Source organism: Melozone crissalis, unplaced genomic scaffold, assembly GCF_028551555.1.
Source record: "Melozone crissalis strain CALT ecotype California unplaced genomic scaffold, PUWL_Pcris_2 ptg000006l_1, whole genome shotgun sequence".
Lineage (NCBI taxonomy): Eukaryota > Metazoa > Chordata > Aves > Passeriformes > Passerellidae > Melozone > Melozone crissalis.
In genome coordinates this window covers 41,077,834-41,220,969 of record NW_026535784.1, presented here as the reverse complement: position 1 = coordinate 41,220,969, position 143,136 = coordinate 41,077,834, and the positions used below count along the sequence as shown (strand labels likewise).

Below are 143,136 nucleotides of genomic sequence, written 5' to 3'. Positions count from 1 at the left end.
TTGAGATAAAGTCTCTTCTAGATACCACCAGCCATTTTAAATTTCCCTTTGCACTTCTTGATCTCAACAACCTGCAGAACTTCACTGAACATTTATCCTTTGATACAGAAAACTCAGCTGGAATGGATGAACCATGATCCCCCAGCCCAACTGCCTGACCGAAAGTTAACACACGTTGAGAGCATTGTGCAAACACCCCTTATCACTGACAGGCTTGGGACACAAATCACTCTCTGGAAAGCTGATTATAGCATCTGGCCACCCTCTGAGCTTCCTAATGTTAAGCCTGAAGCCTCTCAACACAGCTTTATCAGATTATAAAGCACTGTTTGCACCCAGCACTGGATCAAAAATTAGGAATTCTTAATAAACGCCAGTTTCTTCCCATTTACTGTTAATTGTGCATGCCTTTCACTAAACAGGTGTCAGTTTAAAGGCTGGCTTTTCTACCTCATCCACCACATTGTCAAACTTTTTATTGAACCTAATTTTTTCTTCCATTCAGTAGCACAATTATGTATTAAATACAAAGAATTGTTAAATCATATTTATTGAGGTTTTACCACTCTTGGAGACACATATTTTGCAACATTAAAAGCCTCAAAATATGTTTTAAATTAATTATAAGTATTTGTTTTGTCATATTGTTTGGTTTTGCTTTTTTTTTTGCAAGTATAAATATGTTTTGAATAACTGATCTTTACTTTAGATGCATGGAAATCAATTATTTAAAACATATTTTGAGGTTTAAACAACTATACCATATCTACCTCTTCCATAATCTCAGCCTGCATGTATTAAGATCAAGATGAATCTGGCACTTAAAGACAACTTGCTACAGCTAAATGAAGTATCTGATCAGCTCTTAGATCCCACTGCCTGCATCCCAGTTAAGTGATAAGCCCAGGAGGCTGATAGCAGTCTTTGTGCAAAAGGTCATCCAGGAGGATTTGGCCATCCCAAACCTGTCAGACTCAGGATCTGTATTTCAGGACAGCCACGGCAGCTCCCTGCAAAAAGGCAGGCTCTGAGCAAGAAACAAGAGACCTCAGCACACCACACGAGCTCCTCACGTCCCAGAGTCCAAGCCAGATTTGTCTGGAGGCAATTTACCACGTGTAATTTAGAGCAGACCCTCACTGGAATGATTTGCACCCTTGCAGTGCTTCAGATGTGCATCCAACAGCGAGCTGCCACTCCATGGGGGTGTCAGTGCACAGCTCCAAGCACAAAATCCAGCGCCCAGAGACACCATGGGGCTCCTCAGCCCTCGTCCAGAGGAGCTGAGCCACCAGCTCACGCACCCATGGATGTGCCAGCATGTATCTCCCCTACTCCTGACAGGTATGATACAGGCTATTTTCTTCTTTTTAAGATTTGACAGTGTTCTTCAATAAATAATGAGGTCAAATAGTTATAATGAGGTTTTTAGCCTAAGAAATTTGGAGTTTTAACTTTTAACCTGGTCCTTAGAGATGCTGAGCACTGGATCCACATAATGGAAGAAATGCTTGAGGAATATGCAACTTAGGAATCTGTGAGACACCAGTGGCCTTTCACAGAGCTTATGAGCATGGAATTCAGAAGGGACTACCTAATACTCTTTTACATGTCTCATGCCCAATCTATAAGCTGCACACCTGAACCTGAGCCTGTGAAGCAATAGCATCCACCCAGGAATATCTGCCCTATGTGAGGGAGAGGTGCTTTGGAAATCACACACTGAAGGCACGTGCCCAGTGCACCCTGCACTGCAGGGCAGATACCCAGCCTTCAGCAAATCACCTCCCAGGGAGCAGCCCAGACTAGGCAGCATCAAGCTCAGCAGATGACCTCTCTATCAACACTGGAAGAGACCCAAAATAAGCAGAACTTAGATAATTTTATTCAAATTACAACATCAGAAGTCCTTAACCAAAAACAAAACAACCTAAAGTAACATTCATGTTACTTTTTCTCCAGAATGGTAGCAGCAGCTTCTGTTCAGCCCAGTGCCAAGCTTTCTATATATTAATATACACAAGGTAGATTATATTCCTCTGCAAGTAGATGTGAGACATGTAACACCACTGTACTATCAAAAAGCAACCTTTAGCAATCTGACACCACCCCTGTATCCTCACTATTTTCAACAGGGAAGCAAAGCCTAGCACTGCATAGGCAGGGAGCAGAGTGGTGAACATAAAGCTGCCATGCCCTAGATCACCACCCTAAAGTCTAGAACATCATTTTGGCTTGACCAGAGGGAAGGAGCTCCCTCACACTGCATGGGCAATAGCTCCTGAGCTGCCGAGGAAGACACCACACTTGCAGGGCAACACAAGCCTCACCAAAACTGAAACAAGTAGATAGATATTCATTAGCCAAATATGCAAATGCATTATGCCAACAACACGTCACATTCTCAGTTATTCATTTGAATGTGCCCACTCCCCTCTGGGAAAGGGCTAGAGACCTTTCCTGGATATTTTTTGCTGAAGTAGCAGAAATTGTTACAGCATCAGTATTTAGCAGTCTCATATTGCAAACCCTCTGCCACACACAGCAGTCTCACCAGCTTTGATATTTATCAGTGATAAGAAAGTTCTTTTAAATCCTCACAGCAGTCAAAACACCCCACCAGAGAAAGCCTGGAGAATACCAAGGAGAAAGGACAAGGCTGGATTCATTATTACTTTAACAACAGCCCACTCTTTCAAAGCAGTTGATACTTCTGAAGGCTGTTTGAGTGGTGGAACTGTTCCTAGGCTATTAATTTGGTGTAAGTATTTACTCTGAATAATATTTTTGTGATTCAGCTGCCAGATCTCTTTTATCTGTAGCAATTTCCAGTTAGTAGGTGTCATTTGCACATTGCTTTACATATATTTAAGGTTTTATGGATTAGCCGTGTGTTTCCCAGCTTTGTAACAGATTTCCAAGCTTCTTGCAAGAGCTGATTCAGCAATAGGACATCACAGGCTACAATATCATCAAACATATCTTGGGCAACAGATACATATTTTGACTTTATCCCTCACACTGCATCAGAGGTACAAAGTATTAGGAATACCAGCTTTAGGAAAACAGCAGATGTTTTTACTCCCACAAGACCACATATTAAAATATGAGTTAGTAATGGAGAACATGCCCACAGCTTTCCATGGACTGTCACCATTTTAAGTAGCTAAAATAAAGGAATGACTTTTCACTCTTTAGCCCATGCATCCATGGATTTTATGGCACTTTTTACAGTCAGCCTTTTACACCATCTCTGCTTGGCACCAAACAGTCACACAAGACAAGAACCAAGCCTCAGAAGGTTTACAGTTAAAAACAGAAGAAAAATTTACCTCAGGGAAAAAAACCTTGTAAGACCAATAAATATTATTCTCCCATTTTATAGATGGATAGAGAGACGTCTCTGTGCTATATTTAATATACACAGCCTGCAAAGTAATACAACACAGGCTTCGTCCAGGCTGGGGATCAACACAATTTAAAAAACACAGAACTGACTCAGTTCCTCAAGCAAGCATTTTTTAAAAGCCCCAAACTTCCAGTTATGACAGACTTATACCAGTTTAGATATCGCTTACCCTCACCTCCTTTTTCAAAGGCTCAGCTTTCTCCCTTGTGCGTCGAGGAGGGCAGCATCACCCACAGCAATCCCTGCCCACAGCACAGCAAGAAAGAAGGGAACCCACTCCCCCAGCCCCTCAGCCCTTTATGGTTTGTTTTGCCACCTGGTGTGGGACCCAGCTGAGATGAATTCTCCACAACTGCTCCACCCAGAACACCAGGCAGTGGAATTCATGCAGCCTCATGGCTGTCAGAGCAGAAAAGGAGCCAATCCATCTCCCACTGCAGCAGCAATTCTGTCTGCTAACCAGGGCAGCAATTTCTGCAGCAACTTCTGCAGCAGGCCCAGAAGAAAAGTGTTGTAGAGCTCCTTGCAAGAGCTCCTTGCAAAGTTCCTGCAGAAATCTTTCCAACATTCTTCAGTAAAAAAGAAAAAAAGCTACTCCCTCTCCTCCATGAATTACACCTTCCCAAAGAAGTCCTGCTTGCAGTCAAAAGGGCCCTGGCACTTTGTTGGCACAGACCTTTCACAAAGACCACGAAAAGAGTTGAAAGTTGTCAAATTGTAGGGAAGCACCAACATTTCCCCATAGAAAAGAAAAGGCTATCAGCAGCAGCCTAAAAACAAAAGGGTTGGCTTTTGTTTATGATACTCGACTGTGACAGCAAACTGGGCCACCCATTTAGAGCTGGATCCTGCTCCCTGACTGTGTAGCTATTTTTAACTTCTGTCTTTTCATAACAAGTCTGGCTATGAACTTTGCTACAGCTCCTCATACAAAGAGAATTCACAGACTTTCAGCAAGACTGCCATGTTTTAGATTAGATGGCAAAAAATTTCAGCTGAAAAAATGACAAGGAAAAAAGTGGCCTCTCTTACTCAGCAGATCTGTGCCTGTGTATGTTAGGTTATAACGTTTTCGTGCTGGTGACAAGACACAGTGCCCTTGTTCTCAATCATTCAGCCTGCAGAGCTCAGAGAGAGACCATCCATATCCAATGGCTTTCCAGAACACATCTGTATGAAACTTGAAGGGTTTGTTGTCTGGTTTGCATTTTTTTTCCTAGGGGAGTTGTTTTTGGGGGGTGGGGAGGGAGTGTTTGGGAGGGGTGGTGGTGTTGCTTTGTTTGTTTGGGTTATTTTTTTTTTTATATTTCTGTATATAACAAGCATGGGTGGATCTGCCCTACAGCTACCCAACTGCACTCTGTGTGTCCAGAATCTTGTCCCAGCCAGGACTTTAAAGATCTGTTCAGCTATCAATAGGCAAAACATCATGGGACTCACATTTAAGTTAAATTTATGACGTTCTCACATAAATCCTCTGCCTCCAACAACTAGGACTTTGAACAAAATTTGTGACATCTATGATAAAAATCACCAGGCATACGAAAACACCACTGAGGTTAAGCAAAAGCTTCTCAAGAGGCAGGTCTGCAAGGCAAGGGTGTCTTTTGGCCACAGCACAGCCTCTGTCCTCTGGGCCTGTTCCACAAGAGCCAGCTTTGCCTGCCCCTGGCAGGGAGGCCCAGTGCAAGCAAAGCTGTCCCAAAAGCCGTGGTGTTGGCTGCCACGTGTATTGCACAGCGCACTGCCTCAAAGAAAACCTGTAAGAGGGGGTGCAATGTCCAGGTCCCTGCAGAAAAAGCAGGAGAGGACAGAGGAGGAGCAGCCCTCCCTGTCCAGGGATGTGTGGGACAGCCTGGTCTGGAAGACTCCTTGAAGCAGCACTCCTACAGCCTTTGTTCCATGTGGAATTCCTCAAAGCTGGCCACAACACAGGTGACATAGTGCAGCTGAAAACTCTGCTCCTTCCCAGGGGCTCCCTCCAGAGTCCAGCTTTCAGCTCCCTGAACTTTAGGGGAAAGCTTTATTTGGGGGATGGCAAAGGTGTTGATGGCTTGGGTTTTTTTAAATATCTACGTGATTTCATTAGACTCCCTAAGATAGAAAACTTTAGAAATAAAGCAGCCAAATACATAAATAAAAGTAGAGGAAAAAAAGAAAAAAAATGATGTCACCCTCAAGCAGTTCCATCAAGGGATGACATTTTAAATCACATCATGTCTCACACCCATTTCTTAGTGCAAAATAAATCACTTGAACAGAGTGCAAGCCAATTTTTACTTTAAAAAATGTTGTGTCCTAAGGCTCTCTTCTTGAACTTCAAAAGCATACTTCATAATTACTCTACCTATCAAAGGAAACTCAATATTTCACCTCCAACCTCGCTCAGCTTGTGTTATAATTTTTAATTGTTAATAAATTATATTAATTTTAAACTGGTTATTCTCTCTTGAAATTACATCTTTCAAATGGGTATGCAAACTTATTTTAAATTAACATATTTACCTTAAAATTATATATCAGTAATTTGTTTATGACTTTTCTTGCCTCTTAATTCTTATATTAGGGTTTCAGTCTTTGGTTACCTCATTTAATTTTATTTGAAAACTGTTGTCTCAATTTGAGAGCCCAAACCTATTTCATGGAGCTTGACATCTCTGGCAAGTAAAAACTTTTATTTACCTGTCATATTTACATGGTTTTGTTTGGACTCATGGTTATGCACTGCAAGGTCTTTTGTCACAGCTGGAAAATGTGGAGGTCTTGTTAGCAATCTAAAACCTGCTCTTACAGGTGCATGCATTCACTCTTAAAAATACAACACATTGGTGTTTTTAGAGGGGCTACATTGTTTAATTTAGGTCACAGGTGTTTTACTTAATGCACAGTCCTTGCAAATACTTTCAAGAAAGTCAGGCCTGGCAGGTAGGGGGTACTCTGTGGAGGAGAGGGTGCCTCTGGTCAGGGAAGCAAGGTTCAGTGCATATTCAAGTGTGATAATGAAGGCATCACTCTTCACAGATTCCCACAGTCAGCATTTAAGAGTCCTCACTGATTTATCAAGGCTGGTCACATGCTTAAATGGATGAATAACAGTTGCAAAATGGCAGAAAAATTTCAGCACGTTGCTGCCAAAATGACATAAATCAACACTCCTAAAAACTCCAGCATACAGAAAATACCTTCATGGCAGGACCAACCAAAATAACCTGCAGAGTCTTGTGCCTGAGGAACCTGTGCAGGGAAACAGGCAGGGAAGTTCACACCCAAGCAGTGCTCAGCTGGATTCTGAGGCTCTCATCGTGGACCAAGGCATCCTGGAGCACACTGCAAAGGGAAAAACACATCCAGTTGGTGAACTCGACTACGTGGTTGAACAAAACACTTCCCCATTGAAAGAAAAATCTCCCTAGAGATGCCTTTGGGATTTCTGGGCCGAGCACAGGAAAGAAAAGCAAAGCAGAGATTGTCTCTTATTGGAGAATAAGTTGTCATTATTATGTAAAGATCAGTGCCTACAGGACATTATTCAGTGCCAGGTGGGTACTCTTTAGTCTGCAGTGTGATTTTTTTTATCAAAAAGATAAGATGAGGACTGTCTCACCATTCCAGTAAATAACATATCTATATTCAATTTTTTTTCCAAGGATTAGTAGACAACTGCTTTTCTCTTTTTTTGCTAATTCTAGATGAACTCTGGCTACCAAATCTATGAGACAGCCTGTGTCTCAGACTGCTACTCCCCAAACATGACACATTTTACCATCTTGCCCTCCTTATTCTTTTTGCACAACAGTCTTCCTCTAGGAAAGAAACCTGGTCTTGCTCTTCCTTCAGCCAAGCTCTCTGCTCACAATGAAACCCAGAGTCAATCACCTTTTCTGAGTTCTGGTGAGACCCATCACAGGAAGATGGACTAAATCACAGGGAGATGGAAGAAGTACCAACGAAGAACAGTTTCAAACCAGATTCATGGTCTTGAATAAATCTCAAGGCAGGCTCCCAAATCCCAGCTCATGAAGATGAAAATGTAGCTCCTAATTCTCCCCATGTGTTTCAAACAAAATTTTATGAATGAAAGATGGATCTTCTTCCCAGTTGCTCCCTTCTAGCACAACCCACCCAATTCCAGATTAACCCACCTCCTTCTAGCTCCATCTCCTCTGTGTGGTCGAAAATAAAGCAGGGACCTGCACCAACAGAGACACTGGATTTCTCCCTGCCAAAGGAGCAGGCACATGAGGCAGGAGGCAACATTTGCTGGAAGCCCAGATGTTGAAACACGTGTTTTTCTCCAGAAAAATGAAAGAGGAAAGACTCATGTGGAATGAGGCAGTGCAGTTCCTCTCTTTTATGTTGCGAGAACTTCCAAAAGAGAAGTTTCTTTCAAACAAAAGTGAGGCATGGGTAGTTTTCCAAATGTTCTAGTTTATTTATGATAGTTGTCTTCATTTAATGAGCAACATGTCTTCTCTCAAGTCTGGCATAGCCACTGGCTGAAGCAACAGATGTGCCACACTGATGATCCTGAAGAACAAAAACACATCTGTCTGCAGTAGTTCCTTTGGACTCTGAGGACCAAGTGTACAAGCCTGTGGGAACTTCACAGAGACTTGAAGTCCTAATTTATTCATTGTTGTATTTATTTACATACATTTACATGCAAGAGCTTTAGTGCCACACAATAATGTATATAGAAAATTTTAGGATACGAATTACATTTCTTCCGTATTTTAATATATGAAGCAAAAAAAATAATAGAAGAAGCTTTTGTCATCTATGAAATGGCATGTTGTTAGATCTTTGTGTATTGAGACAGGCATTGGGCATTTTATAATGTACACAATTGGCACACCTGGGAAAAAATACACTCCCTGCTAGCTGAAATGCCTAATCTCTTCTTTAGCACATTTACGGTTTAATTACAAAACCTACTGAACAATTAAAATTCAGGTCAGCACACTGCAGCAAGATCAGGCTTTGATGTGGGGTCAGTATTGGTCACAGTCCTGTACTCATTACATAGGTTAATCAATTTGGTGGAGTAAATATGACAGGACTGGCCAAAAATCAATGTAATTACCATTGCTCTGAGAGCACAGGCAAGCACGGCTGGTTTATGTGTTTGTAAGGGGTGTTTTTGTCTAAAAAGCAGAGACCCAGAGCTGTTGGTGTAAAGCAGATTTGTTTCTTCTGTGAGCAGAAGAAACTGCATGTGTGACACACAGCAGGGTGTGCAGCCCCCTGCCAGCACCCTCACACACACACACACACAGAGTTAAATTGTACAAATGGACTGGTACAGCTGGAATGGGCTGGGAATGCGTGTTTATGACTGCTCCAGTGTCACTGTCATTTTCTGAAAAATCCCCTTGCCCAGGATTCTTCTGCTGGGAAGCTGAGAAGCCTCAGAGAAAAAGGAAAACAATATTATCTCATTTGCTTCTCCTGTGTTCTCCTGCTTTGGAATGTGGTTGGAGATTGTTTATCCAACATGTGAATTGTTCTTACTTAATGACCAATCACCATCCAGCTGTGTTGGGACTCTGGAGAGAGTCATGAGTTTTTAATTAGTGTCTTGTTAAGCCTTCTGTATGTATCCTTTCTCTATTCTTTAGTATAGTTTTAGTATAGCATTCTTTAATATGTGTCATATATCATATCATATCATACCATACCATACCATATCATAAAATAATAAATTAGCCTTCTAAGAACATGGACTCAGATTCATAATTTCCTTCCTGCCATGGGGGACCCTGAAAGCACCACACCCCCAGCCCAGCTCATGAGACCTCCTGGTTTTGGACACCTTTCAAACAGTAACTACTTAATAGAAATGGGTCCCTACATCCAGATCAAGGATTGCTTTCTCTTGCCCAGACATGGATTCTTCTCAGTGCCCAAATAACAGAAACCCATCACAACCTGATCACCATCAGGCTCAAGAATCAACTCATTGATTGTCCAGCATGAGGGATGTAAAAGGCAAAAGTGTCAAATCCCTCTGAACTGGAGAAGAGAGATTGCTGCTGGTTTTGGGTGGGATGCACAGAGTTTGCTCCCTGCCCTGAAAGCCAGGAGCTATCGGGTTGTTCAGCCTGGGATTTTTGCAATAGTCACTGAATTTCCTCTGAAAAGAGAGTGACAGTGAGGAGGTTTGAGCTGGGATTTTTGCAACACTCACCAACCTCCCAGGGAAATGCAGTGAGAGCTGAAGAGTTTTGATCCCTCGCATGGAAGTTGATAGCAAATTAATATGCGTTTCCATGGGGGCAGGAGTGGGTCTGGGTGCCACAATCCCATAAGCTCTTTTGAAAAGCACAGCCTTAAATGGTAATATTCTGATATTCCAAATATGTGGGGTTAGGTAATTTTTTTCTAATTCTTAAAAATATATTAGTCATAACTTTCTTCTGCCTTTCAGTTCCTATGAGATAAAAGGAGTCTGGCTTTACAAGCAGCAAGATTTACCAAAGTAGTTCCAGAGAAGTTTTAAACCACTTTCTACAGCATTTCTGAATTTTTTTCCCCAATTTTTCTTCCTGTAAAATGTGTGCCCTGCAGGATGCAGGACGGAGGGCACTGTCCCGGCTGAGCCCTTGCCTGGGCTGACTCTGGGACGTTTGCAGTGGCTGTCACCCGATCCCTGCTGCTCACCCTGGTGGCACCGTCCCCAGGAGCCCCAAGGGACAAGTGACCGAGGGAGGGCTGCAGGGACAGCCGGAGGGCGCAGACAGACAGACAGACAGACAGACAGACAGTGCCTGACACCAGGGCACGGCACTGCAGTGGCCTGCTGGGCTTTCTCCAGGGTGTGTCACAATATTAACACAGGGCAGTAAAGAAGAAAATGCTTTTTTAATAAACCATGGGTCGTCCCTTTGTAGACCAGAAGTCTAACTGCTGTAGAGGCAAGGTCTGTGTCTCCTTGTGCTTCTTCACTGGTGCTTCAGCAGCCCCTTTCTAGACCATAGGAATAACAACAACAGGAGCCTTTAAGCGCTCCTTACTACAGTGCTAGTGCTTAGAACGAGGAGAAGGCGTTGCTGAACAGATCTTTGCTGCTCATTTTGTGTTTGAGTCCTGCTCCCTACAATACTCTGCTCTCTCATGCTCCCCACCCACTGCATTTAAACGAACAAACCATGTTTTCTTCATGTCACCTCCAGCCATCCCAAGAGCTTTGATCACCAAAGGAAACATGTCAGAGCTGGCACTGCTCTCATTCTGGGGAAAATGTTGATATTTTGGACTTATTTCTCTTGTGCATCAGAATGACAGCAAGTATTTTCAACTGGTTTAGTTTTCCAAGGAAGAAAAGCACTCTGGTCAGGATAGCTTATTTCACTTAGCTTTAAGGTTTCATTTGTAGGCTGACTTTATTTATTTTTTTAAAACTATTTTGTAACTGCCTCCTAAAAAAAAAACCCAAACAACAACAAAACAAAGAAACAAACAAAAAAAACCCCCAAAAAACACAAAAAAACCCCCCAAAAAACTTTAAAGGAAGAAATTGTTTGGAAAAAAAGCCACTGAAATCAAAAAGGACATATTAATATCTTGCTTTTATATTTTCAAAAAAAATTCACTAAGATGACCACAAAGCCACTATACATTCTTCTTTAAAGAAAAAAAAAGAAAGGCATTTTGTGTGGAAAAGCATTCTGAGCTATTTTTCATGGAGAAACTGAAGATATCAGGGACAAACACAATGTCTGTTTGCTCTCTGTCACCTACTATTACCAAATTTTACTCCCAGCTGTTCTGTGGACTCACAGCTGCCTGGCTCACTGCAGGCACATGGGAGCAGACAGTGTGTTACCCCCAAACTGAGTTAGTGGAGTACCAACACCTTGCTAGGGACTGTAGAAATACGAATCTGTAGCAGACTGGGAAGTGTCGGTCTCTGGAACCTTCCCTCTCACCCTTCACAGCAGCAGAACTGGCCCCACCATGACCTGGCCATTCTCCTCTATCTCCAGAGCCCTCCCGTGGCTCCATTTTTTATTCCCAAGTCTGGGAAACACGGGCAGTGCAAGGGCAGCACAGTGCAGAGCCAGCAGGAGGTGCTCCTATAGCAAGGAAATCTGTCCAACACTATAAATCCACATCTGTGGCACCAAATTTCCCTTCTGCTGTAATACAAAACACGTTTGGCGTACTCCAAAAAGGGCTTTTGGCATAGCAGGGGAGCCAGTTTGGGCTCTCCTACTGCAGAAATCTAGATGGAAGCAATATTTCTCCTGTTTTTCAGTTACTGTAATCAAGCATATTGCAAAGGAGAAAAAAATAAATGAAAATATGTTTTTAGGTTTTAGTAGACTTGCAATTTCTGAATTTCCTTTACAAATGCCCATAGAGTATTCCGTCTTTATCCTCCCAAGTCACTGAGAATAACACATCAAAGAGCATGTTTGCATTTCTATAATAGATAACAGCATTGACATAAGCTTCAGGGTTCATACAAACTATAAACTGAATTACCAATCGCCTGTCTCACATATTTATAAACTGTAAGTTGAGCCTGGAGAAAAAAAAATTCCAACTACAGGTGAAATAATTATTCCAAAGCTTTTAAAGAGTCACTTCTGAGGTGCAATCTGAATTCTGGGCGACGTGAATTATCAGTTTGATTTGTGCTAGCCTCGGCTTGCATAGCAGGAGTCAAATGGTAACCTGGGCTCTGCTGATCACTGCCACGGCAAGGTTGACATCGCTGTTTGAACAAGAGATTTTGTAAATGTGCAGGTCTCTGTCTCCCCTGGCTGAGGAAGGAAGGGATTTTTTCCTGCCACGCTCTTGCATTGCCTCCAAAGCTCAGGAGAACTGGTGCTCCTGCAATCCTCCGAGACACCAGAGCCTGAACAGAGCAAGCCCTGATGGCCCAGAGCTTCTGCTTACAAACCTAGAACTATTACAGACTAGGACACTTCTCCTCATGCCTTAAGGTGGAAGAAGAGAATTCCCCTTATTTCGGTAAAGGTCACACAGGGAGTGCCCATTCTGGGAGAAACCCTGGTTCTCAGGTGAGGATGTGTCAGTGGAACACAGTGCCTGCAGACAGCTCGAGTCATTAATGCAGCAGCTCTCTGTACAACCACATCGAGGGGTTTGTGCTGATTGTCAGAAAGGAAGACAAAGTGAAGAGGAAAACATTGCTGAAAAGGGTTCTAGTGCTGCCTCATGCAAATGTGTTGGAAGAGAAATTGAAACCCACAGGTGAATGCCTCTTTTGGAACTCCAATACTGGTCTGAGCTATCAGCTCCTCACCAGAGCTACCCAAAGCAAATCTTCTGCTGCAGCTGCTGCTCACCATGTCCACGAGGAGAAGTAACAACAGGAGCCAGAGGAAATAATGGCAGAGGATTTGAGGTGGGATGTTCTTTTCCTGGATAGTTTGACAAAGACAAGCTGGATTCCAAGTTGGACAAGTTTGCCTCTAGACCTCACACAAAAAAAGAGTAGACCTAATATTTTATATTAACTTCTCAGTAGTATGGGGTTCTAGAATATACAACAGCATGTAGGCATTTAAGACATGCAAAATGAGGAGATTTCAATTATTACAGTTCTGCCTTGAAAATTCAGACCTCTCCTGTTCAGGACTTGAGAAACTATCTTGTCTGAAATTACTCTAATTTTTCATCTTAGAAACTTTATATTGCATCAGCCCTAAGTTCTTCCCCACAATACAGATAGGAAGAATCCATTTCCTTGTGGATCCCCTATTGCATTATGCAAACACTGGAAATCCATTAAATTCAATATTATTAATGACCCTGTAACTGAAATGATTACCTGGGGGCTTTTAGCCATATGACAAGAACTTTTCCTGAATGCGTTGAGCATTTACTTTTTAAAAAACCTTTTCTGACAGGAGTGACTCCAAACAAGACCAGATGTAACATATCCAAAGTTTTGCCACGTGGTGACAAAACCAGCCTACAAAATTACCTTTTGGAGAGTCTCTTAGTCCCGTCAGCATGATCAATTCTTGTTCACTTTGACTGCACCACAGCTGGCATTAGGATTTGGGGTCAGACCAGCAAAAGGGATTCTGGTGACAATAGCAGCATTCACGAGCTCTTTCAATGCAGCATGGTTTATTTAATTCAGCAAACACTTAGCTCTGGCAGCAGAGAGAGGCACAGAAATGTAGACAGAAATATTGAGGTAAAAGTGCAGAGAAAAAAAAATCTCCTGGTTAAACCATGTCTAGATTCAAAGGAAAATTGAGGGGGGAGCAAGGGAGTGTTGGGAGTTTTTTAAATTTATTTTGTTCCTCGGTTGTTATTTTTCTGAAATAGAATCCTGCTCTTGTGCTGCAAGAAACACGAGGTGAGGATCATTCAGTGATGAAGGCTCTGCAGCTGACAGATTACAGGAGAGATTCAGCCCCCTCTCCTCAGTTGTGCTTCTCTGCAAACTGAAACACTCCTTTTTCTCTTTGGATACATTATCTAGGAGGATCGATACACAGGAGTGAAGACAGCTCAGCTTTCTCAGAAACAGACGCAGGACTGAAAAGACACTCGAAAGGGCCCTAAAAAGTACTCGACTCTTGAATAAGTTAGTATTTAAAACATTGGACTGTGTAAGTGAAAAATGAAAAACTGTTCCAGTAGAATATGCACCAACACTTTAAAATGGAAGTTTACAAACAAGACACCCTTTGTTCAGTGGCACCATTTCCTTTGGTGTTTGGAGGCTTTTTTGTTCCTTTCTGGCTCCAAACTGCCTCAAAGAAACTGAAAATAAATCCTGCTGCAAAATTTTGCTGAAAAAAAAAAAAAACTTCTAAGTTGAAACACAGAAAAACCCACACATACTTGATGGGATGGTGTACTTGACCAAATCCTGTCAAACAACTTAAGAATTTGGTAGCAATGGAGAAGTGGGGCAGATCCTCATGCACATTAAGAAAAAGGCCAACACAACCCCAAAACGTGGCTAATAAATAACATGCAGGTGCAATTACTATTGAATGCCCCTGATATTTCCATGTGACATCATACTCTCAGGTGTCTTACTTTTTCTTTGCTCCACATGGCTCACAGCTTTTCTGCATGCACTACTCCATAGCCATCACATCTGAGAGCTGCTTGTGCCAGATGCTATGAAATTTGCAGGAGCAAGGGCTCTGGGGTACTGTAGCTGTTGTGAGGCTCCTTCAGCTTTATGGAGAGTTCTTCTCACCTTCCCCAGGGCATCAGCATCAGCAAAGGCTCATCATGGACTGTAAATCACATGTTTCTAGGCTGCATCCAGCAGAGGTGGGTTCTGAGAGAGGAACTGGGCTGACAGAGTTGAATGAGCAGGTTTGTGCTCTTCTAACCATTTCACTTGGTTTAAGCTTTTAAAGCCTTACAAACTTAGAGAGCTGTCCTTATACTTTCTATGTCAATTAAATAAATCAGTATTCCTGAAAAATGCCTACTGATAACACCTTCTGGTTATACTGGTTGGCCAGAGCTACTCACCTTTACAAAAGAGATGGTGGACTGTTTACAGAGATGGTGAACTCTTTATCCCTCCTGGGATAAGCACTTTGGTTACTGGCACAGCCCAGCACAGTAAGTTGCACCGTAGAAAACCTTTCATTGCTGATGGAAAGTGCGGCCACCACACCAGCCCAGCTAGGTGTGCTCACATGTCCCACAGCTACGTGGTCTGAACTCAGGCAGGGTAAGCAGGCAACAACAAATAAAAGGTCCTGGTTTGGCTGCCTCTTGCCTTTCCAGGGAGAGATTGTGGAAACCTGTGCCCAATCCTGTTGGCAAGGACTCTTTCTTCCTTGGCCTGATGGCAGCCCGTGTCTCTCTCTTGGATCCTCCTACCACACAGCAGTCCTGAAGGAAGCTCAGCCCTTGGGTCAATCTCAAGCCATGCATTGTCCACATCACCCAGATGATGGCTGGCATTTAGGCTCCTGACAGACGAAAAGGGGCAGAGAAGTAAAATGTTAACTATTACACACTTCCTAAGTTACACTACACAAATGTCTATCATCAGGGAATTTGGATACTGGAATAGGCTATGTGTGGAGGTGGAGGAGTCACTTGAACACTGGAGGTGTTTAAGGAAAGATTGGACGTGGCACTTGGTGGCATGGCTTAGTTGACATGGTGGTGTTCAGTCATAGGTTGGACTCCATCATTTCAGAGGTCTTTTCCAATGTCATTGATTCTGTGGCTCTGTGGTAGGGATGGATCTCAGAATCAGTGTCAAGAGTGTTGCTGCTGCGGCCATTTCCTCCTCTACCATTTAGAGGAGTGCTTTTGATGGGAGTAGGGCACAAAGGATCATTTCCTTGCATGACAGATGACAGCCACCACAGGCAGAGACCCTCAGCCTGGAGGGAGGATGCCTGGTGGGAGCTCTTGCATTTGTGCAGAGCCCCACAGAGCTGACAGGCAGGCGCTGGCCCAAGCACGATGGTTACAGGCACCGCTGCACACCGAGTTATATTTAACACAGGAGCCCAGATTACACAGCAGATCAGGAGAGCTCCCTTTGAAAAGGCTAATAAGGTGCCACCTGTTTCCCAGGTCAGAGCCAGGACTTTTGAAGGCACATATGTTTGCCAAGCCCCAGATCAACTGAACAAAGTCACATTAAGAGGGCCCCCTCCCCTGCTCGGGCACTGGGCAGCTGCCCTGGAGCAGCCCCAGGGGATCTTGCAGGCTTCCCCAGCTGTGGGAGGAGTCCACAGGGAGGATGCGCAGCAGTAACGATGGAGACTAAAGTGTGACTGAGGGGACAAGGAGCTTCTGAGGGATGAGAATGAGCTGAAGGAATTCATTTCCCCAGATGAGGATAATTCAGATAAGTTCAAAGATATGAACTTCCTCCAGAGCATAAGCTTCTCTGGGGCAGAAACCTGTTAATTTGGAGAGCATACCATGTGTAACAGGGGCTGTGTGGGCAGCTCCATAAACCATGGAGGGGAGCAAGAGGTTTGTCTTGCTCTGCCCAAGCCAGACATTCAGTCACACAACATCAAATCCGCAGCCCAGCTCAGGGTGTGGATGAAGGAAACCCATCTTATCGCAGCCCTGTGCAAGATCTTGCATAAAGCAATGTACCTGGGCATCTCCAAGTGCTGTCCTGTGCCCTCTGGATCCACCTCTGCAGTCTGCTTCAGCTGTTTTTTCCAAAACGTCCGTAGTAGCTTCACCATTTTAAAATCTACCTGCAAAACCTCCCAATGCTTTGGGTTTTAGTGAACCACAAACTACCTTAAAAATGGAACGTTAAATTAAAGAATTCACTGTTCATAGCTCCAAGTAGGGAACCAAGTAATTAATATACATATTAATCTACAGCTTCTGCTATCCTTATACAGCTCCAGTGCTTTGGCCTGCAGCCCCTTTGCCTTAATTGCTCTCACTAAAGATAGCACTCTTCTAATGCAAAATAATCTGGTGAATCCTATGCCCATATCAGGGCTAAATGCACAGTGTTTAAGAGGAAGAGAACTCAAAATAACAAGTTGTTTGCTTGCATTCAAGGAAAAACTTTACTGAAATTCAAAATAATATATTTTACATGAAATTAAATCCCTTTAAAAGCTGCTTTTTCTAATTATCTAATGTTATTCTGGTTATGGCAAATATCTCATGGATGATCCTTTGCTAACTCATAATGGTTAAGTTAGCCACAGCCTGTTTGCATGCCAAAGATACCCTCTTTAAAGAAAAATTAATACCATGGAACGCTTCTGATCTTTCTCGTATAAAGATTTTTTTTAATGAAACACTATTTAGATGCTTCACAGCCAGCAAACACAAATAGATGTAATAAAAAGTAGTCTTGGCTGTGAGAGAGGTCTGAAAAACTGAATTCCTCAAGGGACAGACAAATAAAGCAGGGAAAGTTTTATTTCATTATCAACATAAGTAGCAGCATGCATACATCAGCTGGTATCAATCTTGGTTATAGCTTCAGGCCAGTGACTGACGGCATGCAAATTCAGATTCTGACTTTTCCATCACAGCATGCATTTGAGTAATTTTCTGCAGTTTTTGATTTTCCAATCTGCACTCCTGTGCTGCATCACCTTCGTGTGCCCGGAATGACTGCCTGCAGCTGGAGGTTCAGGGAGTTTTTAGGCTGGAAGTTGTATCCAACCCGTTGTTTCATAGACAAAATGAATTTGCTTAATCCTTTTCTGAATCCATTCATCCTGTCAGACTCCATAACATCTTGCAGCAAGAAACTTCATAATTTAATTACACATTGTTTTAAAACGTGCTGAAGTTAGTAAAAGTTACTAAAGTCTTTTAGGCAGGAAGAGTATTTTCATCCGGAATCTCTTGTTTTGTTGAAAAGCCTTGCTGCGTGGGCAAGGGCTGGCGGCTCAGCTGACGACTGAGGGTAACCCAGACGTGCAAGTTCTGCAGCTGCTCCTTCCTTCTGACCAGCACAAAGCAGCAGAGGAGGCAAGGTAGAAACAGGAGAGAAAGCACAGCTTTCTGTGGAGATGTTCAGACCCGAAGCTGGCTGATCAATCATGGTGTAACCTGGCAGATGAGCAACAAGGGCCACAATCCAAACCCTTGCTTCCACCCTCTGCAATAGCCCTGCCAGCCTAAAGGGTCCCCCTCTCCCATTACCCTTCCCAGCAGGGCAGAAATCATTCTCCTCCTCAGGCAGGGCTTACTTGGAGACAGCCTGAGCATCCATGCTCTGGCTGAGCTCAGCAGTAACCACAAGCGGTCTGGGAGACTCAGAACAGCACCACACAAGGAATTTCAGAATTTTATGTGACACCATTCACTTACAGTTTTCTCCTCTACCCCACACTGTCCTCAGTGTCACCCCCATCAGCTCTTTCTCAGCACGGGGTCTCATCTGTAGGTCCTTGCTCCAGCACAATTATGAGTCAGGTTCTGCAGGATTTGACTGAAATCTCCTTGCATGCGATGTTCTCCTTTGACAACTTGCAGAACTTTTGCTCACATTTATTTACTTCCCTCAGTGTTAGAGAGTCTTTCTGAAATTCTTAATTCCAAGCCAAAACTGCCTGTTTCCCCTGGACATGGACACAAGGGGTCCATGAGACCCACTCAAAGGAAAATGGAGCTGAAGGTGAAATGGCCAGCTGCAACTCAGACTGATCTTGCTCTTCATCAAAAGGTGAGCCCTAACTGCTGTCCCTATAGGTTGTGCCTCTCTGCCTTCCAGTCACCATGAAGACTTGTATTTTCAGATCATTACCGGACCTGCAACTGTGAAGCTGTGATGAAGCTGAGATCACAAGGCTCTGAACAATACCCCAGACTCCTGCAAACTCCTCTTTCTCTGGCACTTCCCTATCAAACAGCGCTGCCTTTGACTGGTATTCAGCTGTTACAGTTTAATACCTCTGCCAGGCAAATTGATGGCACTTACTTCCATGGAAAGTAAAATAAGTAAAATAAGACCCAACTCCAAATAACTTTCTCAGCAAGAAGGAAAACTCGCCACCTCATCACTGTCCTTAAACATTTCCCTGGGGGAGTGCCGCGTGTTCCACCGAGCACAGCAGGGTCCTTGGTACAGCCTGGCTGCTGCTCCCCCTCCCCACCCAGCTGCGTTTTGGCCATGGATTTGGTCAGACAAAGGTCAGGGAATTCAAAAAAAGTAAATAGGAGTCATGTACTGCGAGGACACATTCACTGCATTGCTGAACTGTCTTCCCAACCCGGGAGTAGCCTCCCACACTCCCATGCCGTTAGTGCACAGCTGCTGCTGGAAAGTTGCCTGCAGAGCCTCTCTCCCCTCCCACCTCTTTCAAAGGACCTTGTCTGGAGCTACCAGGCTTCTGCTGGCAATATTTGTCAGGGAACAGAGGACTACTGTCACTTAAAAACAAGCAAAGGATTACAAGATGCTTTGATTTCATTGGGAGCACAGAAAGGGAGCGATCGCCATTTCAAAAGCCACAAGGAAACACTGGTGCACAGTCAGCTCTGCATGGTCATTATGTATTGGGCAGAATATATCAATTGGTGTATGCTGAATTCCAAAACAGGTCTAGCCAGAGCCAAGCCAAGGGCTATTGTAAAAGGGTGACTGCTTTACAAAACACCTCATGTACTCATGAAGCTCCAGATACTAATTTTGCGCAGTGAAACCAAGTACAAATAGAAATAAACATTTTCAGCATAAGTCTTCCAACGACATGAGCACAAAACCCCAGCAAAAGGCCCTCGGGGGCTTTCCCTGGTGCATCCAAGAAGTTGCAGTGTGAGACACTTGCCAGCACTTCTGAGTCCAAGCCAGAGGTGCAGGAGCAGGACTCAGCTGGAGGGGCCTTTGAAAGCCTGCCCCTGGGTGTGGCATCCTGGCTCCAGGGATGGAGAAAATCTCATCTGTTCTGGGACACGTATAACATTTATTTATTCAGGAGCTGAACTTCCCCCTCCAAAAAAGTAGGAAATGTTGACGCAAATGGGCAAAACTGCTACTCTGAAATTAAAACACATTTCTTCAGCTAGAATCTCACATTAATGTGGCGTCCCACAAAACTACTAAAGTTTGGATTTTCAAAGGCCCCTTCAGGGATATTTTACTCCACTCCTTTTGAACATCTCTTTGCTCCTTTCAAAAATGCCAGGCTAAAAATCCCTGCTGGGGGGCAGCACGTTGCCATGCTCTTTTCAGGTCTTACCTTTAATACAACATTAACCTCAGATTTTGCATTTTTCCAAGCGTGGCTTTCTGGGTTTAGTTCTGAATCCTGTGTCCCCTTTCATCCACATGCTGTGGATTATCTGATCTGATGAGTCATCAGAAATAATCCTGCAAGGGCACTGCTCAATGTAAGGGTTACTTTGCAAGCTACTTTGTGTCATCACTTATTTCAATAAACCATGCCACTTGCCCTGTATTTTATCTTGAATTAAAAAAAAAAAAAAAAAAAAGAAGAGCGTTCACTAACTACTAACTATTTTAATCTTAAAATAAGATAATGCATTCATGAGATCTGAGCCACCAATGCCTTCCTCTAAACAAAAGTTATTAGAGTAAAAATGCATTGGTAAGATTTTCCCACTCAAATCTCATAAAGCCCATGTTGTTGCAAGAGCTAAGAAAACCTAGCTCTTTAAATAGAGCTAGGTTTAGGTTTTAGGGTCTTTAAATAGAGTAATTCTGGGCTAAGAACATTAATGGCATCCCAAAACTGGAAAGCTGGATGTGTAAATTAAAAAGCAAAAAGCACATATACACTCTTAATATCCTAATACCTATTACACGTGATCTCTTTCAAAGTAGCTTTAAATGAGAAGTGCAGTTACTCTTTGATATAGCTGCTAGAAACATAGCCAGGATGCCCTTTGTTATAAATTTGAAAAATGAGTTCGTATTTCATAAAGGCTCATAATAAATGAGTCTTCAAAACCAGAACATATTATTCCCTTTTTGGTTTTTTTCTCCATTTAAAATGTAAATCTGCACCAAATACAGAATTGTTTCCTTCACTCTGCAGAATCCTCTTGACTTGGCTGTTGGAAAGAATCCCTTTCAGCCACCATGACAGGAATGATCCTAAGTGCAATGAGAAATCCCCTCCACACCACACCCAAGTTCCCTCAAGGCTACCAGGAACTGGCATCAGCATCATCTGGAGGCCACGGCAGGTGACCCACCCCAAAAAACAGCTGGGCATAGCCTTGGAGTGTGAGCCACAGTGCCTGCAATCCAAACATGGACCCACATCCAAAGGTATGCCAGATATCTGGACACTGTGCTTGTAAAAGGGACTGCACCACCAAAGGCACTGTGCCTGGTACAACACAAGAGTGTGAGAGGACACTGGGTTTTCCCCCCCAAAAAATCCCAATCTGTTATTTACAGCTTTCCCGATGGCCTTCATCAGAAGAGTCTCTTTAAACACAACAATGCACTTATTCTCACAGGGTAGAAAATGCCTTTGAGGTATTATCCTTGTTTCAGAGGCACAGGACAGGTCCATATTTGCAAACACATCCATACAAGCTGAGGCAGCCCGGGGCTGGCTCCCCAGTGATGCTGTGCAGCAGCGGGATGTGCAGGACACCAGCGATAACTCTGCAGAGCCAGGGCTAATCATCACATCGCTGCTCTGGCCCTGCTCACCCCACGTCCTGAAGGAGGGGGGTTTATTTGCTTCAGAAGGAATTTGGGAATTCAGCCTATATATTCAACTTGCACATAAATCACGGCGCTATCTAAACGGGGTGGCGAACGCAGACCCGGGGAACACGCATAATTCAGTCACATTGCCTTGAAAAGGCACCGAGAAGGCTCGATTGGAGAAATTTTAAAACCTAACACTCTTTGTTGTGCTTTGCAGTCCTGAGGGAGCAGCGAGAGCCGGGTGACCATGCCGCAGGCCCGGGATTCCCGTGGCGCAGCCCGGCTGTGCCAGCCCAGCTCGGAGAGCAGCGCCGCTGTCCCTGGGCAGCGCCGCGCCCGCCGGGAGCCGCGGGGAGCAGCGTGGGCTGCCGCCAAGGGCGCCCGGCCCCGGGGCACGCTCCCCTCGGGGACCACCCTCGGCATCGCTTCCGAGGGGGAGGAAAAACCGCGGGGGTTTGCCCACAAGGACTCCCTCGGAGCCTCGGAACCGGCCTCGCGGGCGGGAGAAGGGGATGTTTGCCGCTGGTTGCCCGGCGTTTCTCGGGCTCTACGAGGGAGTTTTGCCCCGCGGCCGCGCAGCCCTGGCCCGGCCGCGCTCCTGGACGGCTCCTCCCGGCGGAGCCCGCTTGGCTCCAGAGCCCGGCGGCTTTAAACAAAAGGCTTGGTCTGCTGGTTCCTTGGTTGTTTTTTATTCTTTTTTTTTTTTTTTGTCTTTTCAGAAAACAACTGCAACCCCCTTTTCCGAGAATATTTTTTCCCCTCCTCCCTCCCGCCGGTCCCCCCGACCACTATGTGCTCCCCCTGCTTCCCCTTGCCTCTGACTGGCACGCGTCCAGAACGGAGAAATTATTTTTTCCTCTTTTCCATTATTTATTTATTTATTTATTTTATTTCACTTTATTTCCACTGCACATTTCGGCTCCAGCTCCCCAAACTCTTTGATCTCCCCCGCTGTCTCCTTACCCGGAAGAAAACCCCGGCTCTCTCAGCTGGGAGCTCGGCGCACACGTGGGCGCCCTGGCGCGCCTCCATGCTCCTGCCAAATTTAGTCACACAAAGAGCTCGGGGGGGGAACCGGGGGGGATGAAAGGGGCCGCCGGCAGGACATCAAAGGCGCCGCCGCCCCGCCCCACTCCCGCCCTTCCCCTATATAGGGGGCGCCGCCGGCGGACGTCGCTTCGCACGCCAGAGTGTCCTGTGTCCCCCCGCCCGCTCCTTGCCCCCGGAGGAGTCGGCATCGGCACCGCGGGTCCCCCCTCGCAGCCCCCCTGAAGCTCTACGGGCTCGTCCCGCTGCCCGAGCGCTGCCCGCCCCGGACCGGGTTTGCCCTCCCCGATCGCGCCCCCCGCCCTGCCCTGAGCCCGGGCAAGCCGAGCTGGCCGTCGGGGAGTGCTCCAAGTGCGGGTTCCTTCAACGCTGAAAATGCAAAAAAACCCAACAAACAAAAACTCGTCAACTCACTCTGAAATGTTAAAACCCGCTCAAACGACCAAAACAAACGACCCAGCAAAACCTGCCCAAATTTAAACAACAAACAGACAAAAAACAAAACCACAGGAAAATACAAACTCACGCTTAAACCAAAAGAGAAAAGAATAAGAAACACCTAAAGCGCAAAAATCAGCGCTGCGAAAGCGCCGAGCGGCGCGGTAGCCGCGGCGGAGCCGGGCACGGCGGCGGGCGCGCTCCCGGTGGCCCGGGGAGGGCGGCGGGTCCCGGCGGGGGCGAGAGCGGGGCCAGCGCGGGGCGTCCCCGTACCCGGGCCTTGCCCCCCGCCTCCGGCCGTGCCCCAAGGACTGCGAGTAAAGCGACAGCTTTGTGCTGTCTCCAGTCAGATCTGACGTTGGAGTTGACGTTTCCTGAGTTTATCTTTTTGTCGTAAATCATTACGGTTTCCACACACACATTCCCCCGCCCCGGTCCCGCCGCCCCCACCCTGGCCCTTTTTTGCCTTCCAAATCCTTCCACCAAAAAACCGATCCGGGAAAGACTCCAGCCCACGGAAAGGCACGGCGGAGGGGCGGGGGAGGCTGCTTTTCCAGGGGGACACGGTAATGAAACGGAGGAGTGGCCGCGCTGCCGGCTGCTCCGGCGGGGTCCCTGCCTGCTCCCGGGCCGCCCCGTCCCGTCCCGTCGGGCGAGCGGGTTCCAAACCTCAGCCTCTCAGCGAAGGTCTTTTTTTCAGAACGGGAGCGTCCCGGGGCAGCTTTGCCCGGCCCGGGTGTCCGGTGCCCGCCGAGCGCCAGGAAAGGGAAGAGGGGCGGGAGGGATGCGGAGATGCGCATCTCCGTTCAGGAGCCATCCCCGAGCTGTCTGTCGTTTTCCAAACAACCGCTTCCCCATCGCCTCTCTGCAGCCGTCTCCGGGAGAGAGGGGCATCTGGAGAGCACTGCACAATTAAGCCCTTTCCCAGAAGTTACATTTCTAATTTCTTCCTTTCTCGATCATTTATTTCACGCGCTTGTTCGACTTGGCAAGTCCACCCCCCCGTTTCCCGCTACCTTGCTCCCTTTCTCGGGCTTTGGAGGGTCTAATTTCTCAGCTGGATTTTAATTACCCGTTCGAGGACGATTACAGAGAGCCGCGGGCGGCGGCGTGGGCAGCGGGCTCAGCCCGCCCGTGTCCCGGCCGGCAGTGCCGCCGTGCCGAGCCCAGCATCTGCCGAAAACGGATTGAGCATCCACATGTTCCCGTTCCTCCGGCTCCCGGCGCTTGAAGGTTTAGCAACCTGACGGGGCATGTGCAAAGCACAAAGCGCACTTTTCCGATGCCAAAATACTGGGAAGTTGTTTCCTGCAAAATGTGCGCCCATCGTGTTCGCAAAATAAAAGTTGTGGATCCTGACGTTCCCCAAGCGCAGCGCCTGCTTTTGCGTGGATGATTTTTTTTACTGCACCCGTGCCCTGTCGCCGGGTGATGCCGGATCAGCCGGGAGCTAACGGGGCAGCGCGGTGCTGGAGGAACGGGACAGGATGGAGAGGTGAATCTCCCTTACTGCTCTGGCTCCATTTACCGCTCCGAAAATGGGACGAGCTCGCCCCGGCGGGTTTCTCCCCGTCTCTCGGGGGCTACCACTCGTTTCTGCCGGGCACTTGCGGGATTCAATGGGGATGTCTTAATTCTGCCCTTCGTCCGATGCGGCGCGGGCAAGCCTGGTCAACCCCTCGCACACTTCCCACACCGGAGCAGCGCCATGTGGCGATGGGGAAGGCTCAACAAAGCAGCCCTAAAAAAGCAGGTCTGTCCGCCCTTCCCGGGGATGCAGCCAGTGCTCGTGCCCTCCTCGGCGGGCTCCTGGCTGGGAAGGGAGAGGAGCGGCAGTGCCCGGCGCACCCCCGCGACGCGGACACGCACACACAAACGCACACGTGTGCGCGTAGGTACCCACACGGACACAGGGGCCACTCCGCGCAGCCAGAGCAAAGTTTGCCCGGGGGCAGCCCCGCACCCGCTCCCTCCCGCCCCCTCCTCCCTCCCCGCTGGCGCTGCCCCAGCCCCCTCCTCTCCCCGTCCCCGCCGCTCGGCCCTCCCGGCCCGGACACGGTGTCAGTCACGGCGGCGGTCCCTTTCATCTCCGCCGCCCCCGCCCCGCCCCGCCCCGACGGCGCAGGGCGGGAGGGCGGGAGCGATGCTGAAGTTGCGCTGCCGCCGCCGCCCCGCGCCCCACCGCTGCCCCTCGCGGGGCGCCGCGCCCGCCGGCTGCGGCAGGAGGAGGCCCCGCGCCGGGCGCTGAGCGCGGAGGCGGCCGGGGGCGCCGTGCCGGCAACTTTTTCCCCTGCCCGCGGGCGCGGAGGGAAGCGGGGGGGGTCACCTCCCCGCCCGCTCCATCCCTCCCCTCCTGCCCTCCCTCTCTCCCTCCCGGGGCTGTTTCTTCCCCGGCCCCCCGCCCCTCGCGGTGCCGCCGAGCCGAGCCCAGCCGTGCCCGGAGCCGCGGACGAGGCGGCGGACAAAGGCCCGGTGGGTGCGCGGCACGGGCAGCGCCGGCCCCTTCCCCCGGGACGCCCCCTCCCCCTGCCCGCCTCCCCCCTGCCATTTTAACTCGGTCCCGCCGGGCTGGTGGCAACTTCGCTCGGAGGCGAAACGCGGGCGGGCTCCGCTCCCCTCCGCGTCTCCTCGCCCCCGGGGTGAGCCCGGGTCCCGGGGGGATGGAGGGGGGTCGGGTCTCCGGGGGGGCGGTCCCTGGCGCGGTCGGGACACGGGCGAGCGTATTTCGACCTATTCCGGCCGTGCGGCGCGTCGGGGCGAGGGTCCCCGGGACGTCGGTGTCGTGCGGAAGACGGGGTACCTCGGCCCCGAGGGGGCGGGCGGACGGGCGGGCGGGGGTCTCCGGCTGCTGAGAGCAACCCCGAGGAGTTCACGGGATTTTTCCTTCTTCTCTCCTCCTTCTCCTCCTCTCTCCTCCTCCTCCGCCCTCCTCCTCCTCCTCCTCCCCCCGCTGCTCCGCCCGCTCCCCTTCCCGCGGCGGGCCGGCGGCCGCAGCAGACGCCGCGCTGCCGTGAGGATGCCGCAGCTGCCGGGGGCCGGGGGCGGCGGGGGGGACCCGGAGCTCTGCGCCACCGACGAGATGATCCCCTTCAAGGACGAGGGGGACCCCCAGAAAGAGAAGATCTTCGCCGAGATCAGCCACCCCGAGGAGGAGGGCGACCTGGCCGACATCAAGTCCTCCCTCGTCAACGAGTCCGAGATCGCCCCCGGCGCCAACGGGCACGAGGTGCGCGGCCGCGGGGGCTCCGCGGGGCGCGGGGTGCCGGCGGGAGGGAGCTGCGCAGGGGCGCCGGGGAAACGTTTCCCATGGGAACAGAGATCGTTCTACCCTGAATCCTGTCTCCAGAGGTGCGCCGGGCAGAGCTCCTTCCGCGCTTCGGCCCGGGATGAGAAAGTTGCCGCGAGTTCCCCGACGGTATTAGACCTCAAGCAGCCATGAAATTTCCTCAGTAAAATCAGCGGGGTCGGAGCGTTAGCTGTAAACTCTTTAAGGGATTTGCATAAAACTGTTAGGGAAGAAATTCCCGACTCTAAAATAACTTCGGGGCGAGCGGGGAGCCTGCCTTTTAAAAAATTTTGTCTATTTTTTTTCTTTTTCTTTTTCTTTTTAATTTTCTTTCTTTTTTCCCCCTAAACATCTGCTAAGGAGGGCAACCTGATTTTCATTATTATTTTTGGTATCTTTTTACCAAGAGCGTTTTGACCGCCAGAGCGCCAAATATTTTCCAGAAATTATCCACTTCCATTAAATGCAGGGTGCTTCTGCTAGAAATGCTTTGCAAAGCCCTGTAGTTATTCACGTTGTCATAAAACAATAGTTTACACCAATGATTCTGGAACAGTTGCCTTCCAAGCCACTTAGGAGGAAAAAGAAAGATGTTAATCTTGTGCTCTGAAATCCTCTCTTCCTTCAAGAAACTGTAGCAGCGTGTTTGATAAACGAGCATCCATACAATGACTTTTCTTCTTTTTCTTCTTTTCTGATGGTGGATTCCTTGTGGTCAGGTTTCCAGGCAGACTCAAGCACAGGATTCCTACCATGATAAAGGCAGAGAACACCCCGAGGAAGGTGAGACTCGCACAGTCCTGTCTTGCAATTTTGTCCCTCTGTGACCCACCACACAGTCCTCAAACTGGAACTTGGTTTATTTGGAAAACATAAACTTTATATCTTTTGGGGGGGGAGGGATGCCAAAGTGTTTTCGAAGTGCATTTAAAAAGGAGACGAACGTGCAGTGCATTTATCTTGAGTGACCAAATGGTATTCCAGTTGTTTAGAAACTGATAAGTAGGCCAAATGGATATTCACTGAAGAAGTAACTATTTTTAGGATATCACCTTAAATACATTATTTCTTCACTCATACAGCGTACAGTTGTGTTCAGAAACCCTCTGCTTTTCCCCATAGCCAAAGTCTGTCACTTAAATCTCCTTTTTCAAATCTAAGTATGGGCAGATCTCGTGCATTTTTAAAAATGTCTCAAATGGTTAATTTCGATTGAGGAACACAGAGGAAGTAGCAGAGTTCATCAAATATCATTTAGGAAGCTGGACACGCATGCAAAGAATGTGTGCTGTGAAGGGTGGGAGATTATGTTTAAAATCAAAAGCTTATCATCACAAACTAAACCAGATTATAAATTCCATATAAAGACAGACAGAGTCCAGTCCTGGTGCTTTCCAGCACTCTGTGGCCATCTTCCTCCAAATTTGTAATTAAATAGCCTAAAAGCAATGATGTCCATGCTCATTGCATTTGGGCAGTGAGGGGGAGGTGTTCAGCTCCGGATAGTTTTCAGCTCTGCATCTTCTTGAAACCTCACTTTCAAGTAGTATCCTTGTCAGTGGGCATGTAGGTGGGAGACCTGTTCACCCTATTTGCAGGATCTGGACCCAAACACCTTTTTTCCCTACCAGATAGCCTCCCTCCCTCACGGGGCTTCCCTCTTGGCTGTAGTACCATGAGTGCTTAACAGCCTCCCTCCCAAATTGTTAGGATCTCCTTCCAAGCACCCTCTGCCCTTAAATTGTTCCCAGTGAGCATAGTCAGAATGAATTGTTTGCTGCACACACTGTCTCAGCAAGAGAAGGAAATTATTATATCTAGTTATCACAGCCTTTCCTAACAATGATGTTGGAAACCCAAACTGGCAATAATTCTGAACTGACAAATCCTTGTATAAAATTGGGGAAAACTGCTACTTGAGAAATGTGATGTCATTGCTGATGCATCTACTTTGATTTCAATGAGTACTAGCAAAATTGTTTATTTTGAGGCTATTCTGTGTTTTAAACATAAACTCCTCACTGAGAATACTCGCTATTTTAACAGTTTATGCTTCCTAAAAAAAATGTTTTTACAAATTACTTTGTATCATTTTTCTGTCAGCAATAATTTCCATGAGTAAGGAAACATTTGCATGTAGAGCATTTTTATATACGCACAGTACCTGTTTGAGTGCTCTAAATCGCGGCAAATGCATACATGGGGAATAATGTAATCATTGTTTCATCTTCCATAGGAAAGCATCCAGACAATGGCTTATACAGCAAGGGACCATCGTACTCTGGTTATTCTGGGTATATCATGATGCCAAATATGAATAACGACCCATACATGCCTAATGGATCTCTGTCGCCACCCATCCCCAGAACAGTGAGTTATCTCTTCCAAAGGCTGGTTTTGGCAAGCTGGGTTTCCTCCTGTTTGGTCTGCAGAGCCTGTTTACAATGGGGTCTTTTGGCTAGCTTCAGTGACAGTGAAGGTTGAGCTTCTGCAGTTCAGAGCCTCTGTTCAGTGGAGTTTGAGATCTCTTAGAGGTGTTGGTCGTGATCACAGTGGAAAAGCTGAGATTAATGTCTGTGAACAGGGCTGGGGGCTTTGTGGGGGGAGCTCTGGTTTACTACTGTAGGATAATGTATGGCAGTATGATGTAAATGCTGTCTTTGTAGTGACTGGGACAGATGTGAATTTTCTGGCTTTAACTCTTCATTTGTTGAGGAAAAGCAAGGGCTGGAAGCAGAACTGCTAAAGTTACATGACAGTAAGATGAGAAGATTGGATTTTTTTTTTTTTTTTTTTTTGCTTCAGATGTGGCATTGCTCTTTGCTGATTGGTATTTTATTTCCACCATCAGTTGGTCTGCGTGAAGGCTTTATCTATCTGGCAGCATTGCTTTGAAACATACTCTGTATCTTCAGCCAGAAATTGTGAAATGGTCGTTTAGAAATTAATATCAACCATGATGCAGTAGTTACAGCTTTCCCTTACACTGTGGCAAGCACTGATTCTTCCAGGTTGGTCCCTCTGTTTCCATTGGTGTAGATTCATGTTTAATGGGTTTAAATGTACTTTTAATTCTGGGTAGTCAATCCCCATTTATTTTTGTAAGAGGCATACAGAGCAATGGAGAGGCAGTGTTAAAATGAGCTGTGGAAATTATATTAGTAGAACCTGAGAGGAGCGGGAAATGATTTGCTTGTAGGCATCGTGCTGGAAAAATGCCGCCGCCGTTGTGCGTGCTGTGAGAGGAGGAGTTGGATGCTGTTACTTCCCTGTGATAAAGCAGTTTTCCCTCTTACTGGCTCCTAGATTTTTTTCTTGCAGGTCTCTGTCATGCCGCTCTGTCATGGCATTGTTTTGCGCTCTGACATTCTTGATTTTTATTCAGGACTGTGGCATTCAACTTCAAAAACAAAAAGAAGGGGGCCTGATCCGTGCTGGTAATTTGACGGCAGCAAAGCATGTTAAATTAGTGTATATTTGGAGTCAGAGTGACAGGGTGCTTTGGCACTGCAAAACACACGGATGTGCATTTGAAAGATGCAAAAACTCATGCAATATATTGCTTTCTATAGCTGTGGGGTTTTTTTTGTGTATAAATTCCAGTTCAGGGGCCTACAGCCATTTAGGGTGAAGCATGATGATCACAGTCTGTTGATATTTGTTGTTGTAAACGTTGTTCTACATAAAACTTCCTTTTGGATGTATCATAGGGAAAAGCATTCTGCTTTTCAAGAGGGCATCGAGACTCAAACCTACCCTTTGGGGGACTAGGAAACTTCAGACTTTTTTTTTACCCCCTCTTTGCCTTCTACCTTCCTAAGAAAGTCCCGAGTGCTGGTGCATGACTTAGAACAACAAAATCTAATTTAATTATTCACCGAGGATTTTCTCCATATATGCATACCGTGGGGCTGCCACTCTGTACGGATCTGGCATCAGTGCCCTCAGAATATCATCTTGCAGAGGCTCTTGAGGAACTGCCCTTTGTGGGTGTGGTGGAGGGGAGGAAGGGGGGAAAACGCGTCTTGTTTTTAATTGCAGAGCTGCCTGCTGAACGTCTGAGGGGCTAATTTAGTTCGGTGCTGCTCTTGCATGTTACAGCAGCACCACTGTTTCAATAAAACAGTGCTGTTGCAGGGCCGCAATGTTGACATAAGCCCGGAGTTCTTTCAGTTTAACCACAAGGCTACACGCTTGAGTTATGAAATAATTTTTTTGTTTAATTGAACTGTAATCTTTGCTAGGCTCGGTGCTGACAGTTGGGTTTTAAAGCGCGCAGGAGCAGAACGCGGCATCGCGGAGGTGACACGCTCGCTGTCCCCGTGCCTGTCCGCGGCTGCGGCGCCGCGCTCACCTCCGCGGCGTCCCGGCCGCTGCCTTGCTCTGCTCCCCTTCCCAGGGCAAGCGGCAGCTGAGAGCAGCAAGCACCGGAGGCAGAGCTCTCCCCTGGGGTGTCACTCGTCCCCAGCCATTTGTGCCTGGTGTGTACCTGCGCCCTGCTATTTGCATGACAAAGACGCTTCTTGTTGATGCATCTGTTGCCTGGAGGTGTTAGCCGGGATTAAAAAGGCGCCCTGGGGCGCTGAATCTTTTTTTCCACCTTGGAAGGACCTGCTGGCTGCAAACTGCCCCGGGGATGCACCCCTGGGGAACGGCGTCCAGACGCAGGGCAAGGACCATCTATGAGAAGGGAGCGCAAAGCTTTCCTGGAAAGGGAAAAAAGTTGCTTTCATCACCATATGTAGAGAGGGGGGGGGGAAAAAGCCTTTCCTTTTTTTTTTAAAAAAAGGTACATGCTTTAAAAGCTTGCTTTGTAAAATTAAAAGTAGAAATCTGTAGTCAGACACAACTTGCCTAATAAACCATAATAAAAAAAAATAGAAGTCTAATTTCAGTGCAGCTTTTGGAAGGAAGAGAATGTTTGACAAGGATTCAAAATCTTCCAAATTCTGCTGTTGTTAGAGAGGTCTCGTCTTCCCCATTCTCTTCCTCAATTTTTTTCTTAATTTTCTTATTTTACTGGCAGCTGATTTGCTATTTATTTCCAAGTTGTATTAGTGGGAGCAGGAGAGTGTGAATTGCAAGTTCAGGTCGGAGCCTGGTGCCGCAGTTTGTGTTCTTATCAGATGGGTGGGTGAGTGGAGAAGCAGCAGTGGGTTGGTGGCTGCAGGAGCAGTGGCAGGTGAGGGTGCCAGACCGCAGGAGCACCTGGTGAATGTGCATCCTGTGTGCTGAGATAGCTCTCGGTGGTTTCTGAGCCTCGCAGGGCGCTGAAGATGGGAGATGGAGGCAGCTGTTTGTTTTCTAACGTGTGGGGGTTTTTCCCTTTGGTTAACAAGACTAGTTTTGGGGTGGCAAAGCTTTCTTGACTGTTTGATGGGAACGTGGGAACAGAGGAAGTGACTGAAGAAAGATCATTTCTCCATGTTTTAAATTCATCCAGAAGATAATTTTGGATTTATTTCTCATTCCCCATGAGTTAAACTTCCTAGGGAAAGATAGGGGATTTCTGCAACCTACTTTTTGTCTGTGTTCTTGGGGTCTGGGTTTCTTTCTTCCTGCCTCTCTGTAGCAGCTGGATGTGTTAAATAGGTCGGAGGATACAATGTATAAACATTTTATGGCAACTTGCACAATGCAGCACATCTGAAAATTACGAGGAATTCTTTCAAGAGAGTTGGATTGCTAGGAACAACGCAGGACTAGCCCCAAATTTTGGATATTCCTTGTGTGTTTCTGCATGGCAGGGGGTATGGAGGTAGTTCCCATCTTGAAGAGCTGATGTCCCAGGAGATTTAGAGGATAATATGGGCAGAAGGAAGGATGAGGGTAGACATAGCAAAAATGAGAGGCTATGGAGCCTCAGTGAGGGTTTTGTTTCCCTAGCTTTATCTTCTGTTCCTCTGAAAGCAGCCCGATTCACTTCCTTGTGGGGAAATTTTGGAGCCCCAAGGGGGATGTATGGGAGCTGCAGAAGGACACAAACCTGATTTTTCATTGTATTGGTTTTTCCTGAGAATTTGCTTCTTCTCACTGTGCAGTTGTAGGGAATTGCTGGGAGCTGTGGCCAGCTGAAACCTCCCTGGCCCAAAATGAAATAAGCTTTCACAGTGCAGAAGTTGTGGCTCGGCTCCTGCTCCCATATCACTCAGCAGAAACCTTTGCTCTGCTTCCCAAGCTGACATTGGAGCAGGATGCTCTGGGGCTTCAGGCAGCTGTGGTCCTGTCACAGATGTCTCTCTTCCCTCCACAACCCCAGGCCCGTGCCTGAGGAAATGGGCAGCTTTGTGAGGGGCTCCACAAGCCAGAGCTGCTTATCCCACACCGACGCTCTGCAGCTTCACCCCGTGCAGCTGAATGATGCCGATTAACTCCTTAAATAACTTTGAAATCAAGCACACAGGAGCACAGAGCTTCCTGGCTGTATGGAAGCAGAACTTGATGGAGTGTATTAGCATTTGCCCAGGGAGGAATTTTAGCATTGTTTTCTGAGTAGCTCAGTGGGTCCTGCCAAATGGCAGCACAGGGAAAGAAGAGGAATCTGCTCAGCCCCAATAGTGGCACCTCATTGCTACAGACAAACGTGTCTCTCAGCTGCTCTGACTCAAGCAATCACAGCTGATCAGTCTAAGTCAGTCAGGCCACTGTGAAACATAAACCCGTGCCGTGAATGGTCATGGGATGAGTTTTGGTGGTGTTTTCTTTCTCCCACGTAATAAGATGAATCCTCCATTCGGAAAAGGGGCAGAAGAAGTTAACACACTAGCTCTAGGTTGTCCTTGTCTGAAGTTTGGTCTGGCTGCTCCTAGTCAGAGCTCCAGGCAGAGTCTTAGGTATATAGTTCATTGTTACTGTGATCTTTGGCACAAGCTAGTGAAGAGAACACCTTTTCAGCTTTTGTTGCTTCCTCCTTGTCACATTGATGCAATTAACAAATCTCAGTAATTGTGGATTGCTAAGGGGAAAACAAAATGTTCTCCTGATGTGTCAGTGCAGAGGCAGTAATTGTGTGTGTGTGTGTGGCTTGAGCAGAAGCATTATCAAAAACCCCACCCATTGCAAATCATCAAAGCTGGAGCTTTTGTATAGCAATACGTGTCTGTGTTTACATCCTAAATATCCCTTTTTTTTCCAAACATTTAGGAGCTGATTCAATATAAACTTTAAATGGTAGAGCTGCTGCTTACTTTTTAAAGTGGTTTAAGCAAAATGTCATTCCTGTCTCTTTTCCAACTTAATCCCAGCCCAGAAAAAATGTTAATAAGAATAGCTTGTTATGGGCTGCAAGTGCCAAGGAGGATATGGCTCAAGAAGAAAGCCTGAAGCTCCACAGGTTCAGGCATCAAAAGAGGAAAAGGCTTTTTCCAGATAGTTGCAGCGCTGCATGCCTGCAGGCATTGAAAAGCCTGGGTACCGCAGGCCTGGCTTCTCTGGAGTACTTAACTTCTGTTTATAGTTAGCGAAAATGCCTCCTGATATGGGAAGGAAATAACCCACACAAAAGCATTTTACTGCTGCTTAATATTTCTGAAGTCCTATCAGAGGCATGTGCTTTTTTTTCTTTTTTGCTAGTGGTAAAACACCATGTCTCTCAGGAAGACAAAGAGACAAACGTGCAAGAGTCCATTTTAATACAGACACCGAACACTCTGTGTGTGTGTCCTGCTGTGATCTCCTGTGCTGCTCTCACATGCATGGGCACTGACCCAGTGTCTGTCTGGTTCAAGGGAAGCACTGCTGGGAGCCAGGCAGTCTGTCCTTGCCCTGGTCCAGTCAGGTTGTCCTCTGTTTGTGTCTGTCCCACTGCTGCAGGGAAGCCGTGTGCTGTGATGCTCCACCTGTGCGGATGTGGCTCCCATTTACCCCAAACTGCCCTGTCCAGGATGGCAGACATTTCTCTCCAAGCTGGTTTTGGTTGTAAGACATGTTTGGGGTGAGGACACTTCTCATCTGGCTCTTGGGTTTGGTCCCTTTCTGCAGGACACTGGCATGCTGCTCCTGCCCCAGACTTGGGGATTAGTGTCTCTGTTGCTTCAGCCCTTCATAAGCATTAGATTCACTTAAGAAAATTGCACTCAGAATAACTTAATCTAGCAACCCAGTGGCTTCTATTTGAGACTTGGATCTTGTGGATATGTTTATTTAGTTTGGGATTCCCACTTCAAAGGAATCTGTCCTCTCAGCAAAAAAGTGATTGAGCACTTTAATAAAAATGTATTCATTGAATCTTCGGGATTGAGCTAAAAGTGCAATAGGAAGTTAACATGTACACCAACTGTGCTAATCAGTCAGGAATTGCTTGCTCTCCTAAAGGGGGAGAAAAGGGGCCTGAACTGCCCAAGGAAAAATGGCTGGCCTTCCATGGCTTCTGGTGATGGTGTTGCTTGCTGGGGCTTCAGATGGAGGATGAAGGAACTGGAATATCTTCGCCTGTGATCTTCAAAGTTACCAAATCCCTTGTGTAGAAGAGCATTTTAACAGAGCTGAAAGGTTGACTCAATGATTGTTTATTTTCTTTAAATGGCTGTGGATATAGGTAAGGTTGAGGCATAAAATCAATGGGATGAGTTTAGTCAGCAAAAATTACAAGTGTAAAGTTACGGGGCTTTGATTGAATATTTATAAAATGGGCAGCTCAACTTAAAAAGTGAGTGTAGTGCTGTCACCAGCTGTAACACATAAACCAGAGAATTGCTTTGGCTAGGAGTTATTAAGCAAGCCAGAGAGCAGTTAATTCCCAAAAGCACCTGTCTGTCCAAGCACTTTCAGTACTCCAGCCCTGTACTTCAAACAGTGCCGCACGAGTCAGCGGGCAGGTCTGCTTCACCCAGACCAGGGCAGGGGAGGGTGTCCCTTGGGAGCAGGGGACTTCATGCAAGTGTTTGCCAAGGAGCAGGGTGCATGGGCATGTGCTCGTGGTGTGAGGCAGTCCTGGTAATGCTGCTTTGGCAAAGAGCAGCAGAAAGCTGCTTGTGTGACCTCTTTTTTTTTTCTTTTCCCCTCCTTGCTTTCTGAGTGGTGAAGCTTTAAAGTAGTTTGAAACAGGCTGGTGCTGCACATCCAGCACAGTGCCAGGCTCTGCATATAGCCAGCAGCCCTGCTCTGAGAAACTTAGAAAGTGTGTGAGCTGCAACGATCCTCACAGTGTCAGCACACTGGAAAGGAGTGAGACTGCACAGAATTGCAAGGCATGATGCTGAAATCCTGTGGATACTGACGACAGCTCAGCTTCACCTGAGGGAGTTGAACAGGGGTGTGGATGGGGTTGCGGTCATTATCCAAAGAAAACCAGTCTGGAAATTGTTTGATTCATGATGTGTGTTCAAAAAATAGGGAAAGGGATCATTGGACTTTGGCTGGGCAGTTTTGTTGGCTCAGAAGTGGAGAGCGATGAGCTCTAAAATGCTGTCCCTGTAGCCTCTATATTTCTGAGTAGGCATCCTAGTGACACTGACTGCTCAGAGCTCTCTCTCTGTAACTGGTCATTTAGCTATGCTATAAGGCTCTATTTCTTCAATTTTCTGCCTTTTTCTGTGTTTCAAAACAGTTTCAGAGGTTTATCTTTGTGGCCGTCTGTTGTCTCTCCACAGTTCTGGCGTATCTTTTTGCCTTGATCTTTCTTCATCCCTATCAAGTCTTGCATTGGCAAGCTTTGTCTAGCATAAAAAAAGTACAATGTGGAGGTGATGATTACAGGTGTCAACACTTGTCAAACACAGACCACGGGCTGGGAGAAGGCCTTTTGCCTGCCGATGTGCTAAAACGCAGATAAATTGTGTCCGGCAACGCAAATGTGTTTACTTTGTTTAAATGCCACAATCCAGGGATTTGTTGAGGGTCTCTCCTTTCTGAAGTTTGAGTGCTGCTGTATTGGGTTCAGGAAGCTGCAGATAGGAGTGGTCATTGTGTTTTTCCTTGCTCTTTACTTTGCTCCCCGCCAGTCCTGTATTTCCTTCATTGCAGTTCTGTATCATTCCCTTGTGCCCTCACAGTGAGCAAGGTTCTTGCCACCGACCCGTGTTCTGTCCCACGCTGCAAAATTCCATTGTATATCTTCTTCAATTAGTTTTTACAGGCTGATTCCATTCTCACATCTGTGCTCTCTCCTCAATTTAGGCTTTGTGGCAGCTTGTTCCATCGTTGTGGTCTGATCAGCAGCGCTTCTGTATCTTAAACTGATGAAACACTTGTGTACAGAAAAGTTGAGGTGAAGCTGGAGAACGGCTGGGCTTGACCCAGTGCAGGGACTCCTCCAAAACGGGGGAGGCTGATATCTCCCCTGAACTTCTGCATGTGAATTAGACCCTGCCAATTGTAAAAACTGTCCATGTGCTCACGTCCAGGTCCTCCTTTCTCAAATACAAATGTATGTGCAGGTTCAGCCTCTTGGGGAGCTTTTGGGAGTGGGGCAGAAGCTCACAGGTGAGTGAGGGTCAGGGTGGGAGCCCAGGGTGATGGGGCAGGCCCAGGTCCCCTCCAGCCTGCTGGAGATCAATATGGGAAGGAGCAATAAGCTCACCCAGCTGGCACTGGGAGAGCCAGTGAGGATCTTGAGGAAATAAGCCATACATCGGACATATAGGAATACATTTTTGAAACCTCAAGCGATTAAAATAGTTTACTCCCTTAGGATTCCCCTTGTTTGGCTGCCCTCTGACAGTAGCATGCTGGGCTGTATTTTGTCTGGTTTTTACTGCCCAGTTACCTCCTGCACACAACTGAAATTCAACTTGAAAAAATAAGTTTCAGATGAACATATTTGATTTGAAAAAAATGTTACTCAAACCCTTCCCTCTTGCACTTTTTGTGTCTTAAATACTCTTGTTATAGGAAGAAAAGGAAGCTGTGGTGGATTTAAAGGCAAAAGAAAAGAAATAAAACTTTAAAAAGCTTAGCTCTTAAGTGTTTGGATTTTTCAGGTTTTGTTGAGACTTTTTTTTCCTATCTCAGTTATTTTGAGAATATTTCTAAGGTAATAGCGCAGTGATCCTGTTTTAGATGTAAATCTTCAGAAGGAAAGGTTGGAATAGGAGAACCACAAGAAATGCTAATTTATTAGGTGACTCCCCAGACAGTTTGACAGCAATATTGCAAACACTTTTTTTTTAATAACTGGCAAATATAATCTTCTTATCAGAGTGACCTGTAAGAGGATGACTTCATACTTTGTAATAAGGAAATATTAAGAGACTGTAGAAGAGCTGGTCAAACACTGTCTTGAAACATTTTTTAGTTCAAGGGTGCTTCCAAAACAAGTTGTGTAGGGAGCTTTCCTCTTTTTTCTGACACTTTAAATCCTCCCTTTTATTGCTTTTTCTTTCCAAGGATATGTGTGTAAGTGAGAATAATGCAGGCTAATGGGGGAGAACAATAAATGTTCAGTAGGGAGACGTGGTTGAATCAAAGCCAGCTCAGAAACCCTGTGTTTGGGGCACAGGCAGACTTCCTAGGAGAAGGAGATCTCAGCGGTGGGTTTGTGAAGCTTGTCTTCCAGGACTCCAAGAAAACACAGTCAGAAAATTACACAGTAGTGCTTACTGCACAAACATGCCCTCCTCCATCAAATGAATCTCTCTGGCCAGCATCTAGTGGACAAATGATTTTTCAGGTTCAGTCAGCAGAAGAGCCTACAGGTGGCTGTTTCATTTTTCTTCTGGAGGTGGCATGTCACAGCCCAGGAGCCTCTAGCTGATGGTGGCCTTTGTTGTGTTACCTGTGCTTCCTCTCTCTCCTCTGCTGGGTTCTCCCAGGAGGGGTTTTGGCTGGTTGAGCCAGTGGCTGAGATTTGATCCTAGGAGGTTAAGCCAGGAATGGCAGAGGTGCCTGTGGTAACATAAGTGCCGCTGGTAAGTTATAGCTATTTTGGGGCTGGAGGAAAAGTTTGTGCCTGTGCAATTAAGCATGAAATAGGTAAATTCTGTGTATAATTGCCCAGCCTAGAGTGTAGCATGAGGATGTGACCCGTGGAAATTGCAGTGTGTCAGTGACTGCTGGCAGATTCCTGGGAAGTATCCCTGGTGCCCATGCTGGCACTGGGGTTATGTGTGTGTTTGTGTGTGTGGATGTCCTCTGCTTCCCCCCACTCCACTCCCAAAAGCAAAGGCACAGTCTGGGAGGAGACTTCTGCAAATGAGGACCCAAAAAAGCAACATTTGTTCAGAGCCTTAGAGGAAGGTGATGGCAGAGGTGGGAATAAAATACGTATTTCCTGAGTTCACTTTGGGAATTCACCTGAAAGACAGCTCACTTCTAAACATATGTTTCTAAGGTTGGTTTTGGTCTTGGGTTTTTTAATGAAAGCAAATAAGAAGTCTGAGAAAGTAAAAACCGAGATATGTGCGGTGGAGGGAGGGAAAATAAGAGGATTGAAGCCAGTGCAGATAGGAAGAAAGTTTGTGTCAGTGCTGGCTGCGGCTGTGTTTCATACCCAGCCTTTGAATGGAGGAGCAAACAATCTACTGAAGTTTCTAAATAAAAGCAAGAAGTGGCCTAAGAAAATTAGCTCAAAAAAGGTTTTGTCAAAAAACAGATTTTGTTTTTTCTCATTTTACCTCCCTGCCACACAATAGCACCCATATCTTCTCGCTTGGTTTTCTGTTTGCTCTCTCCCCTGCAGGGGAGCAGGCTGTTTGCCCTCAGCATCATTATTTTCATCCCCCACTTTTGTCTCCTTCCCTCTCAGAAGTTCAGTGCAAACACAATTAGATAACGAGCACGGTGCGCTCCCTCTCCCGGGAACCTGCCATTGATTCACAACCCTTGCACACAATGTGCTGGGAATGACCAGCCAGGGTTTTTCTGTCAGCTGCCCTGGCACTGGCCTGGTGGGACTTTTGTTGTTTACTGTAGGGATGGGAAGACCTCAGAGCAGCTTTTTGGGATGGCAACTCGGCAGCAGTGGCATCTGTCGTCCTCTTCCAGCTGTGGTGGGCACCTGCCAAGGCCTCAGTGATGTCCGAGCCCTGTGCCTCGGCAGCCTCTGGTGGGAAGAATGGTTTGTGAGGAGGTGCCGGCTCATTTGCAGCTGGAAGCTTTAAACTTTTTCCTGGGCATCCTGAAATATCTTCTATTTTAATACACTACAGTGCAGCCAGGCTGTGTTCACTGGAGCACAGCTCTCAGTTTCCTAGGTGTGCTCCCTGAGCAGTGTGCCCCGGTGCCATTGCCCTGCCAGGGTTAGCCAGGTCATCTGTGGCGTTTTCTTTTGTTTCTTCACACCTCTGTAGCCACAGCTGATATACGCTGTGGCCACAGCGGGTGGCTGCACGGTCCCCAGCACCACAGCCACGCTTAAAACTCAGTTTGTTGTGGTCCTGCAGGTAGTCACCTTGAAGGGATTTCAGTTCCTGATTTCAGGAGCGGGTGAGGTTGGTTGTCAGGGTCACTGGCTCTCTCTAATGCGGTTAGCAAAGGATCCTGCATGAGGAGAAGCTGTGCCTCTGCCTGGGCACGGAATGCCAGGTTATGGAGTGGGCTGCACGGGGTGAAAACCGGGCAGACAGCCTTCAGGTGCCTCTTCTGGGCTAAATAGTGCCTCTTGAATTTCACTGAATAGCTACAAAATAGGAGCAAGCTTTCGAGAAAAAGTATCGAGTAGCAAGTGAACCTTCTGTAAACGAACACAAAAGTCCCCGGAAGGGAAAAATTAGCAGTAATTACAGTCAAACATACTTTTTCATCATAGTAATGGTTTGATGTTGAAAGGTAGGGTTGCGGCATCATGTAAAAGTTATTTTTCTGCTGTGTCTTCATAGTAGTGAGTGTTTTGGAGACCTTTGCAATGCTATGCATGTTACTTGCTCAGTTTTTGGAGGCTGTTATTCTTTTCCAGATACTTGACACTGCTTGTGGGATAGGCAGAAGTTGATTTAGCTGTCCTGCAGATAATGGCAGCAGATCCCTCTGTTTACAGTGACGGCTGCAGCTCCCTGTTCCACTCTTTCCTCTGTGCTCCTTTACGAGCATCCCCCTGCTTATCAGAATGAACACCAGAGCCGCAAAGAATTAGTCCTGATTTTAAAAAGCAGGCTGTGCAGAGGAAGCAGTAAATTTGTTAGGGATGGCAGGAGAGTAGAGGGAGGAAAAACTCCAAAACCTTGGATTACATCAGAAAAGACTTCTGTCTTGATACTAAAAGAATGATAAGCTTTTGCATCTTGGAAAAGAGCTTGCTAGGTTTGACTCCAATTTCAGCCTCAGTATGGTTAGTGTGTAAAGGAACAGTCAAAGTGAAAATGAGACAGTTTCCCAGCCTTAAAATGACAGGGACTTAAGCTCTGTGTCCATAGGGAGGGAGGCCAGATCCCTTTGCTGTTGTCTTTGAGTCGGGGTTTTAATGACTACAGGGAGGAAAGGGGTGTTAGTACAGCAGAACAAAAACGATACAGCTAAGAGGAAATTATTTTTATTGCTAATACATGAGTGCTCGTAATGTTTAATTCTTTACAGCTTATGCTTTATTTGCACATTCTTCCTTCCTCAGCACTCCTCACACTGTAGCGGCAGGACCGTAGTTCAGAATTACTGCTCTTGAAGGCTCCTGTTCAGTGGTTTTACCATGAATAAAAATATTTGTCAAAGTTGCCCTGGTGCTCAGACTGGGCAGCACACGCACACAGAACGGTTCAGCTCCTGTGCACTCCTGGGCTCTTGCTTTTCACATCCTCCTTATCCTCCCTCCTTTCTGCTGATAGCTTTTTAAAGTTTCCTGAAAATATTTTTTCAGGGTAATGTAGATGTATGTTTAATTAAAATTCAGGACAGTCTTTTCTTGATAGAAATTTACTTTTATTTTCACCAGCAAAGCCAGATGAGAGAAGAGAAGAAGCATGGGAGCATTTGATGCCCCTGAAAACCATATTGTGGCAAGAGTAGTTTTAAGGCAGCCCAAGAATTGTCTGCATAACTGGAGGAGAGAGAGGCTTAAATGAAGCTTTGCAGTATTTTATAGTTTTAGGTCGTTATGTAGGTTAGTTAATGGAGATTTAGTGTTTGCCATGTGCTGTGTGTCTGGTTTAAGGTAAGTGAACTACTGTCAGTTTGCTACAAGGAGCTGCAGAGGGGAGACAACAGCCTGGGCATCTGCATTATTTTCCCTGCATCAGGTGCTAAAAGTCACTAAATGTACTGTGAGTCACAATATTTTTTCCCGATTTGACTCGCTTGCCCAATCGTATTTTTACTTCAGCCTTTAGGCTTGAAAAAGCATGTGCATAATCAGTTCATTTTGTGTGGTCTAGGCTATAAAAATGCCCCCTCTGTTCTTTCCATATGAAAAACGTGTTTTTAATTTTGGGGAACTTATATAATTTTCTGTGCTTTCTTTTGTATCTCAGATTAAAAACAAATGCTCCCTTCCCCTAACTTTGCATGTTCCAATTATGGAGTTGTGAAAATAAGTCATCCTTCAGCTTTTGTTACTTTAAAACAGCTATCGGTGATGTCAGAGTCAATACTAAAAGCATTAAGAATGCTGGCAGAATGTAATGCAGCTGCAATCCAACATGATGTTGGAAATGGGGTTGAGAGCATAAAGGCTTTCCATATTCCCAGGGCGCACAACTGCTCGCGGCCTTGGCTTTGATCTCTTCAAAGGCTGCTGCCTCCTCCTAGATGGAGAGACTTGGCTGCCACTCGCTCGCATTGAAAAAAGGCAGAGGTCTCTATTCAGGCAGAAATCAATCACTGTGCAGAAACAATTATGTGTAATTCAACCATCATGAAAACAGGGTGAGATTATGGGTTTGTTACCTGAGTGACTGCGTGGAGATGGGGAGCAGCGGACGCGGGAGTCCTGCTGACATGCCACATCTTGATGACAATTATAGACACATGAATGATGTGGCGGGCGGGGGCGGCAAGATGACAAATGCTGGTCACGCTGTCCAGCAGAGCAGAAAATGAGGTTACAATTGGGAGATAATGTTTGCATATGTAACCATATTTCAGCAAGCTGGGCAACTTCAGGGAATAGCAGAGACTGGCGATCGTAAACAAAGTCCGTGTGTGCCATGACTATTGGCTTTCCACGATACAGAAATGTGCATGTGCAGTGAGAAACCCCTGTGCCACGTCCCGAGGAGCTGCTTGTTTAAAACAGCCCAGAGGCATTTTTGTCCGGGGGGGGGGGGGTGGGGGGAGGGAAGGATTGCCTGGGAAAAGGAGAAATCTCCAGAGTTTGGCCCTCAGAAGGCAGAGGAAGCAAGCAGAGCTCCATCTCCATTGCTCGGTGTCTCGGGATGGGGTGGCATTAACGTGGCAATAAGCGATGGCAGTTTACAGCAGCACCGAGGAGCGCGGCTCTGTCTCCTGCCCTCCCCTCCCAGCGGGGATTTTCACTGGCCTCATGGCAGCGCATCTCTGAGCGAGAGCATTTCTACATTTGCATGGTAACATTTTGGCTGCAATAGGCTGTTGGTAGTGTGACGTGATGCTCAAAATATCTTCTGATGTATAATGGCCTCCTTTAATTAAGAACTTTTTTTTTTCTTCCCCTGAGTGGTAAGCACTAGCTGTCTGTCTTTAAAAAGGGAACTGGCATGTGCAGTATCTGCCATGAGAATATTTATTTAAAGTATTATTGCTTATAAAGTCTCAAAATAGTTTTCCTCCCCAAAAGGCAAAATAAAACACAGATGACTGATTATAAAATGGTATCCCTGCTCACTTTGGTACACAGGATGAGCTTTACCTTTTATACTGCTCGGGCTTAGACATCAGAGGCGCAAGAAGCTGCTTTGAGTTACAGATCTTCAAACAATAAGTCAAAACAAAAAATCAATCCCTCCAGTCCCTGGGTGCAGTTAGCTAAAGATAAAAGAGAAAAATAAAGTTATGCTAAAGCAGATAGAGGAAAGGAACAGATATGCCAAGGAAACACAGAGGACAAGTGCAGAGTTGAAGTGGGCCTAGTGTGAGCCAACATCAATGAATTTTTATCTTATCAAAAAGTTTTAGGGTTGCCAATTCTTTTCAAACTGGATCCACTCTGCTCCAGGGCTGCCTGAAGCGTAGTCTTCAATAAAAATTGCTTCTCCCTACCCCCCGCATACCTCCCTCTCACTCCTAAATGTAATCACATGCAGGGATTAGGCTGCACCTCACTCAAGGTATGAAACTTTACTGCAGACTTCAACAGTAAATCGAGGACTCTAATAATCTCTTGTTATTACAAATATGAGCTGAGATTTCTTTTTCAGTATTTGGTGAAAGATGCATAATCTAGAAAGAAGTAAAACTGTTTCCTTCTGGGGTTATTCCCCCCCACCCCGCCTCCCAGTAAATTTAAATTACAAAGGAATTTTTAAAATAGATTTTTTAAAATTGATTGGAGTTCTTTAACACTTTTTCATAGCTCTTTCATGAAAATTTCTATGTCGGTTAACTGCCTTTATTGAATCAAGTGTGTGGCTTAAGCCTTAACCTATAAAGAGGAAAGCATTGCACCTCAGTGTTGTGATATGCGACCCAAGTCCCTCTGTTTGTCTCTTCAGGGCTGACATCTCAGGGGTCTAATCAAGCCAAAAAAAGCCTTTTTTTTTTTAAAAGAAGCCTGTTGGCTTTGACTTTTTTCTGCTTTGTTGTATATTTTGGCGTGTTTATAATAGGGGTGAGCACGTGTTTGTGTACTGTTGGGAGGAGCTCAAAGTGTCCCTTGGCATCAGGACAGCTGGTGCTGGTACCTGGCCATGGACACATAAGAGGCAGAGAGGAGATGGTAATGCTTCAAGCAATAGCTACAGAAAATGTACCTATCCAACCAAAAGTGAATAACAGACCTAGGTTGCACATTGCCTTCAAAAAATACCTGGAATAAACAGATAGTCAAAGGATTTTGGGAAGCCTTGTTGATGCACAACATCAGCTCAGTAGCTGGTGTCTCAGGGTCTGTTTCCCTGTCTACAGTATGGCATAATATCCATTTCAGAGGTGGGGCAACAGAGCAGAAGAGAAAGAATAAAGGGTTCAAGGTATGCAGATTAAAGAATGCTAAGGCAAGGCTATTGATGTTAGGTCTTGCTCTTCAGTGAGAATTTGAGGGGGCGATTTCAGACAGCTGCCTGGTAAACTGGAGCTGGATCTTCTCACTTCAGGCTGTTGAACTGCTGCCTTTGCTGCTTTGAGAAAAACAGAAGGCACCCTTTTCTACGTGAACAGTTGCATGAGCTGCTACAGAGGTGTTTATGGGATTGTGAACTGAATGGAAAAAGGGTTAGTGAGTATAGATGTTACTGTGAAATATGGTATGGAATACGTGGCCCACTCTGTGAAAAAAAATGGTATCTTTAGTCTCTTGTTTCAATAAGGTGGAAGTTAGTGTAGGTAACTACTTAGAATGAATGTTCAGCCAGTTATTGCCTTTAAAAAACCACATAAAAATCTGCAGCTAGATAATTATTCCCATTCATCTCTGGGTAGATTACATCCTAAAGATAATATTTTTTTAATTGCTTTAATAGTTCTCCTTATGGTTGTCCTCTTTGAAGTGAGGAGCAGCGTGGCATGATACAACAGCAGTGGCTGCACAAGGAGCTGAGCTGAAGCTGAAGGCTGTCCAGCTGCAGCTCGGTGTTGTGGACCTGCTTTTGTCCTTTATCAGTTCTGATCTCCTTCAGTTCAGCTGTAGGTGAAGCCTTGTCATCAGTAACTGTCAACCTCTCAAAAGAAAAATTAATGTTTTTGGAAGCAAAAATGGGCTTGGTACTCACAATGCTTGGTATTGGATATAATGCCTGCTGACTAGTGTAGTTTTGCAAAAGCCAGTGAGAAGACCAGTGGTCCTTAGGATGGCTGATACAGAGCAGAGACCTGCAAAATAATAATCCTGCCCACGTGCGAGGCCTGTGGTGCATTTTGATCTTTTGTGTCCCTCCTGAAGAATGCTATGCACAACTGAAAAGAGTGTTGGTTTGAGTCAGGATGAGCCTTACAGGGCTTGAGCAGCCCACTCTGAAGTGGAAAGTGCCTTAGCTGGAACTTACAGAATATATTTTGGGTTTTGTGTGTTTATTTGAAGAATTTGTTGAATGGAAGCAGAGGTTGGAGCAGAGGTGCATGGGAACTGCAATGCTCTGCCTGGCCCCTCTGCCCCTCCTGCCCTAGGAAAGCAAGCTTGTACCTAGTTGCTTTGGGAAGCATCTGCCATCTTCCTTTCCCATTTCAAATATTTTGATTGAAGTATCGAAGACAAATGTGTTGATTGGACCTGGTTCCTCTCAGTGTGAGGCTTTTCTTTCTTTGTCTTTTGATCTGGCCTAGCTGAGCATCGCAGCAATAGCAGCTAATTGACTTAGCCTGTGTCAACTGACTGCAGCACAGAGACTGGGTTGTTTCAGCTCTCCCAGTACAGCACGCAGGGGATAAACCCAGTGGCTGAATGCTGTGTCAGGCCAGGATGGAGCCCGGGCTAAAGGCAGAGCACGGGCATGTCATGGAGGTGTGTGCTGAGGAACCAGGAGCCCATGGGAAACCTGTGGGATGGCGGGGCAGGCATGCTTTCTCAAAGCTGGCCTACTTGGCCTCTGAAGTAAACACCAATTTGCGGTCTCTTCGTAGGGAGGGAGCAGTCTAATAACGCTGGGATAACTTTCTTGCCAGCAGTCCTTGTTGTTCAGGGCAGCATTTAACTCCATCAAATTGGGTCACTCAGCTTTCAGCAGTCGGCCTGCAAAAATGGCAGGCGGCCTGAAGGTGCCAGGTGATTTGTGAGGTACCCACGATGAGAGACATCGCTGGGCCCTCAGAGGGGTGACACCGGCTCACTGGCACGAGCAGACACTTCTGGTAGAGAGGGGGACGGGAGCTTCAGTGGGTGCGTGGGGAAAGGCTCAGAAAGGAGAAGCTGGGTGCGGCTGTGGGAGCGGGGAGTGACCAGCCGGGCACACTGCTGCCCCGGAATATCTCTGGCACCAAGGAGTCCTCCACAGACACCGGCTCAGAGGTCTGCCCTGTTGAGTTCTGTCCCAGTGGAGACGAGCCTTAAATAACAGGCAGATGTTTGCAGAGCGTGTATTATGGAAATCAGACCAGTCATAACTTGACTGCTCTAAAATAATGCACGTCTCTTCTAAAGAGTGTCGGCTTAGTTTTTTTTGGCTCGAGGCAGAGACAAATTTGTGTGCGCAAGGCAGTGGCCTGTGTGGGGCGGCCGGGGGCCAAGCCGGGCCATTCCCATCCCTCGGGGCACTCGGGCCGTCCCAGGGCGGCACCGACCTGGCAGCACAGCCCCTGCTGCCGTGGGAGGGTTTCGCTCCTTCCCGCTCCTCCTGGCTATTGCCGGTCCCTGCCCCGAGAGCGCTGGGGGTGCCGTGGCAATTAGGAGGTTGCCGAGGCAATTAGGAGGCTGTCGGTGTGGCCCCGCAGCTGCTGATTTGCATGTCTGCCTACATCGGGCAACTTCCACGTTCATCCACATTCCTCCCCGGCCCTGACAACACGTGGCTGTCTCTCAGGAGCTCCTTCCCATGCCCTGGCAGGTGCTACCAGCGTGTGACACAAGTCCTGTTGCCGGTGCCCCAAGCTGGTGGGTTCAGCTTGGTGGGGTGGCTCGGCAGCACACGGCAGGCTGGGGACCTGTGGCTGCCTTTTAGAGTTCCTCCTCCTGGAATGCAGGTGTGGGGAATGCTGCTCTGTCATCAGCACTTGCGCAGGGTCACCTGCAGGAGTAATTCAGTGTTGAAACTAAGCCTTGGTCTTGTTGGAAACATAGTTTATTTTTTACATTTCCTGTCTTTCCAAGCCGTGGGCTGATCACATTGCCCTCGAGCAGGTGTTGGTGCCAAGGGAGGAAGGCTGTCTCCTGCTCTCCCTCGGCAGCCTCCTCAGCTGGACCTGGACAAGTATTGAATTAGCTTTATTATGCCACTGATTTGAAGTCATTACTGGTGTAAGCCGATGCAGTTCCATTATTGTTGATGGGATTGGGACTCTTCATGTCACAGGTGAATTGGACTCAATTAACCAAAGCTGTGGTCTTAATTAGAAGCTTGGCTTTCAGTAGCTCCTCCTGGGCCCTGGAGGTGGGATGCCCCCTGCCACATCTTGCCACCCCACAGGTCTCAGCGAGTCAAAGGAAGAAGGTGCCACTTTTTCCCATGCAGCATCTGCGTGGACCATGGGGCATCCTCTTGTGTTGCACATCCCCACAGCTTTGCTCTGTGGGAGGGGAAACACAGCACAAACTGTGGAAAGTACAAACCTGCCCCTTTGGTCTTGCCAGCACAGACACTGGTACCTGTGTTGCATCAGCTCTGGATCTGTCCCCATAGCCTAAGTAGTCCAGCCAGGGAATGAGCATTTTGCCCTTTACTTGAAAGACAGTTAGTCAAAGGTTTTGCCAGATACTTGGCTTGACAGGCAAAGCGGGAGGTTTTGTGTTTTCACTAGCTGACGAGTTTTCAGTCGCCATGCCTGGCTCTCCTGGATGAAACAATGTATCTGTAAGTGCTTTATGAAAAACCTAATGCTCATTATTGCACTTAGAAAAACCCCAGCACAGGGCAGGAATCCAATTTTGGGACTGGCCAGCAGCACAGCTTGGCCTCTGTGGAACAGGAGCCTCTATCCAGTGACCTCGCAAATGGTTTTGTGCACCCCGTCTTCACCTTCCAAAGGAAAAGGCGGCTCTCCTGAGGCACACTCATGCTGGGGTGACAGCACGTGCTGCTGCAGCAGGGCTGGAATGCAGGACCATCCCAGGGGCATGCCTGGCTGCCTTCCCTCTGCTGCTGGAGGGGGCGACAGCCTTTTTTTGAAAGCATGCACCCTCCTGCTAAATATAGCATCAGTGCAGGCTCTATTTTTAGTGTGAGTTTGAAGTGCCTTTTTCAGCAGAAGCCCTGCAGGATTTCAGCAGCAGACCCCACATCTGGGTGTCCGGGGGGTTTCTGTCCTTTCCCAGTGAGGAAGGATGTGCTGGGGATGGAGAGCTCATGTGGTGCACATCAGTGGCCCCGTGTGCCGCATGCTCACCCAGCCGGCTGCTGCAGAACGGGCGGTGCAGCGGCAGATTGCTGCCTCCTGCTCAGGAAGAGCTGCTTCCTCTACCTGGCTGCTGGGTTGTTCTGTCCTTTCTCTTCTCTCCCAAAGCTGGTAGGAGCATAGTAGCCACTTGGAAACCTCTCCTCCAAGCTCAGGTGTGGCTGTGGTTGGCCAGCCTGCTCTAGAGGTAAAAAGGACTGAGCCATAAGTGTGGATGAATATTGGTTTAACCTACAGTCTCATGTAAACCCCTTTCAGATGAGTCTCCCCATTCAAAGTTAGGATTTTTAGTTAGTACCATTGCTGTTGCACCCTGTCCTATGTCTAGCTGTGGACTGGCACTCCCTCTAGATAGCAAGGAGGGGGTGAGAAGAGGAAAGCCTGGGCAGTGGGAGAAGGCGCAGCTCACTGTGGTGTTGGCTTCTTGTGTGTGAACTGTGCTGCTGTAAGTGCTCACTCATCTGGTTGTACTGCAGGTGCTGGCTTTCCTTGGGCCAAGCAGGGGTTTGAACCCGCAAGCAGCCTTGAGGGACTACCCCTCTCTGCTCCACAGCTGTTATGAACAGCTGCCTTTTCTGGTAGCCATCCAGAAGGACTCGGTGGTTCCCTAACAAGTGGCTGGAAGATACATGAGGGGAGACCCGTGCTTAGCACCTCTGAGTTTGTGCTCTGCAAAGTGTGCTTGTAGCTGCACATGCTGTCAGCACTGTCCTGCATGTGGCCTGTGCCCGGGGGAGGCAGGGGAGAGAAAGGTGCTGCTATTTTTGTTCCAGTGGTGGTTTATGATGGTTGTTTCATTGCCTAGATAGCTTACAGTGGGTGGTATTCACATCAGACATTACCCCACACCTGAAAAACAGAAAACAAACAAAAGCTGAGATAAGCGGTGCTTTAAGGAAGATCAAAAAGTTGCCTGCATGTTTCTTCTTCTTTGGGAAGCCTACAGTACTACAGACAGATCAAATGCAGCTTTAGGTGTGTATTCATGGGGCCTTGGTGGGCCCCATTTTCCCTCTCTAAAAATGGCAAATTAGTGACATTACTGAGAGGATATGACAAGTTTATGAATCACCCCATCAACACAGGAAAGAAGTATTCTCTGAAAAGATGATTTTTGACTCAAGTAGATGGTCAAACATGGCCTCAGAAGTTGCTGGGACAGTGCAGTGCATGGTAGGGGACAGTAAAATGGCTATATTTCAGGCTATAACCACATGAAACACACTTCTTGTTGCGTTATCTCCCTGACAAACTTGCAGTGGTGCACAGGGTACTTTGTGAGCCTGTTTTACTCTCGTTTCAGCTTTGCTGCGCTGGAGCAGCCCTTGCTGGTGCTCAGCAAACACCTCTGTGTATTTCCAGCCCCGTTACCTCAGGCGGGCTGAACCCTGCTGGCCGAATGAAAAGCACAGCATTGCTGAGCTGTGCTCTCCTGCTAAAGGTTTATGTGCATCTTCATTTCACTTGCATAACTTGCATATGTAGGGGCTACTCTCTGCTGCTATTGCTATGCCACAAGTCAGCCTCTAAACTTAGCTCTGAGCCAAGACATCTTCCCCAAAGATGCACAGCACTTCTTCTAGCCGTCACTGCTGACAGGAGGGGGTTATATAATGCAGAGTTCCTCTTTCAGTGCTCTGCAGAGCCTGTGCTTGAGTTTTACCCTTCTCACTCTGCGTGGTGACCCCTGTGCCACGGCAGGAGAGCGGTGCCGGGCTGTGCCGGGGTGGGCAGCGGGTGCCTGGCACGCACGGCTGCAGGAGCTGCCACTGGTGCTCCACAGGGCGCGGGGCTGACTCTTCTCCCATCTAAGCTAAATCCTGTGCCAGCTGGGCAATGGGGAGAGATTAATGACTGCCTTGGAAGCCAGTTTTCCAGCCTACTGGCCGGAGGGCAAGCATCATGATAGTTGTAGCAGCTGGTTTGGAGAGGAGGGAAATGAGGGGAAGATAAAATTGCACATGCAGAATGCCAGGGTAGCCTGTGTCCATGCTTTGATGTCTTCTCCCTCCACACCCTCCTGTGGGTTAAAAATGAAACTAGACTGCATTTATAATGGGTGTGTGAATATCTGTATTTAGCTGCTGCAAGCAGGCTCCTGGACTGAATCCTTGTATGTGGAGAAATACAGTTTGGCCAAATGCAGGAATGGGTGTTTTCTGTGCTCTCATTGTGGGGACACGCAGACACATGTCATCTCATCAGTTCAGACATCAGAGCCTAACAAATTCTGACATACATGTGTGTGCTGGGCTATGAAAAGGGATAAAGGGAGATTAAATACCCTTTAATTCCTCCTTAATGGTCCTGAAGTGTGTAAGTCATGGTTAGGGCTGTGGGAAGAAGGCCCATTTGGGTCTGCAGTGAGGACACAGGCACACAGGTTTATTTCCAGTGAAATAAACAAATGTAGCTGCCTCTAAACCTCTGAAATTGATTTGCACATCCAGCGAAGCAGGGCTGAACATCCTCCCTCCAGTGCCCATTGCAGAGGGCAGGAGCCATCCTTGCACCTTCAGGAAGACCAGGGCAAAAGATGGGGTTCCTCCCGAGTGGCAGATGGGGTTTGCACGTGGAGGCAGGTAGCTCAGAGGAATTGTTTTCCTCCTGTTACTGTGCAACACTTCTGCATCCACTTTTGCATGGCGTGCTTTAATCAGCAGCCCTCCCCTCTTGGCCCCCGGGCCTTGAAATTCCACAAAACCCAATTAAGAGAGATGAGAGAGCTCTAGCATGTATACATATGAAATTTCAGAAGGCTGAAAAAGAGACTCTTAATACCATAAAGCCTGCCCTAAAGTAAAATTTGCATCAGAAATCTACATAGTTAACCCCGTGAGGAAGACAGTGTAGCTGAGTACAACTTTTTTCCCCCCCAGAGGGGTAACTTATCCAGGTCTGCTCGGTTTGGCATCAGCCTGCTTGCAGCTGAGGAGTGCTGCAGAGCAAGCCCTGTGCCTCATATACAGCCTGCAGAGAGCATCAAGGAATTGTAGCTCCCACTTCAGAGACTGTGCTGCCGTGTCCCAAACAGAGCAAAACAAAAAACCACCCCAGCCTGAGAAAATCATTCTCATTCAGCTTCTCTAGGTTGGTAACCAAAAGCAGACCGGGTGGGTGAGGTGCTTGTGTAGACTCATTAAAGGAAGTATTCAAGACTGATCTAATTATCACTTACAGATTCAGCACATTCAGCCCAGGGTTCCAAGTATTTCATGCCTTACTAACCTGGTGCTACACTGGCTTGTTTAAATTGCCCACCATGAACTATCCTGAGAAAGACAGCCACCTTTAAAAGAATTACAACCGAACAAAAAGCCCTCAGCAAATCCACTCCTTTCTGTATGGCTTGAGTGTTGAGAGGGGAACTGGGGATAAAGCTTTATTCCCCTTCCATGCTTTTATCTATCTCTTTTGCTATCTTGTTTGTATAAGATACAAAATTTCTCCTCCTATTATCCTACTTACAGCTTAATCACATACTAATTGGGGACCTTACTTCCATTGCTCTGCTCTTTTTTGAGTCTCTGTATCCTCCCTAAGAACAGTGCACAAGTACCCTCTTCAATTAAGAGAAATTAAACAAGGCTAAAAACTCTCATCTGAGGGCTTTACATGATTCCCTTAGTTGACAGCAGTGGGGTTTGGCTGTAAAGTGGCTGAAATCTGGGGAGGACGGTGGTGGGGACTGGGCAGTGTGCTGGGAACACAGGTAAGTATTTCGCTGCAAAAACACGAGGCCTCAAAGCTGCTTTTTTTATTACCTCCGGATTCTGCAAAGGGCTGGTTATCTCACGCTGCGAGCCAGCATGATCAAAGCCCCGGGAAAGGTCAGGCATTCCTCCAGGAGTGACACTCAGCTGCCTGCCGGCAGCGCTGCTCCAGCCCACAGCTCCCACAGCCCGGCCGTGGCACCGAACTGAAATCCTTTATCTTGTTAACGAGTGAACCTACAGATTAGCCAGCCCAGCCTTAGCTTGATGTGGAGAGCATGTAACACCTGGCCTGGGCCTTCTGAAGAGGAAAGGTGGTTGTTTTTAAAAAAAATAATGTTGTGGGGGAGGCGGCATTTCCTTCCTCTGACTTAGCGCGAGAGAGTTAATGCCGATAAAAGCTGTGCTCTGTCTGTGCTGCTCCGAGGGGCTGCTCTCCTCATGTTCTCAGCTCCCAGTTCTGTGCAGTTGGTAGCAACGGTGAGTGCCAAAATCCTGGGCAGATGAGAAATCATCTACAGTGTCTTCCAGTGAGAGGATATTGTTTTCTCACTGATTTCATAGACTTTTGGTGGACTCTCTTTGATAGGTGGGCGTTCAGTTTCTCACTTTGAGCTGTTGTCCCCCACAAGCTGCTTGTGCGTGGACAGGGAGGTTTGGGAGGGCGAAGGGAAGGAGAGGTGTTTGAGATGGGCAAATTCTGTCTGTCTCTGCTTCTGCACATGAGGTGCTGTAGTGTTGCATCTGTGCTAGTTCAGTGGCATGGGAGAAGTACATCCCCTGAGTAGGGGTGACAGGGATTCACCCCATGGCTCATGGTCCTGTCCCTGGCTGTCTGGAGGCTGACTGTCCTTGTCCTTGTTGGTTGACAGAGGGTATTTGGCATCTTTGTCTTCAGGCACGGATGCTGAAACTCTGAGAAAGGCAAGGGGGACTCTGCCTGTTTCATAGTGTGACTAGTGAGATGGTGGAATTATGTTAACTGCCTGAAATTGGGGGTAATTTTCAGTTTCAGATGAGGCTAAGGTATCCTTATTCTAGTTGTAGGATAGAAGTAAGAGGGACCATAATTTTTCTCCATCAGAAAAGGTACTTTTGCCATAAATAGGAAAAAAAATTAATTTTTTAGAGCAGAGCACTTGATTCCTTAATTAAAAGGCTTAAATGAATGTCCCTTAATCTGTCTCCAAGCCTGTTTCTTGAAAAAGGGGGCAGTAAAAATTTGCCTCATCTGCAGATAAACGTGGTAAACTGTGTGGCCGGCTGTGGACATGCGGCCTCTGGAGCAAACTCAAAATGTCTGTGTGCAGCATCTATGGGGCCTGCAGCAGGAGTGCCTGTGTCTCCTGCCTGACTGCCAGATGATCCTCAGATCATCCAGCTAAAAACTCTGCTCCCTCTGCAGGGAAGAGGTGAGGGTCTGGTCCTTGACTCTGAAACGATGGCAATGGGGAAGGAGTCTGCCTGGTCTGGTAGGAGCAAGGGGGAAAAAAAACCCAAATAAAGAATTGTCTCCAGTATGTGTTTGCCAACCTTGCCCACGTTGCTGCTGGGTGGCAGCTGGAGGGGTTGCTGGCTGGGAGCGTTGCTGGCAGAGCTTGCCCAGCCCCAGTGCCAAGCCAGACTGGGCACTGCAGCGGCTGCAGGGTTTGCTGCCCCACTGTAGGATGGACAGGCCTCATGCAGATCCCTCGTGTGTCCACACCAAAAAAGAAAAGGATTGAAGTTGCATTGGGGCATCTGTGGCACTCTTGACCGTTTGCCCTGTCAGCAGTGGAGGGACGTGAGGGCCTGAGTGCTTCCCCAAGCTCTCCTGGCATGAGCTATTTTTTTGCCTGATAAATTGTTTAGTGGTGTTTTGCAGACTCTTAACACACTGTGTTTCTCCCAAGCACAGCCTTTATTGCAGTGAAAACTAGCAAGGAGGGATGTAGTTATGATAAGAAATTGTCCATCCCAGCCTCTGCCATGCTTTGAGGGGGCAGTTAATTGCACAGGGGAAGACTAATTGAACGAAAAATCAAACTGTTGGTAATGACAGGGTGATGGTAAACTTTGGAAGTGTCTCTTTAAGGCAGTCGAGCATAACTCTCATATAATGTTGTTTGAGTTTAGTAGGATGGAAATATAATTGCAGGGTGACCCATTATTACTAGTGGGGCTCTATGTGCAGCTCTAAGCCCATCTGGAAGGGTGATTTACTGGAGGCTTGGGCAATCTGGCAATTTAGGCTCTTTTTTACGATGTTTAGACTTCTACCCATGTTATAAAGCACAGCCCAGGGCTTTTATGAGGACATAGATGCCTGCTGCACAAAACTTCGGTTGTGGGCCGGGTGTATTATTTTTGTTTTTAAGAGTAATTTTTAAATTTTAAAGGCAGCTCTTGAATTTAAAAAAAAAATTCAAGTCTAGCAGCAGGCAGAAATATCCTGTGCAGGATTTAAAAGGCATCACGTGTCTTGTGCATACCAGCAACCCTTTTTAAGCCCTGTGGCCAAGTGGGTGAAGAAGCTTAGTTGTAACAGACCAGGTTGTATGGGCTGGGAAGAGGGAGTAGGTGAGCCCCAGGTTTCTTCCTGTCTCCCCCATCTCATGGGCTGCCACCCCAGCCACCAGAGTGTCTGCAGGTCAGTGCCCAGGACAGCCATGCACCTGCATGGGTAAGGCCTGAAAGCTGAAGGAAATGCCTGATTTTGGGGAGCCTGAGGGTGCTGTGCAGTTAAATGAGCCAAGCATGGCCAGGAGGCCCAGGAAGCTTCCCAGGGGTGAGTACAGGACAGTGGAGCAGAGGCAGGGATGGGTGGTGCACAGGGCTGGTGAAGAGTTGGAGCATAGCCAATGCCACCAACACAGGGAAAGATGCATTTTCTTAGAATGATGAAATATCCTCAGCTGGAAGGGACCCACAAGGATCATCGAAGCCCAAGTCCTGGCCCTGCACACGACACCCCAAGAGTCACACCACATGCCTGAGTTTGTGTCCAAACACTTCTTGAACTCTTGTCAGGCTGCTGCTGTGACCACTTCTCAGGGGAGCCTGTCCCAGTGCCCAATCACCCTCTGGGTGGAAAACCTTTTCCTGATATCCAACCTAAACCTCTCCTGACACAGCTTTGCTTAGGGTCCTGAGGACTCCCTGGGTCACAAGTGTGTGTTTCAGTGGGGATAGGCAGCTGTTAGGGGATGATTCCAAAGCTGATGTAGGAGCATCTCTCCTGGGCTCACTTGTTGGTTTCCCTCTGTGTCTGGAGGCAGGGCTTGCTGTGAGGTTGCCATCTGCTTTTTGGGGAGTGGAAGAAAAACATTTCCTAAGCTGCCCTGGGAGAGATGCACATGGGCACAAAAGTGGGGTGCTCTATCTTATCTGGATATCCTTTTTCCACTCCACCTGCAAACAGGCAGCTTGCACAGGTCTATTATAATTACAGTCCTCCCCTTACCTCAGTCATCTCCCACCATCAGCCCATAGCTGGGAGGCATCAGTCTGGATTTTTTTATGTCTTTTAAGATGCCATTTGGCAAACAAGACTAAAAATAATGAGCCTTTAGTATTTATGTCAGTGGCTCAGCATCCAGCTGTGTTATGTGGTAGGTTTATTGCTCCTCCTTATTTCAAGAGTCCAAATGAAACATTCAGCATCAATGGTTTGGGCCAAAAAAAGTGTTTCCAGCCCTGCTTCTTTGAGCCCATGCCTTGTTTGGGTCATTCATTGCTCGTCCTTAGCTGTCTGCTATGATTTTTGTATTTTTAGCGACATAAAAATGTAATTTTAGGGCATGTTTTTGTGTCTCATTGATGTGACAAACCCTCGTGGGAATGATCTATAAAATTAAGTTAGTAGCTTTTCAACACTTTTGTTTGTACTGAAATCATCTTGCACAATGTGGTAGAGAAATAATTCCTGTTGTGACCTTCTACTGATGGTTCAAATAACCTGTCTAAGAGACATCCTGTTTCTGGAGGGCCCTATTGCTTTAATTCCTGTTAAAATTGGTTTTGTCTTCTGTGGAACAGTACTGCCGAAATTAAGTACTTGCAAATGCGTTTTACCTCCAGATAAACGTTGCAGTTTGCATTTTCAATCCCAGTGAAGCTTTAGCAGACTGCTGCTTTTGGCCTAATCATTTGTACATTTTTAGGGATTTTTTTTTTTTTTAGTTTAAAAATGAATATTCTATTTTAAGCCTTTGGACCATCTTGCCCACATCCAGTGATGGATGTCTAATGAGATGACTTTTTGCCTCCACTAAATGGTTATATTGTTTGCACTGATGTATGCTAAGACTTGATGCATTAAATCTTTGGTCATTAGCCGATGCCATTAGCAGAAAAGTCCAAATCACTTAGAGCTGGGACTTAAGACTTTTCATTAAAACCTGAATTTGCATGTTATTGGATAAATCTGTTAATACGGTTTAGCCGGACTCAAGGAAGTTACTTGAAAACTTTTTACAGTGCGTACTCGGGGTCAGTGATGCCTGAGAGCCTCGAATTTGGAGAAAATGCCCCCTCTGAGGGCATGGATGCAGCAGCCCCTGCTTCCATCCCACCAGCATTGCCTGCCCCCACCACCCGTAGTGCTGTGCATGCAGCCTCAGCTGTCAGCACTGCGCTTCGTGTTGGGCTCAGGTCTGCTCCAGTGCTGCCAGAAAAGCCCCCTGAAGGAGCTAAAATCCCAGCAGCAGGATCTCCTCACCTCATGGCTAATTGGTGCAGCCACCTTGAAGCCAGAGGGGGTTTGGCCTCGGCACTGGTTTCCCTGCAGGAGTCTTCAAGCAGCATCAGTGTGGTGGGGAACAGGGCTTGCCAGGAGCAAAGTCCAGCTGAGAGGAGTCACTGATGTCATCAGGTTTGTCACTCCTCTACCATCACATCCATTCCTATATGTTTTTCTTTTTGTCCCCAGTTTTTTAGAGGGTGGATGATGCAAGGGCACTTCCAAAAACATCAGTCAGGTTGGGCAGCTTGACCAGCCCAGTGTGGTCTCTGCTTTGCTGGAAGTAAGAAGATGCTGCCTGGTCAACCTCTAAGTTGCAGACTTAGCCACGGTAGACAGAGGTTTTGAAAATGTAAAGGTGTTCTAGGTGCTCGGACAGGTGTCGAGCCCTTGTCCTTTCCTCCTATGTGACAGAGCTAAGATGTTTTCCCAATACATGTCATACTCTTGCATTTTCTCAATCGAGAAAATCTCTATTCAGTGCACCTTGAAAGCTGCAGCTCAGAGAGAAGTTGATCCATTTCTCAGTTTTCTGGGCCTCTGATAGTCTTTGTTATGACACATGGTGTTGGATCGGCTGTAACATAGACTTAATGTAAATACATTTAAGAGAGGTCCTATTTCAAGCGCTTTTGATCCACTGTGTATGCAGTGCCGAAAGGCATCTTCCTGTCACCAGGGTGCAGGATGGATTTTTTTCTTGGTTCCCCCCAGGAGCCTGGGTCTGTATCCTGTGGGACTTGAGGAGGCTGATGAGGAAAAGTCATCCCATCCTGTGACGCACATTGTCTGCCACAACAGAAATGCTGGGCTTCAGAGGTTGTTGTGGGACAACCTGCTTTCACACAGCACTCGTGTGCTTATGTGGCAGATGGAGTTTTACTGAGCCATTTCCAAGGTTTGAACACATTGAAGAAGGTTTGAAGCACATCCCTCTGCCTGTGAGAGAAGCACATGATCTTGTGGGTCTGAGTACGCCGGAGAAAATGCCAAAGTTGTTGTGAGCAGGGATCCTGATAACCTCGAGGCAAGCAAAACAAACTCATGTCTTTGTCTTAACTCAGCAGACAGCTCTGGTGACAGAAACCAGGGCAGCTTTGTCCCCAGGAAACAGCTGAAGATGGCACAAGAGATGACACCAGGATAGACTCCAGCCCCTTTCCCCTCACTCAGAACCCCTGGGGGTCCCTGGTCACATTCCACTGTTCCCCCCTGGCAAGCTGCTGGGCTCTGGGCACTGGCTCCTCTGATGTCCAGTGGGCTTTCTCTGGTGGCTTAGGACAATTGTCCTTATTGTCCAAGCAAGTAAGCCAGAACTCTGCAACCCAGGGGCTCAAGCTTGGGTTTGTTAAAACATTGCTGGGCCTCTGTTCTCTTTAGCCACTAATGAACTGAAAGTGTTCTGGACAGGTCAGGAAACAATGGGGAAAACATCCTTCCAGCTGATGGAATTGCTTGTATGTGACAAAGATGCACTAGGCTAAAGAAGGGATACTGTGTGGGGTAAAGGCCCATGGCTGTGTCACCATCCAGAGCATTTGTAGTGGCAGCAGTCCCATTTACCAGGTTTTTGGGGGTGCTAAGAGACTCCTGGGGTTGAGTGTGTGATTTGATGATACAGGTTCCTGCTTGTTGGGTGTGGGGTTCGTCTTTACATCCAGAAAAAGATGGGCTGTTCAGGATGGCCAAAGTTAAAGGACCTTTTTGCTTAAAAGTAATCAGAGCTTAAAACAAGCATTGGCTGTCAAATTGTGGAGTGTTTGCTGACAGCTGATCTCCATCTAAGAGAACTCATTGATGAGTTTAGAGAGTGAAGTAAGACATTGCCAAATATTGTAACAGGAAAAGTCTTTTCTGTGAGCATGTGGCTTTTCTGCTAATTAAATTCCCTATCAGTGATATTTCCCAAACCAATGGGCTGTGTAAAACTGGGTGTCATCTCTCTGTATGTAAACTCACAGTGCAGAAATTGACCTGGCTTGTCCTCCCCTGATCAGAGCCGTACAAGACCTGCCTGGCTCCCCACACGGTTCACCAGCACTCCAGGTCTCCTGACAGCCTTCCTGAGTAGGCAAGAACAAACAAATTAAGAAGTCATGGGAGAGAAGAAAATGGAGATAGCAGGGGATTTCTAATCAAGCTATTTTAATACTGGGTGTGCTTTAATCACTTTCTTAATGGCAGTGCTTAATGAACACTTGAAATAAAGCATGTTTCTGTCAGATATTCAACACCCATGTTTTTAAAGCTGTCTTGAGGGAACTCAAATGCTTATTACAACTTTTCAGGAAAAAAAAAAATAACAGTTGTGCTATATTAATTTCCAAGATTGAAGGGGAGGGAGGGATGAAAAAGTTGGAAAAAGACAAAAATGTAGACAAGCCAGTAGTGTTGCAATTAACCTGAATTTAGTGACTGATTATAATCCATCTATCCAGCTAGATCCTTATTCTAGGCTTTGTCAAATCACATTTACACTTTCTTTTGCAATGCTTCCCTGGCTATTGCACTGAATTTTTTCTTGCACATCAACCCTTTGGGCTTCAGGCAGAGCAGTTTTCTCCAGTTCCTCTTGCCCATCCTTGAGTGCTTCCTGCACTTTCAGCCGTGACGCCCCTTTGCTTCAGGTGCTGATCCTTGTGCCTGTGGACTGTGCCATGGTCCTGTTGGCCATGAAGCTGCCTTTCCTGTGCATTGCAGACACAGCTCCTGGACTTCCCAAAAAGGAAAGTGGTGTGAGCAACTGGAAGAAGGTCACAAACTTTTCCTGCTCCCAGATAACCATGGGAAGCTCTAGCAAGCATCCTGGGTACCTCCTTTACCTGCTGCTGATGTACTGGCAACTTCTCTCCAACTTCTGAGGGCTCCTGGCACGCTCTGGCTCTGGGTTCATGATGAAGTGTGTCCTTGGGAGATGGGGAAATTTTCAATAACTGATTTAGGTAACTTTCTTGTTCAGCCCTTTCCTGACTTCCAGCACTAAGTGCAACTTAGTTCCATGGTGAAGAGTTGAATAGAGTGCATGTGGAAAAGGAGGACTTCTTTTGTGACCTCGTCAAGCCATCAGTCTGCCCCCTGAAATGTGTGGTTTTGATTTTAGTTTTGTTCTGAGTAAGTATTAGCAGTTGTGAAGCTGAAAGTTTCACATCAGCATTGATGGCAGCTTTTCACTGCACCTCCTTAAAATGGCGAGTCCCTGGGGTGTCCCCCCTGCTGTTGGTAAGCATGAAAGGTCAGTGAGATAAATGGCCTCCTGCTGCCCAGTTGTGAAGCAGGGTTAAAAGACTGCACCTTTTTTATTTGTCTTTCATAAATCACAGTATTCCTAAGCCCCTGTTTCCTGTGAGCAGTGTGTTCCTGCAGGCATGCTTTCCTATCCCTGTTCCTTTTAGCTCCAGGTGAGACTAAAAGCAATGCTGCAAGCCACCCCCCACCATAGCCATTCTGGCATTTTCCCAGCTGCACTGTCCAAGGATTGGAGAAGGTTTTGAAAATTAAGCATAAAATTATCTCTGCTGTCAAGAGCCTAGAAAGAAGCTGGCTTTGGACATAAAACTCTTTTCTCTGAACAATGGTTTAAGGACAGGGGAGTAACCTGAGCTCTCTATATATTGACCTTGCTGCATCTTTGAGAAGTTGTCAATGAAAAGAGATTGTACAATTGCTCCCAGGGAGGTGGCAGATTGTGATTGCTATTACTGCTGGTGCTGATGAGCTTGTTTCCTCTACTGGTAACTAGTTTTGGGCAATAACTAGTTACCTCCTCCTTTTCCACCATTGGTAGTTTGCTGCAGCCTGTCCATGATGAACCCAGACATGGGCCTGGTTTTGACATTGCTCCAAAATAACATTCTTCTTGATCTTGCATTTTTATTGCAACAGCTGGTGGGCAAAGGCATAAATACAGAGTTAGTTTACCCATTAAAATGCTGTTGGTATTTTGACCAGGCAGCTGAAACTGCTGTCTTCTGGGTTTGCTGAAACCTTCAGCCAAAGGATTTTAGGGCTCCAGAAATGAGAATAGGGTAAAAAAGGGATGATTTTTTTCTTGTGTCTTTAGATCAAGGTAGCCTCAAATTCTCTCACAATAACAGGACCATTCAGTCCTTTTATTTTGATGTACTGCAGTAGCAGTAGTGGAAGGTTTTGGTGATGGGTTTCTTTTTTAAGGAGCTATCTGTTGTGTTTTCCCCCTAAACTTAATGCTTGCTGTCAAAAAGTTGAAGCTGTTTCTTCAAATGACCCCCTCTTTCAGGAGTGAAAGGGAATGCATGCATTTATTCATCCTTAAGTTGGTTTGTTGTTTGTGGGGTTTTTTGTTGACTTATTTTAGTCTTAATTGAGAAGACCATCTGCTAGTATCTGTAACTAATGCATAACTTACTGACAGAATAGGAAGAGTAGACAGACTGGGGCCTTTTTTTGGCTTTTTAGAAGCAACTTCATGTTTAAAGAAAAGAGGAAAAATAAAAACCAACCCAGCACCTCTTTGGATGTTGACAAGAGACGCTCGGGTCTTCTGTGCAGAGCCTTGCTTGCCTCATGGTTCTCTGCAAGCTCCCTGCCTGCCTGCGACCTCCTTTGTAGATGTGTGTCCTTTGAAGGGTCATTAATTTAATATCTTTCTCTGTGCAGCAGCTGGAACAAATGGTGGCCCCAGCTCCAGCAGGAGCTCCCAGCTGCCCGCCTCGCCCAGCGCTGACCTACAGGCATTTTTGCCGTGGCTGTCTCAGGCTTTTTATAGTTTTTGCACACTTGTTGCATATAAGATACCTTACAGGTGTGGGGCTTCAGTGAAACATTAGCTGGCTGTTTGGGCAGGGCTTGAGGTTTGTTTTTTTCTGGTCTCTTGCTTTTCTTCAGAAACATTTCAAAAATGAGGGAAAACTCACTGGGTTCAGACTGAATTTGTGCCGCAGCATTTCACCATGAACTCACCAGAGATTAATCTAAACTGTCTCACAGTGTGCTCCTCGGATGAGAGGGCAGGCACATGTCTGAAATGGTGAGTGGCTCTGTGAGTGCAGGTGCAGCACTGCCAGTGCAGGGCACTCGCAGGGGTCACCCAACCATGTGGCAGCAGCTGTGCCAGTGTCGCAGCCAGGGGATTTCTCACTCTGCTCCTTGCCCTGGCCAAAATTCCTGAGTTAAGTTCAAGCTTTACCACTTGCAGACTGTGATTGCTGTTCGCAAGGAAAGTGCTTGCTGTTGTGCTGACCTGTTCCTGAGTTACTTTAACTCAGCAATAGCTTTAAACAGGTGTCTGGTGCATAGCAAAGCTCCTGCTGGGATAGTGCTGACTGCTGGGTCAGGGCCCTCTTCCCTGCAAGCTCTTACCCTTTGCCCACCAACATTGTACTGGGGATTTTGGGGTTTTATTTCGGGTCAGTCATAAAACTGAATAGCAGTTTCATCTTAGCCCTAACTGGCCAAATAATTTGGCTCCTGCTGTTTCCAGTGCAGTTGTGTCCTTCAGGGGACTGTCCCCTGCCTGCACTGCCTCAGTTCAGCCTGAGAGCACATGCTTGGGAGAAATAAAAGATACCGACTGGGAAGGCCAAGCTGATGAGGAAAAGTGCCCCAGGGAGGGCTGCACAGAGGCCAGCTCCCAAAGGATGCTGGTGTGGTCTGTGCTGCAGGACTGTGCTCTGGGACTGGATCCCTGGTAGCCATGTGGTCTTTGAGAAGGAGACCACTGAGGCTGAGTCACTCAGGAGTGTTCCTTTGAGCTGAGTGCTGTGAGGCACAGCTGTGTGTCCCTAGGCTAACAGAAATAGGCTGTCCCTTTGCCATTAGCCGTTAGTGTTTGCAACAGGTAACGCATGCATGATAAGGTGTCCTAAAACAGAACAGGAGGTCTTCAGGTTGTAAAAAACAGGTGCTCATTTTTAGTAATTTACTTTTTCCAAATTGCATATCTTGTGCTGTGCTGTATGTCCCATTTCCCTTACTTTCCAGGTCATGTGAAGAGCCTTAGGCAAAGAGAATGGACCTTCACTGGTGTGGTAATGCACCATTTATGTGGCATTAGAGCTGTGCTAGGGGCAGCTTCAACAAACGTTCAGCTTCTCCAGATTGTCTTGGAAATGAGAATAGAAATGGAAATTTAATCCTCATTCACTTTATTGTGGTTTTAGAAGCTGCTTCAGTACCTACTTGCACCAAAATGCTATGTTTTGGTGGGTGGATGAAGTATAATTTCTGTACTGAAATACCGAAGAACCTCATGTAGGACAGTGCATAATTATGTAATTGTCTCGTTGAAGGCATGTGGACTGATTGGGTTTTGCAGATTTTCAGGTTGTGCTGAGGAGAAAAGATATTCTGTGGACAATGACCGAATTAGATATAAATGTCACCAGTGTGCCAGCGAGAGCTGGTTGTGGGCTTGGTCAGCAGGTGCTCAGCAGGCCATGGGGAATGTAGTTCCCCCTGCATGGAGGTCATGTTGCCCAAGACTGAATCTCTGTCAGTCTCTCAAGTGTTTCTGCAGTTGTGTGCATTGTCTTTGAAGGACTTGGGGAGACAAATGTAGTAGGGATGCCATGTTTGTGGGAAGAGGCAGCCTGGGTAAAGGCTGGGAAGCAGTAGAAGCAGCCTCATCAGCACCGTTTTGTACCTCAGTGTGAGGTAGGATTTGGCCACGGTTCACAGCCCTGGAAAGCAGTAGTGCCCGCTGGGAGCAGTAGATGGTGGAAGGGGCTTTGGCAACATCCCCAGTCCAGGTGTCCCCAGGGGAAAGGGTGCGGGGCGGTGTCTGTGGCCTGGATGGGGTGCCTGGGGTCAATCCCTTACTGCAGCAGGGGATGGGAGGGTGGCAAGAGGGGCATTCAGGTGTCTGCATATGAGGTCTTGGTCTCCTGCCCTGAACCCTCTCTGTGAGGAAGGCCCACGTAACCCGTCTGGGTTGCCTTGTAGGGCAGATGCCATGGCAGAACCATTTCAAGTCCATAGGGCTTTTGGAAAATATGTCATCAGGCCTTTCTCCTCCTGGTTTCATCGTGTATATGTCACCCTGTGTGTCCTCCTGCTGTCGATCACTGTGGCCATCTCAGAGAGGCTCAGCCTGTGCCCAGTGAGCCCCCGTCTATTGTCTTGCTGGGGCGACCAGCAGGATTTAGCTGCCAGAGATCCCCGGGTCTTCCCAAAGCAGTGTGGGGTAGGCAGGCTGGAAGCTTTGCATTATTGCTGGTTTTTATTGTTACTTTTTTTCCCTCCCAATTTCTGGCTCTGCAGACCCCCAAATGCTCTTAATGGAGATATGGCCCGTTTATATGTTAATTTTAAGCCCGCTGACAAGCGGTTTGCTTTTCTCCTGACTTCTCACGGTTCCTTTGCCCGTTGAAAGCCGCTGCCATGGGCTTAGGGGATAAGGTGCCGAGAATTAGAAAATAAAATAAAATCTGCAGGATGCTGGAGAGCGAGGGGGTACAGGGATTGGCATGCTCCAAGTATAAATGGGTGATTTCTGAAAGCAAGGAACCCTGATACCAGGGGCATGCATGACAATTACATCCAGTACAATACAAAATGTTAATTACTAAATTTTGAGAAATTAATGCTGATTAGCAGCTGTGTGTGTGTGTGACCTAAATACATCTATTGCTTATCTTTATTCATAATATACAGTTTATTGTTGATAAAGTAATGGCTGAATGGTAGGCTGGCCCACGAGTCTCATAGCTAAAGACTGAGGCCCGATTTGTAAATCATCTGAAATTTGTTGGCATCTGTTTTTTGTGGAATTTATACGGATGGGGAAGATGAATAGCAGTCTGAGCTATCCCCTTTACAACTCAACTCCTAGATATTATTGAGAATTCATATTGCTTTTATTATTTGGTCACAAAAATGGACCTAATGCTTGTTGGCTTTAAAACACCTACTAGCGCTGCTTTCTCTCTCCATCTTGCAAAATATAAGACAAGGCCGAAGCTTAAATTAAAATCCTCAGGTTCTTATCTCTTTCCCACAGGAAAGCAAATCTGTGTTGAAAACCGTAAAATTAAGAGGAGAGCAAGGATAGCATAATTTAGCAAAAATTCATGGCACCAGATTCTGAGCTATATGACTGGAGGGATAGGTCAGACATTAAGAAGATACTGCCTGCTAATGCAAGTTCCTTAAGGTGGTGCTCTGGAAACAAGGAAAGCAGAAAATGCTGCACTGGTTCCCGTTTGCTTCCTTTCCTCTACTCCTACCAGCCTTAACAATAAATTGAGTTGTCCATTTAATAACCCATCTGCTTCCAGAAGTCCAGAAAAATCATGGACTTGTGCATGGAGCTGTATCTTAATGTCTGCTTTGTGCCAGAATTTCAACAGTGAACTCAATGAAAATTAATTTCATTCGCCTTTTAAATTCTTTTTCTTTTTTAATTCCTTACGTTTGACAGGCTGTCTTTGCTGTCAGTGTGTCTGTCTGAAGGATAGCTATATTTTTTGGGGGGGATTTTATTAAAAGCCTGTTTGTTCTATAATTTTTTTGTGCTAAGGGGCAAGGTAGAGTGGCAGGGCACAAATGAGGAGTTCCTGTTACATGCTGGCATCATCGCTGTGGCTTGTCTCACCGTGGAAAAAGCAACTTGAGTTTTAAGCAGCATTAATAATGCAGGATTTCATTGGGATTGAGGAGTTCTGTTGTCTTGCAACCTTGATCTTAGGGAGTAATTTTGGACAGCATCCTTCTGTCATGCTGCCTGCCTCCTCCCATGTGCCTCAACTCTGGGAAGTGCTGGTGGGAAGTGTGCATCTTGCCCTGCAAGGACATCACCTTATGGCACCCTTTTCAGGACCCTTGTGGGCGTTTGTAGCGCTTTGAGTTCTCCTTGATAGAGTCAGCAGCCTCCCAGCTGTTCCTTGCGCTCCTGTGCCTCCCCTCTAACTGACCCTCTTGAGAGGCCACTGCCAACTGCTCCTATATGAAATCAGCCTTCTAAGGGTGACCCTTTAGTTAGCCACTAGACAGACAAGAGTTTTCAACCAGACTTTGTAAAACTGCAAGGGACAAACTTGCCATTCCTCTGGTGATGGCAGAGGTTTGTCCCAGCTGTGCCATGCCATGGCTATGCAGGAAGAGCAGTGGGAAGGAAGAGAGAAGCTGATGAAGCTTTTAAGGCTGGAGATATGGCAAACCTGCACTTTAAGCCTTCTTTTTAAATGCTGTTCCTGTAACCAAAGGGTTTCTCCATCCCTGCTGCTGACTCTGCTGTCCTTGGTGCACAGTGCCTGCCTGCCCAGCACATTGCTCCTCCTGCCCTGCGGCTCTCCATTTGCCATTTCCGCAGCCCTGTCTCAATGGCTCCCAAATGCCTTTCTTCCTGCTCCCGGCCCCCACCCATTTCCCTGCATTTCCTCAATATCTGCATCCCTCTTTGGGTGCCAGTGGTTTGAGGATGCCGATTCTGGCAGCAAACCTGCTTTCCATCCACTAGCCCCAATGTCACGTCTGTCCATCTGTTTCCCCCGCTTTAGTTATGCAAATATTTAAAAATAGCATTTTGGAAATGTTGGGTGGTTGGGTTTTTTTTCAAAGCAGAAGCCTCCTCTCACTAACACAATTTAATTTTTGTTCTTCTCTTGCAGTCCAACAAGGTGCCCGTGGTACAGCCTTCTCATGCGGTTCACCCCCTCACCCCTCTTATCACCTACAGCGATGAGCACTTTTCCCCGGGGTCACACCCGTCTCACGTCCCCTCTGATGTCAGCTCCAAACAAGGTGAGCCCATCCTTTCCAGCACAGTGGGGATGCAGGGTGGCCCTGGTGCCCTTTGTGCTGCTGACAGAACCAATATTACCAATTTGTAATATTTTAGAGGGAGGCTTCCAGGTGCATATGCCCACTTTCAGACATGGTAATTCTGTCGTGATGCTGATGCTTAACATGGCTGCTTAAATTTTTATGTTCCATCTGATGTGATAATTTGGGCTTGCTTTTTTCATCAAAGTCTTTCAAAATCTCACTAAATAGCAGCCAGTCTTCACCATCTCCTGTGGTGCCCAAGGCTTGCAGCATGCAAATACAGAAAGGGCAACCATCCCTCACCTTCTTGAAAACAGGGGACAAGTGCTTAAGTAGTGGTGCTACTTTTCTTTCACTTTATTTTATGTCCTTGTATTCTGGCTGTCCATATGTCAGTTAGCATAATCAAAGCTTGGCCCATAAAACTAGTTTTGAACCTGTGCAAGTAAAAGCTTTACAAATCCAACATTTTTTAACCTTCTTGGTGGGTGCCTTCAACAGAAAGCATCTTTTTAGATGTCTGAGTCATGGATGTCAGTTTTCTCTGCATCTCTAGGACCCCTTAAGGCAAACACAAAAGCCTCCTAGATGCACATCTGGGAATGTCAGACCAGCCCTGCTCAGGGTCAGTCTGCAGGCCCCCAGGGAAGAGGGGACAGTCTCCAAGGTGTCAGTCCCAGCCTGTGCCAAGAGTGGATGCCCTATACCCAGGAGAACACAAGGGATTCCTGGGAAGGCTGTGCTTGCTTGCAATGGGTTGCAGGAGCTGGAGAGGGATGTGATGGAACCTGGGGAGGTGGAAGGGGATGGCCATGGCCATCATGGGTCTGACCCAGGGTTTAGTAAGAACCTGAGCACAAAAAGCCTGCATGGGAGAGCTGGTGGTGAGGAGGGAAGGAGAGAGAGCAGACGCTTTACAAAGGCATTCACTGTAGTCTGGGCATCTCTGCATGGGCAGGAAGCCTGTCAGTGCCACAACTGGTCCAGGAGGGTGCCTCTCCCTGCTTCTCTCTGAGCTTGCATGTCCCACCATGTGTTATGGCACCCATTTGACAGAATCCTGAAGCTCTGCTTTACCTGAGTTCACATCCATATGCACAGTTGTCCCATTTATCTGAAGAGGCTTTTAGTCATTGCTCAGGGAGAGAGACTTCTTTTGCTCTGTCTTTCCCTGAATGCCTGGGTTTTATTTTGGCTGTGCTATGGAGATAATAACATGGGCTACATCCAGAAAATGCTATGGCCTGGTGGCTCTGTGTGGTTTTTGCTGTTTGTTAGTTAGGTTTTGTTTTTTTCTAGGGAGGGGGAATACAAAAAGCACTCTGCCTGGAAAGCCTGGCCTGTAAATATGTATACAATATCTGTTTCAGACTTGGAAGAAGCAAATGGAGACCTCCTGTCCTCATTTGTCTTCCTCCTTTGCATCAGTGCCTAGGAGAAGGATATTCACACTCATTCCTTGAAATCCCAGGGGTGCCACGCGATAAGAGAATGGGATTTCCACCTCTTGCAGAAGCTGGCTGTGACAGCTGGGGCACAACCCACTGCTGCAGTTTGTGAGCTTAAGATGTTTCTGCATACTGCATGCTGAGTTTGCCCTTCTGTGCCCCATCTTTTTGCCTTTACCCCAGTTTATTTTTGTATTCCTGACAGCAGACCCCATCTGAACAACATCTGGTTTGTTGGTTTTTTGGTTTTGTTGCACATCCTCTCTTCTGCTTCTTCTCTACCCTCTCCCCTGTCCAGCATCCCACCAGTCACAAGTGCAAGCCTGCTGAGGGCCTCTGCCAGGAGGCACAAAGCTCATTGCCCTCTGGAGTTCCTGAACGGGCTCTTGATCCCTTTGCTCAGTGTCTGGCAAAGATGGAGATGGATGATGTGGATAATGCAGGCTGGAGACTACTGGTTTTGTCTGGGATGGTCTCTGGATGGTCTTGATGTGTGTGGTCCTTCCGTCCATACTCCCGGTTTCGGCGCCACCGGCGTGTGGGAGCAGCCGCACTGAAGTAGCCCATGCAGTTGCTGCAAAGAGAGGATTTTTTTTTTCCTCAGGTCCTCTGCCAAATGCCTCCAACCATTGTTTCGGTCTTTGCCTCCCGCTGTGGGTCTGGAACAAGGCACTGCCCTGGCACCCTAGCCCTGGTGCCCTCCTCCCACCAAAATCCTCCAACAAGGGGGTCCACAGCAGCTTGCCCTCAGGACTGCCTCTTGTACCCAAGGCACTTTGGGATGGACACGCAGCACCACTTTCCTAAAGGCAGTCACTTCTTTATTTTTTAATTTTAATTTTTATTTAATTTTAATTTTTTTCTTAACCCTCTCAAGAGAACTTGCTTTGGAGGGCACTGGCCATGTGGTAGCTCTGTGTGCTTCTGAGGGTGCTAGGTGCTGGTAGCCCTCCATAACAGGCCAGAAGTTTTGGAACAGCCATAACAACTGTGCATTAGTTCAGAGGGAGCAGTGTTGTCTCCATGGGTCAGAACTGCAGATCCTGGAGAAGGAATGGCGCAGCTCCGTGTGCAGAACCTGGTCTGGCTGGGGCAAGGTCGTGTCATCACTTCCAGGAGCATCAGTCATCATCAGAGATGTGAGAGATGAGACGCTGGGCTTCTTTTACACCTTGTTTGGTTTTCTTTTCTTTCAACCACTCGGAAAGAGTGCTCCCTCTCATGTAAAAGCCCTGGGATATGTAAAGTGTTTCCTTTCCTGTCAGCTACCAGCTGTTTTACACCTTTGAAAAGACAGCTGGCCAGAAATTCGATCATCACGTAGGTTGTGGTTCCAAGTCTAAAAATCCAGTTTTTTTGAGACAATGACACCACTGGTATTATTTTCTATGCTTTTCTGTACATGGTCCTAACAGATATTCTTCAAATCTTGTAATTAAATTCAGAAGATTTAAGTACAAACTGAGCAGGGGAATAAATCAGTAATATCAGTCTATAAACTAAGTCTCAAGGTAGCACATGCTCAGTCTTGGACCTTTAGAGTGTCACCATATAAATATTTAATACCCTTTTAAAGCAGCTGATTTAACATGTGACGTAGACTTAACAATTCCTTCTGCTTCACCCCCTCTTCCCCAAACACATTTAAATAAACCAATGTCTTTGTGGCCTCTGCAACTGTAATTCCATGTCTCCTGGGGGCACAAGGTTTAGGTGAAGAATGGAGACCACAGACCCTTTTGGGATAAGGATTAGCTTTAATCTTGAGGTGATTCTTGCAGTTGTAGGACTCTGTGTTCTGGGGAATGTGAGCTGATGGATCATTCCTGATGGGACTCTTATTTTTCCATTAAATACTACCATTGCAAAACAGATTGACCTTGGAGCCCACAGGAGTCAACTTGATGAAGAGCTTAGTTGGAACTGGAGTGACAATTGGAAGCCAAATGAATCATATCAAGTGTGACCATTACAGGCCTGAAAATGATTCTTAATTAACCGCTGATCCTCTGTGGTAGCAAGTTTCCAAAATCTGTGAATCCATAAGGGAACCCGTGAAAATATAAAAGTAGCAATTTACCTAATCTAATAGCTCTGCTGTGCTGCCTCTTTGACAACGCTTTATTTTCCCCTTGTTTCATGATGTGTTAGAAGAGGTCCTCAGGATCCTGTTGGGTTTGGTGAGACCATTGAGAGGACAGTAGCACCTAATGCACTTCACAGGAGATCTAAACTTGCACAGGTCCTTCCCCATACATTTATTTCCTCCTTCCATGTTATTTTTTCCGATATCTCCCTTTGAATTGCAGTATTGTGTGCAAACTGTTTTAAAGGTGGCCCGTGGAGCCTTTTGCTTTTAACACTAACCAAGAAGGTGGTTATTCCTTATCCACAGCACTAGTTCCACTGTAGTATCAGCTAGGAACTGTAGGTCATATATGGAGTATTTTGAGGGGAAGCTCACTTGTTCTTCTGTACTTTTTAACAGGCATGTCCAGGCATCCTCCAGCTCCTGATCTCCCTACCTTCTATCCCTTGTCTCCAGGGGGGGTTGGACAGATAACACCACCTCTTGGCTGGTAAGATTTTTTAGCTTCTTTTCAGACAGGTGCGTGTTCACACCATTTGCTGTTGTTGAATCAATTGCAGCAATCACAATTGCAGCAAAATAATAATAATGTCATTCCAGTAAGAAATTGCTACTTTATTTTAGTTGAAAAGATGAAAAAAAGTCGATCTTTGAAATGAAATGAATCTGTTTGTTGAACACATACAGGAATTGAAGTGTGTAGACTTCACTTTGAAGTCTGTATGTTTCTTATGGCTCAGATTTGTGGCTCTTAGTTTTCAGAAAGATAGCAGCAAATGGTTCTCAAGTAATTAAATGTAATTTTTAATAAAGAAAATTTCAATTACTGAGGAGATGGGAGGTAAGAAAGAACTTTGAAGTGGAGGGGGGGGTTAAATCTTGAAACTGCCCCAGATGGAGAACAAACTTTTGTAACCTGCTGCTTTTTACAGTTTCTGTACAGAGAGAAGCCTCTGTCACTGGGAGATCTTGCTGCTCTTGCTAATGCTCTCATGATCTCTTGCTGCCACTCAGGGTGTCATTTTCCTTTTGGAGGAAATGTGGTATTTTCAGAGAAATAGATTTGGCAGGGTGCTTCATGTCTGCTTGGGGTAGATATGTACTTGCCTTCAGTTCTCTTGGAGCAGGGAATAAGGCAACTCAGCCACAATTTCAGTGCTTTAGAATCTATGTTGTGACTAGTCTGTGCCCATTCAGTGAGGGATACAGATTTTTTTATTTTTTGATGTCTCCATGGGAGGGAAACATGATCCAGATGACAACAGGCAGAGAAAGTAGAGAGCAGAAGATGGTGAAATGTTGTATTTGCTGGCATATCTTTCAGGAAAGGCCACATGCCTTTTTGGAACAAATAATTAGTAGATATCAAACTAAAATATGGAAGTATCTGACCATCTATTTTTTTAATCTTTCACCCCCCCTTTCCCCATTCTGCTGCTTAGCTGACTCCTCACTTCCACTGCCGCCAGGCAGTTGCTAGCATGCATTTTCCAGATGTGGTCAGTCATTTCTTCTGAATGGTTTCTCAGTGCAGAAACTAGGGGGAGGGAAGAGGGAAAAGAGAAAGAAGAGGAGAGACAAGATGCAACCTTACAAGGCTCAGGGATGTGTTCAGCAGCACTCATCAACAGCGGGACATATTCAGCTGTACCTTGTGCTGTGGCTCCCTGCTGTGTGGCAGCACTGTTGACACTTCCTTCAACTTTTTTTTTTTTTTCATTTCCTCTTTCCTTTAAGCACTGTTCATTTCCAGTAATATGCTCCAAGACTGAAATCTGTGTCCTTACAGATTTCACTCTTGGAACCTTACAGAGGCCAGGTTCCGTTTTTTCTCATCTGAGAGCTGATTGACCAGTCGATAAGCAACTGTTCAAAAAGGATTGATGTGTGTGGTGTCCCTCTGGCTGGTAGAGGTGTTGGGGCTGGTATTTGCTCACGCTGCCATCACGTGCTACTTCAGGGGGTTCATTGTTGTCATCAAGTAATCAAAACGTAGTGATGATGATAAAAATTAAAGACCTCAAGTGATGGACTGGTGGCAAAATATTCTGTATAAGTTAAAGTGCAAAGGAGACAAAAACTTCACACAAGCTTCTCTTACTGGACTGCAAAGTTTGATCTTTAAGTAGTAAGATAGGCTTGTGTCACTGTGGGCTTTTATGTGGTTGGGTTGGGGTTTTTTTATGGAATCAGTTTCTACTTAGAAAAGCTGTCCACTTGTACCTCACTCTAGCATATGCTAATGGAGAAAGTCATAAGTTTTCAAAGACTTAATAAAACTGTTCAAAAGGCTTTTTAGCTTAATAATTCACCATCTGGTGTTCTCACTCTGATCTACAGTAGAACTATTTGGAATAAGATGCTTTTTTCCTAAGAGCTTGTTTGACAAATCTGATTCCAGTGCTTCTAAAACTGGGTGAGAGAGGGATGGAGATAGAGAAGTGTGCATGAGTATGTGTGCCTTGAGGGGGAGGAAGGCTGGTTGTTTTGTTTTCCTTCCCAGTGGAAACTTAGATTGGGAATCTTTCAATAGCAAGGGAGAAAGTTCAAAGCATTTAAGCATTCATTAGTTTCATTAGCAGAACTCTTGAAAGTGTTAGCTCTTACTATTTATTTGTGACTAGTACTGAGTTCCCATCAAGAGCTTGTAACTCTAGAATAACGATTGAATACCATATCATATGATTGATGGGTTCCTTTCTTCTGTGACCTCAGGCAAGGTCAGCCTGTATATCCCATCTCGAGTGGATTCAGGCAGCCCTATCCATCCTCACTCTCAGTCGACCCTTCCATGTCCAGGTAGGTGTAGGAGGTGAATGACTGACTGGGGAGTAACTGCTGGCATTAGAGGGCAGGTTGCTCTTCTGCTTGCATCTTGGTCTGCCTTTGCTTGCTTTTCAGTCAGCTAAACCCTTATGCATACATTTTTATTTAACTTTTGTGTGTATATGCAGTTTGCCTGGATCCCACACTGGTCTCATTCAGCATTTTCTTGTCAGTCTCTGAAGTGTTGCAATGAGGAGCACCCAGTGAATTGTCAACAATTAATTGAGCTGTTTCATCTGAAATGAGTCATTAGTTCATTTCTAGATGCAACACATGGTGTTGTGCATAGCATCCTTGGGTTTTGCTCATGTCAGTATGCAGCCAGGTGGATTGTCACTCTAGTCTGCATTCTCTAGTCCCAATTTCAAAGTTGTTGGTAATTAGTCTTGAATCACATAGGTAATGCTGTGTGGAATCTTGCTCACAAGTAGGTATTTCATAGCCCAAAGCCACTAATGGCAGGGGATGCCAGCACAGTAACTGTACTGGTGTGTGACTCAGGCACTGTATCTTTATGTCTAAGTGCAAGCAAGCAATGCTAATTGAGACTTGGCCATGACACACTCCAGACCTCCTATGCTCTGCTTTTGCATTCTAAAGACAGCTTCTGCATCCTGTGCTTGGTGTACAAGAGGTTGCAAAATACAATTCTTGAGGTTTTTTTCTGTCATCTGTAGAGAGACATCCTCCTGCACAGGGATTTAAGGCAGGCCACTTGATAAGTGGTAGGTCCTCTTACCTCTTCGTGTGTGGGCTCCTTTGGATTACCACTGTCCCTTCACTTCTTTACAGGGGAATGATAAGCATGTGCCTGTCAGGGTGATTGGGAAGAAAACACATTCTTTCTCCATGATAAAATCACTTGATTTGGTTACAGGGCTTTGTGTTTCCTTTATTTTGATCACATGAAGGAAAAGGGCAGCAAGGAGACTAGGAAATGGTGAAAGGCTGGATGGCATTCCTTAGCCATCACTCCTTCAGCAAAACTTGAGAGCATGAGCTTTTCCACTAGTTTAAAATGCAGCATGCAGGTTTTCTGCTGCACCTGAGTTTGCAATGCTTAGCACCTTCAAGATCTGTCTCAGCTGTCCTTGAGAACTACCTGGGTTAGTAACGTGGGATTATTCAGTTAGTGGTATTTTGGTTTTATTTTTGATTTTCCTTTTTGTACAAATGAAAGGAAGCTTTAATTAGGACAAAAAAATCTCTCCCTGCTCCCATCCTTCATCCAGGATGCAGGATTTTCAAAGTTTTTTTTAAGCATTCAAGGTAAGAATAGTGGGTTCAGATGAGATGATGTTAAAATCTTTTACCTTAAGTACCTGGAAAAGTAAAGAGAGCCATCAGGGACTTCTTGAAAAGACTCTTCTTTCATTTTATTTTTTCTGCATGGCAGTTTCCTCCTTTGCATTGGCTGGTGGTGGATATTTCAAGGATGTTTATATCTTGGTGTGGAAATACATTTTTTTGGTTAAGAAATGTGTATTTTTATTGCTAGACAGTGCAACAGTACAAATATTAAATATTTCTTGTGTGCATTGCTAAAAGCATTTGTCCAAAAGGTAATAAAACAACTTCTTTGCAACCAAAATGTTGACTCACTTTTTTGTTTGTTTTTCTTGAATAATTGGGTTACAATGCACAAATCTTAGCCAAATATCTTTGGTGTGCTTTTTAAGAGTTGTCTTAATTGCAAGCTCCACAGCATTTACATTCTTGGAGTGTCCTGCTGCTGTCATACATGTTTGATGCTGTCTTCAATGGGGTTACAGACCTTGCCTTGTTTTCTCTTTTAGGTTTTCACATCACATGATTCCTGGTCCTCCAGGCCCTCACACAACTGGAATCCCTCACCCAGCTATTGTAACACCTCAAGTAAAACAAGAACATCTGCACAACGACAGTGAGCTAATGCATGTGTGAGTCTGCCTTTCTGCTCTAGCCCTTGATGAATAAATGTTTGAGAACTAACTCCATCTGAAGAAGAGTCAAGGATGCTTTTTAAAAGTGCCTTTCATGACCTCTTTGAATTTTAACTCTTCTCCTATAACTAAAACAGGGACTGTGGGCTGGTGTTTGATAAGGGTAATGAGAAGCCATTTTTCATTCCAGTCCAGTACTTTCAAGCTGTTGGCAACAGCCATCTCCATTCAACCATAATCATGAACCTGTCCAGTTGTGAGTGGTGCTTGAACTCAAGAACTTCTGCTGGAAAAGTTCTTACCTGCAAAATTCACTAGTAAAAAGCAGAGTCATTGTTTAGTACTCAAGGCAAAAGACCCAGGAAAGAAGGGGATGAGAAGCTATTCTCCTGCCTGTGGCAGTGGTCTTTTAGGGTATCATGGATAGTCTTTCAAAAACAGACTTGAGACAAGTTTGGAGCAGATTCACAGATTAAATGTTACTTGCTAGAGACTGTCAATCTGATGTCCTCCCTGAGTATTAAACTAAAACATAGGAAAGTGGATGGGACATGACCACTGCAATTCTCATTCCTAGTACTTAAGTGCTACTGTAACCATAAGTTAGTAATTTTCCATTGGATCTTTTTAGGTTGAGGGCTAATTAATGCTTTTTTCCTTTCCTTTCCCTTTCCCAAACACTTTTTAGGAAGCCTCAGCACGAACAGAGAAAAGAACAAGAGCCAAAAAGACCTCATATTAAGAAACCTCTGAATGCTTTCATGTTGTACATGAAAGAAATGAGAGCAAACGTTGTAGCAGAGTGTACTCTGAAAGAAAGTGCAGCTATCAACCAGATCCTTGGCAGAAGGGTATGTACAGCAGGGTTTGTGAGCGCTCACGTGTGCTGCTAATTTGTGTTTCCCTTAGCTGGGTGTGAAGGCTGGCTTTCTGCTTGAGGTGATAACTGATGTGCAACTATCAAGTTAGCTATAGAAGATAAAACATGCAACAAAAATAAAAACAGTATCTTGATTTTCTTTTTTCAGCATTAGCAACATCGTCAAATTTGTGTTTGTTCCACTCACGTTATGGTGTCAGCATCTCAGACATTAAATACCCTCAGTCACACACAGAAGGAGCATTCTAATCTCATTCTGGCTCCCTCCTTAGGATAGTGTCCATCAGAGCAGGAAGGGATCGTTCAGAGATGAACACTGGATGCCACTGGAGATTGAAACTCAAAAGTGAATATAACGTGGCCCAGTTGTAGCCATGCAGGTTGGTCATGTAGTCCAACATCTGCACAAAGCAGGTCCAGTTACATCAGGTTGCTCAGGAACCTTCCCAGCCAAGTTTTGAATGTCTCTGAAGCCATCAGCTGTGTACTGATGATCCCAGTTCATGTAGCAGAGCCATGCTGAGCGCTGGATGCTTCTGTGGCATGGTAGGTGTGTTTTGTACATTCCAGGCTCACAAAAAACCCTATGCAGGCCAACTCACAGACAGCCTTTGTGCTCTCTGCCAGTGTTGTTCATCCAAGGGAAGGCAGCAGAGGTAATTGACTCCCAGAAATGAGGAAAGGGGTGACTTTCTGTATTGATCTGAGTTTGAGTAGGGATTATTCAAATTCCCCGTGAATACCTCCTTTTGATCACTGATCAAGGCAGTATTGAGAGGCACTGTGACTCTCTGAAAACCCTGTACTTTTAAGTGGGAAATCTCTACATGACCTTAAAGTGCTCCTTTTATATTACAGTTGGAAGACTTCCCCCTCCAAACAGAGCTGAAATCTAATGGTACTTGTCCCAGTTCATGCAGTCTTCTGCTTTCTGTTCTTGTCACCTGCCCTTAAAGGACATCTTGGTGCTTGCCTTTTCCATGCTTTCATGCAAGTCTCTAGGATTATGTATGAGCCATTTGCTAAGAGTTGGACTTTATGATCCTTGAGAGTCCCTTTCAACTCAAAGTATTCTGTGATCTGTGAATTACGCTTACAGGTGATGGCAGTCCCAGAGGATTGATCTTAGTTGCTTAGTGTGTCAGCCTTGTTTTCTTGGTCTGAACCAGGGCAGTGGCTTATTTATCTCTGTTTTGGTAAGGAATCAGCCTCAGTCTTGTGTGCTTTTTCTGCAGCTTGGACTCCTCTTTTCAAGTTACTGTTCTCCATGAAAGTACCTCAAATTCCACTTCTCCTGTGGTGCAAACGGGGCATGAGTTATCCAATTGCTTGGGCATTAATTATTGTCAAATGTTTTGTGTTCAGTCATCCTGGTCATTATTTACCCTGTGCTGTCCCAGAGGAGGAGCCACTTCTGATCTCTTGAGCTGACACTTTGCATGCTGCTGGGCTCCAGCATTGTGTTTACCACCTTCCAGTTTTTGAATGTGCCTGCAGAGTTTGAGAGTTGCAGACAGGCTGAGCTCCTGGGCTCTCAACAACACATCCAGCTTGCCAAGTCAAGGCAGACAAGAGCCATCCTCTGCTGTGTAACCAAACAACGTATTAAATCATACAAAAGTGATGTAATCTGAGATCTTAGTTCTGTATGTCAGTCTTGTATGAAAGTCTTAATGATTTCTTAATGATTGTCTGGTTTTTAGATTTTTGAATAACTTTTTCTCCCCTTACTTCCCTATGGATGTTGTCAAACAAGAAGATGCATCTAATGCTGCAGCAGTAGAACTTTATTCTAAATAAAAGGCCTTTACTCCTTTACTCCTTCTGGTTCAGGTCTCTGATAGGTGTTTCAACAAGAACAAAATTATTAGATACTAATGTAGCTGGTACCTTTCCAAATGTGCAGGTTGTGAGTTATTTTTGTTTGCCTTTTTTTTTGGGGGGGGTTACTTTTAAGTACATGAAACCAGGAGATTTATTCCTGCTTGGCTACAAAGGTCAACTCATATAATTTGTAAGACTGTAGTTCTGTGATTTCTTTATCTTTGAAACTTTTGCAGTTGTCATTTCCTTTTTCAATCAGAAAGCAGGTACCTTAAATTTCAATACTTAGAAGTTGATTTTGGAATAGGGTTGCTGGTGCAGAGAAAGCCTTCTGTGTTGGCATTGAAAACTTGTATCCAGGGGCTGCTTGAAACCAAGACAGCAGACCCTTCTGTCAAGGGGAGATTGCTGCCCTTTAAAAGCAGCACAAACCCCCTCAGTTCTGTCAGGAGCTAAAGGCTGGTTTTTCTTGCTGTTTTCTTGTTGGGGTTTGCTTTTGTTTGTTTGTTGTTGGTTTTTTTAAGTAGTGTTGGGAGAGAACAGTTCTGTGAGCAGATTATTTGGTGAGCCCTGTTTCCATAAATAATTTTGTCTTGCTCAAGGCACTTGGCAGTTGCAGAGCTGACAAATGCCTGAAAGTCGTTAATAAACACAGGTGCTTGTAATTGCTAATGAATTTCATTTTTGCAGTGGGGAAGGACTGAATCAAAGTCACTAAAACACTTGCTCAAGTCATCTGTTGCCTAGGTATAAGTTAGTTCCTAGTCTAAAGGTGTGTTTATTTTGTTTGCAGTGGCATGCTCTCTCCCGTGAAGAACAAGCAAAATATTATGAACTAGCTCGTAAAGAAAGGCAGCTACACATGCAGCTTTATCCAGGCTGGTCTGCAAGAGACAACTATGTAAGTCACTCACTTGAAGGTTCTTTTTTAAAATTCACTTTCTTTTTGTAACTTCTAAAATTATTATTGTTTCTTATTTTCCTCTATAACTTGTGGAAGTTCTGGATGAAGAGATGGTGAGCATACATATAACATAAACCTTATATTTGTTTTCACTTCAAGCACCCAGAAAACTTGGTATTTTGTTGTTGAGATGCTTCTTACAAAATTCACAGTTTTTGAGGGGAAAAAATAGCATGGAAAGTTTTTTTTTTCCTCAGACAATGGCCAGTACTTTCTGGAAGCTCATGTTGTACTGCACAGCTCTGAATTTTCCCTCATTTTCTATCTGATAAGTTATTATCCAGAAATCTTTCTTAGACCTGAGAAAAAAAGGGATGTTTTATTTTCAGGAGAACTGCAAGCCCAGGGGTCTCAAGGTAGACTAAACTTCAGATGAAATTAATTCAGAATGGTGCATATGGAAATCTTGTATAAGTAACCTTCATGATAGAGCCTGCTGTTATAGGCTCTATACATACATATATATGTATGTATATATGTCTATAGGCTCATACACATATATATATGTATACGTTAAGAAGTTTTCTTACAATTACTCTGGTTTTATAATTAAATATCAAATAGGCTGCGCTGCATGGTTGCACTCTGGTGCCTGCAGTGAGCTGTCAGTGTAGCCAAATGTGATGATATCAAACTCAGATTGCTGCAGTCCTGAGAGACTGATCCTAACCTGAGCTCTGAGCTCCTTTCTGTCCCTCCATTAGATGTGACACCATCTACTGGGATAGGAAATGTACATGCTATATCTGGCTCAATTTTCCTTCTGCATTAGGGGACAGCAGTTTTTCTCTACTTCAGTGATGTCTTTGGACATTGAGGATTGAGGTACCTAAACACAGTGTTAACAGAAACTGTAGAAACTAGCAGAGAATGCATTGACACTGTGATAATCACACAGAAACTATGTGATTATCTCTGAAGGAAATGCCCTGGTCTTGCTGACATGCATGCCCAGTTTTGTAAGCACAGCCACAACTGAAAGCCCTAGCAGCTTCTTTCTGTCCTTTCTATACAGCCTATAAACTGTCCTGACACTACACAGGTAGGGTTTATTTCCAGTAGCCAGACCATGTCAACAGAGCTGCCTTGAAGTACAGCTGGGACCAAACAGGATCTTAGGGAAGATTCCCTGGAAACAAGGGGCTTTAGCTTGTCTCAAATTGACTTGCTGGAAAATCACACCACTTTGGATTCTTGTCAGCTCGTGCTTACTGGCCATCAGGCTTCAGCATGGTCCTGTGCTGTTTGACCATGTGGCTTTGAGAAGCTGTGCTCTGCCCCAGCCTGTGCCACACAGCACGAGCAGCGGACCTGCGCTTTCTGAAATGCCTTGACAGACATTTGCAGAGTGTGAGGTGGCACGTATGAGTTATCTCTTTGATGTGCTTCCAGCCTACATCCTGTGTGGAAGTATAGCTCTGACATACTCCAGTCCTGTATGTTACAATGAAGAACTCTGCTGGCTTCCTCCTGCAGCCCTCCCTTCTGCCTCTCAGGGAATGCACACACTCTGCAGTGGTGGTCAGACAGTGATCATAGGAGAGCACACTTTATCACTGAAACCTTTTCAGATATATGGTATCTTTTTTTTTTCTCTTTTGTTTTCCTAACTTAGGCAGTCAAAAAGTGAAATTTTAATTATTTATCACAGGTACTACTGCAGTGTTTTGAGGGTTGGAAGTTACTTAGGGATGGTTCTTCTGTTTCACAAAACAGTACAAGTGAAAAAAGTGTACTGTTTGGTTTTAGTTCTTCTATTTTGGCTCGCCCGGTTTTAGGAATTTTGCCTGATTTTAGGAATTTGAAGAAAATGTTAAACATTGTTATTCAACAGTTGAAACTATCTTTTCCATATCTTTTTGTTACTGATACCCAAAGCAGTCATGCAAAATTGTGTGATAGACATGAGAAGCACAATGTTTTCACAAAGTGAGGGTCGATGTGTGCTGCAGTTGTCAGAAACTATCTTACTTGGGAATGCTGACAACTAGTTTTCAGCCTAGCCTTCTATTTGTTCACTTGTGCTATCTCATAGGTAGATCTCAGATCAGCTTTCAGTTTATGTTTTAGCACTTGACGTCAGCCTGACATATAGGGAACAAAACAAATCTTCCTCCCAAGACTTTTCCATGTTAACATCTGCAGTAATGCACTTTCCTCTCAAAAAAGCATTGCCTTGGTGCCTAAGTGATAAAGCATATTGCTAGGAGCTGCCCAGAGCCCTTGAAATGTGTTTTCCAACTTGTAGTCTTGGTCCTGACTTTGGAATCTTGCTCACAAGGCATTGGCCAGCCCAGTTGCCAGCCGTGGGATATAAGGACAGGAGCTTGAGAGTCAGGCAGGCCCAGACTGTCAGAGCAGAGTGGAGGTTGCTTAAGTTCATGTGCTGGAGCTTCACCACAGCCTGTATTTGGAGTCCTCCCTTGCTGTCCTATCAATCAGTGAGCACTGCAGGGGTTTGAGGTGGTTTCTCACATCACCTGCTGTCCATCCCAGTACTTTGCAGAGCCAGCTTGTGGAAAGATGTGTCCCAGCACCTCAGCCTTCCCCTCTGAGGCCACTGTGTGTGTGTGGCATGCTCTGTGCTGGGACATGCAGCTGCCAGCCGTGAGAGTGGGGGCCAGAGGATGGGCAGCAGGCTGCAGCCCTGCTCACAGCAACTGCCTCAGCCTTTGCCAGAGCTCATCTGTTGCAGCCTGTCTGGAGGCTTCTTTAAAACATAAATGGATATGATTTTTTTCTTAAAACACACACAAAAAGCTTTCACTGATTATAGAGGGCAATAAAGACAAGACATATGGAGGAATATCAGTGGTGGTTAGGGTGATGCAAGATGACTGAGGTTTAAAATTGTGAGTCTAAGCTGACCTTTTGTTTCAGTTGACAGACTGTGTGAAGCAGGAGCTGTGGCCATTTCCATAGAAGGGGTGCAGGAAAAGGCTGAGTGTGTAGGTTGGCAGGCTGTGGCCAGTGTGGTCTCTCAGAAAGACAGCTGCCAGGCATTTATTTGTGTTCTGCACTTCAGCCATGTTAAGGGTGCTCTGCTGTACAGTCTCTGCTGTTTGGTTATTGCAGAGCGTGCTCTCCAGGCACAGCCACACCAGACTTGGCTTTTGTTCAGGTACCAGCATTATCAGAACAGCTTTTGTGGGCTGGTTTGCACCCTGGGGACAAGTGATGGTCGTCCTAGGTACTTTCAACACCCTGTCTGCTCCTACCATGTATGACAGTGTAAGTATCTGAATGTGTGAAGAGTTCTTGTAAGAGCCATAAATTATGATATCAACATACGTGTCATCAGATTATTGAGCGTGAGAAGTCTTTTTGGTGCTTGCGGCTGCCAGTGGTAGTTGAAAAACTGCCACAAATTGTAATTCCATGTGGATGTAAATATATGTATTGCTGATGTGCATATTTCTCCTTAGATGCTCAGAGCAAACTTTGTTACCATTGAACTCATTAAAATTGGGATAGAAAAGCTACCCTGAAAATAATTGGGTTTTTCCCTAACATTTTCAGTGTCCAGATGACTTTTGCTGTGAGGTAAGTGACAAAAAAGTTCTATGAGTGTAATGGCACGATAAAATTTCCTATTTTTCAGGGGAAGAAAAAGAAGAGGAAGAGAGAAAAGTTGCAGGAATCAGCATCAGGTAGGCCATGACCACCTCTTACTTGCCATTTACCTCAGGTATATTTTAGAAACCAGGGCTTGCGCTATTTAATTTTTATGAGCTTTTGTCTAACGCTTGCTTCTGATGGATGTTTTAAGATATTTCACTTGGAATGTAAGCTTGTGAACATGCACACAACCCATGCTTGCTTTCCCTTACACCTTTCTGAGCAGCAGTCCTGATGGCATCAACATTTTTGGCTGAACTTACGCATTGCTGCAAACCCTGTCCTGTTTTACCTTTGCTTTTCTCCTCAATCCGTGTTGTATCATCCTTAGACTTAACTGTGGCTCAAATGCTGTGTGGTATTTTTGGACACTGGAAGCTTTACACAGACCTTTTGTAGTAGCTGTATTTTATCTCACTGTATTTTACATTTGTTTGTACACTAACAGCTGCCTAGTAGGTTGGCTAAAAGCATCAGTGAGGTCTCCTCTTTGTCTTTAAAATATGTATTAAGAAACACCCTGTTTTCCCCAACAAAAAATGGCTGGTATAAGAACCATAAAAAAACCCCCAAACAACAAAACCAAAAATTACACACAAAAAAATTCCATGTAACACTGTAGCAAACAAACTTACTTGGAATGTGCAAAAACTCTCTGTAACAGAAATTTGTTAAAGGAAAACAATCTTCTACAGGTACAGGCCCCAGAATGACAGCTGCCTACATCTGAAGCATGGTAAGAACATCTCTAAAGCTTTCCTGCTGATAAAACTGAATTGTAAAATATGGCTTCTTATAAATTTTATGCAATAATATGGATTTAGCAAAAATTGCAGAACTACCATATCCCAAAGCTAATGTTACTTTGATTACTGATGGTTTTTATACCGGCTATCTATTAGGTGTTCACCATTTCACTGCTTAACCATAACATTTTCAAATTGATCACACCTCACTGACTCAATGCAAGTCTGCCTGTGAACCAGGGATGGGTTTATTAAGTGGTGCAAGCCCTCCCAGACTGTCACAGCTCATATACGAGCAGGGTAGACACTGGCTTTGAAGCACATTTTATGTCCTGACATCAAAAAGATTCTGGCTGGCTGGGTACAGCCAGAATTGTTTAAAAACAATTTATTCACCTGTATACTAACAAAATACCTGCTAAGAAAATGGGACTGTATTTCAGTTGTTTCAAGAAATTTTCCCACAGCTGTAACAGTGGTATTTCATTTGTGGTGCAGGTTGGGATTTTTTGTGGTTGTTGTATTTCCAGCATGTGTTTTCTTTCTTTATATCATATTACCTGCACTAAGGGTGGAATGCCTAGTGATTACACATGTGCAATAACACCATCTAGTCAGCTTGTGAGTGCACACAGTGCCACAGTGAGATTCTAATTTCTCAGTGTCTGTGTTGGAAGGCTGGTCCTTCTCTTCCTCTCAGCATGATGTGTTTTCTAGTAGGAATGGCATTAATTTGAAGTAATAGTAGCTTCTAAGCTACTAACCTATATTGCACCTGGGAGATCCCCAGGAATTCCAGGAATCATGCAAAAAAACCAACAAAACCCCGACTTTTCCAAATCGCCTACGTGCTGTATGAGAAATGGGCTCTGTCCTCTTCCTCTGCCTTGTTTGGTCATGGGTTCCCTGTGGTACTCCAGAGCAGTCAGTAAAGCAGGCTCCTGTTGGCCTTCTGCTCTGCTTTGACTTTCTAGGCCTGAGAAAGCCAACTTCACTTTGCTGTGTGCAGTGTGTCAGTCAGCAGTCAGCATGATTCAAGCCTCTTCTGAAGTTATGCCATTATGCTGGTTAGTCTAAACTTAAGACTTTGGTGGTTTGTTTGTTGGGTTTTTTTAAGCTGAAGTAAAGTGAAAAGACAAAATGTGTGCTCTTTTTTTCTTCCTAATAAGCAGAAGTTTTTCAGGCAAGGCAGCCTTACCCTTTGCAATGTGCCTGAGTCATGCTGCTTTGAGATGATGCGGATTGCAGTGTTGGGGTTCTGTAGCCTATACAACAAATGTAGCTGTGAAATATTGTTACTTAGAGCATTATACCTACTGAAAAATAAAGTGTTTGACCTTGAGTTTTATAATTGATATTTCAGCTTAGTTGCCCACATCCATGACTCTTGTGAACGTTTTTCACTTTGATCTTAGCACAGTACCAGTAGGCAAAATACCCATAATTTTATCTGAACTCATGCAGAGTATTTGATTGGGATTGGAATACAACTAAGGTTCAAGTGACAGAGTAAAAACAGGAAATATTTGGTTTCTTGGATAGCTTACAGTCTTGCCTATGCTGAGCTACTTTTGTTGGAGTTTCTCTGCATTTTCTGTATTACAGGTTGAATGTTCTGAGTGTGGAGGTTTTTTCTCTCCCTTTGACCTTTACATTGCTGCCTTCCTGAGTCCTCTTTGACTTTGCAACAGTGTCGAAACTGTTGACAATATCTGTCTCTCTGTCTTCAGGCAATTTGTAACACAGAGTCTGAGAACAGTAGTATGTTCTTCAGGGAAGGGGAAGTGTGCTGTTGACTCCATATATGCATGTGAAGGCAGCCTCTCTAAGTGTTTCATGCTGAGTGAATGATCTGCACTGGAAATGTGCAGATGTGCTCTTGCTGGAAGTAGATGCACAGAATGATTTAGGGAACCTGAATCAACCAGACTTCAAAGTAAACTTCTGAAGGTTAAGGCTCTTGCCCTCTGCAAGCCTAATCCAAAGAATGTTTTGCCCACAAGCATAATATCTTACCAGGCCCACAGCAGAGCTGTTGTAGTCTTTACTGGATGGAGATAATAAGTTTGGGAATAGCTTTCTTACTCGTATGGATGGTGTAAGGAAGAGGGAGAGGGAGAAGGAGGGTGGGAGGTCTGGGAAGGAGACAAGCGTTCTGTTATCTGAGAAGAATCAGAAATGAGTAGGTGGCAAGACCAAAGAAAGAATCTCAAGATCAGCACAAAGGAGATCAGCCAGGGCTGTAATTACAGTGATGTAAGTGAGAAGGATGAAATGGTGGGAGGGTTGTGTGGTGGGATGTTCAGAGGAAAGTAACGGAAGAGACATGCAAACAGACGTGATTTAAGATACTGTGAAAGTTTTGGGTGTGGGGTTTTTGTTGGGTTGTTTTTTTTTTTGTCCATGAACATTCAGCAAGTAACTGATTTTTAAGGTGGACCTCTAATCCTGCTTTATGACTTGAACATGATTAGAGTGGTAAAGTCAAGGTGGTAGCATTAAGTTGCCCCCTTTCCAAGAGTTGTACACAGTGGGAGGCATCTTATGGCTTCACTGCTTAGGATTGAACTAAGTTCTGTGAACTCCAACCTACTGAATGGCCAGTTTGTAAAACACTTCAGAATGCACTAGAAATACTGTGACCCTCTGCACCAGTCTTTGCTATATTATCCTGGGTTGCTGTGGAACTGTCCCAGGAAGGATTTTGTTTAGAGTTGATGTGGCTCAACAAACGGTTTGAAATAACTTTGATTTATTGAAGAAATAAGTGTTATTTATTCTCTTCTTTTGAAATCAACCAAGAGTGGAATTAAACCTGATAATGCTAAAAAAATAAATTGAGGTGAGGCCAGGGAGGGAAGGGGAAATGAGGAAAGCTAAGATAAAGGACAATGTAGAGATCACCTGTTGAGCACCTTTCTGAAAGGTGAGTGGTGTTTTTTTTACTTTAAGCACAGCTTTCTAGGGGATTTGTAAATAGAACCAATTCTGTCTTGGAAGTGGAGATTTCTAATTTCCTATCCAGCCTGACTTTTGGAAGAAAGAACCCAGTGATTTTTAGCATCTCATGAGTATTTTGAAATCAGCAAGGAAATAGAAGGGTACTAAGAAAAATTCCTCATTGTTCTGCAACATGGAAATACTTAACTTCTTATGACTTGCTCTGTACAGAACTCTAAAAGGCTCATCATTCAACATATGGCAGGATGCAATTGGGAAACTACATAATTTAACATTGTGTTTTGGCAAACTCTTCAAGGGCTAAAAAGAGTGATAGAGAAGCTTAATAGACATCTGAAAACCTGTGAGAAGTTTATTTGTGGCTTGCAAAATTCCATGACAATTAGCATCTACATTAGCAAAGCTTTCAAAACCAAGAAAACTTGACTAATACTGATTTGCAATCAGAAGTACTTAAAAGGATCAGATTAAGACCATTTAACTTTGAAGAATGAATTATCTTAACATTTCAAACTTCCTATGTGGAAATTTCAGCCAAATTTCAGCACAGAAGTGATTCTTGAGCAGTAGTTTACAACTGGATTATGTTTTCCCTATTACGTAAAAATAAACTGGAGTGAGGCTGTGAAAGCAGACTATAAAATGGACCAGTCCACAGCCAGAATAGTGTAGAAAAGAAGTGTCTGATGACTGTGGTTGTGGTTGACCATGGGTTTCTGGCCAGCATCTGAGAAAGGAGATGCAAAGAGGATGTGGTACCTTCCTTTCTGAGGCATGTTTGCAAACCTGAGTTGTCCGGTGCTCTTGAAATTGCTGCTGGAGTAGTTCAAATTGAAACAAATGCTCCACCCCTTCCCATAGCTCTTGACTGCTCAGAAGCTTTAAGCAGAGCTTGGAGAACTTGCACAGAAGTTAGTCTCTGTGAGAATGTGTGTGGTGATGGTGGTGCAGAGATTTGTCCTGATTTGCTTTAAAAATTGCTTCCTGTGTGACCCATATTTCCCTATTCCCCAGTTGTCTATGAATAGTGGCCTTCAGCACAGGCAAGAGGGACAGAATGAGCAGAAGAAAATTTTCTGCATCAAAATATTTGTATTATTTCAGATGGGTATAAAATTTCCATAGAAAATGAGTATAGCCCTCAGACAGATCCTGGCTAGGATTGAAAGGGACCTTAAAGATCATCTAGTTCCAATGCCTCCTGACCATGGCCAGGGACACCTTCCACTAGACCAGGTTATTCAAAGCCTCATCAAATCTGGCCTTGAACACTTCCAGAGATGGGGCAACTTCCCTGGGCCTCACCACCCTCACATTAAAGAATTTTCTTCCTAACATCCAATCTAAACCTATCTTCTGTCAGTTTAAAGCCACTCTCCCTTGTCCTATCACTACATGCCACTGTAAGAAGTCCCTCTCTACCTTTCGTGTAGGCCCCCTTTAGGAACTGGAAGACTGTTGTAAGGTTTCACTGGAACTTTCTCCAGGCTGAAGAAGCCCAACTCTCTTAGCCTGTCTGCAGAGGAGAGCTGCTCCAGCCCTCTGAGCATCTTTGTGCCCTTCTTTGGGATCAGTCCAACGAGTCCATGTGCTTTTACTGTTGGGGACCCCAGAGCTGGATGTAGCACTGCAGGTGGGGTCTCACCAGAGCAGAGCAGAGGGGCAGAATCCCCTCCCTTGCCCTGATGGCCAAGGTGCTCTGGATACAGCCCAGGATACAACTGAGTTTCTGGGCTGTGAGTGCACATGGCTGGGTTTCTTCTACCAACACCTCCACCTGCTCTCAGTCCATCCTCCACCCAGCCTGTATTTGTGCTTGGGATTGCTCTGACCCAGTTGCTGGACCTGGCACTTGTCAAACCTTATGAGGTTTGCACAGCTCACCTCTCAAGCCTGCCCGTGTCCTTCTGGATGGCATTCTGTCCCTTCTGTGTGTCCCTCCAGCAACTTAATTCTGATCTGACATCGATCTTGCTGGGGTGAAAGACAGAAGCCCTCCTCTCTTTCAGACTGTCTGACATCAAGGAAAAGGTCAGAAGAGCAAACCTGAAGAGAAGCCATGGCTTTGCTCTTCTGACCATGCAGGTGGCAGGTACAGAGGGGCACTGACACCTGCTGGGAGAGGTCAGCAGAGCAGACCCAGGTCCCTGCTTCCCATTATCATCCTGGTGGAGGGCCCTTGTGAAGGTAAGGAAGGAAGGAAGACAGGAAGGAAGGAAGAGCTATTTTCAGTGCAATCACACTGTGGGAGGCATAAGTGAGGGTAGTAGCAAAGCATAGGTTTTACAAATTAACACAGAACACTTTCGACTAGATAATGAGCATAGATATGGGATTAGAGAAATAATAAAAAATGTTAAGGATTTTTGCAAAATAAGCGCAGTGCGGTCAGTTTTGAAGCTTTTCATACTTTAAATTGACACTGACAAATGGAAAAAATAGGTAATTCAGGAGGTCGATGTAGATGTTTGTTTTGTTGGAGATACTCAAGTTGCAGAACCTACTGTGAAATTAGAGATGCTGAATGAAGTTTGAACTTAACCACTTTTACAAGTGATTAAAAAACCCCTTATTGTTTCACTTCTGAGGTGTTAGCAGTAGGTGGCTTGGGCTAGAATGAAGGAGAGCAGTGGGACAACTATTGTTCTAACTCTTCCTGTGGGATAGGGTGGGGACAGGGAGTTGACTGCTGGTGCACCATTCTTCTCTGGATAACAACGGTATATTTTGGTGGATTTAGTAAACTGACCACCAGATTGAGAAGTCTAAGGTCATGAGAAAAACTCTGTAGAAACAAACTGTTTCATAAGTAAGATGTAAGGTTTTGAAATGTTGTTTCATTTCCAATTGGAAGCAAACTATAGAATTTTAGTGGTTTTCTCAGGTCTGCATTGCAGTTTCACTTTTTTTAGTGTATTTACATGAAAAATTTCAAAATGAGTTTTTGATACTGTGTTCCTGATGAGCTAGAAAGCAAGTTTTTATGGCACTGTCAAAGTCTTTCTCCTTTGTTTCTAGAGACTAAGCTTGGGTGAAATCTGTCTTGTAATTTCAACAGAATTGTTTTCAAATGCAGTTCTATCAAAGCTTAGCAAACCCTAGCATACCCTAACACTGAGTTTTGCTTCCATTTGCCTCTGATTTTAGAGATTATGATTAAGGAGTTCTTCTGATATACGTGAATGCAAACCTAGCCATCCTGAAGACAAAACTAACTAAAAGAACAGAACAAAACCAAAGAGTGTTAACCATGATATTGCAAAAGTCACTGCTAACAGATCAAACCTTCTCATACCAGTCTTAATCCCCTACTTTAAGAATTTTTTATGCAAGTCATCTTTTAAATCTCTGACCCTTTACCCGCTTGTTAAGACTGCACCATGCAGACAGTTTTGAAAGCTTGCAGATTGGAAAGCTATACAAGGAAGGAAGCTCATAGCATGGCCAGCTGAAGCACCATTGTCTGGCCAGTTAAAACATGAGCCTGGTGAGTCAGTGAGATGTTATGGGCTTTAGTGAGAGCTTTCAGAACAAGAGCTTTCAGCTCCTCCTTCCAAGGGTAGGAACAAATGTTGGAAGCATTTGTGCAGTGAAGGTGTCACTGGCACTGGGGTGTAATGTGTGAGCAGGGTTAGAGGCAACTGAGGAAAATGGTACCAGCAACCATCTCTGAATTGCTGTTCTTGCCACAGGCATCAGCACAGTGGGATCAGGCCTTAAAGAGAGTTAAGTAGGCTTAAGTGAGCAGAGAGACATAATTTCTGGAGTTGCTTCCTCCTTGCGAAAGTTACAGGATGTGGGGGCCTGAATATATGTATTGTTATGGAGAGAGTCCCTGTTAAGATCTATGTATTGTAAGATCTATGTATTAAATAAGTGGGTCCTTATGGAGAGAGTCCCTGTTAAGATCTATGTATGTGGGTCCTAGTTACTCCAAACGAGCTACAGCTGTGAAGTCCTTAGTTGGGCAGCAGCTGTAGCTCATGAAAGTAACTGGAATAAATAGGGGTGGGTCGAGAGCCCAGGAGGAGCCTCTGAGAAGACACATGAAGGACTGTGCTGCAGAGAACAACAGCTTGGTGCAGTATGGGACTTGAGAAATAAGAATACAACAACAGGATATGTGTTCCCTCATTAATATTAAGTTGTATCAGAGTTAAACTCAGGAGTTATGAGAGCCTTGTATCTATCCTTCATCTCAGGGATACCTGAAATTGCACGTGGTAAAATATTATTGCCAAAATAACTACACAGAATTGGTTTCTATGGTGTAAAAGGCTAATGCACACACTAGGTGGGACTACATTTTGATGAACAGTTGGTTTTCTTCACAATGAGGGTCTTTTGAGGTACCCAGACTTCCTGTTGTGTGTTTTGGACCAGAAGAGATTTTATGATGAGATGAGTTAATTGCATCAAAGTGAAGTTGGTATGTTTGAATTCTGTAGTGGTTTCTGTGTACTATTGTCTTATGCTTTTAGTGTTGCTCTGTGGGTGCCTGTGTATAGAAGAGTTGATGGAAGCTCAAGAAGTTATTCAGGTTACATCTGACTTGCCTTTGGTTTCATGAAAGCAACTACTTAAATTATTCCATATATCAGAAGATTTAACTGTTGAGATTGTCTTTCAAAGTACTGTAAATGCTAACCTATGTTAAATTGTGGCAGACAAAAAGATCTAAAGAGGAAACTGTACCCGTGTTATTTCTTTCTTCTGAAAGAATCTTCACTTATTGCTTTACCAATACCTCATGTTCTTCTCTGTTACGGCAGGTGAAAAACTGAAGTAGCAATTTCAGTGCTCCTAGCTCTCAGTATAGAAAACAAATAATTTTAAAAATAGTCTCCTGAATATTTATTATATGCCATAAATATACAGAAAGGAGACAAGCCTGTTTCTTCCTCCCTCTTCCTCGCCTTTAGGATACTGTTCCTCTTTAAGAAGCTGCTAGAGACAGCTGTCTAGAGGCAATCTGGTTTTTATTATAAACATGGTGCCTCTCTCCCCTCCCACACCCAACAGGAAAAGCATGTCTTGGGTCTTCCAGTAAGATAATTTAAAAGATTCTAGCTAAGTGATAAAGCTGGTAGTTTTGTGCTGCCTACACTGGTGGCCTTTGATAAGAGCCACACCTGCTTGGCACCATTGCCGTCAGCTGCACAAAACGGGAACCCTAAAATACCTGGGCGTTTTCTGAGTTGAAACTAATCTGCTCTGGAAGAGGCCTCTGGCTTGGGAAGGCTGGGGGAGGAATATTCCTGCTGCTCACTTAATGCATCTAGCTGAGGTCAAACTGTGAGGACAGAAGTTAGGGCTCCAGGCTCCACCTGTAGTCAATGAAGAGGTATTTTAGGGGCAGCTAATTCAGGGCATTTAAAACAACAGTGAATAATTTGCTGTTGGAGTTTCCATTCACAGTTAGCAGCAATGGACTGAGGTTAAAAGTAGCAAGGGTGATGGAGGGGTTAGACAGACCAAGAAAAACTTCATACTAATATAGTTTCAACATGGCAGCATCTGTTACAGTTTTATGGTACAATTTTATGTCATTTCTTTGGATACAAAGGCAGCTTAAAAAGTTTCCTCTGCTGCCTGCTGGTATCCAGCTCTTACAGAGAGGGCTTTTTCCTGTCTCCCGTAGGTCTCTCCATCCATGTTTTGTAAGAGCTTGTGGGACCCTGCAGCAAATTGGATTACTTAAATGACTGGGGTTTTGTTGGGAGGTGCTTTTTTTGTTTAGAAACAACAAGGGTTGTGGAGTGTTTGTTTGTGTTTGCCCTGAACATCTCAAGGATCTGGTTTGGGCTAAACCCACAAACCATGGCACAGCTGGGCAGGAAGAGGAGCAGACGGCAGCGCCGGCTTCTATCTGCTTGTGCCTGAAACCCTCTCCAACTCTGCTGTTAAAGAAAATACAGAGGGACTTCACAAACACCACGAACTGCCCTGATAAATAATGACCTGGTTTTGCATAGCTGGCTTTCTGGAGTATTGAATAAACCATGGCTGGCAGTAAGTCGAACATATCTGTTTTGGACTTACAAAGAAAATGACAGTTTCAGCTTTTGGGTCCCCGAATTTGCCATGTTGTTTGAAGAACTGTATTAAAAGATGGGTTTGGATATGAACTTTATTCTTTTAAAAAAAAAATACATGTAACTGCCTGTTGTATGTAGTCTTGTCTCTCCTTAGAACTATATCCAAACAATGTGATAGGTAAACAGTGTGATACTGGAGAGCATGTGTCCATGTGTGGAATAAAAGTGTAGGAAAAAAAGTACTTAATTTAAGATGTTTAATATCCCTTGCCCTCTGTGAAGGGTTAGGTATCTCTTTTACTCAGTACTTATTCCTGTACTGATCTGGACATTCCTGACTTTCTTCAATAACCTTTTCTGATTAGCATGACCTGGATGAAGCTGCATAATTCTCTCCCTTGTTCTAGAAAAGTTAAAAGACCAGAGGAGGAGAACAAAACTTTTACAGACCCACCCTTCATCCATCTCATTCTGAAGCATGGGGAGGACTTCTGATCCCCTCAGCCACTGAGCCCAGGCGTGCTAGGAGAATTTAGTTTTACTGCAGCAATTCCTGAATTAGTTTTACCACTTCAATAGTAAGGTCTTCTTTTTGCACTTCATTATTCTTGAATCTTATGTCTGTTTCTTACTCGAGGTGTTGTTTTCTTTTTCTTTTTCCCCTTTCCTCCTGCAGTCAGATGTACACTGCAAATGGCACAGACAGTGCCTCCTATTGTGGCTCAGGCTCAAGACTTCACATATGTAAAATGTGACTTGCAGCACTTTCTTTGAAGCCTAACCACAGCCAGGGAGCTGTAATTGCAGTCTTTGATTTGTGCCGACTTCGCTTGTGGATTGGGCTTTGCTAGGGCATGCCTCGCCTGGCGAGACTTCAGCTGCAGCCCCCCAGTGAAGCCTTAGATGTGGGAAGTCTTCAGTCTCCTTAGCACATGCCTGTGGTTTCTTGAAAAGAATCCTGATTTGACCTGTTTTATATCTGTAAGGCAACACCATCATCACTCGTATTTTTTAGGTATTATTTGGTTTATCAGCAGTAGAAGCAATTTCCAGCGTGTAGCCTTAATGTGCAGCCAGGGAAAGGCTGGGTTCTAGATGCCGTTTTCAGGATAGCTACTCTGTAATTTGCTGTACTGCTTGGAAATAAAAATACGTGGGGCTTCCCTGTGCCTGTCCCCTTCCAGAATCACCGTGGTGTCTGCAGCTTCTCTGGAGGAGCTGGACATAGTTAGGAGCTATGGAAAGGAGGCAGGCGTTGCAGTGCTGCCTCTGGATTGAGAAAGAAGCAATGGCTGCTGTTGGAAAAAGCTGAGGGCCAGAGCAAGGCCACGGTCGTTATTTTAACCTCCTGACTTCAAAGACAGCTTGCTGGTAAGGGAAGGGGGGAGGAGGCAGGGAACCATCTCAACAGAAGAGCATTTCATTTCCTTCAGTGAAGTAGACATTCCTGGCTGCTAATGGGGAGTAGCTCTGAATCACAGCGCTTGTATCAGACTGCTGTGAACTACTGGCCTGGCGCCTCAAGGCCATTCCTCAACAGGAAGCTGAATGTTTTCATGTAAGACTGAGAGGAAAACCTTCCCAGGAAGAGCAACCTGGACCAAACCTTTGAAAATCTGGGATGAAAAGGCACAAAATAAATATAAAGCTGCAGGGTGCTCTCCCCAGTGTTGCTCTGCTGTTTGCTTGGCCTCTCTTTCGTGCTCCTTGGAAAGGTAGAGCCCTTCGTAGCTCTTTGATCCGCACGTGTTACGGAGCACTGTGCTACTTTATAAAAAAATTAAAAAAAGGCAGGAAGCTCAGGAGGCTTTTTTTAGTTGGGACATGGGCTGGTTTTATGAGGAAATAGGAATTGAATTAGTCAATACAGACCACCTCTGTTAAAACTGCTGGTTTGCCAGTGGACTTTTAGCTGTTTAAGAGGCCTCAGTGGCTTTAAATGTCCTTTTGTGGCTACCAGCAGCAGGTGTGAGCTATTTCTTATGTATCAGGGATGGCACTATGTAGGCAACAAGGGAGTCTGCATTAAATCTAAGCTATACAGAGCAGTTTGCTATCAATACATGCTGGTCTTTTCTACCTTAGTCTGCAGCTAAAGTTAAGTGTCCTCAACGTTCCTTTCTGCTGTAACAATAGCCACATGGGTGACCTGATAAGGAGTCAACTTGTTTAATAAGATTTTGGGACCTGGGCTTATGCTGATCAAATTCAAAGGGTACAAAATCAGTTTTAGAGGCTTTCTAGCCTGGACTACATGAGGCAGTGTAGCTCCTTACTCAGGAGCTGCCAGCTCCTCAGCCAGTATGAGTGAAACACTTTGTGTGGCAATGGTTTACACGGAAGCTGCAGCAGATGGGAGGTGGGTGCTTAGTTATAAATGGCCCTGGTTAAATACTGCTGAAATGTAATGTAATGTAAATTTTGCTGATTAACTCAGCTTGTAGCTCTTGCAGGCTTAAGCAGTCTATCTATCATTATTAGTCTAAAAGCAGTTTAACTTGTGGTTTAAACCATTTCTTCATAAACTTGTTCTGTCTTGCCTTGTGTGACTCAAGGTGCTGGCAGTGTATCTATATGTGACTAAGCATTTTGTCTTTCTTCTGGTGAAAATTCGTTTACCTTCTCCACTGAACTGCATTCTTGTGCTAATTTTGATCACTCTCAAAAGCTTTGCTCACCAAACCTTCTATTTGTTAGGCAATTGAGTAGTACATGGAGACCTAGAGGTTAATGTTGATTTTTCTGAAATACCAATAATCCCCAAACAGTTACTGGAGAGCATGTGTCCATGTGTGGAATAATGTCTGACTTGTTAGAAAGATTTTGGGTGGAGACTGTTATAACTCACTTGTCTGGATCAGAATGGCAAGGGTGATGGTTGAGTTGGCAATTTCATAAATCAGCTGATGTAACCCAGAGACCTAGACTGTGCTCTTCTGGATCAGCAATTCCTATTAGACCTGTACTGTGGGCCATTTCACATGCTCTAAGATTATAAATCCTTCCAAGATCTAGGGAACTTTACTGCTAGGGAGGAGGCCCATGGGTCTTACACAGCTGGAAGATGTTCCCTACTCCACTGAAGAGCAGAATAAATCCTCCCCAGTCCTGAGGATGGATGGTAGAATCAGTGTTCACACAAGCCTCATCCACCACATTGCTCTACCAAACTGCTTGCAGAAGACAGCATTTTTTCATGTCTGCAGGGAGTAGAGCTTGGGGCTCTGAAACAGAGGTTTAATTGACCTCAACCACTGCACTGCAGTACTAAAGCCTGAGGATGTCTAATTTTGTAATGGTATCTGGGTCAAATGTTGTAGATAAATGAAATCCACTACTAAAGGGAAGAAATTCTGTAATATGCTGGATGTTTAAAATCCCACCTTTCTAGTTGGTATCTCTTTACAATGCAAAGTACTTTCCATAAATATAGTTGCAAACTTCAAGCAAAAGCAAGTAGTAATAAATTCTGCATTTAACTTTGACATTGTAATGCACATTCCACTAATAGACCTGTAAGAGTTACAGTGACCCATCACCAGCTTGTTTGAAGAATTTATTTTTTTTAAGGGCTCCAGATAGTCTTTATCACACACTCTCTCTCTCTTTCCTCCTCTTCGCTGTAGGTGGGAAAAGAAATGCTTTCTCAACTTGCAAAGCAAAGGCGGCGACACCAGGACCCCTTCTGGAGATGGAAGCTTGTTAAACCCTAGGTGTGTCCTTCATCCACACAGACCACCCCAAGGAGTCTGTCTAGGATGTCATTCACCCTGATGTCACTGCTAGAGACACTGAATCATAAAGACAATCACTGCCAAAATCCTTCACTATCACGAGGTCCAGCCCTGATATAAATAGAGCAAATGAGCTCCTGGGTCAGCAGAGCAGCTTTTGTCTTCACCTCTGCCTTGCACTCTTAAGCCCCCATCTCATCTGTGTCCATATTGAGTCAGCAAACACAGTAGCATGGCTGTCTGTGCCTGCTTCAGCCAGCAGAATTCCGCAGACCACAGCTGCCCCACACAGCACATCAAGGGATGGAATTTGCCTGGACCAGGATGACGTGCTCAACCTTTTTATTTAATGGTGCGACAGGATCAATTTTGGTTTTAGCTTTTTTTAAGAAACTTGAATGCTTTTATATTTTAACTTTTAGTTTGTAATTTCTTTGGTGTATATTTTACTAGGTATGAGCTTAAACAAGTGTCAAAAATCTGAAATACTTTTTAAATAAAAGGAGTTTTTCTTTTTTTTTTTTTTCTTCCAGAGGAAAAATCTGTATGGAAAAAAGGTGGCTGTTTTGTTAAACTATTTGTAACAAATAGTGGCCTCTCAGTCTATATAATACAGTGTCCTATAGAACTAAATAAATGTAACAACAGTCAGCTGGTCAGTAGACATGTTAGTCTTGCATCATCTACTCTGTAAACATAAGCAATACATTCAGCAAATCTGACTGCAGTGAGTTCTCCTTCTCACCCATTCCCCTTCTCCTTGTAAAAAGCCCAGCACTTGAATTATTACTTCAATTGTTCTGTATTTGTATCTGTTTTTGTTAGCCTGTTAGTGGGATTTTATGCCAGTTGTTGAAATGAGCATTGATGTACCCATTTTTTAAAATAGTAAGGCACAGCCTTTGCCAAAAATACTGTCAACCAATTTTTTTTTGTCATTCCAGTTTGAGTTAATGTGCTGAGCATTTGTTTTTTAATAAAAGCTTTGTAATAAAATGGAATTTAACTGTCTTTAAAATTGGATTAAAAAACCATCCAAAAGTGGGTTTTGGTAGAAGCAAGCTCAGGAAGGCACAGTCAATTGTAAGGCTGAAGACTTTTGGCTCAGTCTTCTGTTGTAGGAAATACAGTGTGTCTGGCTGTTTGCTCACCTGAAGTGATTTTGGAAAATGACTTTTTCTTTGAAAAGTGAGCAGAAGTCTCAGATCCATAGCAAGAATAAGGAATGGGGATGGTCCCTTGTGCTGCTCAGTTAGCTTTGGCCGAAGTGGAAGTATTAAGGATCCCTCCATCATCATTTTCCTAGCAAAATCTTAGGGAAGGGCAGTGGTTTTAAGCTGATGATTACAAATAAGGATTTGCTTCTTTCTGGATGTGCTCCATGCCCACACAAGAGGTAGAGGCCTGCAGTTAAATTTGTTGTAGCTGTATAAATAATTCCTCAGTCAGGGACTGAAGCTGGCTGCACAATCAGCTGTTCAAGGCCTGGTTTCATGGTCTAATATCCAGAGTCAGCATGGCCTGCCTACTGCCAGTGGTGCCTGGGAGATGTTCCTGCCATAGCAAGCAGCACAGCTGCCTCACCTCTACTAAGGGATGTAAAAAAACCAGACACTGGAGCCACAGGTGGAACTACTCCACCTGTTTTTGAGTGGGAAAGAAATATTATGAACTGTATGTTGAATCAGCATTCTTTATATTCCAGTTCCCAAATCTTGTTTGGCATGAGACTGGACTGAGTCAAGCTTAAGCTACAAGAAATGACATAGGTCAGTTACTGCCTAAGGAAGCTTTGGAATTGAATTGTTTATAAATGACCCTTTAACTCAGTTGCATAAGAAATTTCATAATTAAAAATGTTATAAAACAACTTCCTCTTCAACCAGTGTGCACTGCACACATGCACAGTTTTAAGGCTGTAACTAGCATATTAGTTCTTGCAATATTTATTTCTAGCAACTGGTGATTACGTTAAAAAAAAAAAAAAAAAAAAGAAAAGCAAGTGACCAGGCTCTCAGATGGCAGGAGAAAATATCTCATGAGAGAACAGCAACTGTATACTGGAGTTTTGCAAGACTTGGCTATGTTTCCATTCAATTATCCCAGCCTTTGCTGGAAACCTGTCTGGCTTTTGGTTTGGGGTTTGGTTTTGTTTTTTAAAGGGAAAAAAGGCAAGTACTTAGTGCTGTAATTGTTCTAAATCAAAGATTACTGCAGTGAGATCTGCAAATTACATGTTCCAAAGACAACAGTTCTCTTTAGAACTTTATAAAACATGACTACTGTTTAGATTTTGTAATGGCTATTTAAAGAGCCATTTATCCATTCTGAAAAAAATTGTTCCAAATGGAAGGGTCAGCTTCATGTAGCACATTGTCCCCAGTTGCCTGCCTTAAGGACGAAAGGTCTTTCAGCTCTAATAGTGAAGAAAAAGAATTTGGGAGCTAAAAATAATACCTCTGCTGTTAACATACAGTGAACAAGCACCATGTGTTGGGCTCATTCATAGATCAAAGACCTTTCACACACAGCAGCTATGGGAAATGTTAACTTATATGCAAGGCTTAGGATGCTGCTGTGAGAGCACCTGAAACAGAGTAACCCTGCTATCCTGGAATACCCCTATGACTTGGGTCTGTGTCCACTCCCTGCTAATTGGCATTTGTTCCTGTGGGACTAGGTTTAAATCCTTGTGACATGGAACAAATTATTCCAGGTGAGAATCAAAATCAGCACCTAAATTCCTGATGTGCAATTTAGGCAGACATCAGAATCTAACCTTGTCTCTTTTGGGTGCCTGAGGAGATGATTATCATGTATTTCCCACAGAAAACATCTTCAAGGATTTAAATGTTCCTACCTAATGGCTGAGTTAATTATCCAGACACTTCTGTACAAGCACTCACAAACCACTCTCTGCCCTCACACTTGGTTCTGTGCATGCTCTAAAAGCAGTTCTTGCACGGATCACAGCACGGGTAGTCTAGTTCATGAACATAGAGCCTAGGAAACACACAGCCTTCCCCCTCCCCTCACCAAAACCAGCAGATACAGAAGAGGGGAGTTGAGCCAGGATTATTTACAGCTAACCAGGCCAACCTCACAGGATGGTTTGGCTCCTCAGGCTTCTGCATCGCCTGGACCAGAGCCATTTTCCCTGTGTTACATAAAAGAACAATGCTTCAGCTGACTTTGGCTTCTTATGCAGCAAGTGATGACAGATTCACTAGTTGTGCTTATAGGGACTCACCAGCTCTACTAATTATCTTCTGTTGTAGTTTCCACTTTTTAGGCAACAGAAAAGGCAGTCACTTAGTTTGATGGCTGGTCAATTTGCAGCAAATGTAGGACCTTAGGGACCCAATGCTTGCTCCAGGCTCTAGGACAGCAGAATCCACAGCATTTGTCTGCACTCCTTTGAAACCACTGCAGTGCACAAGGCTTTGAAGCACCCATTCTGTTTCCTGGTGGCCTCCTGCTCTCATCTACCTGGCAGCTAATCAGGCTAAAGCAAGACTGGCAGAAAATGAAGGACACTACTGAGATTTAAGAAATGCCCTGTAACCTCTCCCATAAGGCAGCTGCAGGTTTTTCCCTTCATTTGCAAGAGGACTAACATGCAAGGGAAGCCTCTCCTTCAGAACAAAGACCTAACACAAAGTAGAACAGTAGAGGGGAAATAAGTAAGTCCATAAATAGCCAGAAGTCTGTCAGCTATGAATACCTTTCTCCTAAGTCAGGTCAGTGAAAAACTACTGGGCTAAAAAGGAAGGCAAAAGGAGAAGCTGTAACAAGAAAATGGTTGGCTATAAACACATTCCAAGATGAAACCAAAAACCTAGAAAGTATGCCCAAACACATTCACTTCTCCATGACACATCAGGAAGAGAAACTCTGGATTAGTGTATGAATTTACCCTTTGAGTCTCCTCATAGATATGAAGCTCAAGTTTAGAAAGCCAAGCAAGCAAATGGGTATCTGCCCAGGAAAAGGAACATATGTGCCAGAAATAGGGGAAATGAACCTCTTAATCACCAGGTTTTGGCCAGGTCAAAATAAGGACTCCCCATCCTCCTAGATAAACAGTCATGCCTTCAGGCCATGGATTTTAAATGATGGCTTCTCTTTGGACACTCCTCCTGCAACAACCATGCCCTCCCTGAATCACAGATGTCTGCTTGGCTGAGATAACAGTCACTGCATACCTGGTCTGGGAACCTTAGAAAACCAAGGTTTTCTTCCTGTGAACACTGTTCTACAAACCACATTTGGTAAACTCACCCATCCCACCTTCCAGAAACCCAACAAATGCAAATAAGCAACAGGTTCATTAACCTGCCAGCTACAGAAAATCAGCATAAACCAACAGAGCTAGGAGAAGAATTTCTGCTTCATACTAGAAGAGCAACTCACCCAAGAAGTGGTCTGTTCATTGTGCTGAGAAAAGGTAACTGACATAATAAAATCTTCAGCAGAATAAGAAAAATAACATACTCCAAAACTTAATGATAGTCAGAAGAGTTACTTGGACAGGCCATTCTTTGAATTTGTATAAATTTCCTACAGCTAAGAAAAGTGGCTAAAAAAGTCCAACAGGATATCTATTTGGCTGAGTTAGGACATCTCTGTCTTTTAAGACAGAGAAGAAGGCACAGAAACAAGGACTCAGATCTTGACAAAGCAGAATTCTATACAAGGATTAGTTCTTCTGGGCACCTGCCTGTGAAAGCAAAGTGCTGGGTAACAAAAGAGGAAACAGCACACAGCACAACATGGCAATGACTACAACCCTTGACTGAAAAAAGCCCAAGATGGACAAGATTCTCACATTCTAGTCATTGCTTTTGCTACCCTGAAATATGTTTCCTTTTTACTCTTCTCTGTGAAATGTTTAATTTTGTCATGATTAACATCAGCAGCAACAATTTCTTTCATTCTACAGTCTATTAATGCCAAATTAATAGGTTGTAATCATATTTGCAAAAAAATCATGACAGAACAGCTACTGCTTTTTTCCTGTAAAGACCTGATAGCTTCAAACTGTACTCAACTTTTTATGACAATAACCTGAAAGAATTCACAATCAAAACATCCTCATCTAATAACCCTCAACAAATTTAACCATGAATGGTTTTAGCCACTGTTTGAAAATTCAAATTTTATAAGGCAGATTTCACATATGGTCAAATTTTCCCTTTGAGTGGGATTGGTATAACTGCATGACCCAGAAATCAAACCGCTCACAGCACTTAGTTAATCACTGAGCAGTCTAATTCTGCCTATACTGGTACTAATATTGAATTGTTTAGTAAGTGTGAATTTACTGAAATTACATACTGAAGCAAATTGCAAGCCATTTCTCAATATTCAAGTGGTTTATTCCCTTCTTCCTCTAGTCCATTTGATTTTACTTCTACTCTAGGTCTCTTCCCTTCTCTCCAGTGTTTGACTCACTCCTCTGCTCTTGCCCTGCCCTCATTGGCAGGAGTTCCCTGCTGATGGAACAGCTCTGCTAACTGCTCTTGCCCACTCAGAAGCAGTCCCCCCTTTCCAATGACCTAATGCTGGATTTCCTATGAACCTAAAAAAAATTGACTTAAACTAGCACAGGTCTAACACTTACACTGTATTTTCATTCTGTCCAGTTTGGAAATAAATACAATTTGAAGGAAGAAAAGGGAGAAAGACTATTTTCTAGGCAAGTAAAGGAAGAATTTCCCTGCATATGTGTTCCCCAAACACATTTGAAGGATGGTAGGTACCTCCTTAGCTCCCAGGTATGTTGTCAGGATCAGATACAATTATATGTAACTCATGTAAACCACAGACAGAAGAATTAAGAGCTATATTAAATGAGACGCATATAGCTACACTACAGGTACAGTTGTCATAACAGCTACCACACAATTATATAAATATGGAATATACTGTATTTATCAACCAAAATCCAAAGAATTCTTCAGATCACCTTACTCCAGCAGTTGTCTCACTATCTTAACCCTTTGCCATTTTTGGGTGGGAGTTAGCTCAGAGGCAATGGCAAGGAAACCCAGACAAGAACAGATAAAAACAAAGCACAGAGAAAGCTGATGGGACAGGATTTAAGAGTTTCACCTGAAGTACTTTCTATTGGGCACTACTGCTACTGTAGCATTTACACTGCCATGGCCCCAGGGAAGTGTGGAGACCCATGCTTAGGCTGAGGGTGTAACAAAATAGAAGCAGCATCTCACAGAAAAGATGAAATGGAAAAGTGCAAACACCACTTCCAACCACTGCCAACACATCACTCTCAACTGAACAATGAAGACTAGGTAGGACTTTCTCACCTGTCCCTTTACCAGATTTCATACAGTTTATTTTAGACATTGTGGCCAACACTTAATTAAATAAAGCAGAAGACAACTCCTAACCAGGATAGAAAAGTCTGCCACATTCTTCACAGCATACAGGAGTTGGGGTTGAAGGATGTCCTTGCTAACTCAAATCTTGAAATCACTTCTAGTCAAGGGTATCTAAAATCCTCTAAACACAAGCTGGATTTCCAGCTGCCAAATATCAAACTTTGTTACTTCTCTCTCCATTCCCCAGCAGATTCAGCAAGTTCTCCAAAGCCACTTCCTTGCCTGCAGAAGGTAGAGAATATGGCACTCATTTTAGATTGATTTCCCAATTTTTATATAAATCTGTTGCAAGTTGAGCTATGTGCCTGTGGATTAGCACTACTCTCATAATATGAATGACACAAAATTCTGAGTCAAACTGATATCAGCAATAGCTATGCCTAGTCTTATCTGTCACTGAAACAGTTCATTCCCTAAAAACACAATAAAAGCAATTTTTCAAAGTAATAGTTTTCACTAGCAACTTTCCTCCTTGTAATGTCAGAAATGTCCACCACTGTGGAAAAGCTCTGGTCTTTGCTAGAAAGCAATGAGTCTGTGGGTAAAGATAGTGCCAATTGTACAATCATTTGACATACTCATCACTGCTTGCCATTATTCTCCCCTTCCACCTCTACTTCAAATATCACATGTCAATAGGCTAAGCAATGATTTCAGCTGTAAACATGTGCAAATAGTATTTTGAATATGACTCTGTCTTTGAGGTAACTATATGTTCATCTTTTGATCTATGACAACCAAATGTTCTTACAAATTTAGATCCAAGTAACAATACTGGCTTCAGTTCATAGATTTGCCAGTTAAGCGTCAGCTTAGGCAACAATAGCTTTCAGTCTTTGCCAAAAATAAAAGTCCCTAAGAAAGAGAAATACTTCTTCCTCAGTTTTAAGTAATGTTTTTATTTAAAGCAATTCAAAAATGGTATCAGGAAAACCATTTATGTGAAATTCATAGCATCTTCTCCCTGTCCCCCCATATTCTCTCCTATTAAAAGAAAAAAAATACCATTTTAAAACCCTCATATCTCTAGTACTAAATTAATTAAATTCTGCAAGTATCTCTTCTTTCTCTTAAAGTACGCTATTTAAATGGCTATTCTCAATCTCACACTTCACACACACTGCCGTGTTCCTAAAAGCACCCTGACTGGTTTGAGAATCCACAGCCTCATTCAAATCAGCTCCCTCTCAATAAACTACTTCCCTGCACTCTATTTCACCCATGCTCCTCCTCAAAGAACTTACAGACGTCTCTTAAGGCACTTAAAACATTATTGGGGTGTCCCCTGCTCACTGTGACACTGATGTCACAGAAGCACTCAGAAATCCATCCATAAGCAGATGGGATAACCCTCTGACTCAAAAGGAAGAAAAAGCAGGGTGAAGAAATCAGGAGGCAGTACTTTTTTCCAACCCTCAGAAGCACAGTCTGATTGCTACTGTCTGAAGTTACTAATTAGCAAGAGCAGAATTTTGTTCCTGCAAGGAATTGTGTTTGAGAAAGTAGACAAAGAGGAAACAGAGGAAGAAAAGTATGAAAGTTGCTGTTTTCTTTCACATTGTCTCAAGAAATGAAAGGAGGTGGGAGAACTTGCCATCAAAGTCCGTGCCAGCTCTTTTCTAATATTCCCCATTATTTTGGAAATTAGGTTCAATATTTAAAAGTAAACTAGGGCCCCCAAAATCAGGCTCTTCAATAAATACTTTCTTAAAGTTCTGAGAGGGATTTCAGTGCTGAGAAGAAATCACAGGAAGCTAGATGCCTCATCTGTTTAGGCATTCTGGAAAACATCACTAGACTTCCAACTGAAATAAAAGGCTTTTAGAAATTTCACCCTAAACTGCAATGAAAAAAGAATTGCAACATCAGCTGTAAGGAACCCATTAGCCCTCTTGACATATTCAGAGAAATAAAGCATTTGTCAGAAACAGTTTACCTTTTACAACCCCTTTAGAGAAAACTAACAACTGAAAAGCCTCTGAAATACAGAAGCAGTGTATCTTACACCTGCTTATGCTTATGGCTGTGTGGGAGTCAAAGCAGCAGGTCTCAAACAAAGTTAATGTAAAGTAGCTGAAGATTCTGAGTTGAAGCAAGGGCTTTCTTCCAATGACTGCAGTGCTCCAATCCAAGTCAGGGCACCACTGCATGCCAAGGAGTCAGGGATCAGAGCGGTCCCTTCCTTGGATTATACATTACTTACACAGGTCCTGCCACCAACAGAGCACAGAAATGTCAGCCTGAGCCCAACCAAGATCCACTTACTGTAAATGTGTGGTTTTACCAATTCCTATTGCAAAAATGTTTAATAGGCCCATTTGAGTATGCAAAGATAATTAAGGAAAAAAATGGGGGTTTTATTTGGTGCTAATTCACCACATGCAAATTCCAGCTGTTTACTGTAGACCTACCACCAAGCATACACTTCTTCCCACAGCTCATCAGAAAGCCTCTTGCTGGTGAAAGTGGTTAATCCACAACATTTTTGTTGCTGAAGCCAAGACTCCAAATGGGGGGTTTAAGTTACTAATGACAAAAAACTTGCATTCTTTAACTAGCGAATACTGTAAGGGTTTCTCCATTTACAGAAAACCGCCCAGAAGTGGTTGCTGGCAGAAAAAAATGGACCAGAATAGAAGAAGCTGTTACCAGGCAGGACAGAGATGCACACAGCAAAGCAGCAGCAAACAACAGGCTAGGAAAAAATCCTGTTATCTGGCAGCATGGGACAGCCAAAGTAAGCGACAAGTTCCTTAGTGCCCGCCAAGCAAAAGCCTTGTGCTAAAATATCCTCCTGTGCCGTGGCCAACTCGCAGCCTCTGACCTCAGGCTGGAAACAAAGCTTGGCCTCACGCCTCACTGTGATGCCTTGTGCCACCACATGACAGAAGAAATGGCTCCTTTAATAACTAGGTTTGATGCTTTATATTATTCCTGCCCCAGAAGCAACCAGAACTTCCAGCCAGCATTGGAGCTTTATGGTGCTGGTTTCTCTGCAAAGAATGCACTGCCGTGAGTTATTTTCAATTTATGGAAAACCAAATAGAAAGCCTCTAGGGGAATCAAAGAGAAGAGTGAATTAAACAAGTGCAAAGTTGCTCCATGGGCATACAAACCTAAATCTAATATATTATCAGTAACACCTGACATCACAGACTGTTCTGTGATCTCATACATTTAAATTAAGACTCTGCATAGCATTGCATTTATAAATGAACAAGTATTGCATAATAAATGGTATATAAAGAGCCATTTCAGTTTTGATGTGAACTATTGAGAAGATCATAAAACTCAAGGCAGATCTTTCTACAAATCATCTTTACAGTTACCAGATTGTGGCTCTACTTAACCCTTCTGTAACAGAATTCAGTAGAAGCACATCCCTCTGGCAGTGAATAACAGAAAAAGCTACTGAAGAAGCATGTAACATGAAAAGATATAGCTCTCAAAAGAATCACAGCATCTGCTTTTGTTACTGCTCTCAGCTCTTCCAAAAAGCACAAGGAAAAGGCATTATTCAGGTCAGTTTTATAATTGCTCACATGGTCACAAACTGTAGTGAATAAAAATACTGAGATGTGGATCACGGCTGTGGTACTAGTTAGAAACGAACATAGCACCACAGCCACAGGTGCCTCTCTCGAAAAAATAGCTCCAAAACTGTCAGCAGTAAATTCTTAGGAAAAGTTGGTCTCTACAAACTACAGAAGCTGTGTGTAGTGTGCCCACATCTTTAAACTCACTTGGTACTGTAAAGGGGCTTTCTCTAGTTGCAATAACAAGCATGCACTAAACAACAGAGAATGTCTGCCACTACCTCCCACCTCCTAGCACCACACCTGCCCACAGGAATACACTGCATAGCATTAGCTTACACCTAACTCACTTGCAGACTTTACTGACCGAAGCCTGGCACAAAGTCTGGAACACACAAGACCTCTTCACATCAAAATCACCTTTTGGGCAGGCAAACAAAACAATTATTTTTCAGATGCCTTTCTCATTCTAGTAACAGATACAGATTTAACAAGACAATTGTATCTCACTACACTTCACTTTATACAGCAAATATCTTCTTTCTTGCTTCTTCACCCTGACAACATTCACTAATTTATAATTATAAGTGGGCCTCCAGAAGAGATTGGTTGATGAACCTCAAAAGTTTCACAGATACCTGGAGGTGTGTAAGAGCCCCATCCACAGAACAAGCCACCAAATATGGCACTAAGAAAACAAACCCAAACCACAATGGAATCTCATGACTCTGAAGAGCCCATGCTAGATGCTGGAGTTAACTTCTGTTAACTGGTTTTTGAAGGATATTTGCATTGTCACCTCAAAACCCTTGGATCAGATGGCTTGGGTGACAAATACAATTCATCTATGAAAAAGATACCTTTACAAGTTATTTTATGCAGTTGCTGAGTCAATCAATTCTACACACTTAATTCCCTTCCAGATCAAACTTTACTGCCACCTCTTGCACTTTATTCTCCACAAGCCACCCCTGCAGAGCACCCTCTTCTGCCCAATAAAGATTCTGCTTTCAAGTCCCTGTTTAAAATTTGCTGTGCTCCCGTTTTCTCCCCTGCCGTGTCAGCAGCTAGGCTGACCACAGATGGAGCCCATTTGGCAGCTGAAATGACCCAGATGCTGAATCTGGAGCATCTTCCCAGCTGCAGTCGCTGGGCTCACGTCCGACTCCTCGGCTGCTGGCTGTCAAGCTGCCCTTGAGCTGTGCCAAGCATACATCCCAAAGCTTTGGCCAAAGTGGGGCAAATGCTCTAAATCTGTGAGGCTGCTGACAGAAAGGATAATAAAGACTAAAGGTTTTAAAAGAAGGCAGTGAGGGAAAGCAAACACCCTTCCCTCCCTTCTCTTCTATCCCTCATTTTTTTCCACGATCTCTTTTCCACTGTTAATACAAATTCAAGGAGAGCTGAATGGTGAGAGCAGGTCTAATGTACCACATGCTAGTCTGAGGTACTGACCAGCAGGAGATTCCCCTTCATCCACACTGTGTGCAGTGGAAGGTGGCTCAGTCTGCTTCAAGTCACAGCCACAGCAAGGGATGGGAAATAATCTTTACTGAGGAAAAGGTGGCAACAGACAACTCCTTTATTTCATTACATATTCATTCTTTAAGCTCTCTAGAAATCTTTAAACTATCAAAGCTGTAGAAATTCTTGGAAAATTCAGGAGTGACTACTTAATATCCTACTTCTGGCTAATTTCCTAATTTTCCTCTCTTAAAAGGACTTCTACATTCTCCATGCCTCCCCAGTGAGGAGCAAAAGAAAAGGTTTACCTTGTTTCAATTACTACAGTCATTAAATTACCATTCTGCATTCTGATCTAGATTTAAGAGGGAGCATTTGAAGCTTTCACCCTTTACTTCATCTCTACTCATCCTGGCCCAGCACTCCACGTGCTGATAAAATAAACTATCCCCACCCACCATTAAAGTACCTCTACAGGGCCTATTCTGCTAAAAAAAAAAAGTCTCTTCTCAAATAGCAAGTCCAACTCAAAAATGCCTCTACTTATTACATATACACATACTGTACCTGTTAGAGCTCCTAAAAGGAAAACACTGTTTTAGAGAAAGTTTATTTTTCTAAAATATCACATTTACTAGTGAAAAATATTTTGCACATTTAACATTGAATAGCCTATGTCTTGCCATAAACCTTCCCCTTTCCAAATTAAAGATCGTCATCCAAGTAAAGGGACCAGTAGTAAATTACTTCTACCTAAATGTTTTTTGTAAAAAGCAAATAGCATTTTTTAAGACAGAAGAGTGATATATATTCCTATTTTTAATTACTACTGAAAACAGTACTGAAGCTATCTTCACCCTGCAGTATTTAAAAGTCACTAAACTGAGCTACAAGCATTAAGAACCTTCAGTGAAACAGACTTCATATGTAAGAAGAGGACTGTATTCCAGTAAAACCAAGTCAGTTTAACAACATATTAGTAAAGAAAAGAAGCTGTTTATAGTACTGTTTCTTTCCTTTAACCCTTTTCTTTGAAGGCAAGTGGCTCAAAATTAGATGGCATGTAATTAAGGACCAGGATCCAATAAACCAAAAATTTTATAATCTACTCAAAGATTTCTTATGTGATCGTGTCCAGGAAACTAACCTCTGTCAGCACTCAGTTTCTATAGATGCAATCTGAATTAGATGATGGAGAAGAGAGGAAGAGGCAACTTGGCATTAAATAATTATTCATAATTTCTGTAACTAAAAATAGGTATATAAGCACTAAGTACAGAAAGTAAAGGAACACTACTATTGAGTTGAACTGGAACACCAATCCTCATGCCCAACTGCTCTGCAATGGAGAAAAGACAGGATTTGATGCACTCCCATCATGGACAAATTCAGCTCTGCTAAGCCCCAAGGAAATGAAGTTGCAAAACAGAAGGTGCTTCACACAGCCAGACACACTTATTTGTTTACCCAGCACAAACTCCCAACTGCAATCCTGCAGGTACTCAACTGCAGTAGTAGTGCATGGTGTAAAAATGACACCTGAAATACAGCCAATTTACAGGACTCTAGAAAACATTCAGAAGCTTCCATCAGCATCCTAGCTTATGCCCCTGAGACCAGAAATCCCCTAGAAATCTTCATTATGTTTCTACAGCACGTAGCAAAAGTAGGCCCTCAACCACTAATTGAAAATGACAGAAAATCCCAATACAAATCAAAGCCTCTGCTTTTAACTGTTCTATTGGGAATCTTCTGTTTGGGGAGCAGCTTGCCTTTGTGGGATTCTTTTATTTGTTTGTAAATATGTCCTTCAAAACATTATTGGTCAAGGCACTGTATTTTACATCTACAGCTTAGCAGTGCACTTAAGAAAAATCCTAACAAAACAACCCACTGCCTTTCCAGGCTGCATTTGTCAGTGTGGGAAGAGGCTGCCATCCTGTGGGCTCCATCCAAGATACAACTGCAAGCCCTCACACTCAATACAAAATTGTTGAAAGTTTTATTTTTAAGAAAATGAAGTTATTTTTAGGATTTTCCCCATCAATATAATAACGTTTCAAATACATAAATTCACTTGTCATTCTGTACTGCACCTGAGAAAAATCAACATTTCATGAAGGCACTGTACATTGAAAATTTTTTGGAATTACAAGAAAAAAAACAATCTACCAAATCAAGCTTTGACCATAGTTAACTAGTGCAATCACTCAGTTCACAAGTGAGTTATGTTCTAAATGCAGCTTGTGCCACCCTTGGGAAGGTTTAAACACCTGGATTATGGCAATGCTGAATAGCATATACAGATTGCTTAACACCTCTTCAGGTCTGGAGTTCATTTGTATTTGTAAAATCCTTCTCCAGTCTTTTTACCCAGCTTCTTTTCTTCTACCAGTTTATTCAGGAGTGGGCTGGGTGCAAAAAGAGGATTGTTGGGCTCTAATGAATGCCACCCTGGAAAGGAAGGGAAGTGGATGAATTAGTAACAGTTCTGTTTACATGCAAAGATAATAGAGATCAGCATCTCCTTAGAAAAACATTCGAAGGTCAGAAAACTGAAGAAGGACTGGAACCTATTCTAGGCTCTCTGAGACCCTGCAGTACAGCTCCATAAAGCCCAGATCAGTATTGATGATTATGCACTAATCTAAGAATTAGTCTTCAGGCTCAGTGTACTCCAAACACCTTATAGTCTCCACAATTGAGGATTTTTCAAAACAATTAAGAACTTTTGAAACATAGTTAAGTACAAGGAAATAAAATAAAGGCTCTGCTGAAAAGAAATTCAAGTGCAAAGAAATCCCAAGTTGAATTTCTACCTGCAAAACACGTGGTAACTTAGAACAATGTAACACTACTCCACAGTACTAAGAGAAAAGAGGTTCCACTGAAAATGCCATCCTCAAAGTGACATTCTGCCTCAGAGAATGTTTAAGCTGCTCATTCAAAAGAACACAACAACCATCAACAAGTCATCACCATTATTTAAGTTTTTGTTACAGTATTGACATTCGCCCACTTATTAACTGAAGTGACATGGAGATGGTTCACTTACATCTTTTGAGATATTTGCTGGGTTTCTTTTTAATTAAGAATGAAAATATGGCTGGTAGAAAAAGGATAGGGAATCTCAACATTTGTCGATTTTCACAGAATTCCTCACCTCTAGTACGTCACCCTTCCCACTGATTCTTTTTAGTAATACAAAGTACCATTAATGTTAATATCATTACTATTTTCCAACAGCACTTGATGAAGTCAGCAAAGCCACCACTGTTCTGTCCCCAAGTACAAAGGGTACAGGCATGCAGTACAAATGCTGTACTCACACAGCATTCTGAGCTGAATCCTAACAGCTGAATCCTTTCTCCTCAACAGTTCAAAGGCTATACCATAAACATTCAGTTTAAATAATAAAGAGTCACATTTGCATTAAAACATCTACAATTTAGCTAGAAAGTGGAAAAGCAGAAAAAAAGAAGCATGCAGTACCATCTATAATGTATTTACTGGTATCCAACCCAACATAGTCCAGCAGTTCAAATGGACCCATGGGATAGCCAGCCCCAAGCTTCATAGCAACATCAATATCTTCCTTTGATGCATCTCCTAGAGAAAAGATTGACAGTTTGAGGAACAGAGAAGATTCCACATCTCCTTGGCACCACTTATAAATAATTAACAGGGTGTTATTTCACCCTGGTGCAGCTCTTCACAGAAATCTCTGCATGTTTCACAGCCACAAAAACTGGAGTCAGCATACACATGCTGGAGCATATAGCTGAACCTCTCACAAAAAAAGAAAAAAAAACCAAGCCCTGCAGGCCTGCTTTCTATTTTCCTGGTTTCCTCTTGCATTTCAATACAGAGCACTGCACTGCTGATGGAGCCACAGCTACCATGCTGACCCTATCAGAATGACTAAAGGAAGAACTGGTCACTATGAAGAAACAAGAGCTTCTTTTAGAGGCAGCAGAACAGGGTAAGTAAGGAAACAACTCAATTTCAGCTCCATGAGATCAGCAGCAGCTTTTGAACGAAGCACAGGACAGAGCTACCCTTACACTACAGCTGCCAGAACACAAGTGATATCCAGCTGATGGGTAAGGCAGGCATGGAGAGGGGGGCAGGAGCATCTGAGTAACATGCTTAGCTACAGCACCTATCACCAGAGGATATCTGTTGGAATCAGAGATGGCAGATAACAGAAACCTGAAATGACTGCACAGGTGCATATGAATTCATGAATTCCAAAATCATTTAAAAAGAAATAATCAAAATTATCAGAAATTTGTTACATCTACTTCAGTCTGAGCCTATAAAAATACAAATCCTGCACTGCCACATTGTCACAGTAACTTTAACCTCATTCTTTAGCTGGGAATACATATTTTAGACTGTCATCAAAGCAGATGCATCTCTACTGCATACCTCTAACTCATATTTTGAGAAAGGCAGTGCACTTTCTCTGCAGATGCTACAAAAAGGATGAAGTTATACAAACCCCAGAGGTCCTTGTTAAGTAACCTCCGTGCTCACTGCGCACAGGCATGCACGGTGTCCGGCAGCGTGGCAGACACAGAGGCTTCTGCAATTTATATGCTTAAGATCAGAGAGCCCTTGAAATAAATTTACAAAATCTCTTGTAAAGGTAACAACTTCAGTGACAGTTCTGTAGGAAGTAATAATTTATATACCTCCTTTTACTCTTTAAAGCTGACAATGTTTTTTTTAAGCCACATTTTATTTCTGAGAAGCTGTGGAGAGTAGTCTTACCTAATTCTAGCATAATTTCAGTTCCCCAAATTCAAACACAGCTAAACTCTCAACTCACTTGCAGCTGATGGAGGTATACAGACTTGTTCCCTCAACAGATTTGTCCCACTTTGTCAAACTTGGTACTAGGCCACCCGACAGTTTAATTACAGCACAATAAAAAGCAGTAAAAGAGCAAACAAGGGCTATATCCCTAGCTCATTCTGGTCTCTCCTAGTATAAAGCAGACTTCCATAGAAACTCAGCTGACTGCTTTTTAGTTTTTCCACTAAGGGCAGAGCAGTACAGACCACTATACATTAATATTTACAATAAGACCCGCTTAACTCATTGTTAATTTACTAAAGGTACATTGCTTAAGCAAAAGTGCACATTTAAAAGAATGAGATTTTGTACAAATAAAAATGCAAGGACTAGCCCAATAAAATGGCATTTCAGTGCTTGGGGTTACCAGGAAAGAGACACAATTTCATTTAATGTAGATGACAATCTGGCTCAAGTGTCTACTCTGAGAATAAACACAAGAGATATGATAGAAATTTAACTTGATTCACTCAAACATATGAATTAAAAGACAGCCATCAACCTTCCCATGACATCAAGTAGCTTTTTAAATCGATTTCACTGAAGTTAAAAAGTCACAAATGAAATTTAGCAATTTTGTAAATATCATACTGTGGGAGAAGATACAAAAAGAATAAAGATTAAATTGAAATATTGTTTTGCTTAGGCAAAAGCACTCGGTTTTAACATTCAAACCCAGTAACTGTTTTCTCCTGCATTTAATTAAAAAGTTCTGTTGTCTCCTGAAATATGCACAATGATACATGTCACTTAACAAAGGCACCTCTTTTAAACACACTGAAACACCCATACACTTTATTCAAAACTGTGACTTTTTCTAAAAAAATAATGCCCCCTCACATTCATGCCTTTGCCTTTCAAGTCACTAAATTTGCTCTTTTCTCCCTTTGAGATGTAATTAGGTACATCTGTTGATGGATAAACAAGTAGTGTTGTTTTACTTTTTTTTAGAAATCAAACCATCCTTTCCATGTGCTTTAAAAGAGATTTTTAATATTTAAAGCATACTTGGTGGAATCCTGAAAATGGAGTGCTTTCATCTGTAAAAAGGCAGTGATTTCAAAAACAAAATGTTTCAAATGACATTCTTAGTAGCACAGAGCTATGAGCAGAGAACTTGAAATAAAAGCAATTATAGTCTGTAATTTCATCTTTATCCACTACATTCATTATTGGCTTCTTTTCAAAACAAGCTTCAATGCTTTGAAAAATTCAGTGGTTCTTTGGGGATTCATAATTATTTTTACCTACATATTAATGTAAAAGAGACCAGCAGTGAGACAGGAGTTCCTGAAGAACCAATGTCTAAAAATCAACACAGAAGGGGAACAGAAAGTTTTATGTGGCAGTAGCTGAGCTGAAATCACTTCAGTACCAGTACCACAATGTGACACTATTACACCACTTACCTCGAAACTGGGGGTTTATTTCACAAGCCCCATATGAGTGAACTCAGGAGAACTTTACTAACAGTCCCATTGTGGGACTTTCAATCACTTTTATCAATGTCTCCTGGGACAGAGAGAGGAAAGCTCCTGAACAGGTGGCAATGGATGTTTTTACAATGGTTCTCCACTCACCTTGTCACCTCCTAGCCAGAAATATTTTCCACCACCAGGGGTTTCACACACAAGTACCTTCCAACTCTGCAAAACCTGACTCTGCATAATTTCAAAGAGAAGGCAAGGCCTTTCCAGCTACACATGTTGGCTCATATTTAACATTCTCTATTCATTTCCAGCTTTTCATGTCTGAAAATTTTGAGGGAATCCCATGGCTTTTCTGAAGCAATGTTACATTTAGTAGTGTTATATGTCAACCTCCCTTGAAGTGAATATCCCACCAAGTACCTCTCTCAAAAAGACGAATAGCTTCCATCATATACGGCACCAGGAGACGGTTTACAATAAACCCTGGAGTGTCCTATGAAAAATAAAAAAGGTATTCTAAGTCAACACTCTTTACCAGAACTACACTCAATGCTATGTGACAAATAAAACAAGTGGATGAAGACACTTATTGTATCATTACTTAAGATACTTTCTGATCTGTATTTTTCATTTAATTTTTCTGCTCAGTAGTAAAGCATAAAACATTGTGAAATGGCATATTAACATTAAGGAATGGCATATAAACAGTCATCATGACTGAGAATAATAAGACTACTACAAGTCAAAGCAATCCATCTTAAAACAATTTAATATGGCTAGTCTTTTCTTTATCAAGAGTCTAATGATACAATTTCCTGAAGTTAGGAGAAAAGCAATTCTTCCCTAGAAAGTTTTTTTGGTGTGTGTCTACTACCAGAAGCACTCCTGACTAAATAGTCTGCTTCTCCCCCACTGCTCACTGGTGATCCATACTTTTGAAAGTTAGGATAGCTTTAACAGCAAACATCAACACTGACAATGAAAAGATAAGACACATGCTGTCAGAAGGTAACAAATGAACACAAAACTTCTTTTGCACAAGCATCAATCAAAAGCAGAATCAATCAAAAACAAGAGAAAGAGTTCTGCAAATATAATATTATTCTGTATATTACTACTGTTTCAGATATTTATTATTCATTCCACTTTATCTCAGTATTTAATCCAGAGAATCCCAAGCAATGTTTCTTCTATAAGCAAGAATTTAAAAAAAAAAAAAAAAAGTTCAGGCATGAATAATGCATTATTCTCTATCCAAGCTAATTTATAACAATTCTTCCTATATTCTGCACATTGCATGGTACTAAACTGTGACAGAAATGGGAAAAAAGTCAGCTAAGGCCACAGAACAATTTAGCCAGAATTTAGAGAACATAGCTAGAATCAGAGTCCAGCATCCTGCAGCTGAATTAATTAATCCAGTAACTACCAGATTGCAGGCCCTTCTTTTTATTATCAGCTGTCTCCTGAGGGCTGTGAAACCCAAAGCAGTAGCTTGCATAAAGCTATCCAGACCACAGCTTAATGGATTCAGAAAAAGTGAGCTTTCAAAGTAGGGTGTTTCTCTAGAGAAAATAAACCAAAGCTGAGAAGAAATTAAGATGAATATGTGTCTAGTTACTGCAGTCTTAAGAAAACCTTGCAATGAGCACACACCATGAAGGATCCAGCAAACTGCCTCACAGTACAAGAGGCAGCAGTTTTGTCTCTAGCATGGCTAAAGATGAACTCCTGCTTAAACTCTCCAGTCTACACTTCTGCAGGACTTGAAAAAAAGACTCCATAACAGTAAGCTCTGATACCTGTGAGTTTTGCTGCTCTAGACAAGATGTCCAGAGTCACTGGACTTGGAAGAATTTGTGGTAAATGTGGGTGTTTTCTTTGTCAAATTACTTTTAATTATGAAGACAAACTGGACAAGATGCAGCCTAGAAATTTTTGAAGTGCTCATGCATCTACTAAATACATCTACTAAAACCTACCACCTTAAAATTAACAGGCTACAAGGACAGACCCTCTGAACAGTATACTGTCAAAATGTACTCACCTTACAACTGACAGGACTCTTTCCTACTGCTTTACTGAAATCCACAAGTGATTCAAAAGTCTTTTGGCTGGTCATTGGAGTCTTGATGACCTGGGTGCAGGGAAGGTAGAGAGAGCATAAGCATATTAATGAGCAGAATGTCTCCCATTTTCCCATTGCAGCAATGTAATCCGAACACTCTTCCAGAAATTCACAAAATGTTTTGCAGAAAACCACCTTGAATGTATAAATATGTAACAGACACAGAACACTATTTTACACACAGATACACCATTTTGCAATGTTGTGTTTCTTTAAGACACTTTCCCACTCAGCCACTATGGAAGGATGGTAAAAGGAACCATTCTTTGAAAGCACACTTAAGAGATTATAGTGTATCAAAATAACTCTAAAAGCTAAATAGTCTCTTGTCTTGGGAAACACAATGACATCACCCTAGAGACCCATTTAAACAGCCCTAGCTCCTGATACAAGAAGTTCTAGCAGCTACTCCACCTCTCTATAACCCCCTCTCAGATAATTTTAGGGAATGATAAGGTTTCTCCTTGGCCTCCTTTTCTCAAGCCAAACAATCCCAGCTCCCTCAGCTGCTCCTCCTGTGAGTTACTCTCTGGACTCTTCACCAGCTCTGTTTCCTTTCTCTGGACACACTCCAGCACCTCAATGTCTTTCTTGCAGTGAAAGGCCCAGAACTGGACACAGCATTTGAGGTGTGGCCTCACCGGTGCCCAATACAGGGGGACAGTCACAGCCCTGGTCCTGCTGGCCACACTATTTTTGACACAAGGCAGGATGGCATTGGCCTTCTTGGCCACCTGGGCACACACTGGCTCATGCTCAGCAGCTGTCAGCCAGCACTCCCAGATCCTTTTCCTCTGGTCAGATTTCCAGCCCCTCTTCCCCAGCCTGTAGCACTGGAAATATTGAAACAAACACAACTGACTTCGTTTGAAAAGTGACAAGACAATAAGATTTAATCTCCTGCCATTTTCTATTTATTTCTACACTAGTACCAGCAATTCCTATGAATAAGCCTCCCTGCTTGAAATGATGGCTATAAACAGCACCTCTGTTGGCAGTTCAGTGGGGAACTCAGGAGCCTTGAGACTGAAGGAGTTACCTCTGTCTGTTAAACCTGCCCCTCACCAGAGACTGCAGTACCCTCTAATCATTAGAGGTAGCAAATTCCATATCAGAGCAGCTGCAAACTGAGATCTGCTCTGTCAATCTAAGTGAAATCTCACTGCTGACAATTGCACTGCTGGGCTGCAGCTGTAGCTGATGGAACATGATGATAGCAGCCCCTGTAAGGCATGCACACAGGACACTCACCTCCACAAGCTTCATCATAGGCACAGGATTGAAGAAATGGAGACCACCAAATCGGTCCTGCCTGGTGGTTGCATTTGCCATCTTTGTGATTTGCAAGGATGAAGTGTTGCTTGCAAATATCGTGTGCCTGGGAATAAGAAATACATAGATTGCATGAAGGACAGTAGGAGACTGAGGCACTAAACATAAATAGACATCCATTGGCAAACCAGGCAAGAATTCTCAGAAATATCCCTGCAGTTTATCACAGTCCTTTTGCTGAGGTCCAAGCACAGCAATTTAATCAAATACCCACTGCAAAGACTGTGTGACTTTCTGATTCCTGAGGAATTATATTGAATGCTTTTATTAGGGGCTAGGAAAAAGGACTGTGCAATTAGAAAATTTTATTTCACTCCCCAAATCCATTCTAGGTAATTCTTTCAGCAATCCTGGAAACCTAAGGGTATTTTTATTTGTTGTTAAACACATTTATACATTTATTGAAACCCAATCATATGCCATGTCAAAAATGCACTTTGGAGTCATACAGAAAATTTGCAATCTACTTTATTTTGAAATTATCAATGATAGACAAGATGAGCAAACCAGAGCAAAGATTTAATAGGGAAAAAAACCCAGAGAAAATGTAAAACCTGACGTGCATAGGACACCACAAAGGATCAACAAAATGCTAAGAATTTTAAGACACACGTGAAGTCCTTCTCCAGACATAAACCAAATTTACTAACTGCAATTCATAATGGTTTGAGTATTTTGTTTGGGTTTGTCGTCCCAGAAATATCTCAGACCCTCAACAGCCCTGCTATCACAACAAAAACTTAGAGAAATGGCTTTTTCTTCGAATCAGAAAATCAGAAACTAAATTAGAGATTAAAACCTACCTTTCACTTTGGACTGCATCCTACCATCCCTTTCTGTTTTGCATAAAACCACCTTGAATGTATAAATATGTAACAGACATATTTATATGATCTTACTGGACTCAGCAAATGTTTATCTATGTTGATATTTTGCTTACATTGTACTAAGATGTAACTGAGCTTTACAACAGAGCTTTCAGGAAAGTTATGTCCAAGTCATGGTGATATCTTATAGTGGCATTAAAGAAAACATTTCAACATTCAAAGAAAACATTTTTATTATGTTTTCTTTTTTGTTTTAGTGAAGAAATAAAAAGTCCTGAAAATGCCTGCTTATTCTTCTTACAAATATTCTTTTATTATCTCTCCACCATAAAGTGGCCTTATACTGGTCTGAGGTGAGGTACTAAAAGGAGCATTCTACATTTCATAGTTTTGACCTTGCAAGGTCAGTGAATACAAAAGTCACTTACTTTCTGCACTGTATGTAAAAATTAAAATGCTTATATAAAAAAGAAGCACATTGATTTGTGAAATATAATTGCTAGGTTTATGTCTGAGTTCACTTCAGAGATTTTACCTCACTACTTCATCTGTAGCCTCACACAACAGAAAGCCTTGGAAAAAAGAAAAGCATTGGATTTGCACTGTGAATAAGTGTGTTTTAGTTACATTTTCTTCTCTGACCAACCAATTGATTTCATTGAGTTTAGAATAGAATTTTCATGCCTCTGTGACTCAGAATTACACAGTCCATGCTTCAGATGGCAGCAGAGTTGGGAGGCTTTGGGAAGCCAGAATTAGTGAAGTATAGAAATGGCTTTCCCAGCAGCAGAGTGCTTTCTCTTGGTGCCATCTAGTGGCTCAGGGAAAGACGTCAAAAGTGGAGCCCAACACAAGAGAAACCTTAATAAATATTTCCAATAAATCCAGCTCTTACAGTCCAGCTGCCTTACACAGCAAACACTGAGTAATACTTCTTTTTTTAACAGTTTTTTAACGCATTCATTCGAACACAGTGAACAGCTGAAAAACACTGGCCAGGTCCAAGCTGAGTTTCCACATCTAAAGGCAAATCCTAGACCGAGGGATATTGATGGGCATTTCCTACAATCCCAGAAGAAAACAGAAAACAAGTACAGAAAAGTTCTTAAACTGGAAATGCAAAAGTTCTTTTGTCATATTTGTTACAACCCTGTCTGGAAAAGTGCTGCAGCTTCTACAAAAATCCTAGCCTGATCTTTTTCAAAATGGAAATGCAAGACTAACTCCATTCTAGAAAAGGAAAACAGAACTGAAGAATGGGTAGAAATGCTTTACTCTGGTCCAAAGATGATGACCATGTAACACAGTAATAAATACCAAATATGGTGAGTTTAATACTGAGAGGAATAGAACATACAATTCTGCCTTCCACGTTTTGCAAAGCTGCAAGAACATAAAGTTTTGCTCTGAGAACATAAACCAGTATGTTCTCAGACTAATGGCACCCAAGAAACAGCATCCACTGTTTCACCTGGACAGTTACCCAGATGGGGAATACTCTGAGTTTCCAAGGTGCTCTGGGGTTTCCAAATGCTCCTGGCTTATTACATTTGATTTGAACACTCATGAGAAATTTGCTCCCCACTCACAAATACAACTTCTCTCAGTAAAAGAATAGCTTTCCCATCCCCTACATGTTTAGATCCACTTTCAGAAGAATTACAGTTACTTTATAAGAAAAGGAAAAGGAATTAAGTTAATTGTGCTATTGTAATACTTCAGGTTTTTTGCAGTTCCCAGACTTATTTATTTTCCTCAGAGATGTTTCCATAGTGCAAAAATGGGAGATGAACAAGTACATGTTGCAGCTGAGGAAATGTAAGAAACATGAAATACATCACAAAAGAAGAAAAATGCAGGGTTTCACACATCTTGCATTTCATAGGCAGAATTCATCTTGTCAGAACAACTGTCATACATAGCCCCTCACATTTCCACCTTCTGTCATCCACCCCTCTGGGAAGTCCTGAGATTTGAATGAACCCGAGTCCTTCCTTCACAGCATCCTGGTCTCTCCCTATAACCCACACTTCAGAGGGCCACCAATGCTCAGAGGCCCTCAGAAGCAAAGTTCCTCCTGACATCCAAAGCTGTCTTTAAACAAAGCCTGTCTTTGTTACCAATTAACCACAAGTCTACCACCCCTACTGAGCTGACACAACAGTTAGTTCATACAATAGGTTTATAAATGTTGAACTATTCAATCTTAGAAAAGGCTATAGAATGCTTGCACTGACAGGGAGAGATTTCTATTCCAGCACAGTGCCATGTGGGATGAGTAAAGCCTACTGCTTCCTTCTAACACATGGAAAAAAACTCGCTACAGGTTTCTGTCTTTCCCCACACTAAACACACCATCTGCAACTCTATACACTCTCACAGCTACAAATTACCTTTTGTATCCAAGGCTAATATTTTAAACACCTGACTACTAAGTTTCACTATTTTACCAGTTTTTGATCTAGACTTTCAACACTGCAACCTGTTTTTTTTTGCCACCCACCTAAACTTCCTTTATCCTACACATAAGATACCTGTATGCTTATAATAGCTTCCAAATATCCCCTTAAAAAGGAAGGCTTCTTGTCTTAGCCATTTTTCCCAACTCTGCAAAATCATCCCTTTCACAATGGGCAGGAGCAGATTTTAACAACCCCAGTATCTTTGAACACTGTGATGTAAAATCCAATGTTTTACAGCAGCTATGCTGACAAACAGCTCAGTCTTCCAAAAAATAGCTCAGGTGTTCCAAACACACATATTTTTAAGTGAGGCTCCAAGTCCCCGTGCCCACATTTCCTTGCTGACTGGTTTTAACAGTTTACCATTTAGTACACTCCAATTTGCTCATTAAATACTTGGCCAACCAATGGACTGTTTGCACAAAATAGGCACAAACACACAAACCAACCACAACAAGGTACTCTCATAAACGTTGAAGGCATCTATTTACTTTTGTGTGTCAGGGTAATGGCAAGTTACCCTGTGCTCAGTACATGGCTGCTTGTGATCATTTACTGTTTTCAAAATTACCAGGTAATTTTAATTACTGACAGGAGGAGAAAGCCTGAAAATCTCCCCAGGCTGAAGTCAACTAATGATAAAATCTTTTTTCCCTTGATATGATATTCAAGCCACAGCTTGCCCAGTTGACAGGTCAGACATTCCAGAATATCTCTTAGCCAATACCCCCAAATTTACCTGCACTAGTTAAAATCTCAACAAGCAGTCAAAGTCTTGTGATCCTGACTCATCAATTACATGGCTCGAATTTCTGAGACTGCATGCTCACCTTAACAGCATTTTTGGCTTTGGATAATATTCAACAGTAGCTTCCAACAGTTATCAAATATAGTTCAAGGACATTTCCAGGGACTTTATGTAACTGAATGAGTACCTACTAAAATACTATTTACCCTTTTACATCACACACAATAACCATCATTGGCTGTTTCCTAACTCCTGTAATACAAAGTAAAGTTAGTTCACTTAAGACATTATTGAGCTGACTGAGACTTAGAACTTGTTTATGACAGGTGTGCTGGAAACAAATACTTTATAATTCCAATTCCCAATTTAAGTACAGGAACACAACATTAACAGTAACTCATGTCCACTGGAACAAGTCAGTTCTACTGTTCTGCATTTGTAGTTGGATTAAGATTTGAAAGTGCCAAGTAGATAGGCAACCCTAATGACTAAACACACCTGGAACAACAAATGAAGCAATGCAACAAGCAAATGAAGCAATGCAACACACCTGGGAATGTTTATAACCTATGCACCTGGCACAACTATTCCACACCAACATAATAGTCTGGAGCTAGTCTAAGACAGCAAAACTCATTCTTAAATAAAGCAGCTGAGAAAACAGAGAACTAACTGTGAGTGGAAAAGCAGAAAATAGTCTAAGTTTCAAAATGTAACAGGAAAAATATACATACTCTGGAGCAAACTTATCCAGCGTCTGGAAGAGTTTATTTTTAACTTCCAGGTTCTCCACAATGGCTTCTATCACCAAATCTGTGCTGTGGACCACTGATGCTGCATCTGTGCTCGTTGTGAGGTTCTTCAAGGTCTTCTGAATGAACTCAGCACCAGCCTGAAACATTTTCAAGCAGCTGTAATGTCTGTTTACAGTGATTTAATTTACTTTTATATGTGAATCCCCTTATGTTATCTGGTGGTTTTGACCTCCCCCCAAAATGCAGGCAGTCTGCCACATTCCCAAGTCAATGAGAAGGTTCTAAGTGTGTAGAGGTATAATGCTTTCCAGTGACAAAGTTTTCCTAGCCAAGCAAATCTGTTTTGAAGCAAATAGGAGACCTTTAAACTCATTCTTTCAGGAATTTCTTGGCTGTAGTCCAACCTTCAGCACAAGAGTCTGAGTGATCACCTGGTTGGTCAATCAGTGGCTACAGTTTCAGTGAAAAAGTGGGGAAAAATGTTTCCTCACTAGTAAATCTGTTGACGTAGTTTATGAGGGCAGAAATCAAACAGAAACGCAAGACTTTTAGCCAAGGGTACATGGAGACACAGTAAAAATAAAAAAAAACTCTATATGGTAGAATATAATGTCATACAAAAAGTGCAAGTATTATGTGGATAGTTTTCTTTTTGATTAAAAGGCTCTCCATAATGCTCTACTTATCCTGGCACTTCCATACTCCTGCAAGCAAGCCCTTTTTACTTCCTTCCTCTGATGCATCATTTTCTGGCAATGATCAATACCAGTGTACATTGTATATGTTAATATGTATCAAAAGAACAAATGAATCTGCTGAGGAATTCAGAGAAGCAAAGCTAGACTCATCAACTGCACCACAGTGGCTGGCTGTAGGCAAGACTTCCTCAGCAATGCAAGTGCAAAGTTATAAATCCAACACATGTCACTTGCACACTCATTTCCTTTGCAGTAATCCTGTGCCCAAGTATTAGGAGGAGAAAAAAAAAAAAAAAAAAGACTCCTTACTCAGGTATTAAGACAATTTTGTTACTATTTGCTTTTGGACAAAATGGGTGCATTCCCAGGTAAGCACTCAAAGACTGCTTGCTTTTAAGTTAAGGTAAATAATTTTATTCCATTTCACACTTAGCATCCGTTTTAAAAGATTGCTAAGTTGGTTTAAATCTTTAGCTTAAAGCTGAAGTTTATTAAGGAAAGAAAATGAGGTAACACATCTTTCAACCTCCATAAATTAAAAATAAAAAACAAACTGAAAGTCCAGGTTCTTGAGCACACTGGGAAAAAAGTTTCCCTTTTAAGCAAGTATAATAACATGCTCTATAATGCATAGCTGCAATATCATAACTTCAATATGGCAGCTTTTATTCTTCCCAGTTTTCCTAGAGGAATAAAGAATAAAGGTGTCAACCTCAGGCTTATCTGCAAACTTCTTCTTTATCACTCTCTTCAAACTCTCTTCAATTCCTTTTGTAGACTTTTTAAGGATTTCATCTGACTGGTCAACTAATACCACAGTGTGACCACTGGCTGCTGCAACCTGGAAGTTAAAAGAAAACAAAAATTCAACTCAATGTCACAAAATAATCAACCATATTCATTTCTGTTGACAGACAACATGCCAGGCATTTAGGCAAAAGAGAGCTAGAATACATTGAATTAAATACACTTGACTAGAAAAATCATAAAAGCCTGTATACAGCTGGGGTGATGCTTCAAGGGATAAAAGTCTCAAACAACTTGAAGGAAAAAGAAATCTCTCCCTCACACTGTCTGCAGAATCTTGTGTCTCAAGGCATCTAAATTCTGTGGCCATGGCTACAGAATAAACTGCTGTCTTGAAAGGAACAAATGTTTTAGCTGAGAGCCTTGGATCTTGTAAGGAAAAAGGGCTGTGGAGACCAAAACTGGAATGCTGGCAGGGTGAGCAGGTGGCACAGGGGATGGCCAACCCTGTGTCCCCAGAACACAGCTCTGCTGCCAGGCCATGAGCATGTCCCTGCAACAACAGAAGGTGAAGCTGGGACAGAGAAGCTGGGAGCAGCAGTGGACATTTGCCACTCCAGGATTCCTCACAGACAAGAATGGCTGCAAAGCCTCCCTACTCTGCACTTGGTGCAAACACTGGCTCAGCTACACACAGTCACTACTGGATTGCCTTTTGGTTGGCATTCAAATTAATTTCAAACATGTAACATCACTGTCTCACACAGCATCAGCACATTAAAGATCAAGTGCTCATTATCTGTTACTTCACTTTTACTTTATTTATGTTCCTCTTGTTAGTTAACAACAGCCTCTCTTCACTTCTAGAATCCTTGAACTAATAGAGCTGTGATTTAGTAACTGTGTAAAACAAACATTAAAACACAGTTCCACTGATGGTTTTAAAGTGACTCAACTTCAGAGCTTCCCTTCTGCAATCTTTTACCTTGCATTTAACCCTACATGTGATGACTCAAGACTCATGCACCCACAAGACCCACTCCAACACAGCTAGCTGAAGTGGAAAGTGCAGCTATCTCATGAAGAAAAGCATGGTGATGTTCTCATCCAATTTGCCTCACTAACCCAGCAAATAAAGAAATGCCAGATTGTCACTGCACAGCAGCAGTAGAGCTTTAACAAGGGATCAGTCTGCAGACAGACATTTCTTTATCCAACTTAGTTTTTTATTTTCACTAGGGCCATTCCATAAAAACCACTTAAATCAAACCTGTACTTCTAATACTTCATCTGTTGCTAATCATTTGTAATGGCGATTTTTCATCTGAGGATGAAAAATCATTACCAAGCACATTTTTAGAGGTGCTTCACTGAGGATCCATTTATGACACCTCACTGACCAGCTGGTGAGAAATCCTAGAAAAACTAACATCTCCCATTTCCCACCATATTTACATGGACAGGGAGGAAGTAAGTGAGACAGGATCATACCATTTCCTGGCAACTCAATCACACACTTGCCTAAATTCTACTATCCAATGATCTTAAGAATGTGTTTCCAAATAAGAAGCACAAGTGCTGGGGAGTCAATGCTTTTTTCATACAAAAGTGCTTTTCACAGAGCATAATCAAAAATTATAAATAAATTATAATAAAGCAAATAAATACAAATAAAGGCATACACTTTAGCAGAGGCTTGCTTCACTGACAGTATGAAAAGCCAGGAGAACAGGAGATGCAATTTCTTAAGTGCTCAAAAAGGGATGAAAAGCAGCTTTATTAATAGGGTTCAGGGGAGACACCAGTGTTATAATGACCTCTGCTTTGAGATAAGTTTGGATTGATAAATTGGAGGCAAATGGTCAGCAAAATAATCCTGAGTCCTTAACAGTGGTGGAGGCCTGCAACCCCTGTTACTGTCAAATACCAGACATGTTTCTCGTGACAAGCTGCTCTCTGGAAATGTGCAATCCAGCAGAACAAGATCAGCAAACTTACCTGGAAAATTATAAGCTTTGCATAGTCTGCATCTTCCTCAAACACGAGAACAACACTTTTCTAAGTTGTTCTTTGATGCTTCTCCAATGGAAACGTCAAGCTTTAGTATTATGATACAGAGGAGTGTTTTTATCAGAAAAGAGAACAAACAACTATTGTCTTAGCAAAAAAATTGCCACTGTTTTCCATCTGCTAGAGATTTGCCAGGAATGTAAGAAATCTTTAGTTCTGAGAGGCAAACCTATTAATTCATTGAAATGGAGAACTGCTATTCATGCGCTACAGCTCCAGCCTCACTGTCGGTTTCCCCTCGGATGTTTGCCTGCCCCCCTTATTCTTTGTGAAGTTTGTGAACTACACTGGTATCCTGGACAACGGGTTCTTTCTCTGAATTAATTAAGTGCCAAAATTTTCAATCACCGAAAGGACTCTTCAATTTAATATCCTAAAGCTATCAAGCCAAAGGTGAACTTAAAAGCCAAAGGCCTGATGTTACACTCTGGGAAAATAAGTCCTGTTTAAATATTAACCACTTCATTATTCTGAAGATGAATGACAGCTAAATGCTCATTTTAGCTGCTGCATGTAAAACGTCTAAAAAAAATCACTAGATCTGCTCTCTTGCCAAGTTAGAATAATGGTCTTTCCAACCAACATTTTCCACGTATTTCCACAGTCCCACTGTCTGTTTACAATTAGCCCACGCATTGTCTTAAGAGCCACCTTAAGCAATTTAAGCCATCAGCCTGGGTTCTCCTCTCCAAGCCGTCCGACCTGAGGATGGGCAGATCAGAAGTGTGAGAGTTGAGCAAGCAGAGCAGCAATGTTTCGCAGCCCGCCGCGGCAGCAGCGGAGCCCAAACCCGCGGCACTCTGGCAAGGCAAGCGCAGGGGCGCGTCCCGCCCAGCCCGGCCGAGAGCCGGCGCAGCCGCTGCTTCCCGCACAAACCCAGCCTGGGAAGGCAAGCGCGAAGGAGTTTGACTGTAACACGTCCTGAGAAGCGCCAGGAGGGTTGTTACGTTTAGTTGTGGGTTTTATTACCGCTGGTCCGCCAGCTGACCGCTCGCCCTCCCCAGAGCTCGTCCCTTCCCGCCCAGGGACAGCGCGGAGCGCAGCGCCACGGCCGGGCTCAGCTCCGAGCGAAGAGCCCCAGCGGAGCTCCGGGCCGCAGGAGCAGCAGCCCGGGAAGGGCCCGCGCTGGCCGCAGGGCTCGCCCCGGGCCCCGGCCGCCATGGCGCCTCCGCTCCATCCCGCCCCGCGGCCGGGCCGCCGCACCGCGCTCACCTGGGCGATGCCGGCGCCCATGAGGCCGCCGCCGATGATCGTGACATGCTTGATGAGCAGCTTCTTGGCGGCCGCCGTGGCGGCGTCGGAGGAGGCGGCGCGCACGAACTGGCGGGTGGCGAAGGCCATGGCGAAGGCGCGGAGCGAGCGGCGGCGCCGGGACAGGCGGAGCCGGGACGGGCGGGGCGAGGGCCGCGCTCCGCCCCGGGGGAAGGCGGCCGGTTCCGGCTGCCCAGTCCCAGCTGCCCGCCGACGGGGCAGGCGTGTTGGGTCTTTCACCTTCGCTACCTCTGATTCTTCAAGAGCCAAGCAGCAAGGGCAAGGTCAGCGCTGCCGGCACGCCCGCGAGTACCCGGCTGGCGCTGGGCCGGCGGCTGAGGCTGCGCTGAGGGCCGCCCTTTGCCTCAGAGGTCACCGCGCTGCCCTCAGCGCTCACCTGCCCGCTGCCGCTGCTCACGCTCGCTGAATCGCTGAGTCAATGAGGCTGGAAAGACCTCCGAGGCCATCGAGTCCAACCCATGACCAAACACCACCATGTCAACTGCACCACGGCACCAAGTGCCACATGCAGTCTTTCATTAAACACCTCCAGGGACGGTGACTCCACCGCCCTCCCGGGCAGCCCATTCCAGTGTCAAACCACCCTCTCTGTGAACACAGAGTTCAACCTAAACCTCTCCCGGTCAGCTTAAGGCTGTGTCCTCTCATCCTGTCACTGGTTGTGTGGGAGAAGAGGTCTGCCCCCACCTGGCTAGGCCCTCCTGTCAGGGAGTTGTAGAGAGCGCTGAGGTCTCCCCTGAGCCCCCTCTTCTCCAGGCTAAACAGCCCCAGCTCCCTCAGCCGCTCCTCACAGGAGCTGCGCCCCAGACCCTTCCCCGCCCTCCATGCCCTTCTCTGGACACGCTCCAGCACCTCAATCTTCTTCCTATTCACATCAATAAAAGCTCTCCCCACAACAAAAGTTTCCTGACAGAAGGGGATGCTATTTCCAGGCTAGCACAAGATACATAATAAACAAATATAATAAAAAATCAAGAAAAAAATTCTTCCATTAACACGAACAGCTGAATCATATCAGATGCAGACTGCCCCGATTTCCATCTAATTAATTTATCACCAGAAAGACTTGCACTTCAGCAGCAGCTGACAACACAGCAATTACTACTTGAGTCAGCATCAGGGTAAACATTAAGCAGCTTGTTTTATTCAAATAAAGTGTTGTATTCTCATATCTCTGCACTTTGCACCACAAACCTACTGCAAAAAAATTCACCCGGATTAGGCAGGAGCAGGAAGTGGCTGTGGAAACAGCTTTATCCAAAGACTCACCCTTAATGATCTTTGTCTATACAAATGACAGCTGAGTGGTAATTAATGAATTTCCCCTAAAAACAAACAAACAAACAAAAAATAGCAGTATACCAAGTAACCTGCAACCTAACTCCAGGACATAAGACACAAGATTTCCACCTACAGCTCCTGGTTAACACCAGGGCTGATACCCATCCCCTCCCCACAAACACTTCAGCTGGCTCCTGCTCAGCCCCTTGCTCTTCCATAGGGAAGGATGTCCCACTTTCCCCTGAGACCCCTTGGGGGCCCTTTGCCTGCTCCCCCAGGCTCCCTCTTGGCACCCCTTTCCCTCTCTGCCCAGGTTTTCTTTCCTGCAGAATGCACACCTCCTCCTGCTGACAATTAATTTGCTTTTTTATCTTCCTTATCTCCTACCCTTCCTCTTCTATTCTAGTTAAGTGTTTTTTTAAAACCTCTTTCTATCATTTGATCATAACATGCCTGGCAATGTTATTTTCCCAATTTCACTTTGTTTCCCCACCTCCTTCACTCCTCATCCAGAGTATTTTTAACATTTTCTCACTCAGAAGCTTTTTCTGCAAGATGTAAGATGCCAAACACCACAAGTTCAGTCAGTAAGTGGAACTCATTGAAATGACTTTTCAAAGCTGTGAAACACTTACTTGGGAATTACTTTATTCAAAATAAAAATACATTGAGGCAAAGAAATTTTAGAAATAAAGATATTTGCAGCCTTCAGAAACAGTCACCCACTTATCTGGGCATACATTTTTCAACAAGGCATTTGAGATGCTTCCCCTGCTAAAAAAAGGAGAGGGGGAGGATACATTTACAAAAACAAACCAACTTTGCTACCACTCTTTACAGTCGGCCAAAGATGGCAACACACTTTGAAAACTACAGATTTTGCTGCTTTTATGCTATTGTTTAGCTACTGTTATGGTATCCTGTGAAAATTTCAATGCACCTGGAAGGTATGAACGACAGGTATTTATTGTCTTTATTTACTCCAACAGCATCCTGTATTCTAGCACACTTTGAAGTGGTTGGAACTTCCAGTCAGTAGTTTTAGCATGTGGCACATTGCAGCATTTGATCACAGGTATCACCAAAACCCACATTCTCAAAGTAGTATTTGTAGAAGGCTAATTCTCAAAGGTGACATTTTAAACTAAACTCAGCAGGCAAAACAAGCACAAATATGTACAGTTTTACATACCAGGGGATTATGTGAATTGCATCTTCTTTGGAATCTGTAAAAAAATACTAAAGTGCTTTTCAAATGTGTCTTCATGGATTAAAAGGACAGGTATTTTGTAAAAGTGATCAGTTGCACACCAACATCATTATGTTGTTTAAAGAGGCATTTCAACAGAAAGATAAATATTATCAGCACTTAATTTTAGCTTCTCAATTAAGCATAATTTTAAGATTTCCAGACAAAAATCCCAACCCTATAGAATCTATTTATTCATTGGAAAATACAAAATTAAATTAAATAAGGTGCTTAATTCTCAAGTACTCTCAGGTTTTAGAGCACGTTCACTAGCATTGGTACCAAAATCAACTTTTTATTGTACTAAGTTTTCAAAAACTTCATACTAAAAAACCAAACCCACAAGCCTATATAGTCCAAAGTTAACCTAATTAAATTGAAAGGCATTGAAAGTTCTCACAGAAACAGTGGGATACCTCACCAACCAAATACATAATTCAAAAATTAAGGCACTCTGTTATTCAAAACAGGTAACAGAAAACCTTAATTTAAATGCAAAATAACTATCTTACAGTCTTTGTTAGGCACTACCTGGCTTTTAAAATTTCAAGGTTAAAAGTGACAAAACCAGACATTAATTTAAAGCTGAAAAGTTGTCTCTTCTACAATTTAAGTTTTGTTTCTGCTATGGAACACCCAATTCCAAATTACATTCAAATTCACATTCCAGTCTTGGAAACTTGACATTAGGAGGACTCCAAGTATTCTCTACATCTCCAGTGAGGGGAAAAAAATCTTTAGAAGAGTACGTAAGAACTTAATTAATGTGATATGAAATGCTGATAGATCAAAAGGAGTGTAAAGAGATTAAAGAATGATTAAGAACAACTATTTAAAGGTTAGTTGTTACATAGCCCCCCAAAAGATCACTTTCCATGTCTGAAATACAAGGCAAGACTGAGTGTCCTGTTCTGAAACAATTAACATGAGGTTTCCTCAGCAGCTGGTTTGACAGTGGTTAAGAGCATTAAGATTCTGCATGTGAAAAAAGTACTGATACACTAATGCTGCATGAACTACAGATTCTTTTACTCTATGTGAAGATAATAAAGAGAGAACCATCCTCCTGTTCCTGGTAAATGCATAAGCAGTACCTGTACTGCTGTAGTGATGCCATATTTGAAGACTCCAGTTCCCAAAGCCAGAGGGAAGTACTGTCCACGCTGCCTGTGGATGAAAAACCTGAGCACCAGCCCCGACTTCAGGACTACACACTGCAGACTGTAGTGCTTTCCCCAGTGAGCTGCTGCTGGTCCCATCCAGCCTGCAGCCACTGCTGCCATGAGGTAAACAATGAATGCCAGAGGCAGCACAGATGTCTTGAATATGTTTGGCACCAGGGAGAACAGAGTTCTGCTCTTTCGTGTTAGAGAAGTCTGCTCTGTTTGTATTCTGAGATAAAACATCTGCATCCTGATGCTGCACACTCATTTCATGTTGAGAATATGGCATAGTCAAGGACTCCTTTGGCCTCAAATCCTGGCTTTTCCAACTTGGTACCTGCTTTTTTATAGTGAGCCCTGAATCTCAAGGATATTCGGATCTCATCTACTACACCTATAAGTTAGTTACAAAAAACAATCCTCCAAAGTTAAAAGTAATGGAATTCTGTAATTTCCAAAAAGTAGAAGTAGTTATTTAAGCTCAGTTATAATCTTTCTTTTCACAGAAAATGCTAACAATTCACTAATATTTTTAATATTACATGATGTGCTTCACTTCTTTGGTAAATGAAATGTTTATGTGTGGCTTACACAATTTTTCACAATTACTATTTGCCAGAACAGTAACAAATGTTTTGGACCATTCTCCCATAATCAACATTTGACAAACTGACCATAATAGGCAGAGGTTAGGCCCACCAAGTTTTAATATCAAATTAAAAACTATGCTGTCAGTTCATTTGTGGAATGCAACAGCTGACAAAAAAAATCTTTCCAGAAGGCTAAATGGATCATTCCCACTGACTAGGAAGGTCTAAGCAGTTTGGGTTATTTTCTGGAAAGAAAGTAACAAAATAAGCTGGAAATAATAATAATAAAAAAAAGCAAGAAAAAAAGAAAAAAAAAAGCTGTATTTTAAAAGTGCAGTATTTCTTTGCTTAATCTTTTTTGACACTGCATCATTTCTTCAAAGCTATGATGTTGAATGGACATGGAGCTAAAGTTAGACCAAACCTTCCCTCCATAGATGGTTTTGCAGCATTTTCAGGGTACATAAAGGTAAAACTTTGCATAAGACTTGAAAAAATCAAGAACAGCTCCATTTTTGCCAACTGCTCTCCCATGCACACACGTTTACCTAAAGAACAATTAGAAGAGAGGTATTACTGGCTTTATACAGTTGACCTCTTTGTTAATACACATGTAATTCCCCTGTGCTACCATAGTCCAAAAAAGGCTCAAACTACTATTAAGCTATGACCTCTGAAGCTCTGGCCTCCTGTATTTGAGTCTAAGCCTTGCTCAGCTGTACTAGTTCATATTAACAACATTTACATCCACAGCAAAAGTAGTATCAAAGGACAATTCATAATTTCTGTCTAGTGACTGGCTACTTAGGAACCCAAACCATTTTGCAAGACACCAACTGTGATAATAAATCTATTTCTATAATTGGTCCTATGTGCAACTTTTATATCTCTCACTCCCCAGGCCCTACACTTGAAACACCACCACCCACCCACCCAGCTAATGACTCCATGTGGATTATCTTACCCATTCCAAAAGGAATGAATGACTCTTTCTTTATTAGCTGGCCATTTTCATCCAGAAATCTTGATGGCTGAAATTCATCTGGCTTCTCCCAAATGTTTGGATCTCTGTGTACTGACCACAGGTTGGGAACAATCACACTACCCTTAGGAATAGTATATCCCTGGAGCACTGTAAACAAAAGCAGAGACAGAGATGTGACAAGTTGCTAGAAGGAAACATGGGAAAAACAGCAGTAAAAAGACAACAAGAGGATGTCACAAAAAATTGTATCAATCCCTAGGTGTGGGCTGCAAATGTAGCAAAAGCTGAAGGCAAAGGTGATCTCTGCTACCCTGCTTGAGTCAGAATCACACAAGCCTGAGCAGCTGGAAAGACACCAAGTTACACCAACAGCTTCTGCAGAGAGAAGGAAGTAGCAGATGTCAGAAATGCACTCTGCAGCACCCCAATACTGTGACCCACTTTCCTCCTGCTCCTGTGCTGTCACAGAGCCCCACCACAGTCAAAGGATGGACTTTGAGCTGTTGTGACACAAGGGTTTTGAAATGACTAGTCTCATTTCAGCTTGCTGCACCTCACTCCCCCGCAAATCAAAACATTTAGAAAAGCTGATCAATTCAGTAATAGGTTTAAAACCTGAGCATTGCTCTCTCACACTGACTTTGCCCAGTGCTCAGCTATGTTTATGAAAACACATAAACTGAGTTGGGACACATAGCTGAGTTGGGAGATGATATTTCTTAATGTTTTCTGTACGTGCGGAGGTCAGTGGTATAAAAGCCTTTATCAAACCAATTATTCTAAACTGATGTTTTCAGACCTCTGTGTCAGAATGCCAAGAACAGCTCTGCTGTTTCAGGTACAAAGCTGCAGTCTCAGCTGCCAGCTATGGACTCAGCACATTAGTCAATACATGATGACCCCTAGAGAAGAAATCACTGGAGATTAGAAAAACTGCTGGATGTCAGGTCAGACATGCTGCTTACACAGAGAACTATGTCAAGGCCTCCTGCTTCCTAGAAAGGACATTTACATATTTGTTTTACAGGTCTAATACCTAAATGAGGTCTTTGCAACTTATCACTAGATACCCCATCACATCTTCAGCCCCAGAGGAAATGCTGTAGTTACAAGTCTCTAGAAATGCTTACCAGCAGTTTCTGAGGCCATTCGAGGAATGGAAAGGGGAACAACTGCAGTCATCCTCTGCACTTCCATAATGGTTGCCTCTGTGAAGGGCATTTGAGCCTTGTGAGCAAGAGAGGGAACTTTGTCACGTCCCAGAACTGCTTCGATTTCGGCATGAACTTTCTCTATTCAAAGGGAGCAAGAAAAAGAAAGAAGTCAAAAGACATAATATGTGAGAAGACATAATCTCAATTTCATCTGACTGTGCTTGCTGCACTGTTTACTTAGATTTCTCAAAATTACTTAATAAGATGTTATTCCTAGCTGAAACAGCTATGCCAACATTAGCCTTAGGAACAGACTCAGCCAAGGAGAAAACAACCAAGCACAACCTTGACAAGAGTCAAGAGTAAAGCTACTGAGCTGACAGACATTGCTAGCGCTGCAGTACTGGAAAAGTACAGGAAAAGTCCTGCTGCTACTCCAAATGTATTCATAATCTTACTTCAGGAGTTTAATTATACAGTCATTTGAATGATGGGAAGATCAAGCTTCTGCTCTGCAATTAAAAACTTGAACAGTGAGAGAACTGTGTGCAGTGTGTGCCTGAGCATGAAGAGATGGGAAAGGTTTTCATGCAGTTGCTTTAGATACTTCATTCTGGAGCAGGAATTCTGGCGCTGTTACTGCAAGCACTGAAGTCATTTAACTCGTTAAGGCCATTTCCTACTTCCTATTCACAGAACCTAAACTCAGGTATTTCCCATTTCCCCCAAAGGCAGCAGCAGTGCTCCTTTCCCTTGCAGCCCTTCTGCAAACTCAAAAAATTTCATGAGTTTATCAACTTTCTCATTCATGAGGAGCAAAAAAGATCAAATTATTTCCTTGCCCCTTTCATTTCTTTGTATGCTGAAGCCTCAGCATACAAATAATTCTCTTCATAGAAGTTTCCAAATTCAGGACTTGCTTCACCAACATACATACAGGATGATGTGCCTTTTCTCGCAGGTAACTTGCAATCTGGCTACACCACAAAAGACAATCTTGGAGAAGGAGACCTCAAAACTAACCTTTATTCAATAATAATAAAAGTCAACTTTTATTTTTACCCTTTATATCCTGCATACTTTGTGGTTGTTCCACTTGCCTTTTCCAACCAGGCTGCTGATATTCTGAGTTTTTGCTCTTTTCTCTCCTTAGCAGTGATACAAGATTAAATAAAAGCTCAACGCAAAAAAACTCTCCGTTTCCCGAGCAGCATCCCCACTCGCTGCCTGAACTGCGTCTGAGGAGCCGCTGCTGCCACCTACTGGGTTTGCCCCAGAAGAAAAGCCTCATGCATGAGGAACATTGAAAAACAAAAAATACAGCAAGAGACGTGCTGACGGTGTGACTCTCCAGTACTTTCTTTGTGGGGAAGAAAGTTCTTTCTTTCCCTTCTATTAGGGACCTATTGTAGCCCTATATTCAGGCATGTATGTTCACAGTAATCTAAACAAATAAATAAAGTTTTCAATGTTAAAAAAATATAATGAGACTGTCTCATACCGAATGTCACACCAGTGCTTTATCCTGAACAACTCATTTGTTCATTGTTTCTAAAAATATAAGGAACTATACAGAGAGCAGCCAAAATGCTGCTCACATTTCCAGCTGCAAAATGTAAACTCTAGCAGCCTCTGCAACAGCATGTTATTTGAACTGTTCCACAACTTTTCATATTTTTAAAAATCTCAATGATCTTCAGAAGTCAAGGACCAAAACAAAGTCAGGGAACAGAACAAACCAAATACTCCCCATGGCTTCACCATATTGTCCATCCACATCATTCTCTATTTCCGTGTAAAAAGCAAAAACCTTTTTCCACAGAGAAAAATACTTTTTTTCCTCTGATAGCCCTTAGTTTCCTTTCCGTGACTGCAAGCAACTTTTGCTACTTCTAAAGGAAACATAATTCCAGTATTTTCTCTAGGAAGGAAATACATTTAAGAGAAATGTATTTCCAGGAATAAAAAAGGGGCCCATACGCAGCTCCAAGGCAATCAGGATAAAAGGAATGGGATATTAAAAGTGATGCAGTCTGAACTACTGAGCATATTTAGATTACTTGACAAGAGCCACAGCATAAGGGGAAAGCAGAGGGGTAATAAAATTGTTAGAGATCAGCAGAAAAGTGAAAATTGACTAGCACATACACATACAGCACCAGGCAGAAGGAAAAAAGTTTAAAAAAATAAACACAAAACTCTTCTGGATTCCATTTGTGTAATTTAGAATGCATATAATCCATGTAAGTGCATATCAAGTCAAGCAGTGATAACAGACAGCATTAAAACAGAAGAATAAGCCTGTGCAATAAAAGTTTGCTTCACATTTGTCCCCAGTGAACTCTCTCCCTGTTTTGCAGTTTGTTTGACTTTGTGCAATAAACTGTGATCTTGACCTATTTGAAGAGATTTTTTCAAACAGATCCAGCTCAGGGTAGATGAGACTACCACCGATCATGACCCACTTAGTTTTGAAAAATTCCAAAACCAGAGATTCTGTTAACTCTCAGGGCAATCTGTGTCACTCCTTTGCCACGCTGACAGGGCAATTTCTTTTCCTGGTATCTGATCAGAATTTTCTTGCAGTAGGTTGTTTCCACTGCTTCCCTTCCCTCCACAGCACACCTCAGAGGAGACTGCCTCCATCTTCTTAACATCTTTTGATCAGACAGTAGTAGATAGTATAAGGTTTCCCCTCAGTCACCCTTCCTTAACACTGAACAAGACCAATTTGTTCTGCCTCTGTTTGTTCCCCCCATCCCTCATCATCAGCAACCCATCCAACTGCCCTGAGCACTGATGGGGAGAGGCCCTCTAACAACACTGGCAGCTGGTGCTGTGCATTTGTGCAAATCCAGTTTGCTTAAGCTGTCTCTGATTTGATCCTCCCCTACATCAGGTGGTGTTTTACTTCCCCAGACTCTGCTGCCAGGTCCAAGAACTTCACTGCTCAGGGAGCCATAAAAGCAGACCTTAGCACTATGGTCTTCACACATCTTCTACCACTACTACAAGCCTGGAATGTCACAACTGCCAAACTTTTTCAAACATGTTAAAGTTCCCTGGAATTGTTTGGGAAAGATAAAGTTGTCCCAAACCAGAAGAAATTCACAGGTTAAAGGGCTATTTAGCACTTAATATATAGCACTAACCCAGAAATCATCATAGAACAGCAGGATAGAAGATGCCTGATTACGCACCAGCCTTTCAATTCACACACACAACACAAACTGCTGGCTCTCCAAATGATTCCTTCGCTGTTGCTGCCTGCTTCTGTTTCTGAGCATCCATCTGGAGCTTTACAGTCTGGGATAAATCACCTACAATAAAAGTAATCTCACCTTGTACTTCAGGGTAAAGAGACATGTAGAGCAGGCACCACAGCAATGTGTTGGAAGTCGTATCAGTGCCGGCGATGAAGAGATCCCCGATGATAAAAAACAGGTAATCGTCATTGAAACTGCTCTCCTTGTTGTTCTTCTCTTCCTCAGCGTGGATGAAGTACATATCAATGAAGTCCCTGGGATTTGCTGCATCCAGTGTGTCCCTGTGCTGGGCAATTATTCTCTTCAGAAAAGCAGTGATGTCCAACTCGGTTTGCCGGAGCTCGCGGAAGGGCCCAAAGGGAAGGTAGTAGAGCCAGGGGCAGATGTTGACCAGGATCATGTAGCTGTTCACACTCAGCTCCAGGGCACGGGCCATGTTCTTCAGCATCGTCTTGAACTCAGCATCTTCGTAGTTAAAGCGCTTGCCAAAGGCCATGGAACAGATAACATTGGACACCGCGTTGCGAATGATCGGGAAGGGATTAAATGAATCCTTGCCGTGCTTCAGCATCTCCTCCTTTACAAAGTTCAGCTCCTCGATGATTTTAGGCTCTAAGCTGTGTCTCCCTACTCCAAAATGACGCAGTGTTGATAGAGAGAATTTCCTCTGTTGCTTCCACACAGGGCCATAAGGTGCAAAAATAACACCTGAAAGAAAAAGGGAGAGACTGAAACCAAAATGCCCAAATTTCAATTAGAAATAGTTAGGCATGCCTGCAACCCAAGAGCCAGAAAAGAGGTAAATGATACACAGCAAATCTCTCCCAAGCATCTGTCTAGGAGCTAAAGGAAAAACACAAGGTTCTTTATCATAGCTTTTGGAAATCCTGTCCCTCCTTTTCCTCATGACTGAAACAAATATCCAAGATACATCACTAGTTTCATTAGACTTTGCAAGAAACAAATAGATGGAGAAGAGGGAACAGTTAATTTGGGATAAATGTTAGATACAGCCTTTTCTCCCCAATATCCTGAGACATGAACTTCTTCAGCAAGGCATAACAGAAGATATTAAAACACAAACTGATTTGCATTTTTCCCCTTCGTGTTATACGAACTTTTTGCCAGTGTGTCTATTACAAGCAAGCTTTATCTTTAAGTTATAATAAAAATACAGGATACTCACACTGCAAAAAAACTGGGAAGGTGAAAGCAGGTTCAGGGACACTTGGCAAAATCCTGCTTGATATGCATCTCAACAGTTTTGATGCCTGCAGGCACTTGTTCTAGATGATTGAGTCATTAAGAAACACCATCTAAATTAAATCCCAATTACTTACTTTCAAACAGAAACATCTCTTGCGTTGAATTAAAAGACCACACCAAAGACACCACAGGGTAACAAATACACAACCTGCAATTTCTAATGTACTCCATGGTCAACCTGAGAAAGTTTAGTCATCAAACATGATCTAGTTCTGGATTTGTTCTAGGAAAACGACACCACTTTTTTGAAATTATTTTTTTCTGGAAACAAAAAGTTACTTTGCAAAAGCAACATCAGTTCTTCATTTGTCAACTGCAAACCTTAACCTTGAATTTAAACAGAGAAATGGCCATAACAAAATAGAAGCAGTACATAAGTACTAGAAGATGCATCATGTTTCAATACTTAACATTACTTACATTTCTACTACAAGTTAACGTTCCAAGTTCTTAATGCTCAAAGAATACAAACACGTGACCTAGCTTCAAATGTCCTAAACAAGAACATTAGGAAGAGTCAGGACAAGCTCAGAATCAGCTGAATTTCATCTTCTCTGCATAAAGACATTCCTCAGGCAATGTATTCAAATGCCCACTTCCCGGCCCTTCAAAAAAACAGAACCAAAATCTTTCCAGATTATCTCTCTCAACTGTTTCCTGTTAGCACTGGTGTCCTCAAGTAGGTTAAGTGAAAAAAACAGGAGTATTTGGGGCTGGATTTGGCCAAGAACCAACCTGGGTCGAATTTGGCCAAGAACCAAGAGCCTTGGGTCTCCAGGCTTTGTGGCTGGGTTGCAAAAGAAGCATGGATTTCTTGGAAAAAAACAAAGTTATCACTGTTTCTATCCCGCAACAAATATCTCTAAAACAGGCTGTGCACCCACAGTCTCTTCCCTTTTTTTTGGTTAGGAAAATTAGTTTCAGGATCCAAATACTTTCAATAAAACAAAACAGATCTATTGTCTTGAACGTAAAAGAGAGTTGCCTAGGCCCACAGAAAAGCTGACACCAACAACAAATGTCCCCACACGCAGTGAGCCTCTCCAGCAGTCCTGCAGTGAGCATCGGTGCTTTCTGAGGTGCCCAAACCCCAAACTGCTGCAGAACACTAACAACTGATTTGTAAATTGGGAAATAATTACATAGATGACAGATTAAGGTAAAAGAAGATCATAAAGACAGAACAACAGAGGAAAGAGAAGAAAACAAACTCTCAACTGCATCCCTAGCAAGCTACAATAATGGAATAGTCCTTTGCTGATTTCAAAGAAAATCTGCCCACCCTAAAAAGCCAAGTTACTCAGCACAGACATCTCTACTCTTTAAAAAACCACAAACAACAAGAAACAACCTCCCCTGTAATGAAATTAAAGCAAAACAAAGCGAACAACAACAAAAAAACCCTGAAGGCCATACACTAATAAACTCTGAAGCAACAATAACCAGGACTTCATGCTTACTACAGAGGCCGAATTTCTATGAGCTGATAATGAAACCCTCTCAACACAACCAACAAACTCAGAAAACCAGAGAGTTCATTTTATTCCCCCTTTTTACACAAATAAAATTAAAATCCTCACAAGAAGCAAAGGTTTACTTACTCTCCTCCATCCCCCACATTTTTTACTGCTAGCTCTAGTGCTGCTACAATCCTGGGAACATTGACAAACACTGCACTCACGACATTTAAAAACATTCAAATTCTGTATTGCCAGATGTCCACATGTGGATATGCACAGGGCAGGGATATAAAGGCAGACAACCACTCTGACTCCATGTACTCTGCAGATTCAGTCTTTGCTACCTCTCAAAGCTACAGAATACAAAAAACTAAAATACTAAAATCAGATCACAGAAATGTCTAGTTTCTCCCCAGTCTACTACTTCTCTTTCTGCAGACATATGTGATGATGAATTAAGAACTGAGAATGGACTACTACCTTCTCCCTTAAGTTCTTATGGCATTTTCTATCCAGCCAAGAAGGCCTCCCTCACTCGCTAATCAAGTTGCTGAAATGTAGTATTTGCCATTTCTGATACTTCTACCTGCTCTCCCCCAGGCACAATTATTTTCTTTTCATCTTACATGCAATAGAACCACACAGCTTCCATTCCATACCTGGCAGGGCAGCTCAAGGTAAAGACAAAACTATACCAGCAAATGTAGCTCACAAGAAAATATCTCTGTAAGTTCTCACCACAACAGCTCACTTACAGAATGAAGGAACCCAAAGAACCCAAGGACATGCAGGAACCCAAAATGGACACTAAACCTCCCAGAGCTGTAGTACCCAAATTGTGAGTGGTAGAGCTGAAGGATGAACAGTAAGGGCTCATCCTGCCCTTACTGTTTCCTTCCCTAGGACATACCAACACAACTGCTGCTGTCCTGACCTGCAGAAACATCTCACCCACAAACCCCTGAAATTATCACCCAAACCAATCTTAAGAGGCCTCCAGTTTGAGTGCTGTAACCCGTCTGCCTCCTCCACAAACCACAGACAGAAAAAGCAACACTTTGTGTTAGCACAAACACAGCCTGGCAGAGGCTCAGTCATCTCCTCATGCCATCACCAAACCAAGGCAGCACAGGGACAGCACCTGCAGCTTCCACTGGCATTTGGAGAACCAGCTTGTGGGGGGCCCCACTGCCCACATTCACCCTTTGTGCACTCAGAACACACCAGCCCTGTGGTTCACTCTACAACATTCCTGCATCTGGGGCAATCCAGCATGCTGCTAACATGAGCACCTTGGAACAGCTGGGGATGTTTTATGGGCCCCTCGGCAGCCCTGATGCTGCAGTCCTCAGGCCTATGGTGACCTTACAGATAAAACCAAACCCAGAGCAACACGATGTCCCTGCCACAGCGCAACACAGGCACCGTCCCTGGGCTTGCCTGCAGCATGCTCTGGCTGTGGACAACAGGTTCCTGCTACGTCCAACTCTCCTGGAGCACCCACTGGTGGAAGCCGCCAGCTGCCCTGGCTACTCTTCATATTCAAAAAATCTGATAAAGAACAAGATACATATGAAATTCACAGCATTCAAGGGAAAAAAAATCTAGCCTGAACATGAGGATTTGCAGCACTGCTAAAATTGTCTAACTCCTCTTCCCCTTTCCTCCTCCAGTTCTTCATGAAGTACTGTACCTAAAAATACTCACACATGATAACAACTTGCCAGTAAGATCTGTCTTGGAACAATATCATTAAACCAACACAATTCATCTTTTTTTTATTCTTTAAACTGATTGCAGCAATGGTAGCTGATGCCATTTTTATAAACATGATCTAGGTTCCTCACTTTCTTCTCTTTACTAGGTCAATTCTGGTATAGGGAAAAAAAAAAGATAAATGTTTCATGCACTTAAAAACCAGATTTCCCTAGCCCTGGAAAAAATAAAAAAGCTAAGTTTCACAACAAGCTAGCATACTAACAAGCCTTCTGGGGTCCACCTCCTAAACTGAAAAAGGTAAGTATATTTCCATAAACACAGAGATCAGTAATGACCTAAAAACTAAACATGAAGAAATTCTACCTGCAGTATTGTCAGCACTGTTTAAACCCCTCATGCTTTTTTCCTACAAAAACTAGTAACTCTCCTTTGGACTTAAAAAATAAAAAAAGACAACCAAACCCAAAATCTCAGTAAGTTTTGACAAGCAGAATAACACATTTGCAAATATCTCAGCAACAGTAGCTTGTACACAGGCAGCGCAGAGTGCGCGGCCATGGGACTTCGCAGAAGCCTGATCTCTGCTACCTTGGTAAGAGCTGGGGGAGGGCTCAGTTTCATACCACTGCCCAAGTACTCAAAATTTCTTCCCCTCACACAGCCAAAATCAGAAAGGTGACAGACCAGCTGTGCCTTAAACCCCTGCACAAATGGCAGCCACAGAAACAATGAGGCTGGAACATACCTCCGAGATTGATTCCAACCCATGACCAAACACCACATTGTGAACGGGACCATGGCACTGAGTGCCACATCCAGCTTTTCCATAAACACCTCCAGGGATGGTGATTCCACCATGCCCCTGGGCAGTCCATTCCACTGTCAAACCACCTTTTTTTTGTGAACAAATTCCTTCCAATGCCCAACTTAAACTTCCCCTGGTGCAACTTGAGGCCATTTCCTCTTGTCCTATCCCTTATTACCCAGGAGACCAACCCCGCCCTGGCTACAAACCCTTTGCAGGCAGTTGGAGCGAGAGATAAGGCCTCCCCTTGAGCCTCCCCTTCTCCAGTCTAAAGCAGCCCAGCAGCTCCTCAGTCCCCTTTACTGCATACAGAGCTAAAGGCTCCTCAGTCCCGTTACTGCACACAGAGCTAAAGGCTCCTCGGTCCCGTTACTGCACACAGAGCTAAAGGCTCCTCGGTCCCTTTAATGCACACAGAGCTAAAGGCTCCTCAGTCGCGTTACTGCACACAAAGCTAAAGGCACCGGGCACTTCAGCCACACAGAGATGCTCTGTGGTGCACGGCACTGCACTGCGAACTTCGCGGGGATGCTGCACCTCAAGGCAGGGCGAGGGACACAGGCAAGGAGCAAAAAGCAAACAAACAGTTCAGTCCACAAGTCGTGGGAGTTATTTATAAATTTCGGCAGAGCAGCCCCGATCCCGAGCAACCCCCGCTCCGCATCGCTCTCATGCATCACCCCGGCCACCTCCGGGCGTGCGGCAGGTGCCCGGGCGGGTCCGGGGGTGCCCCCGGGCGCTTACCCTTGTGGTGGGTTATCATGAGGACGATGGGCACGGAGGGCCGGTCGCTGAACACCTCCGCCTTCTGCACCAGCGCCTCCCGCACCGCCCCAAAAGTGTTGAGGATGATGAATGGGCGGCTGCCCACGAAGAGCCGGAAGATGCTGCCGTACATCTTGGTGAGGCCGGTGAGGAAGACGTGGGGCGAGAAGGCGGGGGAGAGCCGGTCGCCCTTCACATCCACCGCCCACCTGCGCAGCAGCGGAGGAGGCAGAAGGGCGAAGGCGAAGTTGCCCACGAGCGGCCAGGGCGCGGGGCCCGGCGGCAGCCCCGACAGCGCCCGCGGCCAGCGCCGCAGCAGCCAGTAGCAGCCGAGCCAGCACAGGGCCACCAGCAGCAGCTCGGTGGCCGTGGGCGGCCGCAGCAGCCACGTCCGAGCTTCCGTGCTCGTCCCCACCATCTCCGCGGGCAGCGGCACCGCCGGCCTCGGCTCGCCGCCGGCGCGTAGCGGTTTAAGATGGCGGGGGCGGGCGGGAGGCGAGGCCGGCGGCGCCCTGACCCCGGCCCGCCGGGCCTGTGGGCGGGGAGCGGGCCCGGCCCCGACACCGCCCCCGCGCACGGCACGGCACTGCAGAGCCCCGGTTTGTAAAGCATTGAGCATTAACCGCTGTCCTGCTCGTGGGAAATAAAACCAAAAAACCAATAACAACAAAAGTGAGCGCTCCCCCCCCCCCCCCCCCCCCGCAGGACTTGCTTTCAAATGCTCCTTACGCAAATGTCTATTTTTTTAGCTGTTTAGGAGGGAAGGAAATGCAGATGGATCCTTTTTCCCTGTTCCCAAACACAAAAATCCGGCAGCTCGAGGGAATACACCGAAACTTTCTGTTTCCAGAGCTAAGGACGAACCTAGAACCACGTCCCAGCTTTAGGTCCCCTGCTTGGCAAATGCAAAACAGTACAGTGAGGCTTCGAAGAGAGGCACTTAAATTTTAGAGGAAAAAGACATGTAGCTCTCCTCCTTTCCCTCAAATAAAACAGTAATAAAAAACTCAAACACAGACACAAAAACCCAAAACACACCCAACAAACACCCCAATCCCCCAAACCCACCCAGAAGTGGTGTTGAGGGTAACTTCCCCCTCCCTCTAGTAAACACCTGAGTGCACTCTTCCCAGCTGATCAGCAATATAAAATTTAACCCCTAGAGAGGTAATTAGACATCATAAACTGCCACTGTCTGATCTTCCTAATAAT

At 44.1% G+C, this 143,136-nt stretch overlaps 3 protein-coding genes across 6 annotated transcripts; 1 reads left to right on the top strand and 2 right to left on the bottom strand.

Moving 5' to 3' along the window:
• The first annotated feature begins 25,426 nt into the window (after positions 1–25,426).
• On the top strand, positions 25,427–97,318 carry LEF1 (lymphoid enhancer binding factor 1). Of its 4 annotated transcripts, XM_054291942.1 has the most exons (13): positions 25,427–25,472; positions 25,995–26,226; positions 27,006–27,069; positions 28,523–28,656; positions 66,282–66,414; positions 70,375–70,465; positions 72,691–72,774; positions 74,598–74,720; positions 75,412–75,574; positions 78,221–78,328; positions 81,993–82,041; positions 82,705–82,745; positions 95,381–95,462. In XM_054291942.1, exons 2-12 carry the CDS (start codon positions 26,017–26,019, stop codon positions 82,737–82,739), a joined length of 1,194 nt encoding a protein of 397 aa, XP_054147917.1. In that variant the 5' UTR covers positions 25,427–25,472; positions 25,995–26,016; the 3' UTR covers positions 82,740–82,745; positions 95,381–95,462. The 4 variants fall into 4 exon arrangements, with proteins under 4 accessions (XP_054147917.1, XP_054147909.1, XP_054147935.1 ...); XM_054291934.1 differs by lacking the exon at positions 82,705–82,745 and having other exon boundaries at positions 95,381–97,318; XM_054291960.1 differs by lacking the exon at positions 72,691–72,774.
• An 11,559-nt stretch (positions 97,319–108,877) lies between these two features.
• On the bottom strand, positions 108,878–126,324 carry HADH (hydroxyacyl-CoA dehydrogenase). The gene is made up of 8 exons (XM_054294392.1): positions 126,162–126,324; positions 122,845–122,973; positions 121,414–121,571; positions 116,562–116,688; positions 115,230–115,319; positions 113,603–113,675; positions 110,385–110,501; positions 108,878–109,346 (listed from the first exon to the last, which is right to left on the bottom strand). Exons 1-8 carry the CDS (start codon positions 126,288–126,290, stop codon positions 109,228–109,230), a joined length of 942 nt encoding a protein of 313 aa, XP_054150367.1. The 5' UTR covers positions 126,291–126,324; the 3' UTR covers positions 108,878–109,227.
• Positions 126,325–127,881: 1,557 nt separating this feature from the next.
• LOC128948278 (cytochrome P450 2U1) lies at positions 127,882–142,342 on the bottom strand. The gene is made up of 5 exons (XM_054292926.1): positions 141,904–142,342; positions 135,985–136,617; positions 132,620–132,781; positions 131,469–131,636; positions 127,882–131,052 (listed from the first exon to the last, which is right to left on the bottom strand). Exons 1-5 carry the CDS (start codon positions 142,340–142,342, stop codon positions 130,874–130,876), a joined length of 1,581 nt encoding a protein of 526 aa, XP_054148901.1. The 3' UTR covers positions 127,882–130,873.
• Between the last annotated feature and the right edge of the window lie 794 nt (positions 142,343–143,136).

Bases quoted from the DNA above. Each gene is read 5' to 3' on its own strand.
- HADH (XM_054294392.1), bottom strand. From the start codon at position 126,290: ATGGCCTTCGCCACCCGCCAGTTCGTGCGCGCCGCCTCCTCCGACGCC. The intron at 116,689-121,413 runs GTATGTATATTT...TCTTATTCCCAG, and splicing joins CTGGATAAGTTTGCTCCAGA to GCACACGATATTTGCAAGCA. The intron at 115,320-116,561 runs GTGAGTGTCCTG...CCCTGCACCCAG, and splicing joins CTATGATGAAGCTTGTGGAG to GTCATCAAGACTCCAATGAC.
- LEF1 (XM_054291934.1), top strand. From the start codon at position 26,017: ATGCCGCAGCTGCCGGGGGCCGGGGGCGGCGGGGGGGACCCGGAGCTC. The intron at 28,657-66,281 runs GTGAGTTATCTC...CTTCTCTTGCAG, and splicing joins CGCCACCCATCCCCAGAACA to TCCAACAAGGTGCCCGTGGT. The intron at 70,466-72,690 runs GTAAGATTTTTT...CTGTGACCTCAG, and splicing joins ATAACACCACCTCTTGGCTG to GCAAGGTCAGCCTGTATATC.
- LOC128948278 (XM_054292926.1), bottom strand. From the start codon at position 142,342: ATGGTGGGGACGAGCACGGAAGCTCGGACGTGGCTGCTGCGGCCGCCC. The intron at 132,782-135,984 runs GTGAGATTACTT...CCCTTTGAATAG, and splicing joins TCTTTACCCTGAAGTACAAG to AGAAAGTTCATGCCGAAATC. The intron at 131,053-131,468 runs GTAAGATAATCC...ATTGTTCTTTAG, and splicing joins ATTCATTCCTTTTGGAATGG to GTAAACGTGTGTGCATGGGA.